The following is a 107,029-nucleotide window of genomic DNA, read 5'->3' on the forward strand; positions in this document are numbered from 1 at the left end:
CACAGAGGCATGGCCTTTAAGTGCTTTGTTGCAACATTGCATGGTATTCAAATACACTGATTCAACATGGACGCTCACACACACACACACACACACACACGCAAAAGGACCATCAAGCAGTGCAATTTCCCACTTGGTGTCTCCAAGGCCTGCTGTGATCTCACCTTTACTGTGAAGGAAAGTCACGCAGCAAGTGGCAACTGCTTCTGCTATGTTCATTTTACAGTCATTAGTCTAAAAAAAAAAAAACACCCACACATGCCATTTATGCTATATTTTTTTACGCTATTCATACTTGTCCCAAGTAGTCACGTAGCGTATCTTTCTTTATATTAGTGATGTCAACGCAAAGTCATATTCTCAACCTGAGCGCTCACGTTTTCCAATTTAAGGACAACAATGAGTTTGGAGCTAGCAACCATAGACCCTCCCTCCTTCTATGATAAAGTATCACCAGCACCACAGAACGCACTGCCTTCAGCCATGATCACACGCACCAGCATAGCAGAGAGACAGACCAACAGTCAGTGGTCATCTTTTTTTTTTTAGCAACAATTACGTAACCGTTTACCTTGCGAGCTACTGCAAGGCCATGTTCAAACGACTAAAATACACCTCAATCATTTTCTGTATCTTATTTGCATGCAGAACTTTGGGGAAATCACATATATCTTATTCAGAGGGGACACAAGGTAGCATCCATTGACACATTTTCTTCACCCAATTAACTTCCAGATACTGACAATGGAGCTATCAAAAAACAACAACATTCAACACCACAAATGTGCATGCAATTCCTGCACGCTAAATACTCGTCGTTGCTTTGTTATCCGAAAGATAATACTCTTCTGGGCTTGTAGTTCAAGTTGAGAATTTGAGTTAAGATGAAGAAGTGTTACCGCCAGCTTCGTGACGCAATCTTGCATGAGCAAAATAGATGTGTTCGTATGTAGACGTAAAGAATGTTCTTTTTGTCTCCAAAAGATTAGCTGTAGTATAGCCAAAACGACGATTGTGGTTCATTTTGAGGTGAAAAATATGAAGTAAGCATACATAGCATATATGTATATATAAATATATATGTATAGTGGGAAAGTTGCTTTATTAGCAGTAGAATCGGCCCGTCACGTGTTTGAGCATGGCTTTCGTAGTACACAAGTGAGCTTGTGTTAGCTGTGTTTGATCTTTTTTGCCATCTCCTTTCCATTGAAATGGCAGAAGGAAATCTATTTTGCTGACCACTGAACTTTTCCCGTGTCTGTCACTTTGTATACTCGTTATGTTATACCTCATGTTTACGATAGATGAAACTGTGAATTTATCGCCAGGCTATAGAAATACATTTTGAAGCCTCACACGCCGGCTTTGAAACCGTTTTTACTTGCGCAGGGAAAACATCTTTCTCGTTGTCCTGACCTTTTTTTTTTTTTTTCGTCCACTTCCAATATCCTCATGGACGTTTGCCCTGAATCATAGCAGCACTGTTTAGTGGAGAAAGATGACAATCCTCTCTAGGAATATGTCTACTTGTGGAATGTGAAATCGTATAACACTTATGTTGTTCCTCTATTTGATGTTGACCGTTGCGTACCAATGTTCTACGTTTTATGCTTGGCTGGGTGAATTTGCAAAAATGCGAGAAGATTGAGCGATTATTTTTTTATTTAAATATATGTGTGGAGTAAAGACGACAAAGCCTGAGCAATGTATTGTAATTTTGTTGATTTACGTTAGATGATGGTGTCAAACGGATGTTTGTGTTCAATGTTGGTGTGGTTGGTGTGATTTATAGTAAATGCAGTATTCATTTAACAAATGCAACTCATTATTGATCGGGAAGATCCATAGATAACTTTGTAAATTACAAAGTGTTCCTTCCGTCATGTATGGATCAGGTGGCGTTTGTAGTGTCAACCGTCAATACTAGTCAAGTGTCCGACTCGAAAAAGTTGAGGTTTTTTTTCCCATTCCTAAAAACATGAAAAGATGATCCTTTTCCTGTCATCGTCCTTTTTAGACAACAAATAAAGTAAAAACGATATTTAGGAGAATGTCAAAACTGTATGACAACCTTAAAAAGACTTTAAAGAGTTTAATTTTCTGAAACTAAGGTTCTGAAAAAAATCCCAAATTTATGAAATTAAGATGGCAATGACATATTTCCTTTCATTGTGGCTGTTGTTCTCCATAATGCAAGTCACTTATTAGCATACAATTCCTCCAAGAGGCTCATGTTTACAATTTTACAACTTTCATTTTATACTTGTACAATGAATCTGTTTATATCAGTGTTGTCCATTTCCAATACAATTCAGGTAGTGGGAAAATGTTTTCCATAAAAAAACTTTTTCAATTTGGAGTCCATCGTTGATTATGACGGTCGAATTGAACGCCTGGTTTAGCTTGTTCGCCTGAGTGTTTGCTTTTCCAAAAAAAAACAACAACATAACACGCTTTGGGATTTTTTGACATTCATCGGACCCTCAACTCAGGTCCATTCTGTGTAAATTAAAGTATCGGTATCTACAGTATCTCAATGTTGTGATAAGAATATTGCTGTTTGTTGATTTTAAGTCAAACATGTTCAATTGACAGGTAGTATGAGAAACTGGTTTGAATCTTTCTTTCAAAATTGTCCGAGTTTTTAAATCCAACTGTTTAGCTCCTGCTCCGCTTCCAGGGATGTAATCTGGACCGGCAAAAAAGAAAAAAGGGCTTTAAAAGACGTATAGCTGTGTGAATCGCAAAGCATCTGTTAAGGATTGTAAGATACACTATTGTGTCAATGTTTGTGACTCTAAAAACGGACTGCACTAACTCTGTTATGTCTATAAGCATAAGCATGACATATGAAGCCATTCTTTGACTATTTAGCATCAGATGGCAGATTTTCCTTTTCTGCCTCAAGTCAACCAAGAGAGGACTGCACCATCACAGGAGCTGGAGTGCACACTACAACAACAACAAAATCTATTGGCAAAGAAGTACTGTGTAAATTTGGTCGAAAGGATCTCTGCTCTTTTGAAGTTCAATTAAATTTCCAAGTCAGGCTGCATTTTCATCCCGACGAAAAAGACATCTTTTACGAACCAGATTTACATGATGATGATGTTCGATGGGTCTAGCTAGCACAAGTGCCTCATTGTCAGAGGTTCTGGGTTCCAGTCTTGGCTCTGGCTTTTTCCCCAGATTGCTCCCAAAGCAGATTTGTAGCTCTTGCAAAACTAAAATGCCTAAATAGTCCATATGGAGTATGTTTAATTGTGACTAGTCCAGTGTGTACCTCTTAATGACATTTATATCTTATTGATTAAATGCAATTTTATTATCTGCAATAAAAAGAGAATGAAATCGTTTCAGGGAGACATTGGCAAGTGTTTCCTCCACCTTGAAGTTAAGTAGAAGTGATCTTTTTAGCGGGACCTGTGCACCGTTTTTATGAAGAGGAGGCTCATCCATCTAATTTGGAAACTGTTGTATGGGTGATGATGTAACAGGAGGCAGTTTTAGCTTCCACCAATCTAGTCTTTTACTGACAAACACTTCCCCAAGCCCGCCTCCTTGGACACCCTCCAAAAACACTCCGGGGCACAGCTGTTATAGAGCAGACTTCCTGTCACGGAAAATGTGTCTTATCTTTTTTTTTTATTCTCTGAAGAATTGGACAGTGGGGATGCTAGGGCACATTGAATTTGGTGAAAATTACACTTGGTGTGCCTCAGTTGAAAACATTTTTTTTTTCTAAGTATAACCTTGAAAACCCCTGAAATCTAGCTGTTATTTCTTTCTTTCAAAATCTGACATTTAAATAATAGGGATCTTTTTCAACTCAGGGTTCGCATACGGTCGTTACTTTCATTATTGTTCCGCTTGAAAAGTTCCAAACAGCGTGGTATTACCTCTCTGCTGTGATAAGGGAGATGATGTCAGGTCAAGGACTTTTGTAGCACAATTGGAAATACAGCCAGAGAAATTGAAATTGGCGCTGTGATTGCAAAAGCCATTGGGTCTTTTTCTCTGCAGCCATGGTTGACCTGCACAAAATGCAAAATGATGCAAAATAACAAAGTCAAAATGTCGAATTCAGAAGCAAAGGGTGTGAGTTGCCGTCAGCATGTGTTTGTAATTTTCACTTGTACTGGGAACACGTCATCGTTAAGCCGCCGCCATTTACTTGTGGTATTAATCGAAATCCCTAATAGCTGCCTCACGGCTACATTTTCAGAAATAAGCCGAAAACAAAATATTGACTTAGTGCTTTGATTTCACTCTGAATGCTTGGGCAGGCTGTCCAGACAACCAACTATTTGGAGCTACTATAAAAGCCTTCTTTTTTTTTTTGCTTACCCCGCATTGTGCCTTGGAACACTTTGGTCCTCCTCCTCCCTTTTCCGTTTTCACCACCCTTGACACGAGCAGAATGGAAAAAAAGAAATTGGAGGAGAGGAAGTGAGGGCAATTGGAAAAACGAATACGAAAAAACAAGGGCATTACTTTTGCCAACACTTTGTCTCAACACTGTCCATTTTGATACATAAAAATAAGAAGAAATACCGTTTTTTTCCGTGTATAATGCGCAAAATTTAACTAATTTATTGTCCTAAAATCTGGGGTGCGCATTATACATGGGTACAAATTTTTTTTAATTTTTTTTTTTAAAAATTATTATTTTTTTTTATTTATTTTTTTTTTAAGAAAATCATGGTACAACAAAACCAACAACAGGACTGACCGACAATAGTGTGTTTGTACTGTGCTCTGGTCATTTCGTCAAAGAAGGGATAATAGTCCTCTTCTCTTCTTGACTGACAATGAATGTGATAGTTTAATACAATCAGCAAATAACAAAATGCGTATTACAGGTAATATTTTACTTCACAACACTTTGCCATGTTCCTTTCGTCTCTGCTGTTCACTTCAAACACGCTCCATACGAACGCAATGCTCTCGTATCAGACGCTTGCTCGATCACCTGCTCGTTTGCTGTCACAATGTACCCTACACAAATCCGAAACATTTGTTGCGGCTCCGAGTCACGACGAGGGGCAAGTTTTGGTTTCCAAGGGTGTTTTTATTCCTCTTCAACGTCTCTCCCATACAGAGCCGCCTTTTTCACATGTCCGCACGTCACTTTCCTCTCTTTTCATCTGATCGCGGTGGTGCCTTTACGGGCAGTCGGAGAAATCAACGCCAACAAAAAAAAAATACATCCAGCCTAGTTAAGACCATACCAAAGACTATAAAAATGGGACCCATTGCCTCCCTGCGTGTGTGACGATCATTGGGACTTAAAAAAAAAAAAAAATTGGGTGCGTATTATACATGGGTACAGGCTTTTTTCCAGCATCAACATGCCATTTTTAGGGTGCGTATTATACATGGGGGCGCATTATACACGGAAAAAAACGGTAAACGATTTCAGATGACCTTGACCCAGGAAGTCCAACCAAGGAACATGAAGTGGAAAGGAGACACGCAGGTGAGCTGCAAAAAAACGAAGAACACCACTCTGCATATTCCTATCTCCATCCTCTTCTCCCAGGCCGCTCCGATGTCAACGAGTGTCACGAGGGCGGTGTTTGGGGGAAATCCGAGTCGCTTCCCCAGGTCCGCTCTCAGCTGCTAGTCATTGAGTTTTTCATTGTGAAAGATGATATTGTCATCTTCTTGAATGGAATTGGATGTCTTGGCAGCTGTAAATGTTAGCGCTGAATTGATGAATGACTCAGCAACTGCTTTCAACATTTGTTCATGGTTGCAGCTGTAGAAGCCATCAAGTGCTTGAAGACAGTAGGATGGAAGTGATAAATAGGCTTTCACTTGTATAATGCTTTTCCACCTTCTAAGTGCTTGTGCAGGATGCCGTCGATTGCTTGAATATGAAATGTGAGCTCAGCCTGCCCCAGTTTTGCCCATGAAATCTTCCTTCTGTGGCATCTTCCCATCCGGTTCATTGTCTCAATCCTGCCATCTGCCTTTGCTGCTCTCCGAGTTATTTGTAAAGCAGGCGCTGCCTTTTCTTGTCCTTCAGTTTGGTCTCCTGGGATGTTCCTTGTGATGCAGCCAGGATTCTTGTGACCTGTTTGCCAACTTGAGACACTCTGAGGTCCTTGTGATGAAGCATGACGACGATGACATCCTTGCCAAGGCCGTTAGCGTCATCATGCCAAATTGGTTACGTTGGATTTGTAAAACAGCCAGTTTAGAGTCTCGTGACCCCCCCCCGACCCCTCGTGAGAAAGGACCCACTTGATCCAAGAACTGCAATAAATGAAATCCAAATAGTTCAACCATTCGCCATGAATTGTGTACTAGGTTGAAGAACAACTATCATCATCACTTGATAAGCACAGGCACGCAAAAACACATGCCTGCCCCTCCCCCCACGGATCCATTCATGCAGACTCTATTACGTAAGCGTGTTAACCTGCTCCCCTCACAGACTTGTCCTCGTATCAACTCCGTGCGTCAGAGAAGGATACAGAGAGTCATCATAAGAAGGGCAGACCGTGCATAATTCGGAAAAAGAGAGTCAGTAAACAGAGCGAAACGGAAAGAAAACAATTAAGAAGGAGAAAAGCCCAATCAGTGAAGTCAAAAGCCCAAAGTTTGGAATGTACGCCTATACACTAACACACCTTCATTTGCAGCCCTGCAGGGATTTCATTTCCTGGAGGTTCCAGAACCTGTCCTACCTCCCTCCCTCCTCTTGTTAACTTTCAAAACAATACCCTGAATTAGTGTATGTGAATGTATCCCAGTTTAAATTCCCACAGCATGAGCAGTACAGTACAGAGCAGGAACATATTTTCAGACCTTTGTCAGACTGACATCAACTAAAGCCCCACAGGGATAAATATTGACATCATGGCAAATGATAAATAGCAAACAGAGGCTTGGTACGCACACGTGACCAGACACATCTGATTTAGTTTTTGGGCTTCTCTCAAGCAGGCTGGATATAATAAATGTAATGGATTTGATACATATGCAAACAAACCGTAATCCTGGGAAATAATCTTTGTACTCGGTTGTGAGCACCATGGGAGATTAAACAACATGCAATAACATTCGGTCCAAATCGAACCTCTACTGGAAACCTCAGAACTATTAATTCTGCTCATTATTTGATCAGAGGTATTTTAAATCGTTGTCTGTCTACATTTGGGGGTGCACACTATGTCGTGCTAAATTCAGTTTCTCAATGACTCTAATGATAGCAGAGGATGGATGAATGGACGGGATTTCTCACTTTTTACCAATCACCGTGGTAAATGATGAGGCTTTTCATCCAGAAACATGGTGACAATATGAATGGAACATGTTCTATTCTGCTACTTGTGCAGGATTCACAGAGAGGAAACTGTGGTCTATTTATGCCCTCTGCGGGAGCTGTCATGAAATAGCAAGAGTCTTCTCAAACGTACTTAACGATATAGATTTTACAAATCCACAATGGCACTAGGAATTTGGTGCCCAATCAATATGGATGCGTACCTGCGTAATATTCCATTTCAACTTTATTGTCCATCAAATAATCCATTAGTCCAAACATACAGAAGACCTCAAAGATCACTGAAAGGCACACAATGGTTTACAAAACATTGTCAGCACACACTCATTAGTGCACAATAGGACATTAGAGCATGACGTCACGTGTATGTACTTCCAGGTGGCAAAAGCATTTGGCTCCGCTTGTAAATAAACCCGAAAGAGGACTATGAGACATGCAGCAAAATGATCTCAGTGGAACATGTTCTTTTCTGCTACTTGTCTTCACACAGGTCCAATGGGGAAAAAGTGGATCATTTGTGACCTCTACAGGATAACTCGATCATTAACCAATTGAGTTACACAAGTGAGGTCAAATATTATTCTGTACTTACAAAATCATAATTTATATTTCATGTTATTTAAATATATATATATATATATTCTGCAAAATATGTCAATATTTCAAGAATGTGATTAAGCGTACTTTGTTGCCAGCTTTTGTTTCTGCTTCATTTGTTCCAGAGCATTCCCTCAGCGGCCAGCGTCTGGTTTAGTCGGCAGAGTTGGTAAAGGAAGCCATCGTTAGGGCCGATCTCTCTTCTCTCTCTCACTGTTGCGAGAGCGCTGTGGACGTCCATTTTCTGGCGAAGCATCAGGTAGGCCATGACTAAGGTGGGGGAACGACTGTAGCCTTCCCTGCAATGCACGTATACTCGACCTAGGGAAGAATAGCAATACGTCAAAGCCCGAGAATGCAAATTTAAGGCACTTCTACAAATAGTAGGTCCTTGTTCAATTATGAAACATTGATGAGATTTTTGTCAAAGGATGACGGCAGTGGTGAATGATGAATGAGTGGTGAATAATATTTTTTTTTTTATCTGATTATATATATTCTTATATTGTTTTATTATTCATATATATCTATTAATGCGATATTTTATTCTATATTATATTTTAATATACTATATATTTTATTATTTTTTTCATAAAGTCTGTTTGTTGTTATCATCCACTTTCAATTCACTTGTGAGAGACACAATAGTGCGATCAAAAAGCATTTTTATTGTCCATGTGAACTGAAAAATGTATTGACAACGAAGTTACATCATACAGAACCCATGGTGTGATTTGCCAAGGCCGCTCATCAAGCAAAGCATTCATTAGCTGTTAACTAAATGGAACACATGTTCCGAGCCAAAACCACAATAAGACAATCCGCAAAAAGTACAATTGAATATAATCTGAAGGTTCTTCTTTTTCCAAAAATTCATGTATTGAAATCGAAATAAGTTTGAATCGAATCACATCCGTAATTTCTTCACATTCTTGGCATTTTTCCTCGCCCAAATGATTTGACTGCAAACTTGAGTGTTATGAGGATGAACCAAAAAAAGCAATCAATGTCTTATTAACCAAGTGCCAATACTCAACAACAAATAACTGCGTTTAAAACACCTTCAATGGTGAAGCCTTGCCGTGCGAAGCGAAATAGATTTCGTGTGCTAATACGTCAATCGGGCATAACTTTGTTTGTCAAGAACGGCAAAACCCGGGTAGAGTGGTGCCTCGAAATCATGTTCAAAAGTATACAGATGTTTCAGTTTCTTTCCATTGACACCATAGAAGGACAAGGTGCCCCCAGGGTAGTCAAGAAACACTCCAAGCTTGAGCATGCCAGCAGTAGAAGCGTTCCAAAGAGTAATTTCCCCAAACCCAATTGCAACCTTCAATTCAAATTGATCGCTCGCATGCATTCCCCAATTATTCGCCATATCAGAAAATTTTAGAATAAAAAATTTCACATTCTTCCTGGGAGTCTTATCGTATGCCGCTACGGCAACAACGTGACCCCTCCACTCCACTTCCCAATAATGACGACCACTTAGTGGCTCGTTGCATAGAACCTGGGGATGATCGATAAATCTGTCGTCGTTAGCGGGATACGTCCTGACGCTTCCGTATGTGACCTTCTGATTCTCTTCTGACAAACTCAGATTTTTGTTGACGGTATCTTTGTCCAAGGTGAGTTTGACAGCATCTGATGGAAAGACAAAAAAAAATGGTACAGTTGCTGTCGTTTGTCGTCACAGTAAAAAAACAAAACAAAGAATGAACTTACGCCAGATGACGTAATTTCTGTCCGTGATGGTCTTTACCGGTGGGACGGCGGGCACTGTAAAGTTGTCGGTATCCAGAAAGCCGTCTTTGTAATGGTAGATGGAAGATCCCTTGTATTTATCATTTTCATGGCGGTTATAAGAAACTTGACATTACTGGAATTCCGCAGAGGTTTGGCATATTTAAGGAACTTTTGGACATTTTCTCTCATTCGGATGACCACGTCCTTGGGGAAGGACGTGTACATTCCGGTGGTTCCTCCGGGTTTGAACGTGTCCAAGTATTTGGACATGATCTCAAGGCAGGAGTCATTCTCATCCAAGTTGGTGAAAACATAGCAAAGAACATTTGTGACACCCCCAGACAAGACCACTCGATCCAATTCTGATTTAGTGCGCACCACGTAAGCGTTTGATTCTTCCATCATCATGTTCACGCAAGACTCGATGATATTGATGTCTCGTTCTTTGGAGGTCAACCATGTTTGAAGGTGCTCTTGACGGAATGGAGAACTTTCACGATCATCGAAGACTTTTGCTAAAGAGCTCTCGTCTTCTGCCCCGTCGCGGATTAAAGGAAGCTTCTTGGACATGGCCAGTTGCAGTGCAGCTTTGTAAAACGAGACAATTTTTTGGAAACTGCTCACGTTCTTTCGTATGATGGGAAACATTTGCGAGGCGCTGCTGAACAAACAATCGTTGCATCTCATTTTCACTTCACTTCCTTCTTCCATAGCTTGGTGAATTTTTCTCGATAGTGAGACGCTGAGGTCTTTGACCAGCACGGCAGCTTTGTCGTAGAGCGCCGACAGAGGATACAGCCAGACAACCACGGGAGCGTTGTTGTCCAAATCCAACAAGAGCGACGGAAGCTCACAGTAGGTCTCCACCGCTTGGGCAAAGTTGGAGGGGTTTCTTTCAAGAATGAGATCCCCGAAGAACGTGCAGGTGAACTTGTTGGTCAGATTCTGCTCTTCTTCAGACAGCTTTATCTGGGCACTTCCTTCAATTACAAATGTAGGAATCTTCTTGATCACAGCCTGCATGTTACCTTGAATATCTTGAACACTGCTCGCCTCCAACTTCTCGCTGTCAAAGACAAAGACTGCATTTGCCCCGTACAGGATACCTGTGACCAAATGAGTGGCTTTGCCATCCTCGATTATTTTTTTCTGTTCGCTGGTTAGCGCTCCAAGAGCAGGAAGAGACAGTTGCTTAAAGGTGGTGGTAGCTTTATACTGAAAAGTGACCCTGCTCTGGTTCTTGAATTTCTTCTGGCTATTCAAGTACTTGGCAGAACCTCCAACTTCGACCAAGCCACCTAAAAAACTCATACTCAGAGAAGCTTCCACATCCAACATAGAAGACCTCGATTCGATGGTGTCCGAGGCTGTAATTTGAAAGGAACTGCTTTTTTGAGTCGAAGTACTAGTCTGGCCTTCTAAAGCGGCTTTGTCCCAAAGAGTGAAACCTGCCGGAACAGACAAGTGAGATACTCGATGATCAAGGTTTCACACCGATGAAGACGCGAATCGAGTGGTACCTGGGACTAATTCATCTTTGCAGGCATTATAGAGCATCCCCAAGGTGAAGGGCTGACCCAGAGCAGACAGTTTAATGGTCTCAGACATCCTTGCAGATCGGAAGAGTAGCTGACGGGCAAAAAGGGAAATGACACTTCAAACAGTCATGCATCAGCTTTATTCCGATTCAATCGGTACTCACCCGACAGAGGTGCGATGATCAGCCGAGCTGTTTGAGAGTCGTCTGGACTTCTGTCTCGAGATGAGTGATGATCAGCGAGGTTGCCGGCCCATTTATAGTTATGATTGGCTGGTCTTTTGCATGTGTGTATTTTCATCGTTTTTGCTTAGTTAAATGATGTACATATTGAATAATCAAATCCTAATAACGAACTACTTAAATGATGACCTTTTCAAAATTCGATGAACAAAGAACTACTGAAGTGAAGTGGCATGTTTTGAGTTCTCACTGAGAGACAAAGTTGGCTAAGATGGGTGTCAAGTTGTCTTTGCCTATTGGTCTGGTTAATGTTGTTTTTGTTGTTATATGTCATAAAAAGCAAAAACATGAAGTCAAATTGAAGACCAATTAAGCTAATGAAGATGACCTTTGCATTTAGCATTACTTTACACACAAATATAACACGATTATTTGATGTTTTTGTACAAAGACAATGATCGTACAACTTTGGGGTGCAAAAAACAGTTTTTTGTTTTTTTATCAGCCCAAAATCTCCATGCCAGGTTTTCAATATTTTTTGCATTATCTGCCAGTGGCATTTTTCTTAGTTTAAAAAGGACATGCAATTCAAACTATTATAAGCAAATTCTGTACTAACCTCTCCCGTTTTTGTATGCCAGAGCTTCCTCGATAAAGTCTGCTGCCTCTTGGAAGAAAACGCTGATGTCGAAGTGATCTCCTGGTGTCCGAAAAAACAATAATGATGACAAAAAATGGCTGCAACATCTCAATGTATTTAATGTATTTAAAAAATGAAGACGATTTGAAGTATTGGTATTTCAGCAAGAAATATGAAGTCAGTTTTTGATATAAGATTCCTTCTCAAGCTGGCCATAAACCAGCATGGCGCCCTCTGGTGGACAGTTAGCGTATCTCTGGTGGCGACGCCAACCAGAACGCTGCTTGACCTACTTTTCACAAAAACATTTTTTAAAGGCCTAATAACTCACGCATCGCCGACGTAGATGCGTGGATAAACCTCGTGGACGTGTTTAGTTGGCCAGCTGTAAAACCCTCTGTCGTCCGTCAACAAATCGTTGAGCTGCTCGTCACGGAGTTTCTTTTTTGTTGGTGAAGGCACCAGTGAGCAAAAGACATTCAGGCATGTTGCAGAAAGAAAGACAGAATGACAGAAAAATTGAACGTGTTTATGGGAAGAAGCGTTTAGGGAATGTCATTGACCGTGTGTGTCCCAAGTGAGATTTCATTTGTGACGTCTAAGATCAACTTAAAGAAAACCAAAGATAGATAGGAAGTCCTATATTTCATTTGATTCAATCTCAATGTTTGCAGCCAGTAAAAAACAGCCAACAAATCCGAAAATCTGGTTTCAGATGTGACTAAACTAGAACATCACCGTATTTGATTGTTAAATAATGATGAGAAATGAGATGAGCAGACCAAAGCTTTACACTACTTCTTAAAACTATGCCTTCACCTGACATCATCATCCCCTATTAAATAATATAAGCCATCTAAATTATAATGCATATTGCTAGACTGAAGTGCCATACGATACAAGCTTTTGGAAAAGAAAAATCTCAAAGCCGTCCGGTCCGGTCCGGTGTGGTGTTTCGCTCTTTAACACAAGTGAGGTTGCAGTTTTGCTGCCCGGCATCGGAGGACTTTCAAAAAGCTGTCGATCTTGTGGGAATCGCGGCGAAAGCAGGACAAGAGAAACTGAAATTTGATTAATTTAGATGTCTTGTCCTGCCCGATGTCATTGCCGCCTCTGTAGGGCAGCGAGGAGATGGTCTGAGCTGCCGGGTCCATCTGTGGGAGCAAAGATGTTCTGCTGACATTTCACAACAATGTCTTTTCATTTAAAGAATGCACACCTTGCCAGATAGGATGTTGAGACCATCTCCAAGGTTCTTGGAATGCTCCTGCAACTCCTGGATCTTATTGAGGATTTTGCTTTGAGCCGGGTGTGGCAGGGTATTAGCGGAAGAGGACAAAACCACCAGCGGGTCCACCCAGGCTTGGAGCAAGGAACGAGCCAGTGAGAGCAGCTCTGACTCCTGAAAAGGGCAAACAGATTGATTGGCTATATTCTGTTGTGGAGCAAGTTTTGCAAAATTCCCTTACAGACACTTGAAGGGCTTGCTCTTTGTCACTGGGTGTCTGCAATGACGATGTGTGGCACGCTGAAGGCCGGGGCATGAGCATCCGGCCTATAGGAGTTAAATGAGAATCCTGGCAGGAGTAGATACGATCAGCGCAGTTATGGATTTGTTTGGGCGGCACACATCGAAGCGGCTACTCACTATCTCGTGGGTGAGTGTTGTGCTCAGAGAGTGGAGTTTGTCAGAGTGCTGAGAGGCTCGGTCCAGTAGGTCACTGACCGGGACACCGCTGCATACTGCTACCACATACAACACTTGAAATAGAAATAGTGCGTCATATTGCTAGCAAGCATTAAGAGGAATGCTCAATTCATTCCAACCATTTATTTGTCATACGGTGTATTTAGTCTGTACAGCATTGCGGTCAAATTTGAATGATTTATGCTGTTTTATTGAAGGATTTTTCAAAGTTGACTATTTCTTCATATTTGTATATTGTAAAATGGTGTTTTGCGGTGGAAGAATACTGAATGAGCAAAAATGCCAATAATTAGACTTCACTTATATTTAGGTCCTGAAATATTTGGAAAATGATCATACGTTCTATCGTAATTTTCTAAAACCAAATTCAGCAATGTGATAGGTCAAACAAGTGTGAGTCTCTTACCAGTGATGAAAGGTTTCCTACCATTCCATCTTCCGTGAGCCATTTTTCTTCCCTGGGCTGTTGCTCTTTGATTTCTCCTCTTTTTCCCGTCACTTCTTTGCTTTGACTCGGGTTTCCTTCCATTTTATAGTTTGTCTGCTTCAACTGTTTGGTTATGTAGCAGTAACCACAGCATGTGCTAATTGTTTGGTACTTGTTAGTCTGGTTAATAATGCAAGCATAGTCCAGGAGATGTGAATGAATGCAACAGCCACAGGTTGACTTGCACGTTTTTGTGTGGCACGGAAGTGGAAAAAGCTTCTTGGTCACAATTAGGTCGATGAATAAAAACATGCACGCAATGTTTGTCAATGACTTTGTGACGTACTTTCTTCCCGTTTATTCTTAGTTTGATGGGTGAATTCGAACTGACGCAACTGACCTTTATAGCTGTAATCAATTGACTTTTCATTTTAAACAGTATGATACCAATTCAAAGGAGGAACCAGGCACATTTTCAACAAATCAATCAAGAATGGTGGTGAGTGTGCCAGCAGGGGTGTGTAGACTTTTTCGTTGTATTCTTTACTGTGTTGATTGACTTAACAAAGATAAATACATAAGTTCATTATATACCGCAGTTTTTTTTTTCCACTTTTGGCAATCGATGCGCAGATAGAAAGTATGCTATTCTGTATTTCTTGAGTGTTTAGATTTTTTTTTTTTTTTTTTGCAATCCTTCAAAGACAAGCAAAGGTCACAAACTTTCCTTCAGCATGCTATGATGTCATCCCCCTTGTCTTCTCCAGGGACACAAAGTTCTTTTTCTTTTTTTTTCTGTTGCATTGTTGTCGTTAGGTGTATAATTCCTAAAGCATATCCCCCTTCCCCCCTTTTGTGTCAGCACCTCCTGTTTTAAATGCAAACACACATGCACACTCCAAGAGGAACACACGCCCCCTTCCGAAAAGAGAAAAAAAAAAAAAATAATCATTCTACAAGTTGCAGGCTACCGGCTCGTTGACATCTGAAGGTGATTCATTGTCACCCTTAAACTTTTGGACTGCCCAACTCGGCTGCTGCAGCATATTGGTAGGAGTTGTTTGCTATTTGTTATTCATTGTTGGCATTTTTCAAGTGAGGCCACATTTGGTCCCTAAAGTACATGACGTTCTTTCCTGGCACATGGACTCGCATGTACATGTGGAAGGAAGAGACTTCATGCAAAAAACATGTAATTAGTTACTCTTTGGTCGAAAACTTGTTTCTTTGCAGTCTGGGAGGGGAAATGAAAATGTAACACATCATGATACAGTCAACTATGGTTACACAAAAAAGTCAATTCATAGTTTGGTAGAGAGTGTTCATTCAAAATTGCATCCAGTACAAAAGTGAATTGAATGTCATTCGATGCTAATGTCATCTAGAAACTGCACAGTGTGATTTTTTTTGGCTAATGGTGTATGAATGAGCTTTTGCATTATTTTTGCCAGTCAGATGCCCTTGAAGCAATGTGCTAATCACAGATAGGTTGTGGTGAAACACTAAAAAATTTTTTAAAAAACCTATGTCACATTTCTCTAACATTCACACATGGATGTGATATAAATTTACTTTTTTTTTTTTTTTTTAAACTCCAAATATTCATAGTTGGGTCTGTCTCTGGCTGGCAAGGCACAATTAAATGTGGTATTGTTACATAACATTACACAAGTTAAAAAAAGAAAAGACTTTCTAGAGAATTCTTCTTTTTAAAGAGCCAGTTCACCCACGTCATAGAAACTTTGGGCTATGACTGAATTTTTTAAATGTGGAGTTTTACATCTAAAGTACAATCTTAAATTAATAATAATCATTTTATACATTTTCGGGATACCTGAATGACTGCATATAAATTTGGAATTAATCAAGCACTCTGTTTTTTTTGCTTTAAAATATTAAAAATATTACGCCCCTCTTCTTCTACAAGAAATTAAAGTTTTTCCCAAGTTTTTTTCTTTGACCTTGGAAAGTTTTTGAAATGTTCTCACAAAAACAAAATTCATAATGAGGCAATAATATCACTTAAATCTTACTAACCAATCCCAAGTGAATTCTGTCCTCACTAAATTCCATTGTTAACATTTATTATAGACTAACATTGTCTTTGCTTTTCCACAAGCTTCCAAATATTATAATAAATAAAGTCACCACAAGACGGCGCCCCACCACATTTTCAAGCGCTTCACTTTTGCAGCGTCCACTCAAACCAGTAACCATTCAACAAAGGCTTGGTTGACAGCAATCAATGCACATTCCATCAAAGCATACGATGACCTTGACATGATGTTTAAAAACGTCCATTCCTGTCTCTTGCAACCTGTTACCTCCCAGAAGTCTTTGCCAATCAACTTCCTCACAATGTCAGGTTGCGTCACTGACCTTTAAACCCCCCGCAAGCCCCTGCTCAGCCTCCCACCCTGACCCATGCTATCATCTCACGTGTACCTCCCTCCCTCCCTCCTCCTCTCGTGCGCCCTCCCCTTTCACTTACTTGCTTGCATTCCCACTGTCTGTCTCTCTCTGTCTCCACTGGTGGTGCTCGGATCCCCAGGCTGACGTTTGGAGGACAGGAACAGGAACAGGAGCAGGACACACTTACCCATCAGCAGCACCACAGACATGTCGGACTCCGAGACCGCCGCTGCCGCCCCAGCCGAGGCCCCGGTTCCTGCTCCCTGTGCCAGTATCAAGGCCGATCTGGACAAATGGTAAGTGATGTGCAACTTTTGAATGATGTTGCTTGTACTTTTGTGCAAGCTTCATGTCAAGATTTGGTGACCTCATGGTTGTCATCTACAGTTATGTCATGCAATAAAATATAAATGCATGATAATCATGATTGCTTAGTATCCCAAGAATATATTAAAGCTTTGGATTTAAAAAAAACAAAATACAAGCAAATTTAACCGGGTGAGGTTTTATTCCGGATGTCCGAAAAATCCGGGAAACTAAAATGGAGTCTCTTTAGAGGACGATGTGCGCCGCGCTGAAAGTCACCACCAACCCAAGCTCTGGTTTAACCGACTGTGACACGTTAGCACAGTCTCGGGGTCAAGGTCACAGAAACTTGGGGTACCCAATGTTCGGAACAAAGATTCGGAGGTAAATGCTTTGTGACAGCGGGGTGAGGTTTGATTCCCATCCGTCCGCATGGATGAAGGTTGGGAATCTGCTTACGTCACTTGCCTCCTCTTCCCAGGATACCTTGCGTTGTTAGCTCGTTGCTTTTTTTCCCCGAGTCTTCTCTTGCATATCACAATTAGGAGGAACCCTGCTCGTGTTCTAAATCTTCCGACTGACCTCAATCTCATACAGACCTCCAACAATAAGGATGTGTGCACTCATCACGAGCGATGTGATGATGTAACACTTTGCATCCCATCGTTGTACTTCACGTGTAGCGTCGTACTCGTGATGTGGATTGTCTTGATCCTCGTGAGAACAGGAATTATTATCATCGTCATTCTCATTTAAAGTTATTATTATTTACTTGTTCCCATTAATTGCACATTTTCATCTTGTTTGGGTCAAATTTAAGACGTTTTGAAGTGATAACATCAGAGGTGCTACCAAATGTATGTATACTGATGCAAAGCCATAAGAATAACAAACAGATGAACATAAAATGTGCACAGAAAATGAACAGTATGGAAGGGCTAAATTTTCAGGTTTTCATATGCTTGTGTTCAACTGTGATAAAGTAATGGTGAGGTGTGACTTGGTCAGATAAGACCAAATTTGCTGCTGAATGGGGGAGTAGGTTTCAACTTGTCTTTAGTATTAACACAAAGCATTTGAGATATCTTATCTTTATTCATCATCTATTTAATGATCATTTAAATGTAATTCTAAAATGAACATTTCCAGTCTTTGTTGACATGAGCTTGATGATCCAGTTTCTAATACAACTATGAAGTGAAAATATGGCTGATGTTTAATAGTTGTCAGAACACACGACTGGCTGAGCTTGCACACTTAACATGGCAATCTGTGTAATCAATACTGGAGTCTTCTGTGTATTTATAGAAGGCAGCTTTTAGAAGTGGCGGCTCGTGGTGTGTCAGATTGGGACCGTGTGACATATATATCAACTTTCTGCTCTCCATGTCACCAGCTTTTAAGTTAAATTATTATTTTTAGTTGTTACCTTATGGGGCACTCATCAATATGCGTTCATTTTATAACTTCCTAAAATGGCCTACTTTGAAACTTTTTGCAAAAATGCGACGACATAGTTACTGTTTTTCCCCCAAATCTGCAAAATGTTTAAAGTCGTGTTGATGTGGAGAAAATATAGGTGCTAATATCCACTCTATTGTATGTTGCAAACATGTAAATGTGAAGGCCCACCCCCCTGCTTTACCCTTTACCCTTTACTTTCCGTGCATGTATACACACACTCACATACACACATTTAATCTTTCCATTACTGATTGACAGCAGTTGCATGTTCAGTCATGCACCCTCATACTTGGTATTTTCCATTGTGGGATTCGGTGACTCAGCAAAAATGTGTCATTTGAGAGCACTGTGCGAAAAAGATTTCAATGTCATGAAACTTCTTTCCTTAACAGAACTTGGAAGCTTTAATGTGCCTTTCAAAATAAAACTACTCTTATATTGTACTAGGAATGTTATCTAGTTATCTTGATCTAGGACAAGAGCTGCAAGAAAAAAAATCTATATTTATTTTAAATTCTTACTTTTCATTATCAAAGAGATATTACTTATTATATATTATATATATATCCTCTCTGCTATTGTCAGTCAAATTGAACATTTATTTTTGTAAGGGTGCCATTAAATAAAGCTCACGTTGTCATGTGTGTGTGAACCCAATGAACTTTCCCGTACGTGTTTCCGAACATCACTCATTTGACTAATGTTCGACATTATTTGTTGCCGCTGCACCTGCCGAGCGATCTATAATGCATGTCGGTCCCAGAAGACAACCTACAACACCATCATTATAAATAATTCAACTTCTTTTGTGACAGACAGCCGGACGCCATCACACGGCCAGTGATGACCGCAAATACATCCTCATAGTTAGGAATTATCAAACTAATATTCACTCTGGGTTTAATCCAAAACCATTTGAGTTGATACGTGTCATCTGTTGCTATGACAATTTAGCTTGACCCTGTAATGTGACCTTCCGTAACTCTCGGGACGTTGTGTGATGGCTCCTGGTGATGATGTCATCCGGCTCCTCCTTTCCTGTAATCCTGCCCCCCCCCCCCCCCCTCACACACACACGCTCACATATGATGTAATCTCATCAGTTTCCACTTCTCTCATGACACACATAGCATTCAGTGTTTTCTGCAGCCTCCTGGCATTTTCAAATGCTGAGTGATAAGCTGCAGCTACCAGCTGCATGTTGCATCACACTCAGGCACTCAGCCAGCAGAAACAGTCTGACAATTTATTTAAATATCTTAAATATTTGAATATAATTATAAGCCTGGTTTCATGTGCGCGGCCATCTTGAAAATGGAAGTTAGCCCAGTGAATGATGGATCAGAGCAACTCTTTGTTATCATTTAAATATTAATGTCATGAATGGATGGTGGGGAGGGGGGGAGCTACTACTATAAGTGCTGACATTCAAATGATGTCACCCAGCCAGTCTCTAAACTCAGCCTTCCACCTGCGTGTCTTGTCGTGGTCCCATCATCACGCAACCTCCCTTGCACCCTCAGCCCCTCCCTCCATCCCTCCCTCCTCCATGGTGTTGTGTCAAACAGATGGGTACATACACACTCTTCCTTTTGTGTTCTAAAACTCCTCCCACCGCCCTCCCCTCCTTCTCTTGCTCCATCGCCCTAATGCATTTGGACAGTATCGGATGCAGAGTTTGGGTGCTGCATGAGTGCCTGAAATAATCTCTCTCTCTCTCTCTCTCTCTCTGTCCCTTTTCCACTTGCAAGCTTAGATCATTTTTCACTTGACTTAATGTTAGCGCATGAACCAATGGAATTGTTTTGGCGACAGATCATAATCTTGCTCACTGTTATCCTGTTACCTGACAATGACTCAAAGTGCAGTTTCTTGCAGAACGCACCGGTCATAATGGAGCACTTTTTCATATAGCTCATGTCTTAATATTTGTGTGTTTGTCTTTCAGTGTGGCGGAGAAGGGAGTAGAAGCATGCAAAGACCTCCTGGAGGCCTTCGAAGCATGTGTGAAGAGCTCTGCCGAGGGGACATCATGAGCCAGGAGTTGCTGTTCAAACCTCAATGTGAGCATTTGTTATTTCCAGAATATAAGAATCAAAGACAAACAGGCTATAATTGAAAAGAACCGTCCTTATATTGGCCATTATATGTCATTAGCATGTGACAGGCTCAACCATTACATTTAATTCATCAAGTCATGTTTTTATTTTTTGGAAAATGTGATGTGTCTGATTATCTTCACCTCCCTTCAACTTTCTGCTAGGTCCACTGCACTAAGTCTTCCGAGTTCCCGGCATTCCCTTCTGCACACCGACCGGCACAGGACTGAACGGCAACGACAACGATGATGCTCACGGTGTGACGAGCACTGTGTTGATTCGGGCTGAGTTTGGGACCTGGCAGCAGTAACCATATTTTCCTTGTCTGTCCTCCATCCCTCCCTCTGTTTCAACCCTTGTCCTTCAGTCTTCCGCCATTCCCTCTCTCCCACTATGGCTATTGACTTGTTGATACTTCCAGAGAACTAATGGCTAGTTATGTAAATTCTTGAGATGAATACTATCAATGGAAATAAAAGTACAAAATGATTGGTATATTAAAGAGTTCTTTTAAAGTGGGCTGGTGGACTCAGTGATTTATTTTACAGCTCCACTGATGCTGTGCTGAGTGAAGACTGCATATTTCGAGGTATCAGTAAAGCCGCTAAATCCCATTTCAATGGCTGACGTCTGTGACTTTCTCCCGAAGCGACACAGTGAATAGTCACCGCTCAATCACTCAAATCCTTTTTTTTTTTTAAACCTGCACTGCATCGTCGGCGGTCCAATTATGGCTGACATGTTCTTTTGTAACTCCACCCACACGTGTCTGCATGTTTGAACTTTATGCGCCGCAAGTTCATGTACTCAATGTACTGTATGACTTTAAACAGGTGCAAAGTGCTTCAAGGTTGGTGACACGTGAAAGGCTAAACCATTTTTGTTCCGACATGCATGACAGCACACACGTGATAATGATTCATCAAAGTTTAATCTTGTTTGTATACTAATTATAACGGGAAAAATGCTGATTGTTGTCTCAAAATAATGAAAACACCTTTTATCTCCAAATAATCTAGAATCATACAATCTGTGACAGTGTCAATCCAAACTGCAATTCGTCATTGCACAGTTTGGTTGACACTCATCTTGTAGTATTGATCGTTATCTCACTGCAGAGCTGTTAATAATTATTTCTAAAATGTAGTCATAACAGTACCCTCATGTGGCCAGAAAGTATATTTCACCCAAAAGGTGCCTATGTCATATATATATATAGAACTTAAAGAAAAACTTTTTTTTAACAATCTTAGTTTATCACTATTATTATGGCTACAAATAGGATTTTTTTTTTTTTTTTACAAGACAGATATAGATATTTAGATAACCGCATTTTATTTTAAGTCAAGGTCAACCTTCATTTTAATTCCATGACATTCATTTTTGCTGTTGACATTGTTGCTATTTTGTTGCTGTTGTGACTTTCGACTTGTCCTTTCTGTGCCACTACTTGCATGATTTGCTTGGCACAGATTTGACTGTTTACTGGATGCTCTTCCTGGGAGTGGCTGGGTATTGGGACACTCATACGAGGATCTTGGGTGAGGGTATGAAATCAGCAACAAATTCATTATTTTGATGCTTAATTTGAATGTGCATCATCTACACTACTGGGGGGGGGGAACTAAATATTTAATATATCATTTTTAACCAATGTACACCATAGTAGGCCTATCTTAACATAGTTTATGGTTGATAATTATTTCTCAATGCATGTATAATGCACAACAGATTAAACCATGTCTGCCATCTAGCGGTGATTGGTGATATTACAACTTAAAACCATATGTACATTGGCCCCTGTCTATTAGCTGGAGATGAGCAAAAATCCACGTATAATTGATGCCCATTGCAATCCACTGGGATCGGATGGATAACGTTCTTTAGAAAGCTAAAAAAAATATGAATATTGGGGGGGGGAAATCTGTCAATAACTGAATCAGCAGTTCCCTCCCCAAAAACCTTTCTTTTTTTGTTTAACCTTGTTATAGAGTGTTTAGCTGCAGGGTGGGGGCAAGAGAAATTGAAAGGGAGAGAGAGAGTGAAGGAGGATGGGAGGGAGGGAGGGAGTCGTAGGGAGGGGGGAGGGAAGCGGAACCCGGATGCTGATGCTGACCGTATTGGATGAATAGAATAGAAGGATGCAGGAGGGGAGGAGGACTAAAGAGAACGGGACCGTTACGGACTGCAGAGTGCTGGATGAAGGCCATCCCGTCAGTGATGAGCAACTTCTGAAACATCAAGTGTGCTTTTTGGACTGATCTCTTTTTCGCTCGGAGGAGATGCGGACATAGGATGAGCACGGTCGGCCGGGGAGAGGAGAACTGTGCGGTCCACCAGACTAGCTGAGCCGAGGATGCCGCTTTGGGCTTCCTGGAACAAGCGTCACCGGAGGCGGCACTTTTCCCCGTCTTCGTGATCCAAAATCTCCGTTCGGAATCAGGGCGGGTTCGTCTTGTCTGGCCCGGTCTGTCAGCGCCTCTTTGACGACCGCCCTCCCTCCCTCCCTCCCCCTTCTTCCTCTATTTCCTGATGCAGGGCCGAGGAGGGGGTGAGCCAAAGTGTGTACCGGATATTGGAAAAGCCATTCTGGATGCTGATGCTGCTGCCGCTGCCGCTGTGATAATAGACGATTATCTAGTCTAACGTCGAACGAGCGAGCACATGAACCCATCAAGGCTGTAGAGAAGAAGACGCAAGCTAAGACGAATGTATTTTTGACATTAGGAGAGAGGAAGGAAGGAAGGAAAGGGGGGGGGGGGGGGGGGTCCCTAGTATCGATCGGAGCATGGATTGAGGCATTCTGACTTGGGATATTTGAGACTCTGCACTTGCAGAAATCAATCTGTTAGTCTTCCTGTTCACGTCTGAGTAAGATCTGCACCACTTTAGTACAAACGCACGCACTCAAAGAAGGAGCAGGGTGGCTATTCATATTTTGGGAGCACCTCCACCGTCACGTCATCCCCCTCTGATCTCCACGTTTTTCTACGTAAAAACCGATCATCCCAGTAAAAGACCACATTGGTTTCTTACTTTCGTAAGATTGTTTTTTTTTTTTTTTTTTTTTTTGGGTGGGGGCGGGCTTGGAGGCTATACGACAAACAAGTGAATGGGAGTAGCCTGCAGGGCCCGGCGTTAGATCACGACCACCTCCGACGCCAAAGTCTTCTGGGATGAGCCTTGCTGCATTGCGAGTCGAAACGGCTCCTCAGCTCTTTTGATTCGTCTCCTCTGAAACTGGCTGGATTTTTTGGGGCAATGTCGGGGAAAATGAGCAGCAAGGAACTGGGCCAGTCCAACCAGTACGTGGGGCCTTACCGGCTGGAGAAGACCCTCGGGAAGGGACAGACTGGTAGGAATCTCCTTGCAGTAGTTTCATCTGTCATTGCATTCTTTACTTCCTTGTTTAGAAATCGTCACTTCATTAGGTACACCCACATAATGGAATAGACTTTAATGGTACATTTGATTGCTACAACAGTCTATTTATTCTAGCGGATGCATGCAGCAACATGGTGGACAAGTGGTTAATAGTACGTCTGTGAGGTTCTGGGTTTGAATCTCATCTGCATGATTGTTCAATTAAATTGCCCAGAAATATTAATAGTGTGAATGGGTGTGTGCACAGTCCAGTTTAGGGTGTAGGCTTCCCCATGCACCTTCATCACTATAGACAATCTGCATTGCATCATACTGAGAAATGTTTCAAATATTTTGCCCCTCTCAAGAAGGTAGCAAGCAATTCTAGTATCATGTGTGGACATCTTGTCTCTTGAGCTACCTTATTCGATATACATTAAAGGACCTGCTTCGATGATTAGACATACTTAAGTGTCGCTGCCAAACAACCACAAACTATTTTATCAAGTATTATTTTGGCTTGGTTAACTCACGCGTTATTCTATTTGGAGTTTTAAAAACGTGATGATTCAAGGTTTCTCTCCAGTGCAAATGTATATTGCGCTACAATAAAGCTACTGTTAAATTCATTTCTGACGGTGCTTTTGTATTTTTGTTTCAGGACTGGTGAAGTTAGGTGTGCACTGTATAACGGGACAGAAAGTTGCCATAAAGATTGTCAACAGAGAAAAACTGTCAGAATCAGTTCTCATGAAGGTATCTATCATTCCAATGACCAACACGTCTGAAATCTATTGTTTCACTACAGTTGCTTCCGTATACACTACATTGAGATGATTTCATTGAATTTTGAATTTAATTGAACTTGAAATGTCTGGTCACTGTCAACCATAGTGGCCTGTTAGTTAAGGTTGGTTTTTTTTTATTTACATTTTGGAGCTTGTCTTAAGTAATTTTTGTTAAATTGACTTTAAGTTAAATTTGTGCATTTTGTCATCCCTTGATACCAAAATCAGCACTCATTAATTATCAACCTGTTCAATATTTTCACACACTGGCTGCCTCATAAGTCAATTATAAAAATAGATAAATAAATAAAAATGACAAATACTTAATTAATTAAATGATTCATCTAACTGAATAATTTAATCCACATATTTTGGAGAGTTGTTTGTTGCTGCATCTATTTTTAAAGTTATTTTGGTATGTCTCCGTCATAGCTGTCATTTGACTAATGCTGCATTCTACTCTGGCTCTTTCGCCTCACTGTTTTCAGGCTTGAAATGCAAAACCCTTAATGGGGTCGAGCACCTCGATCTGCTGACTAGCTTAGCGCTCTCTCTTCCATCATATTTATGTGCCTCTACCCACTTCTTCATTTTAACATCCTATCTCTATTTCTCTAAATCCTGCCTCATCCCGCTCTCCCTATCTCCCTCCATCTGTCACTGCAGGTGGAGAGAGAAATAGCTATTCTGAAACTAATTGAGCACCCTCATGTTCTGAAGCTGCATGATGTCTATGAAAATAACAAGTATCTGTGAGTATCTCCCTGCTGAATGAATGAATGAATCGGGGGGAAAAGATTACTAACAAAAATTGTCCAGCTGTTAGCTAAGCGGACTTTGCATTTATAGTGGTAGCATCGGCAATGTTTTGGATGCCGGTTTATTTCCGTTTCCAAAGATGCTGCTTCCGTCTTTTCACGGCCTTTTGTTACCTGCCAGGTACCTGGTGTTGGAGCATGTGTCTGGTGGGGAGCTCTTTGACTACCTGGTGAAAAAGGGCAGGCTGACCCCTAAAGAGGCCAGGAAGTTCTTCAGACAGATCATCTCCGCTCTGGATTTCTGCCACAGTTACTCCATATGGTCAGTGCACCACAGTTAAAAAGGATATTTTGAATAAGTAGGAGTTTAATAACATACAAATACTCAGGCTTTTTGAAAAAAAGACTTTTTTTAAAAAATATTTGCATATATATCCAGTCACAGAGACTTGAAGCCTGAGAATCTTCTCCTGGATGAGAAGAACAACATCAGGATTGCCGATTTTGGCATGGCCTCATTACAGGTTGGGGACAGTCTACTAGAAACTAGTTGTGGGTAAGTCTTTTTGCCCAGGTCATCATTCAAATATATATTTACTTTTTCACAGGGTTTGTGCATTTCCAATTTGAAAACATCCAGCACCAAGTAGTACACCGGATGAACTTTGAGCAGTTGTATTTATTTCAAAATGAAAAGTACTCCCAATTGTCAGTTGTTATTGACAATTTGTAAATTGATCTGAGCGTGTGAAGGACAATTTGTAAATTGATCTGAGCGTGTGAAGATCAATTTGCTGAGCGATATATTTAAAAACTCCTTTTCATTACAGATCCCCGCATTATGCTTGCCCTGAAGTCATTAGGGTAAGTGAGGGTGTGTTTACATGCTAAGTGTTGCTTTTGCATGTGTAATAATAACGTTTTCCTCTAGGGGGAGAAGTATGACGGCCGTAGGGCAGATGTCTGGAGTTGCGGAGTCATCCTTTTTGCACTTCTTGTGGTAAATATATTTTTGTGTTTCAGTATTTTTTTTTTATTCTCTCTCCTTTTCCCTCCCCGAATGTTTCATTTGATTAATTTTCCTTCACAGGGTGCTTTGCCGTTTGACCACGACAACCTACGGCAGCTTCTGGAAAAGGTGAAAAGTGGAGTGTTCCATATGCCCCACTTTATACCACCTGACTGTCAAGCGCTGCTCAAAGGGATGATAGAAGTCAACCCTGACAAGAGACTCACGGTAAGTGGTCGGTTCATACTTTGTCGCACATTACAGCCACCTACAGGACTGGAGTAGAACAACAGCGCTTAGCATATTTTTAATAATGACGCAGACGTGAGTAAGTGAAGTGCAGGGCTACATAAAGCTTCATTACAGTGAGAACTCTTTGGCCCAGCGTTAAAAATAGAGCAGTGCTCCCTTCAAAAATATCTTTCCACTCAAGTTGTAAATTAACGCTTAGGATGGAAAATAAAAAGGATTATGTTGATACAAGGAACAAAGAGGTAAAACCAGGACACAGTGGCACAAAAAACAAAAATTGTAAAATAGAAGCAGAGATAAAGAGAATGTCTCATCAGTTAGTCATTCAGTTAACCACGGATCACGGATTTAATCAAAGCTGTGCATTCGTCTGATGAACTTCTGATTAATGGAGTCTGAAACGAGGTCAGAGATCCTCTGGTTTTTTTTTTTTTTTGCTGGACAGCCGGTTCTCTTCGAACCACCCACAACACATGCAAAGACAGTTCAAATATACAACGTACGACTTAGTTACGATAAAAGCTGTTGTGGTATTGTAAAACCTTTCATTAACGGATTGTAAAATGAGTATTTACCTTATATTGATGACAAACCTGATAAGGAGCATGGATGAAGATGAATTATTGTTTACTGTTGCTACAGCAATATTGCTTTGGTGCCACCTTTTTGTGTCGTTGCTTAGTTGATACATGGGTTTTGTATTTGTACCTTACAGCTAGAAGCAATACAGATCCACGCTTGGTACCAGTAAGTATATTCCTTTTTTTTATATAATTGTACCTGTTTGCCTTTTATTCCCCGCCCCCCATTAGGTTTAATTAATGATAGGCTCCACTCACGGGACATTAGGAGCATCTTCACAATGTAATAGATGCAATAATTGGCCTTAACAATGATAATTAGCCAAGTGTATTGTTTACATGTAGAATTGTGGCTGTAATTTGCTGTGGTGCGGAATTGCACTGCATCATCTGCTGTGGTTTTTCTAATGATTACTTACACCATGGAGCTACTTGAAAGCGACAGCTTAATCCCATCATTTTATTCTTGACTGGTTTTCCATCTTAAAATGTATACTGTGCGATAATATAATAGTATATGAGATAATATAATATAATGAATATTATTATTAATATGAATATGTCTTTAAAATAATATTGGCTTTCCTTCCCTTCTCAGGAGCGGTCGCAACGAGCCGTGCCCTGAGCAGCCCCCTCCTCGTCGCGTGTGTGTGACAAGGGTGCTATCGTTGACCGACCTGGACCCTGATGTTCTGGAAAGCATGTACTCTTTAGGCTGCTTCCGGGATCGGGTCAAACTCACACGGGACCTTACGAGTGAGGAGTAAGTCAATCAAAGCCATCCGACTTCTTCCAATTCAATTGATCTGTTATGATTGATAGAACAATTTGTCTGGTGTGCAGAGAGAACCAGGAAAAGATGATTTACTACCTCCTGTTGGACAGAAAAGAACGCTACCCCAGCTATGAGGATGAAGACCTGCCCCCGAGAAATGACGCCGGTGAGACAAATCTCAAATATGAAATACATAGCAAGAAAATGATTTTCATTTTGCATTGCAACTTGTCAAAGACCCACCTAGGAAGCGCGTAGACTCGCCGATGCTGACCCGCCACGGCCGTTGTAGACCAGAGAGGAAGAGTCTGGAAGTTCTCAGTGTGACTGAACAGGGCTCTCCCACCCCACCCCGCAGGAATCTGGACACTAATGCACACAGTCAAAGGTGGATATATAGATAAGCTTGAGAAGGAGAAAGGATCTCATGTGTTGCTTTCTGCTCTTTCCAAAAGGTCTCGCTCAGTGAGTGGAGCATCCACGGGTCTCTCTTCTAGTCCTCTCAGCAGTCCCAGGGTAAGAAGCTGTCTTTATTCTACTCAGATGTACTTTACATCTTCCAGGGACAAATTTCTTGATAGTGTAGTGGTGCACTTGTCTAAAATCGCGTCAGGTTCAGTTTCACGTTATTCCGTCTGGTTTGACGTGATGATTGACTGGTGACCAATCCAGCGGGGGTAGAAAATGTATCCAGTGTTGTCTATGGCTTTCTGAAAGCTCTTCACATTCTCAGCCACCGTCATTTTTTTGTTATAGTCTTTGTGACATCATGAATTCATCCAACATCTTGCTTGTTGGAAGAATGGCTTCCATGTATCATTTCATGACCATTTCTTTCTCTCTCTCTCTCTCTCATGTCTCCACATCCTGTCAGAGCCCGGTGTTCACTTTCAGCCAATCGGAAGTAACCACAGCTTCCTCTAAAGATCCCAAAGCAGCGAGCGCAACCACCCCTCGGCCTATCCGCCCGGCGCCCGACCCCAAAACTCAGACCCTCCCGTCCAAAGGCCCCACTGAGCGTCCCCATCTCAACTCCATGAAGTCCCTCCCGCTCCAGACCCCACGCACTCCATCCCCATCCCCCTCTCCGCTTCTCTCTCCCATCCCTCGCTTTTTCAACTTTCCCTCTCCGTCTGTGTTCAAGTCCAAGAATGCCCACTCCTCTAACTCCTCTGCCGCCACTCCTCCTGTGTCGCAGGTCACGCCGCAAGGCTCACCTCTCCCCACCCCGTTGGGCACGCCCGTGCACCAAATCCAACACCCTTCCTCCACAACCCCTCCCTCCTCCTCCTCCTCATCTTCTTCTCCCAGAGGGGATGGATCTGGAGGGGCTTCACTGTCACTGACGCCGCCCTCCAGTCCAGGTAGCAGCGGCGGCCTAGCCTCCTCTAGCTCCGCCCACTGGAGAACGAGGCTCAACTCGTTCAAAAACAACCTGCTGGGCTCGCCACGCTTCCACCGGCGCAAACTCCAAGGTGAGACGAGGAGAATTGTCGTCTTCTGTTCTGACTCGATCATTGTTTGTGTTAAAAATCAAATGTTATGATGAGGAAGAAAATCCGTTTTGTGTCCAAAATGTCTTCTGGAATGAGTTCTGTAACTTGAATTAGGACTTTTCAATTCACTGCCTTTTATCCATCTCTGCTTTTTCATTCTGTAGTCCCAACATCAGAGGACATGTCCAGTTTAACTCCAGAGTCCAGTCCAGAGTAAGAACATATTCACCGTCTTTGGGACTAAAGATTAGACTGAACAACTGCATTGAATTCCGCTTGTACTGTGAGGGGGCGGTATCTAGAATCTGACCTGGGAATTCAAATGATTCAAAACAGGGTAAACCAAATGCATGAAAGTGATGCTACAGAAACATAAGAGGGGCTAATTAGTTGCCGCCTCTAACGAATTCAGTATTTCAAGCGATCATCATGAAGATCCTGCTGTTGCTCTAATGTGTAACTCTCGTTAACAGACTGGCCAAGAGGTCCTGGTTTGGCAATTTCATCAGCCTGGAGAAAGAGGAGCAAATCTTTGTTTTGATTCGAGACAAACCCCTCAGCTCTATCAAGGCAGACATTGTCCATGCATTTCTTTCGGTAAGTACAACCGACTTTGGGTTCACCTTAATTGGTCTGAAATTTGTTTATGAAGAGGGGGGAATAATAATTGGTCCATTTTCAGATCCCTTCCTTAGGTCACAGTGTTGTGTCTCAGAACAGTTTTCGAGCTGAGTACAAATCCTCTGGTGGCCCGTCTGTTTTCCAGAAGCCTGTCAAGTTCCAAGTATTATTTCTTTTTTTCTTGATCAACACTTATTAACCCTGTTGAAATAATTCTTCAATTTGTCTTAATCAAAGAAAAAAAAAAATCTCATTTTTATTTGATGTGTGTTTCGTTTTGTCCTTCAGGTGGACATTGGCTTCTCTGAAGGAGACCGGGAACTGGAAAGGGAGCGAGCAGAGAGGGAAGGCAGAAAAGCGCTTGGCATATACAGCGTCACCTTCACCCTAATAACAGGTAGAGTGAGCTATTTACGCTTGAGTGGACAGACTGCGTGCATTTGGCACTCCATCCCTGAAAGCATGAACAGCAGCTGATGTCAAGCATCAGTTCAAACTCATTGTTTTTCTTTTTACACATAACATTGGTTATTATTATTAAAAAAAAAAAAGAATTTCTTACATTTCTTTTGAATTATAGTCATACTACATCCGCTATGTACTGAATACTAAATATATGACACATGCAGAGAAAGAGAGACAAAAGGCTTTACTACGTCTAATTCAACCGTGAATGTCATATTGATGTTTTTCATTGCACAAACAAATGGCACTTTTGGGGGTACAAGAATAGATAAATAACAAAAAAATAACCCACACACAAAAGGCTCCATAAATAAAGGTGTATTGTATTATATTGTATTTGTGAATATTTTTACTCAACATTATATTTGTTATTGTTTTTGTCATTCTATTATTTTCTCAAAGAGGAAATTCAACCTTGTTTTTTTTCTTCATTATTCATATTTTCCTCCGCTTCTTTTGTTTCAGGTCCGAGTCGCAGATTCAAGAGGGTGGTGGAAACCATCCAAGCTCAGCTCCTTAGTACTCATGATCAGCCTTCTGTGCAGGCACTGGCTGGTGTGTAACTCATAAGCTGTATGTACCCGTAGTTCTATTCTTGGTCCCATCTCTTTCCTCTTAAACGTCACCTTGTATCCTTCAGATGAGAAGAACGGCAAACCCTCCCGGCAGCCCGGCACACCTTCGCGTCAGAATTCCAAGCGTTCGGAAAGTGATCGGTGTGAGAAGGAGCGTGCGGCGGCGGCGGCGGATGCGGCGAGTGGAAGCGGCAACAACGACGACGGAGGTATCTTACAAAGGCAAGGGTCGGGGAAAGAAAAAACTCAATTTCTCTCCACAACCAATGGGACACAGTCACACCCCTGAACAGAATGCTATGAAGAAGAGGCGGGATATCTACTCTGTCCTTTATCCTACCCGCATCCAGTTTTTTCCTTCTTTCTGCCTTGCTACTTCAGTTCATAGCGGCGGATTGGAAAAGCGAAAAGATTTAACGTAAAGCTCCGTGGATTTTTCTCAGTCCTCAAGGAGAAATCAGAAGGAAGATCTCCACCACCCAAAAAAAAAAAAATCCCACCTTAGAAGAAAATGTCACAAGAAAAACACATTCACACGCTAATGAAGAAAGCACACGACCTGCTCACTAACGTACGGGATGCTTCACTTACTTCACACTTTGGTGCAAGCTTCTGATCAACATCCAATGACAGACGTTTTCATTCCTCATTTCCAGTTTTCATGAATGCTTCTCAACTTGACCTTTAACCTGACATCATGACTTACATGACTTTACGGAATGTCTATTTAAAATGAGCAAAAAAAAAATCCAAGCTTGTGTCTTGAGAAATGACGAAGAACTGGATGGGTCTGAATTACAGGAGGGATGCTGTATTATGGCAAAAACAAAGCAAAAACATCACAGAAGATGGATCTGATACTTATGTGATATATATAAAAAAAACAATAAGGCCCACTGATGCATCTTATCCTTGCAATTGATTAAGTTTCATTTCTGAATCAAAATGATAAACGCTATGATACCGTATTGCCTTTAACGGAGGAGAAATAGTGGATCACCGTTTCGATGTTTCCCCATTTATCACTTAGGATGCGCACACCCACATGTAGAGGAGTCCCTCAAGCAAAAAGATGTTAGCGACAGGACACGTACGGAATAGCTCACATTGAAAAGTAACAGAAAGACAAAGGGGTTTTATTTAGTTGTGTTTATCATCATGTTGATTAAATCCCAAATCCCTCGTGTTGTATGTTTTTCATCGACATATCTGAACTTGTTTTTTTCCATGTCCCCGTACCAAAATCCACTCTAACCTTTAGATATCGTTTTGTTTTATTTGTCAGGCTAGCAGAAAATAATTGATCATGGCTACTAATATTAATGCCCGCGACCCTCGTGAAGATAAGATGAATGAATGAATTATGAGAAATTTGGAAACCATCCCCAAACACCCATTTATTGATTTATTTGTTTATTTTTCAATGATATCAGATATCAGCCAATGACAAGCAATGTATTGCTCCCAAAGGGCAAAAGAAAGAATGTAAAACACATTGATTGTGATGTCTGTCATTGTAAAAAAAAAAAAAAAAAAATTGTCGAGAGGGGGAAGGCAAGAGAAATTGCGAGCCACATATGATTGTTTTTTTTGTAGTCTACTCTGGTCTGTCTGTATTTTCATGCCACCAGCAAAATAGGCCCTATCAATATGAATGTTTTACATTTAAAGGTTTCTTTTTTTTCAATTATGTATTTATTATTTCTCTCTCATCGACCACCAAAGCTTTTATTATTGTGACAATTGATGCTGCAAAAACCCACCTGTATTGTTATGTGTTGTTAATTTTGAACCCACTTTCTTATTGTTTGCTACACTAAATGACTTTCACCACCAAAGATAAAAATCTTACTCAAACATAACAAAAGATAAGATAAGGCTTTAAGAAATGTTTCTCTGTCATTGTCACTCTTCGCAAAAGAGAGCACGAGCTGTATGTTTCTGGAATGTAAGGAAATTAGTGCAAACATGCATGTACTAACACTATCACAGGCACTCCACTTCCAAAATTAAACACAATTTTTAGCTACAATTGCAGCAGTCTTTCAATCCTCCAAAATAGTCATTGATCTTTGGAATCCTTTGTGGCTCAATAGTGTGACAACAACAATTTTAATGTTTCTTTCTGTTACAAATAATTTTTCAATTAAGCACTGACTTACAAATGAGCTCGCGTTTGTCTTGTCATGCACGTCAAGCCTTTTTACTGTCTTGCTGCACTTTTGATAGGTCTTGAAAGGTCATTGTTTTATGAAGAAATTGGGGAGGGAAGCAGTTGTATTTTTAAGGACCCAAACAATCTGCACCACTTTCTTTTACAATCTAATTTCTTTGCCCTTTCCATAACTGAGGCAGACCCTGAAAAGTGTGGCCCATCCAGTTTAAATGTCAGAAATGTTCGGAGGAATAAGCAATCAAGGGCACTGGGAAGTCATGCTTTTTCCTTTAGGTTTGCAAAACGAAGAAGAAATATGACAAACCCAAGCTATTAAAGATCAATTGCGTTGTATCATATGAGGAATAGGTGGAAATGTGGAAAAATAGTCCCGGAAAAATAAAAAAATACCTAAAAGTCAATATCTGGCAAGGCAGCTGGGAGGGACCAAGGATATTTGGCGAGGGCGGTACCCCCACAGTCCCCCCTCTAGCTCCGCCAGTGATTAAGGGTTAGATGACATCTTCCAAACACAAGGTTAAAGTTCTTTTTTTCTGGGAAGAAATCTTTTCAATACAGATAGAAAGAAAAGCATGATAACAAAGACACAAAGGGCTGCTGCATTTAAAACTACCTAGCGCAGAATACATCGCTATTATTGAAATATATGTCAGCCACCCCACCCCAATCTCTGTCATTTAATCACTCCCCTTGCCTTTGTATACATTTTACACTGATTACTTCACCGCACATGCACCCTATATAACTTTGTCTGTCTTCATCGTATGCCATCTGTTTCTGTGTAGCATTCATTGTCTTTTATCGACACTGTAGTCGCCATAAAACGTTCTCCCTCATTATTCCTAAGTGTCATTCTTGTAGTCCCACTACAATCATTTGTCTCCCACCCATGTGCACACAACACTGCTCATCTTTCACCCTCCACTCAAACTGCTGAAACTAAAACAAATTCTAAAATATAAATTATAATTGGTATGAGGGGAAACAGAAATGATTATTGCCTGTGAGAAATGTTTATTAATAAACAGCAATGGAATTATCTATGAGGAATTGAGCTCATATGATTGTGATTTTTGTTATACGACATTTACATAAAAACTCAAATGAAACACGGCAAGATAAAAATCAAACAAAACAAGCAAAAGGAATTGCAAACACAAAAGCAAGCAATAACAAGAAAAGGGAATCGCAAACAAAAAGGAATTGCAAACAAGTGTTATTCGCCTTGTTTTCCTGTTTTTATTTTATAGCTATATGCAGTTATCTTTTCTCATTGTAAGGTTCATAATGTCATTTTATTTTACTTTTATTCAAATCTAAACACCATCATTTTTAAATGGCTGGAATTTGTCCTAAATATTGCTTTGACTTATATCCATTCAGCGTGAACGCACCCCAGAAACATCCAAGTCTGCCGCAGAAAATAGCGAAGAGGAGGTCCTCGACTTAAACACAGACGATCTTTGGCGACTGTCGTTGAACGCATTTGTTAGCAAGCTAGGCTAGTTTGCACCGAGAGTGAAGAGCGCCCACTTCCCCATCCGGAGAGGAGGCGCAGGGAGCGGCACAAATAGAAGCTTCTCCATCGATCACACTGCCAAGCAAACACCTTCCATCAATTTCCAGGTATAATTCAAACCTCGTATTAATTTCCTTGTTTCCCCACTTGTTTAATTGATGTTTATTCCAAGCATTTGTGCGCCCACTCCTCGTTGTGCTTCGCGCGGGTGGAGATGGTGCTGAAACTGAATGGAGCGTTTGTGTGCTGCATGCTACACGACTTCTCCAAAATGAGAGGAAATGTCACATATTTGCCGAGTGCATATGTTTGTTTTTTGGTTTCTTTTACCACGAGGATGGTGAATGGATGCACTGCATGAGGTATGCTTGTGGAGCAACGTTCAAAACTAAACCTGTTTTCAAAAGTAAAGCCATATGGAAACAAGTTTCGCCGATGGTCGTCATGGTAGCGTCATTTCACAACACATAAAGAAGTCTGAAATTATAATCAAGAATCCTTGAAATATTGACACGCGCGGTGAAAGACAAACGGGCTGCTCCCTGTTCGATGCTATGACGTCACGGTGTTGAATAATAGTCGTTTGATTTTGTCGCCCATCCATTAAACCCAGTGATCGATCAATTAAAGATTGATTTTAATAGATGCTTGAAATTGTTGAAAATAATTGTTTCTGGCTGTTCATTTTTCATGCACACAAAATGTTCCATCAGTTTCAACAGTATCGTAATTCAGATCAAATTGTGAGCTACGATTGTTTTGATAGCTTTTCTCATTTTAAATCATGAATGGTTAATCGTTGAATGTTTCAATTGCTGGTGTAAAATCTTCCGCAGGCAAGTATTGGACCCATTGTTATTTTTCCAACATTGAATCAACATTGAACTCTAATATTGATTTTACATTATAAACGTTGCACCATTTTTTTTAATTCGGATACATTCTGAATATAGAACAGCAAAACCTCAGTAGCATTCATTGTGGAAATAATTACATGATTTTGAATGACTCAACTTACATCTCAGGTCTGGATCCAATCATATCGAGTGCCGAGCTTTTCACTTCTACTCTCGTGACATGCTTGGCTTGATTCCACGATGTTTGTACTGCAGCTTTCCTGCACAATACTAGTTTGGTAGCCTCTCATAAGTGATTTAACCTGTTTTGCATGTAAACACAGAGTGCTACTTGTTTGTTTTTTAACTTGGGGTTGAAAAGTAGAATAATGATGCACATGGAGTGAATATTTCTGCCATTCCACATCTAGCTGCTGCTTAGGTTATTCAATCTCTTTATTTTGTTTAGGCAGCAGCGCAGTTCTAGTACTAATTGCATAAAAGTACTGTAATATATAATTCATGACGACGCTGACACTGATGGCTACCATTTGTGCAGTAGTTTGCTTGACTTTTTATGCAATTACCGTTTTTTTCCGTGTATAATGCGCAAAATTTAACTAATTTATTGTCCTAAAATCTGGGGTGCGCATTATACATGGGTACAAATTTTTATTAAATTTTTTTTTTTTTTAAATATTTTAATTTTTTTATTTTATTTTTTTAAGAAAATCATGGTACAACAAAACCAACAACAGGACTGACCGACAATAGTGTGTTTGTACTGTGCTCTGGTCATTTCGTCAAAGAAGGGATAATAGTCCTCTTCTCTTCTTGACTGACAATGAATGTGATAGTGTAATACAATCAGCAAATAACAAAATGCGTATTACAGGTAATATTTTATTTCACAACACTTTGCCTTGTTCCTTTCGTCTCTGCTGTTCACTTCAAACACGCTCCATACGAACGCAATGCTCTCGTATCAGACGCTTGCTCGATCACCTGCTCGTTTGCTGTCACAATGTACCCTACACAAATCCGAAACATTTGTTGCGGCTCCGAGTCACGACGAGGGGCAAGTTTTGGTTTCCAAGGGTGTTTTTATTCCTCTTCAACGTCTCTCCCATACAGAGCCGCCTTTTTCACATGTCCGCACGTCACTTTCCTCTCTTTTCATCTGATCGCGGTGGTGCCTTTACGGGCAGTCGGAGAAATCAACGGCAACAAAAAAAAATACATCCAGCCTAGTTAAGACCATACCAAAGACTATAAAAATGGGACCCATTGCCTCCCTGCGTGTGTGATGATCATTGGGACTTAAAAAAAAAAAAAAATCGGGTGCGTATTATACATGGGTACAGGCTTTTTTCCAGCATCAACATGCCATTTTTAGGGTGCGTATTATACATGGGGGCGCATTATACACGGAAAAAAACGGTACTAGGATAGGCATGTTTTTTTTTTTTTAATAATTAAAAATTGTCCCATGAGTAGCCCACAAATGTTACAATTTAAAAAATGTATGTGCATGTTGAATTAATAATTTTTTTTTTCATGGGTCCAATAGCCATGGCAGAAGCTCACCAAGCTGTGGCATTCCAATTCACGATAACACCAGAGGGCATTGATCTGCAGCTTTCATATCAGGCACTGAACCAGATCTACCTGTCAGGAGTACGATCGTGGAAAAAGCGGGTCAGCCGCATAAGAGTGAGTAACAGCAATGATGCAATGCCATCATTGACTTTAAACCCGACAGGAGAAGCTTCATTTAATTCTTTTTTTGTTTGTTTACTGCAGAACCGAGTGATCAAGGGCATGTATCCAGCCAGTCCTTCATCCTGGCTGTTTGTTGTCATTGCTATCCTGGCCACCATGTACATGCGCTCTGATCCTAGCATGGGGCTCATTTCCAAGATCCAGCAACACCTTCCCCTCAGGTGACACACACAAAAATGATTAGTGTTTGTCTTTGCTCTTTGACATTATTCACTCATTCATCTTTGGAACCGGCTTTTCCTGATGAGGGTCGCGGGTGCTTCTGTTGCGATACCTTGCATCCAGCCAGGTATTTAAAAAATGCAAGCGGCTAACAACCACAACCACCCAAAATCTCTGCATGTTTGACCGATGAGTCACAAGTGAGCAATGTGGGTGTGTTTTTAAAACGTGAACTCTGACCGACATCTCAGGCAGACATGTCACTCGGTGTTACTGACTCACTCTTTGTGTTATGGGCACACACATGCTTTTAAAACACTTTCACGATTGTTAATGTTGAAATATTTTGCGGCGTGATAGTGACTAATATGACTGGACTTGATTGATAATGGCTGATTTGTCTTGTGTTTTCTCCTCCATGCCAGCCTGTCACTCAGCGCTCAGGGCCAGACGATGCTTTCGGCGCTGGTTTTCAGCACGCTGCTGTGGCTCTCCCTTATCCTTGCTCTCAGGTTCTGCCTCAAGCTCCTTCTCTCCTACCACCGGTGGATGTTTGAGCAGCACGGTCGAGTTTCCAACGCCACCAAAATCTGGGTGGTAAGTTATACGTTGCATGACAGTGACCTCTAGTGGCGACTACTGAGCTTATGAGTCAATGTTGCTGCAAAATTCTGCCAAATTAATTGTTTTGGACAGACTTGTCTGCGTGTTTGGATTCCTTTTGTAAATCAAACACGATACATGCAAAAAGTGACTTCTTCTGTGCTTGTGTTGATATTACTCATTCATCAAACCGTTCCAAATGTGTCACTTTCTTTTTTTTTTTCTGCCAGACTCTACTAAGGCTCTTATCTAGCAGGAAGCCGCTACTATATAGCTATCAAACGTCGCTACCTCATCTGCCTGTTCCTGCCATCAAGGACACACTGAGCAGGGTGTGTGTACAAACACTAACATGTCTGCACTCACAGTCCTCATGTTGATTTATGTAATACAGCAAAATCAATTCTGTTTCTGCCTTAGTACTTGGAGTCAACACGCCCTCTGTTGTCCGACCCTGAATTCAAACGGATGAAAACACTGGCCTCAGACTTTGAATGCAACCTGGGAAATCGACTCCAACGTTATTTAAAACTTAAGGCTCTCTGGGCTACAAACTACGTAAGTCTATCACTTTTTTAAAAAAAAAATTCACACGCGCTACTGTCAATTTGCATTTGATCTTTTAACGTTTCATATGCATTGGAAGTGTGAAACCAGTGTAGCCATTTTTTTTTTTTTCCACAAATTTTTCAAAGCGAAAATAAAGTAATTTTTAACGAAGAACTATCTTTTTTATTTCGTCAGAGGTCGTGGTTATGATTTACTCTAGTTCTATTTCCCTTCCAGGTGAGTGACTGGTGGGAGGAATACATTTACCTTCGAAGCCGAGGCCCCATAATGGTCAACAGTAACTACTATGGCATGGTAACCAGTTGCTTTTTGTTTTTTGCTTGGCAGCCATCCATTTGGATTTTTATGGGTTTCTTCCTTCACTTCCTCTAATCCTGGTTGGGTGCGATGTTCAAGTTGTTTCTTTCTCTTTGTTCTTTAAAGGACTTCCTGTTTGTGACTCCAACTTCCATCCAAGCCGCCAGGGCAGGAAACACAATTATGGCCATGCTCCTCTACCGCCGCAAAGTCAACCGAGAGGAACTCAAACCGGTATGTGGTTTGGAAAGTTCTGTTGACGTAATTCACATGCAGATCTTGGAACTGGGTCACACACTTGCAATGTCATTTATGAGCTCTACTGATTTTTTTGTATTGGTTTTGAGTAACACAATAGACAACATGTTTATTATAAAGCACATAGACATTTGAATGAATTAATTAGGTCAATGTTTCTTATTGTCTCGATGAATCAGAGCCGCGTTCCGGGTACTGTTATCCCTCTGTGTGCAGCCCAGACTGAGAGAATGTTCAACACAACACGTACTCCGGGAGTTGAGTTTGGTAACACATGCTTGCTCATACTTGCGCACACACAAATTTATCCAGAGAGAATGATCAGTAGAGATTTATTTTTTTTCACAGATGTTCTCCAGCACTGGCTGGATAGCGAGTTTGTTGCTGTGTATCACAAGGGACGCTATTTCCGCTTGTGGGTGTACCGGGCTGGCCGCCTGCTATCTCCCAGGGAAGTTGAGTATCAGATTCAGAGGATCCTGGATGACCCTTCTCCTCCACAACCCAGAGAAGACAAATTAGGAGCCCTCACTGCTGGAGATAGGTAGAAAGCACGATTACATTTTCTTTATTGTATTGCATCTACACTTTTTCTATTTGAAAGCATATGGCCATGATTTGGTTTGTTGCTAGGTCCCAAGCGTTTCTCACATGTTCCGATTTATTTCCAGGATTCCTTGGTCTCAGGTGCGAACGCAGTACTTCAGCTCCGGCGTCAACAAGCGATCCTTAGATGCCATCGAAAAGGCAGCTTTCTTTGTGACCTTGGATGATGAAGAGCAAGGTATGAGAGGAAACGACCCGGCGGGAAATTTGGACCGATACGCCAAGTCGTTGCTTCACGGCAAATGTTACGACAGGTGAGGATCAAACTGAAGGTTACATTATTTGTGTCCGTATCTTTGATTTTTTATTTTATTTTTTTCCCCCTAGGTGGTATGATAAATCATTTTCGGTGGTGATCTACCAAAATGGGAAGAATGGACTGAACGCTGAACACTCTTGGGCTGATGCGCCAACCGTGGCTCACCTGTGGGAGGTGCGTGCGTTCCGCTCTCACTCTGTCAAATCAATAGCGGAAGACTGTTGCTTGGCTGGGTTCAAGGAATGCACATTTTTATTCAGTTCTCACCCTTTTAACAATGAGTATGCATCTCCCAAGATGTAATCATGGGCCGCCCCCCACCCACCCACAATACTCAGTTGTTTTCAAACGATCATCATTATTTCATCACCACTGTTGCTAAGCCTCAGATTGAAGCCATCTGCTGCCTAAACACACAAAAGAAGCAAAAATTCGTCTTACGCCAGAATCAACACGTGCACATTTCTGTGAAAACAAATGTAAAATAAAAAAATTTGTGCCTACCACAGAGCAATGGTGGTCCATCACAGTGTGATATTTCTTTCACTTTTTCCACCCTCATAGGTGAACCTAATTTTACTTTCTGTGAATTGATTTTCAGTTCACGCTAGCCACGGATGCCTTCCACCTGGGATACACTGAGGATGGCCACTGTAAGGGTGAAGTGGATCGCTCATTACCCCACCCCCAGAGGCTTATCTGGGACATCACACCAGAGGTATTACTGAAAACCTTCCAACGCTGTCATCCAACTCGCCACTCGTGTCCAGACACACCAAAGTTTACAATCGTGATCATACCCGAATGTTATCATTCCGTCTTCCGATGTGTTTGGACAGGCTTTTTGTATAAACACAGTAAGGTTTATAGCAGTGACACACTTGCTAGCCACTGCCCATGTTAACGAACTTTAAGATCCAATTGAATGAATCCAATTTTCCGGATGAAAGGTCATATCCGTAGATTCTTTTGTTCAGACAAATGAAAGAATTTTTAGTTGCGACCTCCTGCTGACACTTTGGACTGCACACTCCAGTCTTCCTCAGGTATGGATAGCATTCAGAAGACAATATGAATCTATCATCGAAATGATTGTGCAGGTCATTATTTTATACACAGACCGATCATTCTTATGGGCATACTATTAAATCTTACTGATGATTCCCGGAGAACAAGTGAAGGGATTGTGTAAAAGATGTTTCAATGCTAAAAAAGGTCTTGTTTCCTCTCCGCACCCTCACACACGATCCGAAGAAAAGCTCCGCTGTCTGCTGTGTGTCCTCTTTCCTCTCCGCACCCTCACACACGATCGAAAGAAAAGCTCCGCTGTCTGCTGTGTGGCGAGTCGGGTCATTACGAAACCAAAAGTTCAACTTCCTGCTATGTGCTCATTAGTACTAAAAAAAACCGTTTCAATGAAGTTGAATGTTTAACCTGATCAACTTGATTGTTTTTAGCAAATTCATCATTAGCGGACAACTTCAGCCCTAACAAACAATAAGTTAATGATAAGATAATATTAAGTTAATGGTTAGTTGCCAAACCAATCAAGTTGATCAGTATGAGCATTATAAATGAAATCTAGGTTAATCATGATTTGCAAATGATCATATTCTGTTTTTATGTATAGGAAAACGCCCCAATTTTGGAATTAAACAAGAATAAAAAAAAAAAAAACACACTTTGCTCAAGTCTCTTACCTCTGTGGCATTTTCAGGTTCATGCCCAAGTGTGTAGCTCTCTTGCTGTTGCCAAGGCTTTGGCTGACGATGTGGACTGTCACGTGTTCCCCTTCAGAGACTTTGGCAAAGGCCGAATTAAGAAGCTTCGAGTCAGCCCAGACGCGTTTGTTCAGATTGCATTACAGTTGGCGTACTACAGGGTAAGTGAGACATGCTGCATATTTCCACATTCTTTTCTGGGCTTTGTGCATATTCATGATTTTATTTCATTCCATTCCTCAGGATCGCGGCGGTTTCTGTCTGACTTACGAGGCGTCCATGACCCGTCTCTTCAGGGAAGGACGGACGGAGACGGTGCGATCCTGCTCGAATGAAAGCAGTGCCTTTGTCAAAGCTTTGGAGAGTGGCGAGGTGGGTCTTTACTTTGGGCTTCGTCTCACTTTAAAGCAAAACGCGACACTACCTGAATAAGTTTAATTGAAAAGTTCTTTGATTTTCTTCATCATTGGAGTGAATTGTGTTTTTGTAGAGCGAAGAACAATGTCAGCAACTCTTTCGACTGGCTTCAGAGAAACACCAAAATCTTTATCGCTTGGCTATGACTGGAGCTGGAATTGATAGACATCTCTTCTGCCTGTACATCGTCTCCAAATATTTGGGAGTGGAATCACCGTTTCTAAAAGAGGTGAAATTCTTGATTTGCGGCAGTTCCTGTCCCGCCGAAGTTCAATACTTTGCAATCTCTATATCTCGATTCACGTCAGGTTTTGTCAGAGCCTTGGCGCCTCTCCACAAGTCAGACGCCGGTTCAGCAAATGGAACTTTTTGACTTGAAGAACCACCCTGATTTTGTATCACTCGGCGGAGGATTTGGACCTGTGAGCACCATATCAATTATACTTTTTTTTTATATATATATATTTCCATGTACCGTAATTTTCGGACTATAAGTCGCACCGGAGTATAAGTCGCACCAGCCATAAAATGCCCAAAAAAGTGAAAAAAAACATATATATGTATATAAGTCGCTCCTGAGTATAAGTCGCCCCCCCACCCAAACTATGAAAAAAAACCGCGACTTATAGTCCGAAAATTACGGTATATGGGGCAAATGTCACATTTGTCTGCGGTCACATCAGGTTGCTGATGACGGTTACGGCGTTTCTTACATCATCGTGGGTGAAGATATGATCAACTTCCATGTGTCATCCAAGCATTCCTTTAAGGAAACTGTAAGTAAAATATTTCTCTTACATTTAAATGCCGTAGCATGATTACAAAGCGTCTCTTGTAATACTTCGATACTTCGAAACTCGTGCATAATGGTGGTTGTGTTTTGTGACTTTTGAGCGGGAGTCATTTCTATTCATTTCAATGAATAATATTGACAAATCAATTTTGGTTTGTTCTGCACAAATCAAAATTTAAAGAAAAAAAGTATTTTTGAATGAAAGAAACTTCTACATATTGTGCATATAAAGTAGTTTTGGAAATTTATAATGAATTGCTCACCTGATTTATTGTAAATATTTACAATTTTTTTATTATAATTCAATATATTTCAGTAAAGATTTGCTATGATTAAATGAACCTAATTTGCATGTATTTATTGACCTCGATGAATGTTGTGGCGCCATCCATATATGTTAAAAATGCGTACATGAGTACAAAAGTTTGACCTTGCCCTGTATGTGAAATTAGATGCCAGTTACCTTCCGGACTGCACAGATTCAGCTTCATTTGAGTTTTGAACTACCGTAATTTTCGGACTATAAGTCGCACCGGAGTATAAGTCGCACCAGCCATAAAATGCCCAAAAAAGTGAAAAAAAAACATATATATGTATATAAGTCGCTCCTGAGTATAAGTCGCCCCCCCACCCAAACTATGAAAAAAACCGCGACTTATAGTCCGAAAATTACGGTAGTTCTTTTACTAGTTGTTGACTGTTTTAAGCCTATGCATGGCAAAACGATGAGCTATATAGTTTAATTTCCCATTTCCTGTTTAGGACTCTCACAGGTTTGGCGCCCAGATCAAAAAAGCTGTGCAAGACATCATGCGTGTCCTCTCTGCTGACACCAAAACTTCTCCAGGTTCCAAAGCCACATCCCAGAATCAGCCTAAGAATTAAATACACAATACAAACATATATAAATATTGCCCTCACCAACTTCTGGTGAAGATCCAATTCTGTAGGTGACACCCCAAAAAAAAAAAAAAAAAGATGGTGAATGTTTAAGCCAGTGATTTTAGAAATAACGTGACACGTCTCTTTTAAAGGGACATGTAAACAGAGAAGATAAAATTGAAGCAGATTTGAATCGCAGTAGGTTTCTGGTGCTTACTTGAATTATATAGCTGTCAGTCTGAATTACTTTGGCCTTTTTGTGTGCGTGTGCGCACAACAATTTCTCTTTTCGAGGATGTGGTTCAAGCGGTTGAAGTGACAGCAATTCTTTGCGACTGTTGAAAGACTTCCTGGAAATCACAAATATGACCTGACATCATGCCAGAGATGCAATGTTACTGCAGCTTTATTTGATGCTTTTCAAGTGCCATGCAACACAGACTGCAAATGTTTTGACTTCACGCTGGACTGATCAAATCCAACCAGATTTTTTTTTTTATTATTGTTTGTATATGTTTGGTTTATTTTAGATGAAGCGGAGACAGTGTTTTAGTGTTCCTTATTTAAGTCAATGTAAGAATGTTGGCTTTAATTTTGGGCTTTACTACTGTAGCGTGAAATGTTGAAAATGGTCAGTCTTAACTCTCGTCAGTGAATATGGTACTGTATTTCCTCAAAACAGTTACCGCCTTTCCGTTTTTTCTAAGTTGCCAAATGCCAACGGGAACGCGTTGGAGCTTGGAGGGCATGGAGGGTGATTTAGAGGCACTTGTGCGTGTTGTAAGAAGTGTGATGTCATTGCAAGGCGCCATGACAAGGAAGTATTGTATTTTGTGAAAGGCCCTTTTTAGAATGACTCCTTTTCTATTTGGACTAGCTGGGATGTATTTGTTAGCCACTGATAGGATCTGTCTGATAAAAAGTCATAAAACCGATTAGGGAACAGATTGTTCGGTATTAATTGCGCAATATCATTCATTGTAAGTTGAGTAATTGAATTGGGTTCAAAGTCTTTTTTCATGTCGGTATCACTGATCATTCATTTTTCACATTTTCACCTTCCTGGAATTGTGTGTTTAATAGGTACAAAGTAACGAACTACAAGGCTAACATAAATGCTTAGATATTGTTTATGACTTAGTTTGGTGGGTTTTTCTTTTTCATGTACCTGTTGCATTTGACCTATAAATAATTGATGTCCTTTGTATAGGGTTTTGTGTAACTTTATTTCATGTTATTTAAATGTCCATTGGTTCCTTTTTGACTTTCATCTCTTCTTGATTTTTTTTTAGCATATGGTAATGGAATGTTGCCTGAAATAAAATAAATCCTTGACCTTACTGTAAATGTTTACACTTGGGATTGCTTTTTTTTATTTATTTTTTTATCCAAACACTAATTCCAATGAAGTTGGACATCATGTAGAATGGAAATGGATTATTTGCAAATCCTTTTCAACCAATATTCAACTGAATACAATAGAGATGTCTAATGATCTTTTTTTTTATTTTATTTGATGCCTGCAACACATTCCCCCCAAAACAAAGCTGGCAAAAGGGCATGTTCATTCATTTTGGACATCACATTTCTATTGACAACAAACGTGTGACTGGGAATTGAACACTAATTGTTGAATCAAGACAAAAATCCATCCTTGCGAGTGATCTGGAGTTGAAGCTATTATCTGCCCTAAAAGTCACTCGTGGCTGTTGTGCAAGCTCAAGTTTCACTCGAGGCGGAGCTCATGCAGGATAGAGCAAACCGAGTGAAAGCGAAACAGCTTGACAAGTTCGCGTCGTCTGGGTAAAGCAGACCAACCTTATCGTTTTCGAAACGCGGTGAGTGCACATTACCACGGATGCATGACTATACTCATTACGCCTGAGCAAGGAGAAATAGGAATTCGGGCGATCTAAAAAAACAAAATGTCCGCTTTATCGACATTAACCTTATTCGTGCATGTATGTAAGTATGCCTGTATATTTGTTTGTATATTGCATGATGCGTTCTTAACCATATCGTTGCTCTTCCTTTCATGACGTGCTTAGAATCGGAAACTGTAAAAATCCCTTCAAGTACTTTGTGGGATGCTTATTAAAATGCCTCTGAAGTAAACCGTGCATTCCATAAAAAAAGAAAGTGACCAAATAACAAACCAGGGAAATCAGTACAGAGAATCTAATGAAGAGCTCTGCCAAGAGAAATATAATACAAGATTGTGGCACATGGACTTTTTTTTTGCTTATGCATTCATTCCTGATTGTTAAAACCTTTTTTTCTTTTTTTTTGGAAAGTAGTAGCTCCAACCGGGCCTCATTTTATTTGTCCATGGTCACTCACTCCTTTCATTTCTGTGCGTAAAATATCTGTTAAATTGTATGTTTATCATTTTACTGTTCCACAAAGGATTAATAAATGTTCATTTCTTGAATGTTGTTTACTTCTAGTGTGAGGTTGGATGTTCACAAAAGCAGAATGACGAGGTGGTGGCGCCCCTGGCTGTGTTTTATTGTAAGTAAGCAGACTTTTTTTACAGCATTCAGCCAGTTGATCCCAATTCTAGACCATGTAAAACATTTCCTGAGGGTCTCAAGTCTGTCCACAAATGAATGTGTACCTTACCTATACCTAGTTTCCACACTTTCTTTAAAGCCCCAATAAAATGAATATTCTCATATGAAATTAAGAGTGTGAAAAAAAGAAGACAGTCCCAGACAGTAGTCACCACTGTTTTTTTGTTTGTTTTTTTTCACTCGTTAAAAATTGAACTGCCATACAATTGTCCGTTTTAGGTATTCCTGTGTTTGATTCAAATTTCAAAAGAGAAGTGTTTCGACTATTTCAACATGGAAGAATGGGTATGTTTTTTTTTTTTTTATTGTCTTTGATAAATGAGTCATTTGTCTGTCAAACTATCATGTGAAATGTCACTTAACTTGACTGTTACTGTACTTTTGTCACTCAGAAAAAAGACACTAAACTTGAAATGGTCTCCCTTGTGATCACAGAGAACATCACAGTAAGTTCCAAATGAGTCAAAAGTGATTGATGAAAATGGATTCTAACATCTTTCTTATTTTTTTTAAAGAAAGTGGCTGAGTGTACTTTAGAATGCTACTGTCTGCAAGGCAAGATGTGTCCTGTGTTCTGGGACTGCTTTAATAGGCCTGTGAGTGAGAAAATCAGAAAGGGTCTTTGGATTGTTTGAATACGTGTTCATGATGACAATGTTTTTATGATTAATTATTCATTTGGTTTTTCCCCACTTTAGGCCGAGTCGCAAAGTGCATATTGTGAACCAGTGCGGAATGTTACTGTTCATACTCATTACTTAATGTGCCTTGTAGCCAAAGTGATGAATTTCACAAAAGGTATGTTTGGTTCGTAAAGTTAATTATTTATTTCTTCCTGCTCTCATTTGGAATTTTATTTTCTGTCATTTCCTCTTCATCTTCAGTAAAGTAAAAACAATGACTTGGGATTTGCAAGTCGTTTATTAATAATTGAACCTGTTGAAAATGTGATTGAGATTTAAAATGTATTTATTGTTCTGTTTTCCTTTTGCACAGCAGGCTGTGAATATGGTACGGTTTTATATTACATTAAAATGACATTTTCTAAAATAATACCAACTGAATTTTCATAGTAAGAAATATCTTCTGTTGTCTTTTACAGCTGATGTTTGCTCATTAATTGAGGAAAGGTGTCAGGCAGGTAATTCGTTTTGATTTGATATCTTTGCACTCATTTTTATTGCACATAGCAGGGAAGTGCTGAAAACAAATAGCTCCACTTTAAAATTGAACAATTCTTGAATTTGATCGCAGCCCATCTGTCAATCATTTTATATCATTCATGTTGAGCTATGCAGAAGAATTATACTATTCAAACGAAATGAATTGTTTTCTTCTGTCACCAGGAACTGCACCGGCTAGGACAACAGTACTAACTACAATGACGACGTCAACAGTTGGGTCATCTTCGACTGTACAGCTGTCAAACCCATATGTGTCATCGCCAAAATTTCCGATGGCAGGAAATGGCCAGGATGCCCAAAATATATCCTGTCAAAACAAAGGTAACTTTTATGACATACTGTGTAACACAACAAGGAGATTGTATTATGGTTGAATTTGTTTCCCATCAGAATTAACGCACACAAACTAATTCATTGCAGAATTTCAATCATAATAAAAAAAATTAAGATAATTATTTGTCTTTCTTTCACCAGAAATTTTGTACCTCAAGGCGCTATTCGGGATTTCTTCAACGCTTGCCATTGCTTTGCCATTTGCTGTTTACTTTTACATGCAACGCAAGTTACAAGCGAAGGAGCGGGAGGTGAGTCTATGATGCTGAAAAACTGAGGAAGCACATATGGGATCATTTGATTCATGTGGTAATAATAATGAAAAAATATATATTAAAAATCCCTCATTGAAGTTGGAGCCTATCCCAGCTGACTTTGGGCAGGATCATGGCATAGATGATAAGCGATCTCTTTTGCCCTAGTGCAATGATTTAACTGGTATATTTTTTTTTTGGGTTCCTCTAGTATGACAACCAATCTTCAAAGTCCGATTTGCTGGTAGGTGTTATTAAGAACCTTATTGAAGATCACACATTGAATGCAAGTTGTTTCAATTCAAACACTCCGCTTTATTGAACACAATCTGTGAATCTCACGCAATTGACTCGTTTGACTGCCTGCACATGACCTGCATTTGTCTTCATTTCCACGCCACATTCTTTTGAAGCGATAAAGCGCATGCCACAACACGATTGCCCATTACCCATGGGTGTGTTATCGTAAGCTGATGTACTCGTTGGTGGTGTCCTATATATTCATCTAAAGTCAGCTTTTCGACCTTTTATGTAAATTGATGTTTCCTCACTTTTCTCTCCAGATGGAGAACATCGGAGAGTCCACATCATAAGCTACGCATTGGAGCTTACGACACGACAAGTTCAAAACACTAGTAACAGTTCTCAAAGAGTTACACTTATACTTATACACGACTGACAATCGTTAACATGTGGTCAAATGAATATTACTCTGGCTGAATGAATGTATATTATTGTATCTTTGGACAAAGTGTGCCAGAGAGGTTCTAGGAGTGAGGCGTGCTACTGCTCACAAAACAGGTGAAGTGTCCAGCAGATTGCACCAAACCCTTTTTTGACATCAGGAAGACGACTACCTAGATACCAAGGCAGTCATTTGGACTGTTTTCAAATTTTGCAACATCATAACTTTGTGTTTGTATAAGAGTTATGTTGCGTCAATAGAATAAATAAATAACATACCGTTTTTTTCCGTGTATAATGCGCAAAATTTAACTAATTTATTGTCCTAAAATCTGGGGTGCGCATTATACATGGGTACAAATTTTTTTTTAATTTTTTTCAAAAAATATATATTTTTTTTTTTTATTTTTTTTTTTTTTTTTAAGAAAATCATGGTACAACAAAACTGACCGACAATAGTGTGTTTGTACTGTGCTCTGGTCATTTCGTCAAAGAAGGGATAATAGTCCTCTTCTCTTCTTGACTGACAATGAATGTGATAGTTTAATACAATCAGCAAATAACAAAATGCGTATTACAGGTAATATTTTATTTCACAACACTTTGCCTTGTTCCTTTCGTCTCTGCTGTTCACTTCAAACACGCTCCATACGAACGCAATGCTCTCGTATCAGACGCTTGCTCGATCACCTGCTCGTTTGCTGTCACAATGTACCCTACACAAATCCGAAACATTTGTTGCGGCTCCGAGTCACGAGGGGCAAGTTTTGGTTTCCAAGGGTGTTTTTATTCCTCTTCAACGTCTCTCCCATACAGAGCCGCCTTTTTCACATGTCCGCACGTCACTTTCCTCTCTTTTCATCTGATCGCGGTGGTGCCTTTACGGGCAGTCGGAGAAATCAACGCCAACAAAAAAATATACATCCAGCCTAGTTAAGACCATACCAAAGACTATAAAAATGGGACCCATTGCCTCCCTGCGTGTGTGACGATCATTGGGACTTAAAAAAAAAAAAGAAAAAAAAAAAAAAAATTGGGTGCGTATTATACATGGGTACAGGCTTTTTTCCAGCATCAACATGCCATTTTTAGGGTGCGTATTATACATGGGGGCGCATTATACACGGAAAAAAACGGTAATCATAGTTTTCTTTTGGTGAACTGGTTGTGGTTTACCCATTCCATCAATTTATTCTTCGATCTTTGGATTATAACTATACTTTTTGTGACGTCAATCCTGAAGCTTTTCTAACGCAGCTCATATGCAAATTGGTGAATATTTATTTTCTCCATTTCTTTTGAATCTCATATCTTTGGGGTATATGCTTTATGTTATGGACAGTGTTATGTTCAACCATGAACCGTGTTGAGTTTTTTTGTTTGTTTTTTTTGCCATGATTTCAGCAACAGGATTTTCTGCAGTGTTTTGAGAGACTCGTTAAAATTCACTTGTGGTCACTTGAAGCAACAAGTTCATGTGTGCTCATTGTTTTTGTATATGTAATTTTCATGTTTTTATAGATGTCATTTATTTTCATCAATGATGTTGCTCTTTGCCGGCTTCATCTGTCCGTTAAAAAAAATAAATGTAGCACGAGTTGGGCTTTTATTCTGAAGGATCACGCACGGAAGTGCATAATTGCCTTTTGTTTCACGTAAATAGTCAGCCTTAAGAAACGAGGTAAGTAAAGAATGTATTGTGCTGTGTTTGTATTTAAACTACCTATAAGAGCACTATAACCACAAAAATTCGCTGGCTCCACTGAACTGCTGGTGATGCTATGCTAGTCAACTAGCCGACTGTACTTGTCGCAGCCTACAGTTTGTTTATATGCAAGTTTAGCCTCCTCATACTGTCGCCACACGTGTGTGCACAATTCAAAGTCAGCTCTAAATCGTTTTAATACTTCGTTCATGTTCAGGAGCAATGCCGTCATGTAAACCCATTTGAACGGTTTGAATGTTAAAAACAAGTGAACCAAGCTTTCTTCCAGAATGACTCCTTGCTCTGTACGTTCTTTCAATGACAACATTGAATGGGAATTTGAAAAAGCGGCAAGTCTTGCACTATTTCAGGAAATATGAGATGTCTGTGACTACATATTATCCGTCTTTTAAAAAGAACAATTACTCTTGTATTGTATACAACGTGCATGTTTGATTAAAATGGCTGTTTCATATCACAGGATTCTATTTTAGGATGTTTATCGAGCTATGATATTGGTTTAACCACAGGACTGTTTGGAGCCTGTTACCATGACAACTGACTCGACACTCCTCAACTCCGAGATGGAGATAGAGCAGCAAGAAGATCTGTATCAGCAGCTCTTAGCACAGGTCATTTTACCCTGGCTGTTTTTTGTAATGTATCATACTTCCCGGTGGGTCTCCAAATTCGGATTCTTTTTCAATTCAGTCACTAGGAAATATGCAGACTGCAAATCCAGATTCCAAAGTGATTCGGCCGCAACCAGGTGTGTAGTTTTACAACACAAATGACACAAATACAATACAACAAAGCAGGTTATGGTGTCCTTCCTCTCAGGAATTTGTGTGAAGACGACATCGGAGGCCGGCAAGAAGAAGATCTTCGTCAACATCTGCCAGTCCAACTTGGTTCCACCTCCACCAGAGATCTCTAAAGAGAAACTTTTAGATCTGCTCCAATTAGAAGATCCCAGTGGCTACAGAGTCCCCATGAGCCTCGGCGAGCCACACACTGAATTGGACAACAGTAAGTCATTTTTTATTTATGAACATGCCAACAATGTGATGAACACAGGTTTTGAAATGATCTATGTAGCTCTAAAACTTGATATTGAACACAGTTGAGTAGAATTTTTCCATTATTCCATTTTTTTGGTGATTGTCACTGTTTGTATAGTTTGATGAGTTCACTTTTCTCTGCATTTCCGATCATTTTGCTTATGCCTAAATATAAAGTTTGTCTGCGTCAGACTCTCAGGGTTGCACTGCATATGACGTGGTCATCAATCAAGAGTTTTTCCAGAAATGTCAGGTATGTCAGGCAGCTTTTATTCTTATCAACTATAATTATAGAGCCACAGAGCCAAAGTATTTATAGTTAAGAGTTGGTGGATTGAATGTGATTCATAACATTTAAGACTCTTAAGTTGCTTAAGTGATAAGGAGATCAGCAATATTGCAGTGACTATTTCATTCTTTAATTGTTGCCATTAAAAGTAAAGTGTGTCTCTATTTAGTTAATGCACAATTGTAATTGCCTAATAAAGTGTCTTGTAAATGTTTCTGTAATAAACATGCTACTTTTTTGTATTTATGTGTCCTGCAGAAGGACTCCCTGTTCCAGCAGTTTGTCATTATGGTGTCTTTGGAAGGTTTAGAGAACAAGTACAACATCGAGCTTAGTCGAGGTGTTTACCAGTCAAATCTTTTCTTCATTTTGGTCTTCTATGTGGTACTCAATTTTCTTTTACGTCTTTGTCCAGAATGGAAAGTGTTGAAAAACAGGAAATTCTTGGGCTCTGTCAGCGAGCAGAACATTCGCACTAAAAGCAAGCCAGTAATTCAAGAGCTGCAACCTCAGTAAGTCTCCATGTTGGATTATTTAAGAAGCCAAGCAAAACAGAAACCTCCCAAATGACTTCCTTCCAAAAAAAATCCAATGATGTTCATTAGGAATGCATCATTTATGAGCTCAGCCAGAGATTTTACACAAACTGATTTTGTGATTTGTCATTGTTTTTTATTTTACAGGGAAAACTCTACTTCAGAGGCAAAAAGGTATTATCTGTTCACCTTTGTTGGTTCTAATGTTATGTATCTCTGACAGTTGACCGGTCTCCACCTTCATAATTTGGAGTCAACTGTCCTCTTTTTACCCCCCAGACCAGAATTCACCTTGTTTGTAGAGCCTCCTTCTGGTGTCCCTGAGTATCTCATTGCAGAAATCAACTTGCCTGGTGTGGTGAGAGACGCACAGTTTTTCCAAATGTTAAACCATCCCAAAAAATACTGACACTATAAAACAATGTGAATCTCAATAAAGATTCTTCATTTTACAGCTTTCATCCCGCGCGTTGGTCCTGGACATCGGTGAGGACCGCCTCGTCTTGACAGCACGGCCCTCGCTCTACTTTCTGGACATTTTCCATCCCTTCCTTGTCGATCAGGAGACGAGTGTAGCGCAATTCAACAGCAGCACTCAGGTACGGCCAGCAAATTTCCGTCTCTGATCTGAACGTGCAAAGCAACAAAGGCAGTGGTTCATAATTGTTGTGCCTTGTGTCTCTTAGATCCTTACAATCACCTTACCTGTGGTGTCATCTTGAAACACCAGACGTAACTTCCAATTATTTATTAAGATGCTGTGAAAATCATGACTCCCCTGCACATAGTGAGTGAAGTGAATCCCCTTTTCAAATTTTACTGCAATCATTGATTTTGTATCATTTTACGTCAAAAAAACGGACTGTATAAAAACCGGAATAAAAATGTAATGAAAACTAACCATTTTCATATTCATGATTTTTTACTTCTGTATTGATGACAATGTTAATTGTTTCATAATATTTGAACTGTTGTAACAGCAGCAGGATGCCGTTTTGTTCCCGGACCTTCCTTGTTGTCTTCAAAACAGGATCCACTCATTTTCTCGACCTTTGATTAATACACGAATGTCAATCTAATACAGCATATCATATTGAAATATTTTAGTCCAACTGTGTTATTTATTACTGTATAGTGAAACATACTATCCAATATAAGTATTACTAATTATAGTTTCATATAGTAACCTCTTAATTGGATATAATTAGTGAACTTCAGCCCAATTTTGAGTAATAATATTCATTTGAGTATAGCCTAGTGACTTTTTGTTAGTGCTTTTTTGGAACCCCACACCCCTCTCAATGGAAAAAGTCAACGGGTCCCTATTTTTGGATTTGGCTCTTTATGACCCTCCTCCCTCATTCCTCCTTTCTCTGTACTCTTGCAGAGCATCCATTCTCATGCTCTTGCACTGCTTTCAGAGACAATTGTGTACTAGAGTTTCAAACTAGGGCTAGGATTCCAAACTAGGGTTAGGGTTTTAAAGTGGCCACAGTAGTTGTCATCATCCAAGAAGGTCAAATGCCTGTAATATTTTAGATCAAATTTAAGGATTAAATAAATAAAAAAGTGAATCAGGAAGAAGCTAACACAACTGGACGAAGTAACCCAAATCCACCACTCCACAATTATTTCAGCAGCTTCGTACCGAGCGGCATTTGAGTTGTAAATGTCCCGTCGCATCAATATAACTAGTCTAATGGAGGCTTTTGCTCAACACTAAATTATACGTATAAATAGCACTAATGCCTTCTCTGCCAGCTTTGTCTCTCTTCTGCCCCACCCTCTCTATCTCTCCTTTCATTGAGTCATTCCCGCTCCACCTGTCCTGGGCCACCAGCCTCCATTTGTCCGGTGAGGTCAGCCAGCTCGCCAGCCAGCCAGCCAGCCCACTGTTCGTTCCCCTTAATCCCACGGGGTGCTCATCTTGCGGCCGTCTAATCCGCCCGTGGCTGTCAACCCTGACCACACAGGCACACCTGCAAGTTAGCACACGCGCTCCCGGCTATTTTTGAAGCCTATATTCAAACACTCCATCATAGTCGTTGAATGCATGTGCAACTAGTCATCCATAGAGCCCACGCACGCATTGTTCCCCCCCCGTGCTATAAATCTCCCCTTCTTTGCACAGTAGTCACAGTCCGGCTTGTGTGTGTCAACTGATCCCGCTTCTTCATACAGGTCTGTCTTACTCATTTGTTTTTTATTCTCAGATAAATGAATTAACACAGAGGAGATACAAGTAATTCGGTGTTCATTTATTTATCAAGGTGTTTCTATGGTGACTATATACAGTCGTTGTGTAGTGAAGCTATTCAATTTGCAAAGAAATATAAAAAGTTACGACATGTTCTCCTCTCGCAGCGATAAAACGCTACGAGACATTGTTTCGTACAGATTACATGGTGTATTTGTCATGTCATTCTTCGGTCTCATTTGCCCCTAAACACATTCGTGTTAACTAGTTAGCACCTGGTTAGCTGTTACATGGAAGTTTGCAGGATACACACACAGCCAATTACGGACAGAAAGATCAGAGCTGAGATTCGAACACCTGAACCTGCCAAGAGATTCTTGGTTAATGAGTATTTTTGCCAGTATTCTACTTTTAGCAGAATCAGTCTGTTGATATAATTGCTCGTTCTTTTATGATATCATCAAAAAGTTTGATCGTGTCATCTCACAATTTCTATTCAACCCCATATTTAAATGCACATATGAAACGCAATGCTGCACAATTTACTCGCTTACCTTTCATTAGCTGCAGCTTTTTTTAAAAAATATATAAATCAATTAAAATTGTGAGGGACACACATACAACAAGAACAGTCCTTGACTAAAATTATCCTACCTAAGACCAGTGCATTTGCCTGCTTGATTTTGACGCTCCCTAAACCCCCTCCCTAAATCTTTTCAGCCTACCACTCACTCTCTCCTTTTAGCTTCCAACAGTGATGCTTTATGCTGACAGAAGTGCTCAAATCTCAAGAAGAAAATACACAATGTCAATAAGTCAAATTAGCAGCTTTCATTTTTCAGAAAAGCTGTGACGGAGAGATCTAGAGTGTGTTTAAGGACAACGTGTGAGCAATGCAGGAACGAAAGGGAGAGAAACTCAAGCTCTCTTTGTTTAACCTTTGTCACATTCTCACCTGTTGTTCTTGAATTGGTCCTCCAGCATCCTTTGCCAACATGGTGTCAACACACCCCCTCTGTGTCTCTGCATTGTTTTATGTGGCAGCTCGAGGACACAATTTATAGCCAGAAGCATCTCAGTATGTATTATCTGGCTGTTTATTTAAAGTGATTTACAACCGGTAAAAAAAGGCCTCCTGTGAAGAGTCTAAAAATGTTCGAGGACAAAAGAGCCGACATTAAACCATGCACCAATGGAATTCTGTTGAGTTAGTTTTGGTTTTTATTGCTGATGTGGACCTCGAAAATACGATATTTAAAAAAAAAAAAAGAAGATATTTGGGTCATGTCAGGGTGTACCTAAACTTTTGTAAGATGAAATCGCCTCCTGGGCAATTGTGGCTCTACTGAGGAGATTAACGAATGAAAAGATGGCGATATCATTTTTATTTTTTGTTTTAACATTCACAGACTTGTTTCTTGCAGCCATGTCTGACATAGAAGAGGAGTACGAGTGAGTATCCATTGACGTGCTCTTTCTGCAATAAAAGCGACAATTGCATTTTACTCATTTTCTTTCTTTGTTCTTTGTCCAGGGATCAGGCAGAGGAGGGTAAGGTGCAGAGTATTCCACTCTTTATCAAAAATATATGCGTGCAATCTGTGTCTTTCCATGCCAGAGGTGGAGGAGGAATTGCCACAGGAGGAAGAGCAGGAGGAAGAATATGAGCGGTACCATGAGCATGAAGAGGAGGAGGAGGAGCATGTGTATGAGGATGAAACAGGTAATGGAAGGACATTTCATGGTGTCAACACCTCATACTGTATATCTGTACCACATAGAATATTGATTTATTGTCATTATGGCCTATTATTTCTACAGCCTAGTATTTGTAAGCCGTTTATGTTCAGATTTACATTTTTTCTTAAGCCCCTTCCAGAACAAATCAAATTATTTTTTTATTTTTTTTTTAACTACGACGAGTTTTAGACTGGTGGCAATAAAATTGCCAACACACCATCCAACAGTGCTTTAATGCATACTCTATTTCTGTGTTTAACTCACTGCTAATTGCATAATCCTCTCTCTTTTCAACAGAGAAAGAACGTCCCAAACCAAAGTAGGTCTGCTTTTTTTATCTCTCGCTTTGAAATTTGCCGAGTGCAAAATGAGGAGAATTGCCTCAGTCGTCTGTTGCTGAAAACTCTTCTAGTTGCAAAAAGTAAAATTAAGATAGCTTTTTTTTTTTTCTGGTGTTAAAACATTTTTTTTAGTGTTGAAAAAAACATCCTGAAGAAATGCCAAGAATTGAACAGTCCCCTTTATTTTTACATGTTCTCGTTGAATTTCTTACTCATTTATTTCCTCCTTTGTTTTCTCCATTTAGACCACCGGTAGCTCAAATTGCCCCTCCAAAGATTCCAGAAGGAGATAGAGTTGATTTTGATGTAAGTTGACTTTATGTCACTTTTCATCCGGAGTAGAATTTCTTTATTCCTCATTTTAGTTTGACCTACAACCCCAAATCTATTTTTACCACCAGGACATCCACAGGAAGCGAATGGAAAAAGACATGTTGGAGCTGCACACGCTGATCGACGTCCACTTTGACCAAAGGAAGAAGGATGAGGAGGAGCTTATTGGGCTCAAGGAGAGAATTGTAAGTTCCACAGTTGCACTATAAAGCAATAAAACTGTCATTATGTTTCATTTTTATAGGGATTCATTTCAAAATAAAATTAAACTAACAACTAAACTAATTTCTCTGTCAGGAACGTCGTCGCTCAGAGCGTGCGGAAATCCAAAGAGTGCGAGCCGAGAAGGAGAAGGACAGACAGAATAGGATTGCGGTAAGCAAATATATTCGAAAAAAAAAAGATTCTGTCCTGTCTTGGCAGGTTGCTTTGTTTGGGGAAAAAAGCCAAACGCAAATTAGGTCAAAATCTCTTCAGAATGGTTTTCCAACATGTTTTCATTCTGATGTCCCTCTTTATCTGCCAGGAGGAGCGTCAGAGGAAAGAGGAGGAGGAAGCCAAGAAAAAAGCTGATGATGACGCCAAGAAGAAGAAAGTACTCTCTGGCATGGGGGGCAACTTTGGAGGCTTCCTGGCCAAGGTCTTGAGTCTGACACTCATGTCAAGGAAAGAAAATACTGAGGCTGTGCGTGTGAACATGTCAGCGTGTCCGTCCTAGGCCGAGTCGAGGAGGGGCAAGCGTATGACTGGCAGAGAGGTCAAGAAGAGGACCCTGGCCGACCGGCGTCAGCCCCTCGACATCGACAGCATGAGAGAGGACTCCCTCAGGTGATTGATTTTTTTTTTTTCCTTATCATTCATCTATCATGGGAGATCCGCCCAGCGCTCTATAACCAAGCAAGAAGTTCCTCCTCAAGCCTCAAAGACTTTTTCTTTTCATGTTCCAAAAAGACAACGAGCCCAGGAGTTGTGGAACTGGATCTACCAGCTGGAGTCTGAGAAATTTGACTATATGGAGCATATAAAGCACCAGAAATATGAGGTGAGCGAGTCTTGGACTGGAATGTTATTATTGTTTTGTCATTTGTTCTGATTGGTTTGATTTGCTCTTTGCAGATTATTGTGCTGCTCAACAGAATCCAACATGCGCAGAAATTGTAAGTACTTTTTTTTTTTACAAAATCGAGTTATCTCTCCGATTTGATTCGGATGTCTTTCCTACTTCAAACTTTCTCGTGTGTGTGTGTTACAGTAAAAAGGTGCATGGCAAAGGGAAGGTGGGTGGCCGTTGGAAGTAAAAGCGTGAAAGGAAGAACTCTAAATCCAAACCAAAGTAATAATAAAATGGCGAGAAGAAGTACAAGAGCGGGAATCTTAAATCTGTAGTCCCTACAAGTATACGGCTTCTCTGATTGTTTGTTGATAATGTATTTTAATAAAACAACATGCTCTCTGTCAGTTCGCATCTTTCTTTTTTTACCTTAACAAAGCCCTTTTTTTGCCATATAAAAAAAAATAAGTCAGCTCCAGCATCAATAAATGTTTATTAACATTCATAAAAGTGTAAAAAATACATAAATCCATCATCTTTTCTGCATAAAGCATATCAGTTGTATTTAAAGTAGCTTGTCAGTATCCTCTCTGTCCATACTTTGCCACCATGCTGTTTAATTCCCACCTCACATGTTTGACTGACTGCGTGAGACAAGGACTAAAGAGGGCACTCTGCTAATCCACTCTTTCGTGACGCACGTGCGTACACACACACACACACACACACACACTCCAATGACACTGTTGGCAAAAGTGTCATTCGTCCAAAATAAATGTGAGCAATATAATTGTGAGTGGATCCCATTATATATGAAAAATGAAGAGTAAAGAAACACTAATGATTTTTCATTTGGAGGTATAATAGTGATTATCATTCAAGCAGATTTTCCAGAGGCGCGTGTATGTGAGCGAGAGACTAAATCCACACAACCATCTGTCACTGAATTTGTCTGAAATATTCCATTTAATCATGTTTTATTTACACGTATACCATCTTACACACGTTTTCTTTTTCACATACAAAGAAACAGTCAGGAATTGGTAGGAATTCTAAATATTTAACCGGGTAAACATAAGCGAAGTCATACGTAATGCAATCTCAAAAAGTGAGAATATTATTGCCTCATATTTTTCTTATAATAGACCCATGTAAACACATTTTACTTCAGGAAGGATTCCTTGAAACAAAAATCTAAAACTCAATTACAAAGACAAAATAATGATAGTACAAAGATGTTCATGCAATTCAAAACATTATCTAATAAATGTATTTCACGATCCTAAACTTCAATCCCGCCCTTCGATAATCAGGGCAGCGCTGTGAAATAACGACAATATTGATGAAAGTTGGCAAAGTGCTCACTAAAATATGACTTTGTAAGAAGAGTTGATGTTTTTTTAAAGGTTTTTAATATCCGTGCAAGCCATTGTAGATGCGCTGTCCACCAAAAATCGAGCCCTCAGTGTCCATGTATTGTACGATGTGATTTTATTTGAGTTATTTTAGCGGATGGGAGCCTTGAGGGCAGCATCGACCTCCTCCTCCGTCTGCAGGACGTGCCACTGAGCCACCGGACGGCGTGGATTGGCCAACATGTCAGACCAGTGACGCAGTCCGACGCCCGAAGCGCCGTAACCGATCCAGCACTTGCCGATGGGGTCGTTACTTCCCAATTTGTCATAATCGTACACCGTGATGATCACCTGGACTTTCTGTGGGAATGAAGACAATATTTTTTTTAAATGCTACATAAATGTCGTTCCTTTTGGACTAAACGATTGTTTACCCACCTGGATCTGGGAGAAGGGGATCTCAAAGCTAAAGCTCTCGTTGAAGTATGGATTCAGAGTGTTTTGTTTTACTGATGTCTTCTTCTTCTTCAGGCGCTTTCCATTGTGCTGAAGAACCACTTTAACAAACGGATCTGTGGAAGAAGCAAAACATGGTTCATTTTCACCAAGACTACATTGTGTTTGTAAGTTTGTCTCTATTTTTTTCTTCCAAATGACTATGGTGTTATTTTTATGTGTGCCCACCAGATAGTCCTCCAACATCCATCTTCTTCAAGTTCTTGGCTTCCATGATGTTAACGGTTAGCTTGCCAGCCGTGGGAACGTAGCGAAGAGAAATGCAGATGTCTCCGAGCTTCTCTTGCTGTATTGAAAGAAATACAAATAATCAGGTTAGTTGTGTCGTTTCAAAACCACTCAAAATTTCGGTGAAATTTGAAAATAAAAATATAAACAAACCTCTTCTTTTTCTCCTCCAATCAAATCCTTCCATTCGTGGATTGGCTGCGCGAGGTCTATGGTGTTCATGGGAATCTTGATCTCACCGATGACGTCATGTTTGCCGAATCGGTCAAAGTCGAAAACCTGGAGCACCAACGTCTGACCACCCAACTCTGTGTAGGGTATCTTGGAGGGACGAGAAGGTCCAATTTTAAAAGGTAAGAAGGCTTGGTTGTTATTTGAACAGTATGACACACCTTGAAAATAAAGGTCTCATTGAAAACCGGACAGAGGTTCTTGCGCTGGACTTTGGTTTCAAACTTTTTCTTCTTGTCCGGCAGCATGTAGACTTTAACGTAGGGGTCCGAAGTCCCGCCCATGTCCATGGCTGCCAGGTCCTGAGCCTGCAGGATGCCTACTATCAGCTAGGAGGAACAATGAGAGAAGCAACAACATGAGTGGAGGTATGTCCGGGTTTGATAGACAATCTGTGTGCAGTGTACCTGGTTATCTGTGAAGTTATAATCCAACGTGTACTCCAGTTTGCCAAAGTTCTCTTTCTCCTCCTCTTCCTTCCCGTCCTCACCTTCCTAAAAGAACCACAAGCTGTAATTATGGAAGCACTCTATGGGATGGACACGAGATGTTGATGTTTAGATAACAACAACAATCTGTTGGCCATCTAACATACAAGGTGGAAGTCACACTTTTAGGGGCGTGGCCTAATGATGTCAGGAGGTTAGTCATATGTGAGAATCAACAAGGGAGCACTGGATACTGAAATGCTCATTTTCAGCCTCACTTGCACAATAAATAAATAATAAAAATAAATACATTTAAGAAAATAAATAAACAAACTGCTTACCTTCTTGTCTTCTCCGTCCTCCCCTTCTTTGTCCTTCTTCTTGCGTCCTCGCCCGGCCTTTCTTTCTCTGACCTTCTTGGGCTTTTTGCCCCTGTTGAAGCATTTCTTGTAAATGCAGAATCCCATACAGGCAATTAGGGTGAGGACCACCACCACAATGGCACCTACTGCCCACATGGGCACTGAAAAAAGAAGGGAGGAAAGCTTTATGCTGGGTAGTCCCAAACTAAAGATCATTGCCCAAATGAGTGTTTTAGAAAATTAGAAGAAAGTTTCATGGAATGACACTTACAATTGAGTTTATGGTCTGGAGCAGAGCACAATGGTCACATGACAATGAGAAATGAAAAAAAAAAAACACAAATGGAAAGTGAGATGACACAAGATGGTAATCAAATGTGGTAAAATGCTAAAAATATTAAAGACACAAAAAACAAGCTATATTACCAATTTGATATTTAAAGATAAAGCAATCCTCAGATTGAATTGAATATATGTTTTCACTTACTGGGTAAGTGTGTGAGCTCGTTAAAGAACTTGTTCTTCATGCTCGCAAACTGGTGGTTGGAGTGATGTGAGGGGGGCGGAGGTGGCGGAGGTGGCGGGGGCTCCTTGCTTTCCTCCTCCGCTGCCCTGCGGAGTCGCGCCATGCTGAGCATCCGCATCATTGCTCTGTGAGAAATATCGTGTCCCAAAATGTATTTCATAAATTGAATGTACTTTCCAATACCATTCAAAGTATTTTCCCCATCAACAACTGCATGAATCAATTCATTGTATTGACTCTATTTACATCCCAGGGTGAAATTTGTTTCATTTTGTTGTTTTGTTTAAAATAGTATGTGTGAATTTCAAGCTGTGAGTTGAGCCCCTCGCCTCAATAACGAGTCAGAGTAGATGTCCCTGTGTCACCGTGAAAGCATTAGAACAAGATTAAGTAGCCAAGGTAATCCAAAAATCCCAGGGTTTAAACAAATTAAGCAGGTTTTTTTCCCTCTTGGAGCCTCCTGCCCATTTTCCCCTCACTATGCGCCATTAATTAATTTGTTGTCAAATTCAAATATCTCATAGCTGGGTTTTTTTCTTCATGTGAAGGATGTTTTCTTTTGGGGGTCTTAAAAGGCATTTTGCTTTTTTTTATTATCAACATTGTCAAGTTAACATGGCCTCTGTAAAATAATGTAAATATATATATATAAAATATAAATATGACTCACCTATCTTTGTCCCAGTCAATATTAGGCATCCAAAGGTATTGAGCTCCAATCCAACAGTGTTGACTCAAGGGAGGTGGTTGTCCACAACTCTTTCTCTCTCTCCCCTCCTCCATCCTCTTTTTTTTTTTAATCTCCTCATTATCCCTCAATGCCAACTACTTACTGGCCATTCTGCACAACATATTTGATCTTGAGGCTGTAATTTGATGTTACAAATCTCCTTAAAAAATATTTTTACAAGGATTAACACAATCTAAAATTTCAATCCCAAAGGAAATTGTATATGTAGTGAAATCCAAAGCATTGTAGTTCGTATCATCTACCACTAGAGGGCAGACTATGACTGAGTACTGCAGAGGAATGTCAGATTTCCAAAATCAGAACCACGTTGGAGGCCACTTAAGAGGCTCCGTGTGAATTCAAAGCAGCTGCCTCTGTAATATAACCCAACAAAGCAATCTAAATCATTCACAGAAATTCTTCAACATTCTCACGACCAGGAGCAATGGAAGTCAGGCTAAACTATATGAATTGAATAGACAATAAAATAGGACCAGGTTGCTAAATCAGAGCATTTTGAACAACAATGCTTATGTCAATGAACAAAGAAAAGGTTAATTCCAGCTTAATTTTTTATTATTCAGTGTCGAGCATCTCTTTAAAACAGCCACTTGAGCATTTGACAAACAAGTTTTATCATCCCATGAAACCACCTAAACACATGGCCCTTTGTTAACCAGATGAAACAGTTGGCTAGGTAGAGAATGCTAATGAAGGCCCATTTTGATCAACATGACAGGCCTTCAAAAAAAAGGGACATGCATTTAGCTCTTGCTCCCCAGAGTGTGCTTGTCAAACAGGTACTCTGCCATCTTGTTGTTCCCAGCATCCATTCGGCTCAGGTTGGTGATGTAGTCACCCAACTTCTTTATGGCCTCCACTTGCTCATTCAAGTAGTGGCTTTCCAAGAAGTCGCACAGCTGTGGACGCCAAAAGAACAGGAAAAGATTAGGAAAAGTCATATGGCCAATGAGTAAATGTTAATTTGCAGACTTACATGTGGGTCCACATGATCAGAGGCAAGTTTGTGCAGTTCCAGCAGAGCCTGGTTGACATTTTTCTCCAACTTCAGGGCGCACTGCATGGCCTCAAGTCCACTCTCCCACTCATCACGCGCTGGTTTCTAGAGAAAAGCACAAATGGAAATTATAACACAAAATTTGAAAACAGCAACATCTTTTATTTGTCTTGTAGTGCACACCTTGATATCCTGGAGGAAGATACGTCCACCTCTTTTGTTCTGGAAGGACAACAGCTTCTCGGCATGCTCCCTCTCGTCATCACTGTTCTCCTTGAAGAAATGGGCAAAACCTGGAAGGGCCACGTCATCTCGGGAGAAGTAAGAGGCCTAGTATTTGAAAATAAATAAAATAAGTTAGACCGGCTTCCGTAGAGCAATAAATTAAATTATACCAATTGTAGCAAATTCACTAAAAACTGTAGTCTGCACGGGACAATGTGGGAATATGTTTGGGCATATTTAACATTTATTTTTAATAGAACGCACATTAGTTGGCCTTTTCCACCTGCTAGCAAACAGGAGCCGGAAATGCAGTGAACAAAAGAGCACGTTTGTCTATTTGCTCTGCATACAAATTGCATTCTAACCTCGTAACGTGACATCGGTCTTTTTTTCTTTTTTTTTCTCGACAGACTTACTTACCATTGAGGTGTAGGTGTAGGAAGCGAACAGCTCCATATTAACCATTCGGTTAATGGCGGCCTCACAATCCTGGTGGTAGTTCTGACGCACTTGAGACTCCATCTTAGCTGGTAGGTTTTGTCTTTTTCTTACCAAAAACAAAAGTACCAAAATAGAAATTTGCGTCGAGTTATCTAAATAACACAGAAAACTGCTATGAAGTAGTGGGGGGGGAAAAAAAGGGACGAAAGAAGTTCCGTTCAATCACTGTTGAAGCAAGAACTCTCCAACGACTCTCCGTGTGGGATTTACTGGAAGGACCTCAATTTATATTCCTCGATCTAATGACTGCTGTGACGTCAGCTATCACATTCGCCAATGGCAGCAGGTTTTGGGAGCACGTGACAATATTGCCTTTTCAGTCACTATTGCGTCACTACCTGATTGTTTACCATATCAGTTGTTGGCTAGACTTATTGCATGTATGAAAATGAGACTTTAAATCAAAAGCAGATGCACCTCGTAACGCAAGGGAAAAGAATATTCAAGACCTCACAATTGCTGAGTCATGATTACGCAGCAATCGCCCCCCCCCCCCCCCACATGCTCAGTTTGTTTTGATTTGTGCTGACTCATTCCTGGACATACCTGGTTGTCCACAACTCTTTCTCTCTCTCTCTCCCCTCCATCCTCTTTTTTTTTTTTAATTATCCCTCAATGCCATCTAATTACTGGCCATTCGGCACAATATATTTGATTTTGAGGCTGTAATTTAATGTTACAAATCTCCTTAAAAAATATTCTTACAAGGATTAACACATTAACAATCTAAAGTTTCAATCCCAAAGGCAATTGTATATGTAGTGAAATCCAAAGCATTGTAGTTCGTATCATTTACCACTAGGGCAGACTATGACTAAGTACTGCAGAGGAATGTCAGATTTCCAAAATCAGAACCACGTTAGAGGCTCCGTGTGAATTCAAAGCAGCTGCCTCTGTAATATAACCCAACAAAGCAATCTAAATCATTCACAGAAATTCTTCGACATTCTCACAACCAGGAGCAATGGAAGTCAGGCTAAACTATATGAATTGAATAGACAATAAATTAATAGGACCAGGTTGCTTAATCAGAGCATTTTGAACAACAATGCTTATGTCAATGAACAAAGAAATGGTTAATTCCAGCTTAATTTTTTATTTTTCAGTGTCGAGCATCTCTTTACAACAGCCACTTGAGCATTTGACAAACAAGTTTTATTATCCCATGAAATCACCTAAACACATGGCCCTTTGTTAACCAGATGAAACAGTTAGCTAGGTAGAGAATGCTAATGAAGGCCCATTTTGATGAACATGACAGGCCTTCAAAAAAAAGGGACATGCATTTAGCTCTTGCTCCCCAGAGTGTGCTTGTCAAACAGGTACTCTGCCATCTTGTTGTTTCCAGCATCCATTCGGCTCAGGTTGGTGATGTAGTCACCCAACTTCTTTATGGCTTCCACTTGCTCATTCAAGTAGTGGCTTTCCAAGAAGTCGCACAGCTGTGGACGCCAAAAGAATAGGAAAAGATTAGGAAAAGTCATATTATGGCCAATGAGTAAATGTTAATTTGCAGACTTACATGTGGGTCCACGTGATCAGAGGCAAGTTTGTGCAGTTCCAGCAGAGCCTGGTTGACATTTTTCTCCAACTTCAGGGCGCACTGCATGGCCTCAAGTCCACTCTCCCACTCATCACGCGCTGGTTTCTAGAGAAAAGCACAAATGGAAATTATAACAAAATTTGAAACAGCAACATCTTTTATTTGTCTTGTAGTGCACACCTTGATATCCTGGAGGAAGACACGTCCACCTCTTTTGTTTTGGAAGGACAACAGCTTCTCAGCATGCTCCCTCTCTTCATCACTGTTCTCCTTGAAGAAATGGGCAAAACCTGGAAGGGCCACGTCATCTCGGGAGAAGTAAGAGGCCTAGTATTTGAAAATAAATAAAATAAGTTAGACCGGCTTCCGTAGAGCAATAAATTAAATTATACCAATTGTAGCAAATTCACTAAAAACTGTAGTCTGCACGGGACAATGTGGGAATATGTTTGGGCATATTTAACATTTATTTTTAATAGAACGCACATTAGTTGGCCTTTTCCACCTGCTAGCAAACAGGAGCCGGAAATGCAGTGAACAAAAGAGTACGTTTGTCTATTTGCTCTGCATACAAATTGCATTCTAACCTCGTAACGTGACATCGGTCTTTTTTTCTTTTTTTTTCTCGACAGACTTACTTACCATTGAGGTGTAGGTGTAGGAAGCGAACAGCTCCATATTAACCATTCGGTTAATGGCGGCCTCACAATCCTGGTGGTAGTTCTGACGCACTTGAGACTCCATTTTAGCTGGTAGGTTTTGTCTTTTTCTTGCCAAAACAAAAGTACAAAAATAGAACTTTGCGTCGAGTTATCTAAATAACACAGAAAACTGCTATGAAGTAGTGGGGGGAAAAAGGGACGAAAGAAGTTCCGTTCAATCACTGTTGAAGCAAGAACTCTCCAACGACTCTCCGTGTGGGATTGACTGGAAGGACCTCAATTTATATTCCTCGATCTAATGACTGCTGTGACGTCAGCTATCACATTCGCCAATGGCAGCAGGTTTTGGGAGCACGTGACAATATTGCCTTTTCAGTCACTATTGCGTCACTACCTGATTGTTTACCATATCAGTTGTTGGCTAGACCTATTGCATGTATGAAAATGAGACTTTAAATCAAAAGCAGATGCACCTCGTAACGCAAGGAAAAAGACTATTCAAGACCTCACAATTGCTGAGTCATGATTACGCAGCAACCCCCCTGCATGCTCAGTTTGTTTTGATTTGTGCTGACTCATTCCTGGACATTCCTGGTTGTCCACAACTCTTTTTTAGACTTAGACTTAGACAGAACTTTATTGTCATTTTGTCAACACTAGGTGTGTACAAAACGAAATTTCGTTGCATACGGCTTTCAACAATGTAGTGGTATTTCGGCTGGTTAAAAAAAGTGACATTCTATATAAAATATGAAATAAGATAATTATAAAGTACAAAGTGCAGCAGTGATAAAGTATGTAAACAGTGCAGGAGACAAAAGCAGTATTTACAAGTGTGCAGAGGAATGCTACGTTTGAATGTTCAACAGTCTGACAGTCTCTCTCTCCCCTCCATCCTCTTGTTTTTTTTTTTTTTTTATAATTATCCCTCAATGCCAACTACTTACTGGCCATTCGGCACAACATATTTGGTCTTGAGGCTGTAATTTAATGTTACAAATCTCCTTAAAAAATATTTTTACAAGGATTAACACATTAACAATCTAAAGTTTCAATCCCAAAGGCAATTGTATATGTAGTGAAATCTAAAGCATTGTAGTTCGTATCATTTACCACTAGACAGACTATGACTAAGTACTGCAGAAGAATGTCAGATTTCCAAAATCAGAACCACGTTATAGGCCACTTAAGAGGCTCCGTGTGAATTCAAAGCAGCTGCCTCTAATATAACCCAATGTAGCAATCTAAATCATTCACAGAAATTCTTCAACATTCTCACAACCAGGAGCAATGGAAGTCAGGCTAAACTATCTGAATTGACAATAAATGAATAGGACCAGGTTGCTAAATCAGAGCATTTTGAACAATGCTTATGTCAATGAACCAAGAAAAGGTTAATTCCAGCTTAATTTTTTTTTTATTCAGTGTAGAGCATCTTTACAACAGCCACTTGAGCATTTGACAAACAATTTTTATTATCCCATGAAACTACCTAAACACATGGCCCTTTGTTAACCAGATGAAACAGTTGGCTAGGTAGAGAATGCTAATGAAGGCCCATTTTGATGAACATGACAGGCCTTCAAAAAAAAGGGACATGCATTTAGCTCTTGCTCCCCAGAGTGTGCTTGTCAAACAGGTACTCTGCCATCTTGTCGTTTCCAGCATCCATTCGGCTCAGGTTGGTGATGTAGTCACCCAACTTCTTTATGGCCTCCACTTGCTCATTCAAGTAGTGGCTTTCCAAGAAGTCGCACAGCTGTGGACGCCAAAAGAACAGGAAAAGATTAGGAAAAGTCACATTATGGCCAATGAGTAAATGTTAATTTGCAGACTTACATGTGGGTCCACATGATCAGAGGCAAGTTTGTGCAGTTCCAGCAGAGCCTGGTTGACATTTTTCTCCAACTTCAGGGCGCACTGCATGGCCTCAAGTCCACTCTCCCACTCATCACGCGCTGGTTTCTAGAGAAAAGCACAAATGGAAATTATAACAAAATTTGAAACAGCAACATCTTTTATTTGTCTTGTAGTGCACACCTTGATATCCTGGAGGAAGACACGTCCACCTCTTTTGTTTTGGAAGGACAACAGCTTCTCAGCATGCTCCCTCTCTTCATCACTGTTCTCCTTGAAGAAATGGGCAAAACCTGGAAGGGCCAAGTCATCTCGGGAGAAGTAAGAGGCCTAGAATTTGAAAATAAAATAAATTAGATCGGCTTCCGTAGAGCAATAAATTAAATTATACCAATTGCAGCAAATTCACTAAAAACAGTAGTCTACACAGGACAATGTGGGAATCTGTTTAGGCAATAATTTAACATTTATTTTTAATAGAACAAGTAACGCACATTGGTTGGCCTTTTCCACCAGCTAGCAAACAGGAGCCGGAAATGCAGTGAACAAAAGAGCACGTTTGTCTATTTGCTCTGCATACAAATTGCATTCTAACCTCGTAACGTGACATCGGTCTTTTTTTCTTTTTTTTTTCTCGACAGACTTACTTACCATTGAGGTGTAGGTGTAGGAAGCGAACAGCTCCATATTAACCATTCGGTTAATGGCGGCCTCACAATCCTGGTGGTAGTTCTGACGCACTTGAGACTCCATCTTAGCTGGTAGGTTTTGTCTTTTTCTTACCAAAAACAAAAGTACGAAAATAGAAATTTGCGTCGAGTTATCTAAATAACACAGAAAACTGCTATGAAGTAGTGAGGGGGAAAAAAAGGGACGAAAGAAGTTCCGTTCAATCACTGTTGAAGCAAGAACTCTCAAACGACTCTCCGTGTGGGATTGACTGGAAGGACCTCAATTTATATTCCTCGACCTGATGACTGCTGTGACGTCAGCTATCACATCCGCCAATGGCAGCAGGTTTTGGGAGCACGTGACAATATTGCCTTTCCAGTCACTATTGCGTCACTACCTGATTGTTTACCATATCAGTTGTTGGCTAGACTTGTTGGATGTATGAAAATGAGACTTTAAATCAAAAGCAGATGCACCTCGTAACGCAAGGAAAAAGAATATTCAAGACCTCACAATTGCTGAGTCATGATTACGCAGCAATACCCCCCCCCCCCCTGCATGCTCAGTTTGTTTTGATTTGTGCTGACTCATTCCTGGACAAAGGTTTTACATCTACCTCAACTAGAAATGTTGCTGCGTCATTGTCGTGACTCAGCAATCTGAAATTGCAAGCTGTCCAATGAGTGGGAGAGGTCTTGTGACCATGACATATCACATATCGGGAGGGAAGTTGACCTCAACACTCCATGAGACTCGGCTAAAAAGGATTGCACAAGATAAATGGAGAAGTGATGATTAACAGTCACAATGCAAGTCAGGGGACATTGATTCCAACACTTGCTTTCCCTATATTGGCCCAATCTCATTACCTCTGTATATTTAATGCTACCAAGATGACATGTGCCAAAAATCTCAACTGAGCATAGACAAACACACAGAAATGCTGCAAAATTACTTTTAATCGTAATTTATAAACACAACAGAACTGTAGCTCAATCAAAAATGGAATGTGTACTTGAAACAAACTGAAGTTTTGTACGTGTTTACAAATCCAAACAAGTGCATGTTACTCAAAAAGGCAGAATTCTTACATAACAGTAAGGCATTGTATTTGATACAAAACGTGTCTCCCTTGGTAGGTTACACAACGACAGCAGACATACGGCTGGCTCGCCAGCTTAATCCTTCATTTTACATAGAGTACAATTTGTCAAGTCCTCCCAAGCTAACATTGTCAACAAATGTGATCGTTGTCCTGTGATTGTGTAGTTGTACAATAACCTTTGCCCATTCCTTCATTCGAGATTTATAACAGGCTTTTTTTTTTTTTTTTCAGCAGAACGTCACTTTGAAATGATTTATTGAATTAATCTTTAATTTGCCTTGAACCCTACGGTGATCATTTTGTCATTTTATTCATCACACTCTTTCTATTAAGCTGTAGGAATCCACACGCTCTTCCACTGGACGGCATTTCTCCACAGTTCCTCCAGAACAGAGGGGTGTGTCCAGTCCCCACCACAATGCTTCCCGTCCTTGTCCTTCTGGCAGAACAGCCGCAAAGTTTTTAGCGGGCTGGTGCAGGTGTACTGGAGGTACTGGCAGCCCTACAACGAGAGAACGGAATCATGTGAGCTGCGTAACTTCATATTCCTGATGACGTTTTTGAAGGGCCTCAGATAATGCTCACCTCACTGTTGCCCCAATACCAGATGGCCTTGATGACGCTGTGATTGGCCAAGGCCTTTGTCAACTGGTTTCTCCTTCCTGTAATGATGCTCACTAAGCCTGCTGGCAGATCTGAAGACAGGAGCACCTAGATGCAGAGCATTGGCAGTTCCCACACATTTAAGGACAAACATCTATTCAGAAAAAAAGATTCAGGGGCATTATTCCTCTTACCTGAATAAATGCTAATGCCGGAAGTGGATATTCCTGACTGGGCACCATGACGATGGCGTTGCCAGAGGCAAGGGCTGCTCCAAGAAGTGTTACCATGGAGAGGAGGAGATGCTTGTCAGGAAGGACCACACCCAGCACTCCCAGTGCTTCAGGGATGGAGAGACCCGTGCCAGACTGTGGTACAGGCTGAGCGACAGCAACCGTACCAGATGTTAAAGTAAGTGTGCATCAGGAGAATTTGAAACTCACTTAAAGAACACCTTTGAAAAAGTATGACTTTGTACAACATTAAAGGCTTCACCAGAGTTCCGCCGTGAACTTTGTCACAATAGGCAGCCCAATCACGGAGTCTGGCGATGCTGAGCTCCACTTCCGAATCAGCCTCTTCCATAGGAAGACCAGTTTGGGTACTGATTGACGACGCTATGTCCTGCCTTTTTCCTTCAAGCCCCTTGGCCAGCGACTGAATAGACTGGGCACGTGCAGATGGACTCTTTTTCATCCAGCTAAAGGAGAAAAGTCACAATGGTAATTATGCAGATTATCCAGAAAAATCAAAATCATGACCGTGACAGGCTGAATGAAAGGTTGGTAAACACTGTTTGAGAACACCGTGTTTTGTTTTATTAGGCAAAAAAAAGAAGACTTAGCTCCAATGTATTAGTCAACATGTTTTGATTTGTTTCTTTGAATTTAGTTGGTCACTCACCCTGGCTGAACTTTGATAGCTGCCTCCACAGCATTCCGGACATCTTTCTGGCCTCCATCAGGACAGTAGCCGAGCACGCTGCTGCCCCCTTGTGGATGCACTACTAAGCTGGCGCCAGACTCCGATTTGCAAGCTTTGCCAGCGACAAAATGTGAGTAGGACTTCAGGGTACTGAGAAGAGACATATACAATCATGAATATGCTTATGTGGAAAATTACGTTGTGTAAGAATAACCATATTTAAACAAACGACGCACCCAGCAGTCTCGTCGGGAATGATAACTGGCGGTGCGTCTGTTCCAAACTTGGCGTAGTCCAGAGCAACAGAGGAAGCACGAGGGGGAACGTAGGATGATGATGATGGCCGTAAAAACTGATAAAGACCCTGAAAAAAGACAGAAATTGCAGAATGATTGTTTAGGCTTCAAATATAGTAGATACCGCAGAGCTAGTATCTCGTGTAAAAGTGTAACAAACGAAGCAAACAAACCTCCTGGCCTCCATCAGTGCATGTGCCGCTGTCTTTGTGACCAGAAACAGGCAGACACGGATCAGAGAAAGGGCGTGAGTTTACCCACACTGAGCCAACAGACAGACTGAAGAGAGACAGAAAAAAAAAATAAGATCGGAACATTATCCAGTGGCATTCATGATTTGTAAAATACAAAAGAAATGCAAGCGCAAATGCTTTTTAAGTCCATTTATAATATTACTAAAAAAGCATTTTTGGTGGTGGCAACTAGGGAAAGTCAGAAGAAAAATGCATCTGTGTGAATGTGCGTGCCTCTTAGATGTCTCCAAAGCCAGAGTGAGGTCTTCAGTCCAGATACATGCTGTTTGGCCATGTGGACTGTGGTTCCCTGTGTAGAACGCAAGAATTTTACGCGTAGAATACTTTTGATGCATCTACAGAAGCATCTTTACCCAGCGTCACTGCCTCGGAGTTACTTCTGAAGGTCATAAGTGGAAGCAGTGGGCCAGGAGAGGGCACGACCACACATGACGAGGATGGGGCCGCTCCGCATAGCAACGTTGGAGGATATTGCGTACCAGAGGGGACAGCGCAGGACTGCACCAACTGAGGTATGAAAAAACAAAATGAAATAAGCTCACGGTATAATGAATTAGCAGCGTCAAGTACCTGTATGTAAAATCACGAGATCAATAAGATTTTATGACTAACCGTAGCCCCGCTATTTTGAGCATCCTGCACTGCGGCGTCCACGAGCACCCTGACATCATCACTGGGCAGCGCCACACATTTCAAGCCCGCCATGCGCAGCCTTAGGCGGGCCGTCACACTTTCAAGCACGCTCTCCTGCACGCACAACACCCAATGCACCTGCGGAGACAAGATCTTTAAAACAAGTATCAAAAATTGACGAGCATAGTGGATACTTAACTCACTTCTTTCTTTTTTTGGAAGGCAGTCTCTAACACGTCATCCACTGCACTGTTGATGTCAGCAGACTCAAAAATGATGATAGGGCATGTAGCGCCAATGTTTGGGGATACACATACTGGAACCCCCATCCCTGCTGTGGCTTTACACAGCTTCACAGCATCCTAATTAAAAAAAGAAAATAAAAATCATACATTTTTGATACATGTGAGATCACTTATGTACCGTAATTTTCGGACTATAAGTCGCGGTTTTTTTTCATAGTTTGGGTGGGGGGGCGACTTATACTCAGGAGCGACTTATATACATATATATGTTTTTTTTCACTTTTTTGGGCATTTTATGGCTGGTGCGACTTATACTCCGGTGCGACTTATAGTCCGAAAATTACGGTATATCTACCTGTTTGTTGCCACTGTAGGTGACGTAGCTGATGCTGGAGTTCTTGGCTACATCAGAAGCAAGTGACATGTCAGTGCCAGTTAAAACACTGAGAACGCCAGCAGGAAGCCCTGCACTCCTAAAAAGCTGAGCCAATAGAAGTGCCGGAGGGGCGGTACGTAGACCAGGGGCAACGATGACCGAGTTGCCTGAGGAGGAAGAACATTTAGGTAAATTAGTCAACAACAGATTTGAATGTGACATCATCACATATGAACAAAAATCATAAAGAACTAAGTATTGCGAAACTTTTTTTTTTACCCATGGCCAATGCTGGTAAGACTTTGAGCATCAGGGAGTAAAAACTGCACTCATCAGAGCCAACTACTAACACCACACCTGTAAAAGAGGAATAACACATTCAAAATGGTATCATATGAAAGTGTGTCGCAGCCTATCATTAATTAAAACGTGCTGAGTGTATTTTGACGACAGCATTTTACAGACCTGTTTTTAAAACACTTGTAAATTTTGGACAAAAATATAATAAGTCTATTTATTTTTAAAAACAGGACCAATGGGCCATCTCACACACCCAATGGCGTCCAGTTGGCGATCAGAGTGTCTCGAAGCTGAGCCCAGCCGCTGTAGTATTGCAACAACCTGACAAGGCTGGAGGAGGAGCAGGAGGCTTGACAAAGGTCACACAGCTCGGCCACAGTTTGGCCATGCTGTCCAAGAGTGCTCGTCAACCTGAGGACAGGTGACACACATCCTAAAACATGCACAAACACTTGTAGAAGCATTTCAGCACTTTTAGAATCCTTTCAGCATGTTTTTTTTTTCGGGTGTGTACCTGAGCAGCACTTTGGACCTCTGGTAGCAGGACAGGCGACTCCAAGACTCAAAGCCTTTGATAGCAGACGATGCGCACTGCAAAATATCGTCCTGCACAGCACACACTGTGCTGCACACAAGATCACCTAAAAAAGTCCAAGTTGTTGTGAACTGCGTCGAGTTTTAGGCTTAAAATCGGCGCTCACCTTTCGAGTCCACCAAGGAGCGAGTCTCTCTGTCTACCAGATTGACAAATTTGCCATCAATGAATAGACCCAAAGTGCGGGACTGGTTATCCAGCCATGCCTACAGGGCAGCGGAAAGGCAAACAGTGAGTGGATATAAAAAAATGCAGACCCCTGTTCAAATGCATACATATCAATATTCTCAACAAACTTGAAAGTGGCCATTGCACACTTCCGCTTTTCGGTATCCGGCCTTCAAATGATAAAGTTTGGGATTCTGGATATCATGGCTCATATTAATGGTGGCAATTTTGGGAGATGGTAAACAACAGTGCAGTTTGATATCAAAAGTGTACTCACTGTCCCCCATGACAGTTCATTGCAAGCTTATTGCACAATTCAGTCACATGCTTGCCTTGTGAGTTATCAGTTAATGAACTTCACAAGGGTCCAAGGGTCTAACGCTGGCTTGCAATACTTTGAATAGTGGTAATTACAGTAGAAGAGACATGAAGCATGCATCAATATGTGGAATTTCAGAACAACATCAAAAACACTATTTTCTTTCATGCAAAATAGTCATTTTACCTGTGCAGTGGCAGTGTTGGAAGTTGTAGCTGGTCCGCACTCCATGCTTTGAAAAATATCTTGTACAGTCTTTGTGGTGGTACCAGCCATAATAGTAATAGCTTAATTTTGCAGAAAATCTCCAATAAGTCCGTTAATTCTATTCTGAGAAGTTTTAAAGGTCCCAATCTTTGTTATAAAGCAGTAACGCCGCTCCAAGCGAAACCAGAAAAAAAGTCAACACGTCAGAGCGAACGTGCTTCCTGTCAAACCCGCCGACTGACAACATGAAGCGAGAAAATTCATTTCCACCTACGACAACCATCGTTTGTACAGTATATTTGCTGTTTAAAGTCATCATGTTCGATGTTTGGGCTGTGATTGTCTTAATTTCCCCTAAAAGTGTTTTAAACCCGTATTTTTGTAACAAAAACATTTTATTTTTTATAAGGACAAAACCGTATAACAAATTGAAGCGTGAAAAAATTCTCAAAACCTGAGATGGATATAACAAATATAGTATTGATGTATTGAGAGTTAAATTCTACGTGAACGCAAAATAATTTTACACACATAAGGGAACGCTCGAAGCAGCTTAACTTGTTTCCAGTCAGGCGGATTTTATCAACGTACCGAGCGTGCGCCTTGAGAGGAAAAGCATCAATCTGATACGCGGTTTTCAGCTGACTTGGCTCATATTGTAACCTGGCGGTTTGTTGTTGTTAGATATTAATGGGATCTGACATCAATTGCTCCCGTCACAGTCATTATTAACTTGGAAAAAAACGATTCTGTGAAAATGCCCCGGAGAAAGGTAAGGCATATCTTTTCTTTGGTGCAAAACAGCCTTTAGAATAGACTGCAAGCTGGCTCCCATAACGTCATCGATTACGTTATCCAATTTAGGATGAAAACTGAAGGGGTTGTAGTAACCAGTGGAATTTAACTACACATTTAGCAGTTGTTTGTGTGCGTTGAGAGTACACTCTTAGATACGATTGTTAGTTAATTCATAAGACATGCCCTGTTGAATTTGCTCATCGGCTTAGCAAATGTGTATTTCCTGGTCACATAAATATGTCACTATATATATATATATATTTTTTTGCACTATTGTAGTTTGCCTTTCGACCTATTTTCTATTATGATTGCGGAGCGTGCGTTGATGCTAACCTCCGTAGCCGCGAATACTTCATGTTTGGTCGGGACTCGGTTGGAACAAGCTGATCATTTTGAGGACGGTGCGACGCGTCCGTACCAAAACAACACAGTGATTGGTCAGAATCCCAATTAGCGATGCGCTCATTGGTCTGGCTTTGTGGAGCTACGCCTCTTCTCTCTTCTCATTGGTTGTATGCAAATGAAGTGCTTGGCTTCTTGTTATGAAGTGTCAAAAAAGTACGTCAAAAGGGCTTTCGTATTGAGTGACGTTTTCAGGCTAATTGGTTTATGAACATTTGATCAATTAGTAAAGATTTTAGTAATGCTTTGAATTAATAAATGTTTTCACAACATAGAACTTATCAGGTACCTATTATTATTATTAGGTACTCCCAGTCAAGCTAGCGCGAGCTGTATCAAAAATTATTTTATACATGGTTATTATACACAGTTTAATACTGTAAAATAGTGTCCATTACAGCCTCACCTGATTCACCCAAATTGTCAGTTTTGGCAGCTCGCATTTTTGCTAAATGTTGCTTGTTTGAACATCATGATGGATGTGATTCCCATCATCCCTTCCATCTGACTTAAGGTCCTAAAATGTCCGTCTTTGGTGACTCGGTTAATGTGATTAATTATTGACAAGTTTGTTGCGTGGGGATGCGGAGGATATGATGCTCCTCACCCAGGATGGGATCTTTTTTGGATTATCCACTGGTAAAACAAAACAAAATCATAGGAATAATAAACCAATCTGAAGTCTGTCTTGAATTACCTTTAGCCAGGACACTCTTTTAATTTATTTATTATATTTTTTTTACAGAGGACCACAGGCAGCAGCTCAGATGGGACAGAGGACTCTGATTTCTCCGCCGACCTCGAGCCGGCCGAAGCGGTCGCAAACGTGCAACGACGAATTAGTACGCGCCTGACTCGCACGTCCCTTCGTCTCAGCCGAAGCACACGAGGTGAAATGTTTTTTTACTATATGCATGTCAAAGTCAAAGTCTGCTTTATTGTCAATTTCTCCACATGTCAAGACACACAAAGAGATCGAAATTACGTTCCCACTATCCCACGGTGACAAGACATAGTACACAACATACATACAAGTAAACAACACAAAGTAATATGTTGCCCAACTTCAACATATCAAATGTGTTGATGAAGGAATAACATGAAGATTATTTAGATGCATAAATAGCAGAGATGGAAGAAGTAGGGTACTCACAATATGTACTTGTTTAAACATGGTCAAAAAAGTCCATAATATTCAAGCACCCCCTGCTTTGTCACAGAAACTATTCTTCCTTTATTAACAGCATTTTCTTACTGTCTTTGATAATGTGGGATGGCATATTTGGTATTCACTTAAAACGTTATGGTTCATCGAAACATTTCTACTCTCTTCCAGAAAACTCCAGCACAGCACGAAGCAGTTCTCCTGCACCAGCGGAGACAGCAGCGTCTGCGTTTTCCTCAAGACGCAGAAGCACGCGTAACCAACAGGGGGCGACAAACACCACGGCCAAAAAATACCCACTCAGGCAGGGCAGGTTATCTGGCTCAGATACAGAGGTTAATAATGGTAAGTGTAAAAATGACTGGCCTTAATGTCTTATATACTCAGGATGCTAATGACATTATTTCGTGTAAGTAATATTGCATATGTCCCAAATACTTCAGCCACTGAAATCGTGACATTCAACATTTAAAGAGATGTATTTGGAATAATCATGGACAGTGTCACCCCGACTTCTTATTTCGTTTGCTTCAGAAAGTTTGATATACCGTACCTTTTATCACAGAAGGTTTCTAGTTCCATCTTACCCTGCTGCCACCCAAAAAAAAAAAAAGAATGCCCATTTTCGTGGCGAGTCAAATGTGTCTGGAGAGGTAGGCAAGAACAAGGACTACAGCATGTTCTGTTATTTGCTGGCCGAGGTCTCGGAGCTCTGCGCCTCATGCGCACTCACATCAGTCTTGACTGTAAGATTCCTCTGCCTGGTCTCAAAGGGTGTAAAGTACCTGGGTGCCAGTGAAATGAGTGACTGGGGCTTCGTGACCTTGGAATTTGAAAAAAAAGAAAGAATAAAAGTTGTAGTCCATGGTCTCCACTTCTCACTAATAAGAGACTATCCTAATGAGGCCATCCGATCTTTGCATAGAAACCATTTAAATTGGCCTTCATTGACTCTGCAGGCATAAAGCGGACAGCGGACCACGACGAGACCCCTCCCCGCACCCCGACGGGAAATGCCCCATCTTCAGAGTCAGACATTGAGACCTCCAGCCCTGGGAACGACCTGGTTTCTTCTAGCAATGATGTGGTGGTTTCTCAAGAGGAGGATGAAAGACTGGCAAAGGAGCTCTCGCTGAAAGAGGCCGCCGCTCACGACCTTTCCCACAGGCCCAAACGACGGCGCTTTCACGAGAGCTACAACTTCAACATGAAGTGTCCCACGCCTGGATGTAATTCCCAAGGTAAAGGGATTGTTTCTTCAAATGTTGTGCCTCTGTGCAAGAGTCATATGATCTTCTCCTTGTGTAGGTCACCTGACAGGAAGACACGAGAGACACTTCTCCATATCAGGGTGTCCTCTATATCACAATCTATCAGCTGATGAGTGCAAGGTATTAAAACACAAGACTCTTGATAATGGCAACTGCTTTGCTACATGCTAACAAATTCAGGGCTCCCACAATGTGCAAGTGGTATAACAGGGTCAGGTTGGAACGCAGAAGGTTGTTTTTGCTGCAGGGCTGACTGTCACTTGCCGTAATCACACCGTGTTGATGTTTTGTCAGGGCAAGGTGTCAACTCGGGAGAAACAGGCCGATGAAAGGACGCTGTCTCACCGTCACGACGAGAATCGCCATTCCACCAGGAACCAGGTATGGCGTCGGTTCAAAAAGTATTGTACTGATTCGTGACTGGCTTTTGTTTTGATGTGCCCTGTGTTGAAATGAGATGTGATATTAGAAAGCATTAAATAATCATTGTGTCATTGGGTCAAATTTAATAAAGGCAGGAGATAATATGGAGCCTTAAGTTATTATATATTCCACTGGACAATATAGCCAGAAGCAGCAGAAGCCTCATAAAATCAATGTTTTGCCTTCCAGACATTAATTGCCGTCCTGTCGGCCAGCGATAAATTAGTGACTAGGCTGCTCATCTCATCAGATATTTAAGAAAGTGGACTTTGTTTTGTGGTGTAATGTAGATGACAAGCCTGGCAGTAGTAAGAAAATATGTCATTAATGTTTTGTTTTTCTCGGACTCCCTCTACAGTCAACTTTGATTTCCTGATAGAAACTGGAAACCACCGGCAGGCTTTTTACTTTCCGTCTTTCTCATTCGTACTAAAATAACAAAAGACCACCACGCCAAAGCCAAAGTACAGCGTTATCTTTGTTTCGCGCCTCTCCCGGGAGCTGCCCACGTGTGATGTAAACATCCAGGACAGGTTGTTATCTGGCGCGAGCTGGTGCTAACTGTCGGCGACGTGTCAGGCCCCGACAGATCGTCAGCTACGCTACAAGGAGAAAGTGACTGAGCTGAGGAAAAAGAGGAACAGCGGTCCCAATAAGGAGGAGAAGGACAAGTCTACGGTTTGTGGATGAGACGTTTGGCAAATGCCGTTTGAACATACTAATGATGATTTTAAACTTTGCCGCTAGGATCATCGTCAGAGCCACGGCATGAATCGGGAACCCCTGCTGGAGAACATCACCAGCGACTACGACTTGGACTTGTTCAGGAAAGCGCAGGCACGTGCCTCGGAGGACCTTGTAAGAGAGAAAACTCATCATCGCCCTCCTCTTTCACTCTCGTTGCGTCGGTTATTTGCCCACTCCCCCCCCCCTCGCCGGCTCCTTCCTGCCTTCTTCCTTTTTTCTCTTCCAGTCTGCACAGCCTCCTCTGCAGCCTCAGGAGGAGTCTGAAATATACTTGGTAGATGGAACAATCCCTTTCAGTTATTCTGTGTGTGTTCTGTTCCATTGAGAGCCATTGAGAAGTCAGGTTATTTTGTTTTGACCCTTAAATGACTCCCTATTTCCGAAAGGCAAATGGACATCAAATATGAATGTGACGATCGGGGCCTTAGCGAGGACTTGTAGTGTTGCGTCATTATTATTATAATAGCTTTAATCAGCTTTTCATTCATGTTTCGTAATCACACCCAGAACATAAAACTTCTCAGTTATTAAAAACCATTACAAATATTGCGGCACACATTCCAATGTGTGATCTGGTTTGCCTCTTTAAAATAATTGAGTGTTTTTCTGAAAATTCCTCCTGACCGACGATTAATTAAAAAGCTAAGAAGACTGAAGTACACCGAGTATTACAATTTTTTCTTTTACATGAGAGATTTTCATGGATGTATAAGTCTTTAGATTTCCACATCATCGTTTCGACACCATTCCTAGGAAATTACAATGGCCCAGTAATGGCGAGCGGGCCCACAGGCTACTCATTATTTTCTGGCGCTACCACCACTATTGGAAAGCCCTTCAAAAATGGAATATTTGTTTACCTGTGCTCCAGTCTTCCTCGTTCCCCTGCAAACAGTTGCTCTACTTACTTGAGAAATTCAGTTTATTATTTTGAGTTCTCATCTGTGGGTTATTCATTTACAACTGAAAGGCAGGCAGTTTATATGCTTGAGAAAATTCCCGCACTCATCTACAATTTTCTTCATTGTGATTCTGGGTGTTATCTATGCTCTTCCCTGACTAACAGAGTTTTTTTTTTTCTTTTTCTTTCTTATTCCTTTTTGTCACGGCAACCTATTACCCTGTTCTGTCCTCTTCTACCATCTCCTTTCACTCCCATCATCACTCTCTTACCCCGATCATTACAGGAGAAGCTTCGTCTGGCTGGCCAGGTATCAGAGGGGAGCAACATGATTAAAATTATCGTGTTTGGACGCTACGAACTGGACACGTGGTACCACTCGCCGTACCCGGAGGAATACGCCCGGTTGGGGAGGCTGTACATGTGCGAATTCTGCCTTAAGTATATGAAAAGCCAGACCATCTTGCGTAGACATATGGTAAGACTGATTACAAATATTTCCGTTAACATTATTTCCACAACCGAGCATTTCATTTCTTTTTTTTGGTCCTTTTCGCATTAGGCCAAATGTGTTTGGAAACATCCTCCCGGCGATGAAATCTACCGAAAAGGCAACATTTCAGTTTTTGAGGTCGATGGCAAGAAAAATAAGGTCAGAAAACTTCAAACAATTCAAATCATGAAAGATTGAAATTAATGACAAGCAACCATTTGCATAATCCAGTATTCATGTTCATTCTTAATTTCAGTGGGGAAAATAGATTTTTTTCTAACAGCACTGTTTTTTTCCTGTCAGATTTTCTGTCAGAACCTTTGTCTGCTGGCCAAACTTTTTCTAGACCACAAGACTTTGTATTATGACGTTGAGCCTTTCCTCTTCTACGTGATGACTGAGGTGGACAACACAGGGTGCCATCTTGTGGGATATTTCTCCAAGGTGAAATCTTTCAAAAATGACAACAGTTACGTATCGCTGCTGTATTTACGCCTATTTCTGTCTTTGTCTAGGAAAAAAACTCTTTCCTAAACTACAATGTATCCTGCATCCTCACCATGCCACAGTACATGAGGCAGGGATATGGAAAAATGCTTATAGACTTCAGTAAGCTGACACTTTGTTATTTTTCTGTGTTACTCTAGCATTCTATAAACAACAAAACAATCGGTTTTAGCATTGTTTTCAATTGGTCCTTTTAGGTTACCTGTTGTCAAAGGTAGAGGAGAAAGTGGGCTCGCCAGAGCGGCCGTTATCTGACCTGGGCCTTATCAGCTATCGCAGTTACTGGAAAGAGGTGCTGCTGCGCTACCTGAATAATTTTCAGGGGAAAGAGATCTCCATTAAAGGTCAGTGAGTCCATTTTGGAATGTTGAAATACCAAATATGCAAGTTACTCTTTGTCGTCAGTGTTTCCTCGTTTCATGTCATTAAAAGTGCAAGGACATTTTTGTCTTCAAAAATCCATTTTATTCAATCTCAGGTACATCTTTGTATAAATTGCAACAACAACAAAAAATCATGTGGTACAGTACACTGCTCTCAGCTAATCGGCTTGTCTCGTGGGAAGGTTAGTGCGACTGGTGTTGCTGATGGTCAAAAAATGGCCTTTTGAATCTTCCACTAACTATTTCCGGCTGATATTTGCACCGGTTATGGATGCGAGTTTTTATTAAGGCTCAGTCAAATGCATGACATCCTCTCTGCTTTCAACTTTTGGCTGTAGAAAGGTTATGCCTTCTGGAACTGTCATTTTCTGCCTCCAAGCAATTTCACGCGATGTCGGCATCATCTGTGTGGCCGACCGAGTTCACTAATGTTGTAAACTGATGTACACTAATCATATGCTTCCCTTGAATGTTGTCTCTTTGTACTGTCAGAGATCAGCCAAGAGACGGCAGTGAACCCAGTGGACATTGTCAGCACGCTGCAGTCCCTCCAAATGCTCAAATACTGGAAGGGGAAACACCTGGTTTTAAAACGACAGGTGAGATTGAGCACTGTTATTTTTCTCTTTGGTCATATGACGCTCTCAAGCTGATCGGTCGGTACCTGAGCAACTCTGTGGCAAAATGGCCGCCCCCTGAAATGGTTCAAAAACGATGACAGAAACTTCAATTAGTTCGCATCTTAACTTCATCTCGAGCAAGCTTAACCGAATCCCGCCTATTGTAGGACCTTATTGATGACTGGAAAGCCAAGGAGCGCAAACGTGGTAACAGCAAGACCATCGACCCCACAGCTTTGAAGTGGACGCCACCTAAAGGGACGTAGAAGTGCATTTTCTGTCACGCTCCCACAAAAAAAAACACATCCACTTCTGCGCACTGGTGAGCACACGCACCTAAAATATTCACACTGGCACTGTTGTTTTAAAAACGCTTCCAGCGGCTTTTTACTAAGTCAGATATTGTTGCACTCACTTCTGTTACAACAAACAATAATTATGATGATTGTCGGACTGAATAAGAACGTAAGAGAAAATGTAGCAGGCAATGTATTACGTGTCCGATTATTCTGATTTATTTACTCAAACATTTTACAGACTGTCAAAGTATTTCTAGCATTATCTCGAAAATGTTCTACAAAATAGTATAGTCCGTACACAAATGGCATAGTACGATTTTTTTTTTCCGTTTGGTTTTAGAAAAGTGTGTTTCAATTACAGTGTTGTCAATACAGGTTGAAATAGATAATATTCAGTAACCATAACCTGAAATTTGCGTGACGGAGCTCTGACTGGAAAATACTTGAAAATAATCATTTTATGTGTTCAGAAAAAAAAAAAGAAATTGGCCAGATTTATGCGAAAAGAGAAAGTAGAAGTGAGCTATTGAAAGAGCGTAAATATTCAATTTTGTTCTAGAATTGTGTCATCAATTAACGTGTGCCAGGTATTTAAACCTATAAGCTATAGCTGCCATTGGCCTTATTTTAACTTTTGTACGTCTTTAATTTAAGAAGGGACCTGCCTTGATATCTTTAAGTTGCTATCTGTCATCAACAGGACATATGTGAGATTTTTAGACCCCCCCCCCCCCCCCCCTCCTCATATTTAATCATTTTCTACCTCTCACCACTGTATAAAAGTTGAAATATTCCACTTTTGGTCTTCTTTGTTACTGTGTGAAAATGTCTTTTGTTGAACATTTTTTGTACTAGAGTTCTTGAAAGGAGATGTGTTATTTATGTTTTAAGAATGTGCAAAGTGTAGAATAAAATAGTCACAGGATTCTTCCATGTGAATAGAAATATTTGTTTAAAATGATGTTTATATTGGGATTCTTAAAAGCTACTGTTTTTTTGTTTTCTTTTCTTACTGAAAAGAAATAATTGACATTCGGAGTCATTTTCCTGTAAAACTGGAGTCACACTACAAGTTCATGTGCCGTATTTTAAAAGAAAGCCTTATCCATTTTTGAGTGAAACGCTCACATTAACAGGGTATATATTGATTCACGCTGCACTGGTATTAATAGATGCGTGATACAGATTGTTTTTATCTACATTTGAAAGAGGCATGATTATGATCTGAAAATATGCAATAGTGTTTTTCTGTTTATTCTGCCATGACGTATAGTATTTCCAAATTGTGCCACTCGAGAACTAAAAAAATGTAACGTCGGTGTAAATCCAGCCTGGAGAGTAGAAACACAAAATCATAGACTAAAACAAGCAAGCTGTTTTTTTCTAAACTTGTTCAGTGGCCAGTTTGTATTTTTCTTTCCGTTTGACTGATTTTGATGAACATATGTTGGGAAGATTTGGAGAGAATTTCTAAGAGTTTTATTAACAATATCAAGATGGCAGTTAGCAACTTCTTAGTTTAACATAAAACCTGTCGATGTTTCGGGCTTGTTTGCAAATATTGCTGGTTTAGGGATATCGCCCTTGGTTAACTAGCAACACCTACTAACTACACGAATAAATTGTAAAGTTTTTACATTGTTTATTCTCAGAATTATTTCCATTGCTAATGCAAATTTTTTTGTTGAATGTTTTGGGGTACCTTTTTAACATTCTGTAGTATATCTTCAAAAGTTTTTATTTTTTTTAAGGATCCACCAACAATTATATATGTTGTGGTATCTGTTCGGTTTTTCTGCAAACATCCCGACTCTATTAACAAGTGTTGCCAAGGCTGAAGTGCGCTTATTGGAAAGTGCATTTTGACAAACATGATCCATAGGGAATATTTATTGTTGTTTATTTTATAACACTACAGAGTTAGCTGTTTTTGGTTTCTGTGCCTCTCAATTAGGAACAAAGGTTATGTTTGGTATTTAGTCAGCCAATGGCAGTTATGGACCAGCAGCTTCAGAAACACTTTTGCTTTGGGCATTAACAGATCTCGAGTGTACTTTTCCATATAGCACCAGCGATGTAATTCCGAATCTCAAAGCACCTCGCTCCGTATTTATAGCAGCAGCAGCCGCGGTGAAGCATAGCTTAGCATCAAACATGTTGCTCTGTTGTGCTTTTGTGTTCTTCCGTCGTTTGCTTCCTCTTCAATAAACACCTACTGAGGTTTCTGGTGTGTGATGTTTGAATTGCATATTACCATAGCAACAATTTACATACAAAAGAAGGGTCTCACAGATCATCTTTAATGCTGGTAATAGATTTTTGAAAATGGCTAGCTAATGAAATTTGTGCTCTTTAGAAATTAACGAAAGTTCCAGTGGGAGGTTTTCAGTTAGTTAGAAGTTTCATGATTTTTGGTGTAACTAGGTGGATCAATGCCCCAGATCTGCACAATTTATCCATATATCAAGTTTTTACACTCCATGCTTGGGTTTGCATGTCAGCATGCAGTCACGTGTGGGGCCTTATATAAGCAGTCGTGTGCCTTTCCAAATTATATCCAATCAATTCAATTGAATTTAAAAGTTGGACTCTTTTATATCAAGTGTGATCGGTAAAAAGAGGATGCATCTGAGCTCAATTTTGAGCTTCATAATAAAGAATATGAAAATGAAGTAGTATCTACATATGATTTCTTTAATGATTTTTTTTTCATTTGCAAAAAAATAAATTCTTACATCTTGTCTTGTATTCTATTGTCTTGTATTGTTAACACAATGTCCCGTTGATAGACAACACATAGGTTCACTGAGACACTAATGGCAATGATACAGAATTGGCAAAAAGAAAAAAAAAAATCGCAGATGTCTTCTATAAAACATCTTCAGTACGAGTAGGATTTCCACTCCTCTTGCATATCTGGGAAAACACAACAGGAATTGATTAGAAAATCCATAGCAGCATAGAAGATAACAAAAATAAAGTGACATATTTTGAAATATTTACCTTCATCTAAACTCCTTCTTCCCATGAGCCCTACAAACATCTCCCCTTTATTCCCTGGTTAAGAGAAAGAAGGCATGAGTTAAAAAAAAGTTGAATTGTAACATAAAACATAGAGCTGTGTAATAAAATTACTTTTTCTGTCCAGACTGATCGGATGTGATACGCCTGGAAGATAGGAAGAATGTAAATGAAAAAAGCGTAGTGTAAAAGATTCCTACATTAGAAAATACATTAAAGGACATTTTCTGGAAGCACAGTTATTATGACTATTTTTATGTGTTTGTTTACCCAAGCTCCTTCCCATCAAGCCGTGGAACTGCTGCGCTTTAGAGCGTTTGATGAGGTCTGCCAGACGAATGGTTATCCCCCTTTCTAGTGGGTAGTCCTACACACACACAAACACGCACACACACACGCACACAGTGAGAGCAATTTACATGTGACTGTACTGACCAAACAACGTGAACTTAAAAGATGTTTATAGAGATGGCAGTGGAGCTGTCCGGTGCTGAACTTGAGCATTATTGAGTAAATTGTCAAATATTGTCTGGTCTCAATTTTAGTACAGTACTTCTTATAATTAAGATATACTGTATGTCCTATGAAAACATTTTCTAATAATAGTGCCTGTATTATGCCACTAAACATATTTTTGATATGATTTGGTGTGTTTGCATGTAAAGGTAAGTCTGTATGAATGAACTTCATTATGTAAGAATTTTGATTGCCATTGATGCTTAATCGCGGTATGATGGAGTTTATAACTTCGTTCATTTACATTGTTGTTTTTGAATAGATTAGATGGATAGAAAATGCAATGCAGTTTTTCATTTCTACAAAATATAAATGAAATAGTTTCTATAAAGTGTTACCTGCCAGTTTTCCAGGGTCCACACTTCCCTGCCCTCCTCCCGGCTGGTGAGCGGATTTCCCAGTGGGCAAAGAGACTGTGTCATTACAACCAACAGCACCGTGGCAAATGTCCGAGAATCCATGCTCACTTTAAGGCGCTGGTGAAAAACTCCAAAGTAAAAGGTACCCCTATTATAAGCAAAAAAAGATGCTTGTCGTGTAAGTGGATCAAGAAGGAAGTTGCACCTTTATAAAGCATCTCTTGCTCCTCCCACGTCCCTCACCTCACTGTAAGGAATGAATCGTGCGTCTGTTTTTTTTTTTTTTCTTCTGTCTTCTTTTTTTGCCGTACGTGAGTCAGCCACTACCAAAGTGTCGAAATCACCTTAGCCACATTTTATGTCCTGATTGTTGATGCCAACATGACAGGCAACTTTTGAATTTCTACCCAATATTACAGCTGGGCATGCAATCACAGCAGCGAGTGAAGGATATAGAACCGATTTTCAAATGGGTTTTCATTGCACCCCTGATAAAACTAAATTTTCCTTTGATGACATTAGCATTGTTCATAATTTTATGTATTTATTGTATTTTTATTGTGTTTATTTTTTATTGGAGACAGCTTTGATCGTATTTTATACAATATATACGCTCGCACACACCATTAAAGTAATAACACAACAAAACTTTTAGTACCGCTTTTACACAACAACATTTTTAGTACCGCTCCATTCAAATAGTATAAAATAATATTACTTTTTTTCCCCCACACAGATACAGTGGATATAGTTCACATTTACGGCATGTTTTTACCATTAGGTTGATGAATTTTATTTACCAACTAGTTAATCCCATACCCTCCTTTCTTCTGCAATTATGCTAGAATCCAGACATTGTCGTTACCTACGGCTATGCATTTCTGGTTTACCCTTTTTTTTTTTATTATATAAGTTCAACGAGGAACATCTGCCTGCGCTACTCTCATTGTGGAGTTAGTCGACACGACGCTGGGCAGCGCTGCGCTTCACAGAGCAAGAACAGCAAAACCGTTCTTTCTGTTATGTTAACTCACTGTGCCGAGAGATGATTGCACATCATCGTACGTCATTACTCAAATGAATATTCATGTTGAAGTGATGTCTGCCACATATAATATATTGTTAATAACTTTCTTAAATAAGGAAAAAAACACATCCCACTTATCTATATGCATATCACAACTTTTAGGGTTTGTAGTTTGTCTGAAGGCACGAAATGGCAATTTTACACAGGCACTATTCATGCCTGTAGGATATGTACGATTTCCATTTTAGCTTCAAACTGCTCCCTAATATCTATTTGTTGTTTCCATTCAAGCCACAAAATATGCTCACATGCAATGAAACGTCTCCCTACTGACGCAATGTATTTTAATACATGCGTGTGAAAATGTTTTTGTGTGAATTACAACAGCTTTTAATGCAAGCTATATTACATTAAACCATATTGCATGCATATTAAGAAACATCCCTTCAGGTTTCCAGTGGACAAAACAGGATTCTGTCTGGCACCTCAAGATTAAAATCACTCAATCATTTGCAGGTCTTTGTACTTGCTGAAGCTTTTGAGCATGTACTAGTATTGAGAGGGCAGATTGAAATAGTCATGTGGGCACTGCACTTGAGTGAGTGACTCTCATGAGGGATGTAGTAGTGCTTCAAACATTGCAAGGAAGGCCAGTAAATTTAAAAAAAAAATATATATATATAATATATACTATATATATAAAATATTGTCAAAAATGGATGATGTCCCTTCCTCTTAAATCCATAAAGACATTCTCTCGTGACTTCAAATAAATGTAACTTCTCCTTTAGCTTAGATCTGTGTTATTGTTGTCATCTGTGATCTTATTGGCACAGTAATTGGGCAGCATCTAAATCCAATAGCCCCCCATTGTCCTTACTGTTCCATAATTAATGCTCATTGGCCTTCTCCTTCTCACAGATGAGGCCGCCATCGGGTGCAATTCTCAGCCCCCTGCTTGGGGAATGCAATGAAATCTTTTGTGTATTCTTCTAGAAGAATGGTGGTGATTTGTTACGCTATGCAGTATTTTTGCAAGCACCCGCACGTGAGATGTATGTATTGTATCATAAGCGTCCAAACTGCTCTCAGGTGATGGCAGATCAATTGAGTTAAAGACTCCCCTTTTAAATGGTGTTCAAGTCCTCTGAAATTTTATTGAATTTGTATCAGAAGGCCAGCAAGAGCGCTGATTTCCCCACTGTACCGTATGCTGTGCACTTTGTATTTGCTCATTGCTAAGTGCCATTATTATGCGTTGTTATACGCAAGCAGAGATAGTGCAGAATAAATGAAAATGCATATTTCTTCCCAAATTCTCACAGTAGTACTTAGTGCAGGCGACCAGGAAAGATGTTCGTGGTGAAAGTGGTACCAAATTAGTGTTCCCTGTGGTTGGGCATGTTGTGCCTTAAGGAGTACAATTAATTGTACATCACAGTGTTGTGATTATTGTTACATGAATGTAGCTTGGACCCTGAGGGGCAGAAATTGATGTTTTTAGCACTTATTCTCCACAATATTTAATGTAGAAATAATTAGAAATAAGATAATAATAATAATAATAAATAGTAATGATAGAAATAATATACTAAAATCACTTAACAGGTCTCTTTAATTGTGATAGTAGCATTCAACTGCTTTCACACCCCAATGTAAGCAAAACAAAAACAAGAGCATCCAATTTTACTTGAGCTCTCTTTTGCCCTTTAAGAATACTACCTGTAGGACAGCGCCCTCTAGTGGTATAAAATATCAGTTGTACCACTGATTTTAACAAATCTGAGACTGACATGATTTTTGAATCTTCATTAATTTTGTTAGCAAAAAGCAATTTTCATGTATAAAGCAGCGACAAATGCAAATGCATGGCCGTAAAAAATTTTTTTAAAAAAAATCAGATACTGTACCTAATGGTTTTGGTGTAACACGTGTTGTGTTATATTATATCATGTGACAGCAGACAATAACCCTGAATGATTTCCCCACTCCCCTGAGTAGTCACTTTCAATTTTATAGATTCATATTGTTGCTCTCAAACAAGATATCAACTCATGTCAGGAAGAGCCTGGTTTACAAATCCAATCCAATCAATTGTCCTTAGCCTGAGGCCGTTGTGTTTTCCGAACTTGCCATTCTGAAGCTGACAACAAAAGAACAATGCTATTATTGTGGTAGGGAGAATCAAATAAAAACTGTGGAACATTCAATGCAAGAGGCAGCAAATCATATGTTGTCATATTTGTACAGGATACACACATTTAGCCCTTCTTAAAGGGGAAGTCAACTCCAAAAAAATCTTTACAATAATCTTGTATGTGACCACCCTAGTCACATAGCGTGAAGTAGTAATGTTAATTATGATATTACAAATTTGTAGTGGTCCATTGTGATTCAAGTGTCCGCGAGTGTTTTCTTTGCGAGCGTAAGAGACTGTGTACGGCGTGTCGATATCTGGCTGACATCACGTTATACAAGAAGGGATTGACAGCAGCGCTGAGGTAGTAGAGCACAGAGGAGCCCAGGTTCAAATACTGAGACAGATAGTACAGAAAATACAAATGTGTGTCTGTGTTTGTGGTGTTGATGAAGTGTGTGTCGTTGTTGCTTAGTGGGGCTATGCAATTGGTTTTGTTCTGCATGGTGGGCTTACTAGATTGTGTATTTGTGACAGTATGGGAGCTCAAAAATGAGCCTTGATGCATCCGTGTCCTGTTATATATTTGATCATTGCTGTTGTTAAATGGTTTTGTATTATATAAAAGTGTAGATTGTTGTGTGTTTGTATCTTGTTGTTGGATTCTGGCGGGTGGTTCATAGGAATAAGACAATGTAGTCTTAACAAGCAAGTCCGATGTAGTAGCGTTTGTAACATTGTTGATGGATTCGTCAGTGTTGACAGTCTGCTGGTCCATGCCGGTGCCCAGAGAGAAAACAAAGATGGTCCGATCAACGTGAAAAGGGAGCCAGCACAGGACAAACGCCATCACGATCACTCCTGTGGGGGGTCATAGAGGCATTGAATCAAGACAACAGAAAAATTTTGTATTTTTCATTTTGGGCCTGGAAACACTATATGAACCAGAGCTCTGTGCAGAGGTGTCAAACTCATTTTCGTCGCGAGCCGCATTGTAGATGAATAACTCCTTTTGATTTAAATACAATATTTTTTAAAAATGAATTGTAAAAAAATTGCTAGCAATATCTCTTATTTTAAAAAAAGGGAAGACAATTTGTCATTTTAGTAATGACTCAAAGTTTGTCTTGGTGGGCCACATAAAATGATGTGGGGGCCCGTATCTGGCCCCCGAGCCTTGGGTTGGACACCTATACTGTAGAGTTTTGTTAAAAGCAAAGATCGGCATTAGCTATCAGTGCTCACCGAGCATTTTGACGGTATGACGATGACTTTGGTCTCTGCGGCTGCTCTGGGGGCGGAGCCAAAGTGTTCTTCCAATCATCCCATAAACCAGGCCGAGAATGCAAACCGGAACCAGAAAGTAGAGGTTGGATAGAATCATCATGGCTGAAAGTAGGCCAGAGGAAATGGCGTACTGAGTGCAACGACACTCTCTTCTATCAATCCACGTCCGGTGTGCAGCATTGGCTTCCCATCCTCCTCCTCCTCCTTCATCTGCTTTTCTCTTGTTTTGCTGATCTCCGTAAACTTCCTTCACATCCTCTTGTATTTTGTTTATGATTTCACGTCTGTGTGTTTTGTTTTGCTCGTCTCTTACTTCCACTCCTGATTCTTCCTCCTTAAACAACTTCAACTGTCTTGCTTCTTCTCCCCATTTTAGATCATCTAGTTCTCCTTCAAATGAATGATGTTTTTCTTCATCTCCATCCATTGCAAAGCCCACGGGTTGTCCATCCTCGCCCATCCACCTTCCATTCTCCTTCCAGCCACGAACCCTGAGATCTTCTTGCCCAACTTCCTCAACGCCAACCATCACCAACACAGGTGCTGCACTGACTGCTGCACCCAGCCACAGGCAGCCAATCAAAGCTTTGGTTCTGCGGCGTGTCACCAAGGTCTTTGCTATAATTGGCCAGCAGACTGCCACATATCTCTCCAAAGACAGGAAGGTGATGTGGAGGATGGTGCAGAAGGTGCAACACTCGGAGAGAAACATGGTCATCTTACAGGCAAGGTCTCCAAAGAGCCAGGGTCTGGGTCTCCATAGCTGTGAGAAGCAAAAGCATTTTTAGTTGATGATAGCTTGTATCATATATGTTTGTACCTTATAGAGATCCAGAGGTAGGAGTAGGAGAATCATCAGATCGCTAACAGCCATGCTACTCAGGTACAAGTAGGTAGAACTTCTCACGTGCGGTCGTAGCCAAACCACTAGAATTGTTAGGACGTTTCCCAGAAGACCAAGGAGCAACACGGGAATGTAGATGATAGTCACGCACACTAGAAATGAAGAGAGAGAAAACAATATTTTAATCTGCGTTCAGTTTGTTAGCTTATCAACCATATATTTCTGGTCACTTGACATCTCTGCCTTCTCACCTCCTTTCCTGCTGGGAGGTTCCAATTTTCACATGGGTAATTCTGAAGGATGAGAGATTCCACCTATGCGCTATGTTTGAATTCAACTACTCCAACTAAGATTTGTCATCCATCTATCTCACCTTTTCTGTTTCATCAACAACTCCAGCTGCCCCCCGACAACCTTTATTCCAGACTGACAATTTTTTTCTCCATTCCTCTGCTTTAGTGACTTGCTCCACAGTCCAACCAACTCCTGCAGCCTCCATTCTTCTAATGAGAGGTGATGGTCCTCCAAAGCAAACCATAGCTGCCATGTTGTCCGTGACAAAATTGTGAGTTTGATTACTATTACTACTATTTTAGCACAAATTTGCCACTGGTATTCCGTACAACTGTAAAATATGTGATAGAATATAAATATAAAAATATCTTAGATGTCATCTTTCTTTCTTTTTTTTTCTTACTTCTATATGAATACAAACCTAGCGCTGTGAATCCAAAGACAGGTTGATTCCAATCACAATCTTGGTTGGGACAGTCCTCCAGAAAACCTGACGCTAGGCCACAGTTATCATCTTCACAGCCACTGCCCATGTCCTCCAACATCATTAGATCCATTATTTCCCAGGGTGAGCTTTCCAGGAAAAACAACACAGAGAAAGCAGCAGGACACATGATGGATTTCCGACTCAATCGCATTCAGTGTATGTTCAAGGTGCTTTTTATTTTTAGTCACGTAACTGATATAGATTGTAAAAGTTTCACTGCAATGAAAGAATATTGATTCAAAAAAATAGAATTAAAGTTACCAATCAATCGTCTTAACCATACAAAGAAATAATAAATTCAATAAATAACAATGTTTTACGTATGGGTGGATATTCTGTACAAGTATACATAATCTGGCTGTATGGTCAAACTCTGGAAATCATCATTATTATTATTTTTTTTTAGTCATTATGAGAATCAACACAACATCATTTGCAACTATCATCCAGTAGAGATCTACACTTCGGATAAATAATAAATTACACCAGCAAAACAATAAAAACACAAAGCTCCCATGTCAAATGTGATACTTACCGGTCAGGAGAAGCTTCTGTGCGTGGCACACCTCCAAAGACACCCTTGAGCTCTGGCTGTCACTTAGGACACCTGCAGTATCTGATCTGCCCCTCTCTCTCATCTCACCCACTCTCATCTTTAATGCTACACTATCTGCTATGGAACACACGATCCATTGATATTTGGATATCGATGCTTTTTCCAATTAGTAGAATCAATACCTAGGATAGGAAGTCAATATACTAATTTCTGGTCTATATCAGAATGACAAACACATTTTCAGTACCTAAAAGTAACATCCAGTATACAATTCATAGTACCAGATTCAGATACTGAAATATCAATTATAGTGTGGATGAACAACTTTTCTCAAATTATCTGAATATTTACCATATTTTCTATATTAATATATGAACGTCAAGCCCCCTTTACGTAAAATGTATCACCCTAAAAATGAGAATACGGGGGTCCTCGGTTTACGACTTAGTCACGAGAATGTACGACGTCACCGTTCGTAACCTTGAAACGTCGTAACCTCGAAACGTCTTTATTCACGGTGGCAAGAACCCGGATACTGTAATTACACATATTGGCCAGTGCAGTTTTATAGCGCTGTTCCGAAAAGGTCCGACGAAATCGAGTTAGCCTAGCTAGCTGCAACTTCAAGCATAAAAATGGCGTTGAGAGCAGCTTTTAGGAATAAGTGTACTTTATCAGGTATGTTGTGCTTCACTTTGTAGGGAGGATGTTGTATCTTAGTTGTCATTTGAAGAATGCTTTAACGTAAAATGCCCCTCGTCGGCTAACTGGTAGTAGCGTTATCTGTTGCACAGAATGTGGAGCAAGGGTCATAATAAGGTCTTGTCCAATTTTTATCTATAGCATAGTCTCACCATTAATATCGTTAAACACAATGCACGTTTATATTTAAATGTACTTTCGGTAAGCCTTGTGTATTGTTTCATTGACACATTTTAAAACTGTTTATTTACAAGTGTTGATTTGTGCAGACTGTTTTGATGGAAATAGTGTTTCACTCATATCGTGCTACTCGTGGAATAACAAAATAATCTAGAGAGCTTCCCCTGTACATTGTGCACATATGACAAGCTAATTTCACAAGTCGTACAAATCTGAGCCATGCATGAGCACTGTCACATGAGTTGAAGACATTTCATTGTATTGTTTGCATGTGTCTCCAGGCCTTCTTTCCCAGCTGTCTTCCAGCAGAAGTCATGGCAGAGTGTGTGCATCAACGGTACTTGCCGCACTGCAGAGGAGCAACTCCACATCGTCTAAAATTTCTGTGGATTTTGACCAGAGTACAGGTAATTTTTGCAGACTGCTTCTAGTGTGGCTGAGGTCATTTTGAACTTCATTTGGACTTTTTATGATTTTTTTCCCCCATTAAATTCTCAATCTATTTGAGAAGGCTGAAATGTTATGTCTTCCATAGGTGTGGCTGTGATGCGTATGAAGAGTCCACCAGTCAATAGCCTCAGTTTGGACTTCCTCACAGAATTTTGCATAAGCTTGGAGAAGCTCGAGATAGACAAAAGCTGCCGGGGGCTCATCATAACCTCTGTACAAAATCCCTTTGAACTTTTGAATTGAGTTTCATTTTAAATTGTCTCCTTTCCTTAATTGTGTGTTTGTGCTATCCAGAGTCTACCCAAGGTGTTCTCAGCAGGGCTGGACATCATGGAGATGTATGGCAAGACTCCAGAAAGCTGCGGGGAATTCTGGAAAGCTGTTCAGGAGATGTGGTTGAAACTCTACAGCTCCAACATGGTCACCATAGCTGCAATCAATGTATGTATAGTTTTGAAGCAAACCAGTGCTCAGACTATGACTAGAGCAAAAAAAAAAAAAAAAAACTCACTTTCCCCTCCTTCTTCAGGGTTCCAGTCCTGCAGGGGGCTGTCTGATGGCTTTGACATGTGACTATAGAGTAATGGTGGACAACCCACGCTATAGCATCGGCCTTAATGAGACTCAGCTCGGGATAGTCGCGCCTTTTTGGTAATGATTCACCATATGGTAACACTGAGGACAAATGTGATGACACACCATTTTAACTGTGCTGTTTACAGGTTTAAGGACACCATAGCTAATACAGTGGGCCACCGGACTACTGAAATGGCCTTGGCTTTGGGGCTGCTCTACAACCCAACAGAGGCTCTGAAGATAGGACTGGTAGACCAGCTAGTACCTGAAGATAAGCTCATGGCCACAGCTGAGCAGGCAATGGCCAAGTGGTTGGCCATTCCAGGTGTGTGATAGTGGGAGGAGTTCATTCTATTCAAATATTTTGAAAAACAATTCATTCTATTTTCACTGGATACTTTTGTATTTGTATGTTTGTTTGACAGCCCACGCCAGACAGATCACCAAGTCCATGATGAGAAAGCCGACCATTGACAAGCTGACGGCCAAAAGAGAAGCCGATGTCCAAAATTTTGTTAGTTTCATCACTAAAGATGCCATCCAGAATTCGCTCCGTACGTATCTTGAGATGCTCAAAAAGAGGAAGGCTTAATGAGTAAGTGAAGGCCTCTAATCACAAATCATTGGACACTGACTTGACATTTAAAAATGTAATATTGTGAGTTAGCTGGATAATGTAAACAAACTTGGGCGGTCAGGTTCTTCTAACATCACTAAAAGTGCCTGACCTAAATCACACCGTGGTGCATTGCTTCTTTTTTCCTCTGTATTCTTTTCTCTCTGTTTTGGTTTTGGAATGTATGTAAATTTAAAAGGTTAAACTCCACTAAATGTATTAATTAAATGCATTTTGCATAGCTCATAATGTAACTGTCAATGTCTGCTTCAAGATATCTTTTATTATGAACTGGCTTGGTAAATTTCAGATGTTTGATAATGCTTCAATCAGTCATGTGATCAAACCAGCAGCTTCACTTCCACAGGAAAATGGTCACTGACAGACAATGCCTAAGAAAGGAGAAAATGTAGATTTAGAATATAATCCCCTCAATCTATACAAAATTGCTTATATTCTACATGTACAGACACATTACAATAAATGAATAGCATATGTGTCACTTTTGTACCGTCTAGTGGTGGAGAACACAAAGGAGTGACTGAGTTGTACTCTTGGGTGGAGTAAAAGTGAAATATGTAAGACAATATAAGTGTGTTTCTTGTCACTGTTTTAATTTGCATTCCTGTGTGTACAGTACACCAATCCATAAAGGTGTGTTTTTCCTCATACCAAATTGTTCCTTTCCCCGAAAAAGTTGCTCTTTCGGAATTCTACGGCATGAAGTTGTTTGCATTTCTGTTATGTGCTAATGTCTACTCCACATGTTTACCATATTGAAGCTCAGATTCAGATCCTCCATGAAGTCGTACACCGCCGCACTGTAGTCCACTACGCCCGTCTTCATGTCATCAGTCACCACAATCCTAAAAAAAAAAAAATCTGAAGTCGTGTACATGGCTAGTGCCAACATAGAACACCTACCTGTCATATGCACAATCAGTGTGCGACACTGTTGTGTCCGCCTCATTAGGGATCAACCAATGGAAGCTCTTGTCCGTAAAAATTCGGATCTGCGTCCACTCTGAGTCTGTGACATAGCTGCAATCTGTATTGAAGTCGCCGAGAAGAATGATATCCTGCAGGTCCAACGCATGGGTGTCATTCATTCAGTTTCATCGAGGAAAATTACGTTTTTAAGTCATATTCACGTTGGTGTTCCATCTGCTGCGGACATCAGTCACCACATTGTACAGCTCATCTACTTCCTGCAAGGCGAAGTCTGGTGACGTGTGTTGTGGGATCAGAGCAAAGTTTCTCACAACTAAAAGGGATATAGGAAGAGTTACTGCCATTATTTTAAAAACACATTCTATATATACAGTACAGTGTTCCAAAGACTTTTTGCTTTGTTGATCTTTTTTTTTACCAGTGTAATTTTGCTTTCATTTAATGACTCCTACCAGTGTCATTTGAGGAGAACATAACGATAAAAGGCTCCCTCATGAAGGTGTCGGTCCCACAGGGCTCACAACCATCGTCATAAGTGTAGTTTCTGACCACTGACACCGTTTCCTCCCTGGAAAGAACATGCATGGACTGAATTGAAATATAAGAAGTATTCTACACTGGAATGGACAATGACTTTTTGATAAGGTAAAAAAAAATCCATATTGTTTATGGAGATACTTTTGTCGCTGCAATTTTTTTTTTGCGTGTGTACCTGTATAGAAAGAGATACCGCTCCTTGTAAGAACTACGACCCAAAGGCTCACTGACGATGTGCTTGTACCTAAATGGTGGAGAACCTCTGGGGGAAAAAACAAAAACAGTATGAATTTCTGAATTTGTCCAAATGTTCCTTGATTATAAGCGATATTCATTATTTATCCTAACTTGTTGACATGTTGCATGAGTTTTGTGGTAGCTGAGAGGTCATTGTCTCGGACTTCCTGGATCAGAATGATGTCATAGCGGTGGACGATCTGCAACAGCAACACGAAATGCATCGCTAATATGTGCGCACAGTACTGACTACAAGGTGTGATGAGAGGTCAAGTATCTGACCTCACGGATGATGTTCATCAAGGTTGTGTTGGAAGCTTTCTTGTCCCCAAAAGACTTGATGTTGAAGGCTCCCAACAGCAAAGACGTAGATAGATGCAGCAGGACCAAAAGGAGACCCGAACTGTACACTAAATACATCCTGGGGGTAACACAAAAGTAAATACATTTAAAACTGACTGATAGAAGGCATATATTCAAACTTACTAATGCAAAAGAAAGAATGGCTTCATGGAATGCTTTGTGCTCTATGCAGGGGGGAATGTCCTACTCACTTAATGCATAACTCAGGTTAGACCAAAGTGACCTTCAAAAGTTAAAAAGGCATTCCAGGTTTTATACTGCAAGGACTAATTTGTATTACTGTATAACAACATTCTTTATCAATGAATCCCGGGTAGCTACCTGATCCTCATAGCCAGCTTGTTGATGAGAAGGCCTAGTAGCGTAAATCCTCAAAGGTGCCACTGGAACATCTGAACAGAATTTCTGATTGTGTGTGTCTTTATTTGACTGCAGGTGCATCATGTGACAAGGTCGTGCTGGCCAGGAGCGACGATAGGCGTGCTATTGTGGATAGGCTACAAGTTGGTTGCCATGTTAGATGTCATTACATGACAATGAAGGATGTGCGCTGCAAATGGCATGGTTATATTTAATTGATGAGAAAAAGTCATGAAATTGGAGACATTTTATTATAAACAACTAAAAAACACTACTGTTGAATTCATTATTAATGTCCCATCTAAAGAAATGGTCTGAGAATTTGATAAACATTCTTTTATAATGACCTTTACGTGACTGTCACTGTTATTAAGATTAAAAAATATATACATATTGCCTTGTCAATGCTATTTTTAAAAGACTAGTGGCAAGACAAGCACTGGGAAGGGAGCAGATGCTTGAAATACTAGATAAGAAAGTTTATTTAAGGTCTTGCTTTTAGCCAAGCACTTGGGCTTGAATTCCACTGCTATAAAAATAAAAAAATCTATACGCTTAGTCAGTCCACACATATGGGTGTTATTTCTACAAATTGTTGAAAAATCACTAGTGTTTGGAGGTTTAACCTGCAACATATGATTTATTTTTATGTTATGTTAACATGTTTTTAAAGAAACAGGCTCGTCCACTGTTATCAAATTAAGAACATTTAAGGGTTAACATTACATCTCTGTTTTTCCTTTTTCAAAGATTTTGCATTGCCGGAAACATTTTGCATATACTGAAGACATTTGGATTTTAGATCAAAAGATGAAAATCAATACAAATTAACGTAGTCAATATAAGAAACTCCGTTTTACCTTTTAAAACTGTAATCATGGCAAAATGATTTATCTGATAATTTCATACATGACTTTTCGTTTTTCTTTTATTTAATATTGGTAGGTCAAAGGTCAAACAGTCGCACTGAGTGTGACAATTGCGTCACTTCCGTAAACAGGAAAAACAACATCCGGTCGCGAGCGTTGACCGGATTAGCTTAGTTTAGCTTCACTGCAGCATCGATAACAGTAATGAGAATCAAGAGTAGACATGTGTTCTGTCATGTTGTATCCAAAGTAGGGATTCGCCCACCTGGTTTATAACCGAACAATATAAATCCCCTTGACTTTCCTTCGGTGTGAGGGTTCAAATAAGGTAGGAACATGTTAGCCTAGCCAGACGCTTAGCTTAGCTCAAGAGCTGTTATCTGACGTAAAACTGTAGAAATACTGAAATCGTGAAGTATGTGTTATTACCCTAAGCTGTGCGTTCAAATTGTGCAGACATTTGAACTAAATTGTGAAATCTATTTTTCTCCCAAGTTGTGTGATCAAGTTGTGTGGACATTTTTACCAGTGGTGCTTTTGTAAACCTTTATGACGTAATTTACACCGAGGTGTTAACATTCTTCACTGTAATTCTAGTTTAGATGTTTTCCACCTTTCTCCTTGCTTTCCACGAAAATTCAAGATTTCCTGACATTGTTCTTGCTGTCAATTACACTTTCTTTTTTTCTTGTTTTGCCTCCAGGTGTGAATGAGTGACGTGGTGCCTCCCACAGCTCTCAGTGAAGTCCAGCTCCGGTTCCTGTGCCACGATGACATAGACAGTGTGAAACTGCTCTGTGGTGACTGGTTCCCAATTGAGTAAGACTCTTTCTATGGAGAGAACATTTCTATTCCATGAAGGCATTTCCTGAAAAACAACTTGTTTTGACCTAACCCCAGGTACCCAGACTCATGGTACCAGGACATCACCTCCAACAAGAAGTTCTTCTCTCTCGCTGCCACCTTCAGAGGAGGTATTGTGGGAATGATTGTGGCTGAGATCAAAGGTCGGACCAAAGTACATAAAGAGGTAAGATGCTTACATAAATCAAGGTCCCACTGTACACGATCCAGTAATTAATGCAGATGTCATTTTGTTTTTATTAATTGTGTCTTAGGATGGAGATGTTCTCGCATCCAGTTTCCCCGTGGACACACAGGTAGCCTACATCCTCAGCCTGGGAGTGGTTAAAGAGTTCAGGAAACATGGCATAGGTACTGGTTGCCTTCACTGAAAGCACGCCACACATTTTCTTCCATCTGTCACCACTCCAAAATGAATGCCTGTTTCTTTGTTTAGGCTCCTTACTGCTGGACAGTCTGAAGGAGCACATTTCGACAACAGCCCAGGACCACTGTAAGGCAATCTACCTGCATGTTCTCACCACCAACAACACTGCCATCCACTTCTACGAGAACAGGGACTTCAAGCAACACCACTACCTGCCCTACTACTACTCCATACGTGGCGTCCTGAAAGATGGCTTCACATATGTGCTCTACATCAACGGGGGTCATCCACCTTGGACAATATTATATCCTTTTGAATGTTGATGGATTAGCCATTTTCTTAATCGCACAGCTCTGTATCTATTGACTTTAACTTAGCGTTCCACTGATTATATCCATCACATCGGTTCAACCCTAGCCAACCTGAGCCCCTGCTCCATCCCGCAGAGGTTGTATCGACAGGCTCAGTCTTTGCTGCGATCTCTGCTACCGTGGTCCAACATCGCCTCCAAAACCGGCATACAATACAGCCGAACAATGTGACTCGACATTGCAGGTTTGGATCTCATCGCCGCCATCATTATTCTTGTCTCAGTTTCTTAATGTTTTTTTTCCCCCATCCCACTTACAGGAAGCCCAAGTGTTCTGTTTCTCCTCCGTCTTCCCTAATGCAGCTATACATTCACCCCCTGGGCATGCTGTGTAGAACACAGATTGCGGGTTCAACCCGATTCAATGCACACATGAAATGTAGGTCTGCCGCTCTGCGCAAGCTGCTGCACCCATATCAAATAGTGCAATGTTGTGTTTACACTGATGAGCAATTGCGGGGGAAATTTTCGTCATCTTTTACTTGATGCCGTCACTACTATTTCATTCCATGTTCCGATAGAAGTGTGTCGAGTCTATCATACCGAAACCTAGCAGTCAGTATAAGACCTGTCTCTCAAAACAGGTGACTGAGCAGACGTCTTTGTTTTGGTATGGGAGGGATTTTTAACACACTGTCCGGTGGCTCCAACCTGACCTATATTTCTGCCCTGCTTCAGTCAATTCATTCACGTGTTTGTCTACTATTGGTATATTATATATACTAAGGTAATAGAGTTCACGTAGAGTATAATGTATTATAATGAATGATATTGCTGCTGCCCATTTGAAATAAGCACCCTTTCTCTTTTGACTCGATTGAATGTGAGTCCATATCAAATTGTGACATTGGGACCCTAGAACAAATGGCATTGGACTGTGAATATAGCAACGCATTTTTTAGGCTTGTAGTGTCGAGTAGAACGAGTAATTTATCGGGAACAATGAAAGACTGCAGATTGGCTATTTTAGTATCATTGACGTGTGAAATGATGTGTCCTTTGGAAAACGGCTGAACATTGTTTTCTTTGTGCAATAACTAAATAATAATGTACTGTAATGTATTTGTGACATCAGCGCCTAGTCGGAACACGCTGCAACACAATGTTTACAGGCATTTCACATGAAGCAGTTTTAAAATCTTACACGGCTATTGAGTTGGCTTACTAAAATACCCATGTAGTATAATCCGTACAAGAAGGGCGCAGTCGCTCAGGTCCTTATTTTAAAGGTTTTTTAAAAAAAAACTGGATGCAGTCTGCTGCTTCCCTTCTCTGTGAAGTTGCTGCTAATGTAAATGAATGACCACTCGTCTGTCGTATTTGAAATTATACTGTAATTCAGATTTGATTTTTAACATCTGCTTGATAGAGATATCGTATACGAATGGTTATGCTCCCGAAATAGAAATACCTGTTACATCTGTGTGTTTGCAAGGTCATCAATTAGCACGCATTAAGTGCCAAATCGTGGTCTCAATACTACATTCAGCCAAACCTTTTTTTTGTTTTGTTACATTTCTCCACTTTGATGGCATTTTGTCACACACTATATGTAACTGTGACTGTGAAATGTGTTGTTCAAAGGTGTCAATTTCAAATGATTATTTCAGACAGTTTGTATGCAATGCAAGTTCCTTTGATTGTAAACATGATCTGACCTTTTTGGGGTCTTAACGTCACAATCTAGGACTCATTTCACCTTGGGATTACTAATTTGAAAAAAATATGACTCTTGAGCAGTTTTAAATGATAAACATTCACACATTTTTTTAGACTCTTCTTTTCCTTTCTGCTTGTTAGGCTTGCACCGTATTTTACAGTTATTTTGACATTCACATTGACTTGCACATTCACTTATTTTACCTTCACAACTGAGGACGTGTTACGTTTACATGTTCTTGCCACTAGAGGGCAGTGCGGTGCCACGTAGCTTTCAAAACGTCTGTCCAGAATGGCTGAGCTGTCATTCCCTACAAAAGCGTTGAAGGAAAAAAAAAAATCAAGTTCAACTCAATTCGTCTGAAAATTATTTTTCACTAACAAATACTTTTGCTTTACGTCTATGTCAATGAAACACATATGATGGGTAAGACGAATCTTCCATTAGATAGCAGAAAGAACTTAAGTGTATGTTTCCAGCTTTTCATAAATCAAAATGTAATTTGAAAAAGCGCCTCCAAATCTGAGGTTCTCACTCACTAATCTAATCTTTTACTTTTTTCAATCCGACTCTAAAATGACTTCGATAATGCGTTTATTGTGAAGGAGTTTTTGTAACTGGATTTACGGTAACACGTCATCAATGACGTCACGATTTTGCCAGCCCCGCCCCTTCACTAAAAGAGTGAGAAGGACAGACAGCGCTGCTGGAGCCTGGAAGTTCCTGCATGAATCAAACCTCACAACCTGAGCTGAGCTGGGCTGGACTGAACTAACAAAACCTGCTCGACAGAACTTCACCAAAACACTGCTTTGCATTGCCTCGACAACGTTCTTCAATCTTCAGTCGCTTGAAAGGAGACCGTGAGTTTTTCCTTATTTTCCTTTCCAAATTTGAAGTAATCACTACTTGTTTTTGACGACGTGTTTTGTTCTCCTGCTGCGTTGTGCTTATTTTTGCTTTTGTGATGGGTATTCGTTGTTTCTCGAAATGCACCACTCCCTCGGAGTTAATGAAGTGCTGCACGGTAAGCCTCTGTAGATGTTGACAACAATCCACCAGTTGCTCATTGTCACCTTCGCTGTTGGGTATTTTGCGGGTAACCAAACTGTTGGAACTCGACGTTCTTTTTTTCAATTTTTTTTTTTTTTTTTTTTAGAAACAATCACCAGTGATGAATTACATTCAATCTATATTTAATTTAGATTATTTTTTTCCTATTATTGGGATGCAATGGTATGGAGAGGTATTTTATGCAAAATAAAATGGATAGAATAGGAGTGCAAATTAAATGAGAGTTCGTTGAGGCGGGCGCATACTTGCATTGACATTAAATGCAAAATGTGCAAAAAAAAAGACTGAAAATCATAAATGATCACACCTTTTATCTACTACCTAACCTTGTAGTGACACTTCCTTGTGTGATTTCCTGCCCAAAGGTTTGGGTACTCATGAAGCAAATGAAATGAACTTTAACTTTATTTTGTATGATGCGAATAATGCAAAATAATAAGGTGCTACATACTATTGGTATTTTTTTTGCATCCAGGATTCCAGAGCTGCAGTAGAAACCCTGTTCAAGCATGTTTTTGTTTGAAACATAAAACATGAGATGATAGGGTGGGCAAGGGGAGTGTGTGACTTTATGGGGTTGTCATGCTTGTTTCAGTCTACAACAGGTTGAAGTGCACAGACAGGTCGCATGGCTGGAGGTTGTAATCAAACACCTGCGTATTGAATATATTACATTACGCCCACCGTTCTGCAATTGTGTTGTTGTTTTGCATTACAGATCAAACCACTGAACAAATCATTTCTTGCATTACTTACATAGCACTTTTCTATATGTTTCAGCTCCTTTTTAAATGTTTGTTTTAAGAACAGGTTGCCCTTTATTTATTTGAGTTATTTAGCTTTTAAAGTGATTTCATTACTTTCAAATATATTCTATTTTAAATGATTTCAAAATATATGATTTATTTATTGTCTTTAGTTATTTAGCTTTTAAAATGATTTAGTCAGAAAAAAAATCTGATATTTAATAATTCCAAACACTTCCCGGTTTTCATGTCTGTGACATGTTTTTTTTTAATATTTAATATCCTGGCGTTTAAGTCCTGCATTATAGCGGGTCAATTCTCCAATTTTGACTCAGTCATTCTAATCAATATGAACAGATGTCCAACGTGACTTTCCTTCAATCGTGGACATTAGCATTTATTGTAGATCATTTCCCACTGTTGGGCCGACAACACGGGATATGTGGCCAATGCGTTTCAAACAAGGTGTGAATTTCAGTTTACATTGACTGAGGGGATGTGGCACTGACGCACGTTGAGGATGAATCATCCTGTTGCAGGATCAGGACCCTCTTCTGCAGTTGCGTCAACACATCCCATTTGGCCTTCTGCATGCATACGCAGTCGCACAGCCACCCACCCACACCCACCCACGCTTTCAAGCCCACAAAGAGCACATCATAATAGGCCGCTTGTGTTTGAGCTTGGCGCTCTCTGCCTTAACGGCTCAGCTATAGTGGATGTGATTCTGCCAATGCTTTCAGGTCCTCAAATACCTGCCTGAAGCTCATCGCAACCTTTGTCCGTTTCACGTTATGCAACCAGAGCTGGCAAGCAGTCGTTTCCCCCTGACCCAAGATGACCCCACCAGTGAAGATCTTTGCATAGCATTAAGCCTGCTTGACTTCTTTTTGTCTGCCTGCATATTGACAAACGTACTGATATTTGACTTATTTATCCCAAGAAATAGCGATACAAGAGATGTTCGATACCACTTTTTTTTTTGTCCAGACTGATGCCAGTAGTCACCGATACCAACCACCGATACCACTTGTATTTTCGATACATAAAATATCCCCCAAAAATCAATTAAAACAAATCAATAAGAAGTCTTTTTTTTTTTTTTTTTTTTTTCTCATGGCACCATGAGCTCATGTTTGTGTGCATAATCGGTCCTAACAATCCATCCATTTATTCTTTTAGAGCACGCCGCCATTTATTGTCTCTTTCCTTGCCCTAATGATGCCAACAACACAACCAAAGAGCTTTTGCGGTCTGCTAGTAAAGTATCTGGCAGGATGGGAGGCGACAGGACTTCCTGCCACAAAAAGAGGGATGGTCACATTCAAACAATTCAAGGATCTCACCTTGGAGAGAAAAATAAATCCTGTGTCTCTGAAGAGCATTTGTAGCTGAGTGTTAGGAATGTTGCTTATTTCGAAGAAACACACAAAGGAACATCATAGGAACAGCTTTGCTTGATGAAAAGCAATTTAATCTAGTCAGACTCCATCCAAATGAATGTTTATCAGCTAACCGGAGTTTTTATTTATCTTCTAAACTAATAGCCAGTCACTTATTTTTTCCTCCCTGACCTGTGAAAATGTATTTTTGATGACACTTTGAAATTTCGGTTTCTGGCTTACGATTGATTTGATCATCTGTCAATTCAGTGTGACGCAGTGAGATGAGCAGATTGTTGAAATTGGACATCCTTCCTGTTTGCCGTGTGTCTGTGTGTCTGTCTGTCTTCATTCATCCATTGGCCTGGTATTTGCTGTATCAGCAGGGTCTCTGGTTTGTACCAGTGGTGAATAATTTTGGAAAATTCCACAGGGCTCTGGTGTGTGAAAGCATGAGCATGATGAACTGGAAACCATGTTACGATCGTGTTAGATTTGATTGCGTGCTGATATTCAGCTACCGGTAAATCCGTTTGACTTTTTTTTTGGTTTTCTGTGCATATTCACATTTCAGCAATAGTGACGGAGACTCTCCATGCTTTGCTTTTCAGCCACAGAACTGACGCCACCTGGCTTCATCTTACTCTGTAGCCCTGAACGTACAATATTTCTTTTTGTACGTCATATGAGGGCTGGTCATGAATCGACAACATTGTCACTGTGCGGTCCAGAGAAGCTCTAATCTCATTGCCGGCACATCTATTGAGTTAAGAGGGCCGGCTTCTGTTCTGCAAGATGTGTTCAGAATATAAATGCAAGTGTGGCTACCGCTTAGAGGTGTGATGTTAAATGAGTTATTCCGTCTCTTACGCTAGTTTGAACAATTTATTGCACTGCAGAGCTGACTGAAAAAAAAATCTCCTGCATTCATATTGGAGTCCTTTTTTTTTTTGCTTCAATGTTGGTTTCGAAGGTGTTCTTCTGGTCTGCTTTTCTTTCCGTCATCCCCAGATGGTCCTTCTAATACCCAACCCTCCCCTTTCTGGCCTCC

General features: G+C 40.3%; 18 protein-coding genes and 1 long non-coding RNA gene across 33 annotated transcripts in view; 9 read left to right on the plus strand and 10 right to left on the minus strand.

Annotated features, from left to right (window-relative positions):
• Positions 1-7,298: 7,298 nt before the first annotated feature.
• LOC119126221 (dual specificity protein phosphatase 3-like) lies at positions 7,299-12,552 on the minus strand (the record flags this gene model as incomplete). Its single annotated transcript, XM_037257356.1, has 3 exons — positions 7,299-8,212; positions 11,977-12,054; positions 12,327-12,552. Coding segments are annotated over 3 exons (513 nt in total), but the record flags the coding sequence as incomplete, so codon positions are not given.
• On the minus strand, positions 8,543-11,467 carry LOC119125417 (neoverrucotoxin subunit alpha-like). Its single transcript, XM_037255927.1, is given in 6 exon segments — positions 8,543-8,998; positions 9,431-9,535; positions 9,617-9,745; positions 9,748-11,085; positions 11,158-11,273; positions 11,347-11,467. Coding segments are annotated over 5 exon segments (1,704 nt in total). The 5' UTR covers positions 11,246-11,273; positions 11,347-11,467; the 3' UTR covers positions 8,543-8,954.
• Positions 12,553-12,627: 75 nt separating the features above from the next.
• Positions 12,628-14,281, minus strand: prl (prolactin). Its single transcript, XM_037256089.1, has 5 exons — positions 14,112-14,281; positions 13,646-13,758; positions 13,467-13,574; positions 13,217-13,399; positions 12,628-13,151 (listed from the first exon to the last, which is right to left on the minus strand). The coding sequence occupies exons 1-5, from the start codon at positions 14,152-14,154 to the stop codon at positions 12,960-12,962; spliced, it is 639 nt and encodes a 212-aa protein (XP_037111984.1). The 5' UTR covers positions 14,155-14,281; the 3' UTR covers positions 12,628-12,959.
• An 8,212-nt stretch (positions 14,282-22,493) lies between these two features.
• si:dkey-16p21.7 (serine/threonine-protein kinase BRSK2) lies at positions 22,494-33,012 on the plus strand. 3 transcript variants are annotated; one of them, XM_037255859.1, is made up of 20 exons: positions 22,494-23,768; positions 24,438-24,532; positions 25,231-25,316; positions 25,504-25,644; positions 25,762-25,878; positions 26,153-26,186; positions 26,254-26,322; positions 26,413-26,559; positions 27,299-27,330; positions 27,763-27,927; positions 28,008-28,105; positions 28,177-28,327; positions 28,395-28,455; positions 28,814-29,414; positions 29,600-29,648; positions 29,909-30,032; positions 30,118-30,219; positions 30,345-30,453; positions 30,987-31,076; positions 31,162-33,012. In XM_037255859.1, the coding sequence occupies exons 1-20, from the start codon at positions 23,675-23,677 to the stop codon at positions 31,383-31,385; spliced, it is 2,589 nt and encodes an 862-aa protein (XP_037111754.1). In that variant the 5' UTR covers positions 22,494-23,674; the 3' UTR covers positions 31,386-33,012. The 3 variants fall into 3 exon arrangements, with proteins under 3 accessions (XP_037111754.1, XP_037111755.1, XP_037111756.1); XM_037255860.1 differs by having other exon boundaries at positions 30,987-31,094; positions 31,162-31,316; XM_037255861.1 differs by having other exon boundaries at positions 22,496-23,768; positions 29,138-29,414.
• Positions 33,013-34,659: 1,647 nt separating this feature from the next.
• On the plus strand, positions 34,660-45,330 carry cpt1cb (carnitine palmitoyltransferase 1Cb). Of its 3 annotated transcripts, XM_037255871.1 has the most exons (19): positions 34,671-34,898; positions 37,198-37,340; positions 37,431-37,570; positions 37,997-38,168; positions 38,405-38,506; positions 38,595-38,732; positions 38,961-39,038; positions 39,168-39,275; positions 39,479-39,566; positions 39,648-39,843; positions 39,971-40,159; positions 40,233-40,338; positions 40,766-40,882; positions 41,882-42,046; positions 42,129-42,257; positions 42,376-42,531; positions 42,611-42,724; positions 42,986-43,078; positions 43,858-44,356. In XM_037255871.1, exons 2-19 carry the CDS (start codon positions 37,200-37,202, stop codon positions 43,978-43,980), a joined length of 2,355 nt encoding a protein of 784 aa, XP_037111766.1. In that variant the 5' UTR covers positions 34,671-34,898; positions 37,198-37,199; the 3' UTR covers positions 43,981-44,356. The 3 variants fall into 3 exon arrangements, with proteins under 3 accessions (XP_037111764.1, XP_037111766.1, XP_037111765.1); XM_037255869.1 differs by having other exon boundaries at positions 34,660-34,898; positions 39,479-39,843; positions 43,858-45,330; XM_037255870.1 differs by lacking the exon at positions 34,671-34,898 and adding an exon at positions 35,000-35,153 and having other exon boundaries at positions 39,479-39,843.
• Positions 45,331-47,938: 2,608 nt separating this feature from the next.
• Positions 47,939-49,260, plus strand: LOC119125537. Its single transcript, XR_005098477.1, has 5 exons — positions 47,939-48,055; positions 48,209-48,318; positions 48,533-48,565; positions 48,885-49,057; positions 49,136-49,260. It is a non-coding gene; the product is annotated as an uncharacterized LOC119125537 (long non-coding RNA).
• A 1,357-nt stretch (positions 49,261-50,617) lies between these two features.
• Positions 50,618-54,333, plus strand: pih1d1 (PIH1 domain containing 1). Of its 7 annotated transcripts, none has more exons than XR_005098473.1 (12): positions 50,618-51,015; positions 51,241-51,342; positions 51,422-51,479; positions 51,551-51,739; positions 51,963-52,024; positions 52,319-52,400; positions 52,476-52,572; positions 52,744-52,812; positions 52,873-52,954; positions 53,052-53,195; positions 53,283-53,383; positions 53,627-54,333. XR_005098473.1 is itself a non-coding variant. In XM_037256053.1 (12 exons), exons 3-12 carry the CDS (start codon positions 51,262-51,264, stop codon positions 53,316-53,318), a joined length of 900 nt encoding a protein of 299 aa, XP_037111948.1. In that variant the 5' UTR covers positions 50,666-50,686; positions 50,931-51,015; positions 51,192-51,261; the 3' UTR covers positions 53,319-53,389. The 7 variants fall into 7 exon arrangements, 6 of the variants coding, with proteins under 6 accessions (XP_037111946.1, XP_037111951.1, XP_037111947.1 ...); XM_037256053.1 differs by lacking the exon at positions 53,627-54,333 and having other exon boundaries at positions 50,666-50,686; positions 50,931-51,015; positions 51,192-51,342; positions 53,283-53,389; XM_037256050.1 differs by lacking the exon at positions 53,627-54,333 and having other exon boundaries at positions 50,669-50,686; positions 50,931-51,015; positions 53,283-53,389.
• A 416-nt stretch (positions 54,334-54,749) lies between these two features.
• On the plus strand, positions 54,750-58,665 carry tnnt1 (troponin T type 1 (skeletal, slow)). The gene is made up of 14 exons (XM_037256063.1): positions 54,750-54,777; positions 55,775-55,871; positions 56,203-56,245; positions 56,328-56,344; positions 56,412-56,516; positions 56,831-56,852; positions 57,120-57,180; positions 57,276-57,392; positions 57,505-57,582; positions 57,734-57,847; positions 57,926-58,035; positions 58,159-58,249; positions 58,324-58,364; positions 58,460-58,665. The coding sequence occupies exons 2-14, from the start codon at positions 55,829-55,831 to the stop codon at positions 58,503-58,505; spliced, it is 888 nt and encodes a 295-aa protein (XP_037111958.1). The 5' UTR covers positions 54,750-54,777; positions 55,775-55,828; the 3' UTR covers positions 58,506-58,665.
• Positions 58,666-59,653: 988 nt separating this feature from the next.
• On the minus strand, positions 59,654-62,682 carry syt5a (synaptotagmin Va). 2 transcript variants are annotated; one of them, XM_037255968.1, is made up of 10 exons: positions 62,575-62,681; positions 61,866-62,029; positions 61,650-61,664; positions 61,358-61,539; positions 60,996-61,082; positions 60,750-60,917; positions 60,511-60,678; positions 60,298-60,415; positions 60,052-60,185; positions 59,654-59,973 (listed from the first exon to the last, which is right to left on the minus strand). In XM_037255968.1, exons 1-10 carry the CDS (start codon positions 62,601-62,603, stop codon positions 59,764-59,766), a joined length of 1,275 nt encoding a protein of 424 aa, XP_037111863.1. In that variant the 5' UTR covers positions 62,604-62,681; the 3' UTR covers positions 59,654-59,763. The 2 variants fall into 2 exon arrangements, with proteins under 2 accessions (XP_037111863.1, XP_037111864.1); XM_037255969.1 differs by lacking the exon at positions 61,650-61,664 and having other exon boundaries at positions 62,575-62,682.
• Positions 62,683-63,192: 510 nt separating this feature from the next.
• LOC119125511 (ferritin, middle subunit-like) lies at positions 63,193-64,608 on the minus strand. Its single transcript, XM_037256098.1, has 4 exons — positions 64,298-64,608; positions 63,836-63,982; positions 63,632-63,757; positions 63,193-63,554 (listed from the first exon to the last, which is right to left on the minus strand). Exons 1-4 carry the CDS (start codon positions 64,397-64,399, stop codon positions 63,399-63,401), a joined length of 531 nt encoding a protein of 176 aa, XP_037111993.1. The 5' UTR covers positions 64,400-64,608; the 3' UTR covers positions 63,193-63,398.
• Positions 64,609-65,479: 871 nt separating this feature from the next.
• On the minus strand, positions 65,480-66,859 carry LOC119125514 (ferritin, middle subunit). Its single transcript, XM_037256100.1, has 4 exons — positions 66,564-66,859; positions 66,102-66,248; positions 65,901-66,026; positions 65,480-65,820 (listed from the first exon to the last, which is right to left on the minus strand). Exons 1-4 carry the CDS (start codon positions 66,663-66,665, stop codon positions 65,665-65,667), a joined length of 531 nt encoding a protein of 176 aa, XP_037111995.1. The 5' UTR covers positions 66,666-66,859; the 3' UTR covers positions 65,480-65,664.
• A 1,122-nt stretch (positions 66,860-67,981) lies between these two features.
• LOC119125513 (ferritin, middle subunit-like) lies at positions 67,982-69,420 on the minus strand. The gene is made up of 4 exons (XM_037256099.1): positions 69,092-69,420; positions 68,624-68,770; positions 68,423-68,548; positions 67,982-68,342 (listed from the first exon to the last, which is right to left on the minus strand). The coding sequence occupies exons 1-4, from the start codon at positions 69,191-69,193 to the stop codon at positions 68,187-68,189; spliced, it is 531 nt and encodes a 176-aa protein (XP_037111994.1). The 5' UTR covers positions 69,194-69,420; the 3' UTR covers positions 67,982-68,186.
• A 960-nt stretch (positions 69,421-70,380) lies between these two features.
• aldh16a1 (aldehyde dehydrogenase 16 family, member A1) lies at positions 70,381-75,383 on the minus strand. Its single transcript, XM_037255872.1, has 17 exons — positions 75,117-75,383; positions 74,550-74,649; positions 74,363-74,489; positions 74,102-74,259; positions 73,828-73,905; positions 73,528-73,715; positions 73,131-73,289; positions 72,907-73,065; positions 72,648-72,801; positions 72,508-72,583; positions 72,214-72,319; positions 71,981-72,108; positions 71,724-71,894; positions 71,316-71,520; positions 71,015-71,200; positions 70,803-70,928; positions 70,381-70,719 (listed from the first exon to the last, which is right to left on the minus strand). The coding sequence occupies exons 1-17, from the start codon at positions 75,204-75,206 to the stop codon at positions 70,546-70,548; spliced, it is 2,385 nt and encodes a 794-aa protein (XP_037111767.1). The 5' UTR covers positions 75,207-75,383; the 3' UTR covers positions 70,381-70,545.
• Positions 75,384-75,623: 240 nt separating this feature from the next.
• Positions 75,624-84,158, plus strand: LOC119125411 (histone acetyltransferase KAT7-like). 2 transcript variants are annotated; one of them, XM_037255915.1, is made up of 15 exons: positions 75,624-75,909; positions 77,083-77,227; positions 77,674-77,847; positions 78,462-78,743; positions 78,811-78,893; positions 79,068-79,154; positions 79,776-79,874; positions 79,944-80,033; positions 81,131-81,322; positions 81,407-81,496; positions 81,641-81,781; positions 81,853-81,946; positions 82,042-82,188; positions 82,720-82,826; positions 83,015-84,158. In XM_037255915.1, exons 1-15 carry the CDS (start codon positions 75,895-75,897, stop codon positions 83,111-83,113), a joined length of 1,845 nt encoding a protein of 614 aa, XP_037111810.1. In that variant the 5' UTR covers positions 75,624-75,894; the 3' UTR covers positions 83,114-84,158. The 2 variants fall into 2 exon arrangements, with proteins under 2 accessions (XP_037111810.1, XP_037111809.1); XM_037255914.1 differs by having other exon boundaries at positions 75,625-75,909; positions 79,944-80,054.
• Positions 84,159-90,435: 6,277 nt separating this feature from the next.
• On the minus strand, positions 90,436-93,188 carry LOC119126222 (growth hormone secretagogue receptor type 1-like). The gene is made up of 5 exons (XM_037257357.1): positions 93,053-93,188; positions 92,314-92,489; positions 91,452-92,256; positions 90,987-91,067; positions 90,436-90,638 (listed from the first exon to the last, which is right to left on the minus strand). Exons 1-5 carry the CDS (start codon positions 93,186-93,188, stop codon positions 90,436-90,438), a joined length of 1,401 nt encoding a protein of 466 aa, XP_037113252.1.
• A 1,035-nt stretch (positions 93,189-94,223) lies between these two features.
• On the plus strand, positions 94,224-96,780 carry eci1 (enoyl-CoA delta isomerase 1). 2 transcript variants are annotated; one of them, XM_037256059.1, is made up of 8 exons: positions 94,224-94,352; positions 94,838-94,963; positions 95,092-95,219; positions 95,301-95,447; positions 95,536-95,657; positions 95,729-95,907; positions 96,008-96,215; positions 96,277-96,780. In XM_037256059.1, the coding sequence occupies exons 1-7, from the start codon at positions 94,310-94,312 to the stop codon at positions 96,172-96,174; spliced, it is 912 nt and encodes a 303-aa protein (XP_037111954.1). In that variant the 5' UTR covers positions 94,224-94,309; the 3' UTR covers positions 96,175-96,215; positions 96,277-96,780. The 2 variants fall into 2 exon arrangements, with proteins under 2 accessions (XP_037111954.1, XP_037111953.1); XM_037256058.1 differs by having other exon boundaries at positions 96,008-96,780.
• dnase1 (deoxyribonuclease I) lies at positions 96,462-98,763 on the minus strand. Its single transcript, XM_037256071.1, has 9 exons — positions 98,608-98,763; positions 98,206-98,344; positions 98,035-98,123; positions 97,862-97,948; positions 97,602-97,717; positions 97,350-97,462; positions 97,123-97,277; positions 96,971-97,064; positions 96,462-96,590 (listed from the first exon to the last, which is right to left on the minus strand). The coding sequence occupies exons 1-9, from the start codon at positions 98,616-98,618 to the stop codon at positions 96,540-96,542; spliced, it is 855 nt and encodes a 284-aa protein (XP_037111966.1). The 5' UTR covers positions 98,619-98,763; the 3' UTR covers positions 96,462-96,539.
• An 890-nt stretch (positions 98,764-99,653) lies between these two features.
• On the plus strand, positions 99,654-102,883 carry nat15 (N-acetyltransferase 15 (GCN5-related, putative)). The gene is made up of 7 exons (XM_037256083.1): positions 99,654-99,843; positions 100,219-100,334; positions 100,416-100,545; positions 100,634-100,730; positions 100,816-101,050; positions 101,132-101,301; positions 101,377-102,883. The coding sequence occupies exons 2-6, from the start codon at positions 100,225-100,227 to the stop codon at positions 101,286-101,288; spliced, it is 729 nt and encodes a 242-aa protein (XP_037111978.1). The 5' UTR covers positions 99,654-99,843; positions 100,219-100,224; the 3' UTR covers positions 101,289-101,301; positions 101,377-102,883.
• Positions 102,884-103,438: 555 nt separating this feature from the next.
• The window catches only part of carhsp1 (calcium regulated heat stable protein 1), a 5,314-nt gene continuing 1,723 nt past the window's right edge, over positions 103,439-107,029 (plus strand). Inside the window, exon 1 of one of the 2 annotated variants that reach the window (XM_037256109.1) lies at positions 103,439-103,639. The gene's annotated coding sequence lies outside the window, so the exon portion shown is untranslated. The remainder of the gene's footprint in view (positions 103,640-107,029) is intronic. The other variant, XM_037256108.1, reaches the window with a different exon arrangement.

This window comes from Syngnathus acus, chromosome 8 (genome assembly GCF_901709675.1).
Source record: "Syngnathus acus chromosome 8, fSynAcu1.2, whole genome shotgun sequence".
NCBI classification, from domain to species: domain Eukaryota; kingdom Metazoa; phylum Chordata; class Actinopteri; order Syngnathiformes; family Syngnathidae; genus Syngnathus; species Syngnathus acus.

Bases quoted from the DNA above. Each gene is read 5' to 3' on its own strand.
- prl (XM_037256089.1), bottom strand. From the start codon at position 14,154: ATGGCTCACGGAAGATGGAATGGTAGGAAACCTTTCATCACTG. The intron at 13,759-14,111 runs GTAAGAGACTCA...TTCTATTTCAAG, and splicing joins TAGGAAACCTTTCATCACTG to TGTTGTATGTGGTAGCAGTA. The intron at 13,400-13,466 runs GTAAGGGAATTT...TGCCCTTTTCAG, and splicing joins AGCAAGCCCTTCAAGTGTCT to GAGTCAGAGCTGCTCTCACT.
- si:dkey-16p21.7 (XM_037255859.1), top strand. From the start codon at position 23,675: ATGTCGGGGAAAATGAGCAGCAAGGAACTGGGCCAGTCCAACCAGTAC. The intron at 27,928-28,007 runs GTAAGTCAATCA...TCTGGTGTGCAG, and splicing joins CGGGACCTTACGAGTGAGGA to AGAGAACCAGGAAAAGATGA. The intron at 28,106-28,176 runs GTGAGACAAATC...AACTTGTCAAAG, and splicing joins GCCCCCGAGAAATGACGCCG to ACCCACCTAGGAAGCGCGTA.
- cpt1cb (XM_037255869.1), top strand. From the start codon at position 37,200: ATGGCAGAAGCTCACCAAGCTGTGGCATTCCAATTCACGATAACACCA. The intron at 39,039-39,167 runs GTAACCAGTTGC...TGTTCTTTAAAG, and splicing joins ACAGTAACTACTATGGCATG to GACTTCCTGTTTGTGACTCC. The intron at 39,276-39,478 runs GTATGTGGTTTG...TCGATGAATCAG, and splicing joins ACCGAGAGGAACTCAAACCG to AGCCGCGTTCCGGGTACTGT.
- pih1d1 (XM_037256050.1), top strand. The intron at 51,480-51,550 runs GTGTGTAGTTTT...CCTTCCTCTCAG, and splicing joins AGTGATTCGGCCGCAACCAG to GAATTTGTGTGAAGACGACA. The intron at 53,196-53,282 runs GTACGGCCAGCA...TGTGTCTCTTAG, and splicing joins AATTCAACAGCAGCACTCAG to ATCCTTACAATCACCTTACC.
- tnnt1 (XM_037256063.1), top strand. From the start codon at position 55,829: ATGTGGCAGCTCGAGGACACAATTTATAGCCAGAAGCATCTCA. The intron at 57,848-57,925 runs GTCTTGAGTCTG...TGTCCGTCCTAG, and splicing joins TTGGAGGCTTCCTGGCCAAG to GCCGAGTCGAGGAGGGGCAA. The intron at 58,036-58,158 runs GTGATTGATTTT...TGTTCCAAAAAG, and splicing joins ATGAGAGAGGACTCCCTCAG to ACAACGAGCCCAGGAGTTGT.
- syt5a (XM_037255968.1), bottom strand. From the start codon at position 62,603: ATGCCTAATATTGACTGGGACAAAGATAG. The intron at 62,030-62,574 runs GTGAGTCATATT...TATTTCTCACAG, and splicing joins ATTGACTGGGACAAAGATAG to AGCAATGATGCGGATGCTCA. The intron at 60,186-60,297 runs GTGGGCACACAT...CTTCTTCCACAG, and splicing joins GGATGTTGGAGGACTATCTG to ATCCGTTTGTTAAAGTGGTT.
- LOC119125511 (XM_037256098.1), bottom strand. From the start codon at position 64,399: ATGGAGTCTCAAGTGCGTCAGAACTACCACCAGGATTGTGAGGCCGCC. The intron at 63,758-63,835 runs GTGTGCACTACA...GCTTTTCTCTAG, and splicing joins TCTTCCTCCAGGATATCAAG to AAACCAGCGCGTGATGAGTG. The intron at 63,555-63,631 runs GTAAGTCTGCAA...TGGCGTCCACAG, and splicing joins CTGATCATGTGGACCCACAT to CTGTGCGACTTCTTGGAAAG.
- LOC119125514 (XM_037256100.1), bottom strand. From the start codon at position 66,665: ATGGAGTCTCAAGTGCGTCAGAACTACCACCAGGATTGTGAGGCCGCC. The intron at 66,249-66,563 runs GTAAGTAAGTCT...TTCAAATACTAG, and splicing joins CCTACACCTACACCTCAATG to GCCTCTTACTTCTCCCGAGA. The intron at 65,821-65,900 runs GTAAGTCTGCAA...TGGCGTCCACAG, and splicing joins CTGATCACGTGGACCCACAT to CTGTGCGACTTCTTGGAAAG.
- LOC119125513 (XM_037256099.1), bottom strand. From the start codon at position 69,193: ATGGAGTCTCAAGTGCGTCAGAACTACCACCAGGATTGTGAGGCCGCC. The intron at 68,549-68,623 runs GTGTGCACTACA...GCTTTTCTCTAG, and splicing joins TCTTCCTCCAGGATATCAAG to AAACCAGCGCGTGATGAGTG. The intron at 68,343-68,422 runs GTAAGTCTGCAA...TGGCGTCCACAG, and splicing joins CTGATCATGTGGACCCACAT to CTGTGCGACTTCTTGGAAAG.
- aldh16a1 (XM_037255872.1), bottom strand. From the start codon at position 75,206: ATGGCTGGTACCACCACAAAGACTGTACAAGATATTTTTCAAAGCATG. The intron at 72,109-72,213 runs GTTTGTTTGCTT...GTCTTTTTTCAG, and splicing joins GCACTGATGGAGGCCAGGAG to GGTCTTTATCAGTTTTTACG. The intron at 71,201-71,315 runs GTGAAGCCTTTA...GCTGTCGCTCAG, and splicing joins AAGTTCACGGCGGAACTCTG to CCTGTACCACAGTCTGGCAC.
- LOC119125411 (XM_037255914.1), top strand. The intron at 79,875-79,943 runs GTTTGTGGATGA...CTTTGCCGCTAG, and splicing joins AGGAGAAGGACAAGTCTACG to GATCATCGTCAGAGCCACGG. The intron at 82,189-82,719 runs GTCAGTGAGTCC...TTGTACTGTCAG, and splicing joins GAAAGAGATCTCCATTAAAG to AGATCAGCCAAGAGACGGCA.
- LOC119126222 (XM_037257357.1), bottom strand. From the start codon at position 93,188: ATGGATCTAATGATGTTGGAGGACATGGGCAGTGGCTGTGAAGATGAT. The intron at 92,490-93,052 runs GTTTGTATTCAT...CTTCATTTCTAG, and splicing joins CTTTGGATTCACAGCGCTAG to TGTGCGTGACTATCATCTAC. The intron at 92,257-92,313 runs GTACAAACATAT...TGCTTCTCACAG, and splicing joins TACCTCTGGATCTCTATAAG to CTATGGAGACCCAGACCCTG.
- eci1 (XM_037256058.1), top strand. From the start codon at position 94,310: ATGGCGTTGAGAGCAGCTTTTAGGAATAAGTGTACTTTATCAG. The intron at 95,448-95,535 runs GTATGTATAGTT...CTCCTTCTTCAG, and splicing joins TCACCATAGCTGCAATCAAT to GGTTCCAGTCCTGCAGGGGG. The intron at 95,908-96,007 runs GTGTGTGATAGT...TTTGTTTGACAG, and splicing joins CAAGTGGTTGGCCATTCCAG to CCCACGCCAGACAGATCACC.
- dnase1 (XM_037256071.1), bottom strand. The intron at 97,718-97,861 runs GTACACACGCAA...TGTTCTTTCCAG, and splicing joins CGGTATCTCTTTCTATACAG to GGAGGAAACGGTGTCAGTGG. The intron at 97,065-97,122 runs GTAGGTGTTCTA...TTTTTTTTTTAG, and splicing joins ACTGATTGTGCATATGACAG to GATTGTGGTGACTGATGACA.
- nat15 (XM_037256083.1), top strand. From the start codon at position 100,225: ATGAGTGACGTGGTGCCTCCCACAGCTCTCAGTGAAGTCCAGCTCCGG. The intron at 100,335-100,415 runs GTAAGACTCTTT...ACCTAACCCCAG, and splicing joins GGTGACTGGTTCCCAATTGA to GTACCCAGACTCATGGTACC. The intron at 101,051-101,131 runs ATATCCTTTTGA...TTAGCGTTCCAC, and splicing joins CATCCACCTTGGACAATATT to TGATTATATCCATCACATCG.